Source organism: Nelumbo nucifera, chromosome 3 (genome assembly GCF_055504915.1).
Source record: "Nelumbo nucifera cultivar China Antique chromosome 3, China Antique-T2T, whole genome shotgun sequence".
NCBI lineage: Eukaryota > Viridiplantae > Streptophyta > Magnoliopsida > Proteales > Nelumbonaceae > Nelumbo > Nelumbo nucifera.
In genome coordinates, this window is record NC_142651.1 from 96,250,232 (window position 1) to 96,394,410 (window position 144,179).

At 38.5% G+C, this 144,179-nt stretch overlaps 4 protein-coding genes and 1 pseudogene across 9 annotated transcripts; 2 read left to right on the forward strand and 3 right to left on the reverse strand.

Moving 5' to 3' along the window:
* Positions 1-11,664: 11,664 nt before the first annotated feature.
* Positions 11,665-13,135, reverse strand: LOC104586847 (protein CDI-like). The gene is made up of 2 exons (XM_010244211.3): positions 12,975-13,135; positions 11,665-12,626 (listed from the first exon to the last, which is right to left on the reverse strand). Exons 1-2 carry the CDS (start codon positions 13,069-13,071, stop codon positions 11,836-11,838), a joined length of 888 nt encoding a protein of 295 aa, XP_010242513.1. The 5' UTR covers positions 13,072-13,135; the 3' UTR covers positions 11,665-11,835.
* A 32,831-nt stretch (positions 13,136-45,966) lies between these two features.
* Positions 45,967-53,471, forward strand: LOC104586848 (pentatricopeptide repeat-containing protein At1g80150, mitochondrial pseudogene; annotated as a pseudogene). Its single transcript, XR_016083668.1, has 3 exons — positions 45,967-47,739; positions 47,874-47,972; positions 53,211-53,471. The product of XR_016083668.1 is annotated as a pentatricopeptide repeat-containing protein At1g80150, mitochondrial pseudogene (transcript).
* A 7,602-nt stretch (positions 53,472-61,073) lies between these two features.
* On the reverse strand, positions 61,074-112,167 carry ORC3 (origin recognition complex subunit 3). Of its 3 annotated transcripts, XM_088901201.1 has the most exons (18): positions 111,653-112,167; positions 111,328-111,546; positions 111,068-111,233; positions 110,593-110,762; positions 110,376-110,506; positions 109,505-109,612; positions 107,598-107,871; positions 107,357-107,431; positions 105,965-106,041; positions 105,757-105,847; positions 103,606-103,823; positions 89,063-89,132; positions 88,095-88,183; positions 82,907-82,993; positions 75,846-75,921; positions 62,757-62,884; positions 62,447-62,623; positions 61,074-61,684 (listed from the first exon to the last, which is right to left on the reverse strand). In XM_088901201.1, the coding sequence occupies exons 1-18, from the start codon at positions 111,722-111,724 to the stop codon at positions 61,579-61,581; spliced, it is 2,334 nt and encodes a 777-aa protein (XP_088757327.1). In that variant the 5' UTR covers positions 111,725-112,167; the 3' UTR covers positions 61,074-61,578. The 3 variants fall into 3 exon arrangements, with proteins under 3 accessions (XP_088757327.1, XP_010242515.1, XP_088757328.1); XM_010244213.3 differs by lacking the exon at positions 109,505-109,612; XM_088901202.1 differs by lacking the exons at positions 61,074-61,684; positions 62,447-62,623; positions 75,846-75,921 and having other exon boundaries at positions 62,744-62,884.
* Positions 112,168-125,432: 13,265 nt separating this feature from the next.
* On the forward strand, positions 125,433-134,597 carry LOC104586851 (scopoletin glucosyltransferase-like). 3 transcript variants are annotated; one of them, XM_010244215.2, is made up of 2 exons: positions 125,433-127,630; positions 134,373-134,597. In XM_010244215.2, exon 1 carries the CDS (start codon positions 125,965-125,967, stop codon positions 127,501-127,503), a length of 1,539 nt encoding a protein of 512 aa, XP_010242517.1. In that variant the 5' UTR covers positions 125,433-125,964; the 3' UTR covers positions 127,504-127,630; positions 134,373-134,597. The 3 variants fall into 3 exon arrangements, with proteins under 3 accessions (XP_010242517.1, XP_088756988.1, XP_088756989.1); XM_088900862.1 differs by having other exon boundaries at positions 134,408-134,597; XM_088900863.1 differs by having other exon boundaries at positions 134,413-134,597.
* On the reverse strand, positions 131,972-132,547 carry LOC148801754 (uncharacterized). The gene has a single exon (XM_088900418.1). It carries the CDS (start codon positions 132,545-132,547, stop codon positions 131,972-131,974), a length of 576 nt encoding a protein of 191 aa, XP_088756544.1.
* Positions 134,598-144,179: the final 9,582 nt, after the last annotated feature.

Here is a 144,179-nt window from a genome sequence, read left to right on the forward strand (position 1 = left end):
TGGAGGTTGGTTTTAGGACTGATTTAGGCAATAACTTTCACCTTGGAATATGCATTTGTAGTATCCATATCAGGTATACATCTCCCTCTTTGTTTGGTTTCAAATCTAGTTTGGATCAGTGCAAGACCTATCCTAAAAAATGCAATTTTCAAAACATAGGGAATTCAATTCCCAAAAGGATTAGGAAATTTTTGAAATTTCGCCCAGCCATCTAGCATGGGCCATCTAGGGTTGTTCATAAGAAGGCCCAACCTGACCAAACCGATCAACCTGGACCGACCCAACCCGAGTCGATCGGGTTTTCATCAACATTGGTCGGTTTTGGGTTGTACAAATTCATAAACCGATGGTTCGGGTAGGTTTCGATTTTCTTGTGTGAAAACCGAAACCGACCCTAACCGAACCGACTTAGTTCCTACTTAACTAAAAACTGAAATATCTAAAAATATATATTCCGATATCTATATCTAAAAAATATATATTCCAATATATTTGTATGTATATTATATATATATATATATATATATATATTTCTAAAATACATATTTTAGTTTTAAATATATTTTCAGAAAACTAGGTGGCCATGGGGGGAATGGATGAACTTAGAGCCAAAACCGACCCAAACCGACCCAACTCGACTCAAACCGACCAGGTCGGTTTTGCTTAACACTAGGTCGGTTTCGATTTCCATCTCAGGTAACCCGACCAGGTCGGGTCGGTTGGAAAAACCTCAGTAAACCGACCCAACCCAACCCGTGAACAGCCCTACGGCCATCCATATGATGGATCTTAACCCTTCCAATATGGATCACCTTTCCAGCTGGGGATCCAAGAGGTCTTTGATGGGGAATTGTTGGCCCATCGATTGCTGTTGTTGGACGTTGAGGGGTCAGCCTTCCCTGGGCTGATCAGGTGCCTGTCCAATGGAGCATGAGTGGGTCATCCATTGTATTGTCCTTGGCTTTCGATGGGGCATCTACCATGCAAGCGGCCTCCTGTCAAATGCCCCAACTCATCCAATCTTTGGTCCAGGTTGTCTAGCCTGTCGAGGACCATCTTGAATTGGTCCATAATGACTAAGTTCTGAGCATTCTAGGTGTGGTCTTGCTTATCGACCAAGTCGGATATTTCATTAATTAAGTTAAGTTATTCTTAAAGGGAAGTCTTGAAAATGTTCCCATAGATGGTGCCAATTGTTGTTACCAAAGATGGGGCCGAGGGCAACAAGAGATTTTTGTTGGTATCCAAGGCCGACGAGTCCAACCTATAAGTAGGAGAAGAGTACACGTCAGAGGCCTCGGGTGTTATCCTAGGGGCGGAGCCCTTGTCAAATTAGACAAGGGCTCAGAACTTAGTTCTTAATAGCCAAGGATAATTCTATTGGGATTATGAATGCAAGAAAGCAACTGTAAGTGCCTTTACCTTGAGATGAGCACCCCCTTTTATTGTTGAGCTTACCTACATCAATAACCATAACCAAAATTTTGCTTCACCAAAATCAAAGGGGGGTTATGCAATGTGCATAATTGATGTGGTAGGTTTTCTCTTCCCCTTTTGTTTTAAAGGCTATATTTGCAGTGATACAAACATATGGGAGTACAAAGGCAAACGGCTGAAAATTCTGGCTCAACTTTCCTTAGATCTTTATTTTACTTTACCTCTGGTTTTCTTTTACCTTACCCACACCATAAAGAAACAAAGGGTAAAAGTTTAAACTAAAATAGCTAAGAATTTGCACTCAAATAATTAGACTCCCATACTTTTGCTTGAATTCAATTTAAAATCTCATGACCATAAGGCTGCATTTGCACTCCGATGCTTAAGTCAGTAGGATCAAAAAGGATGTGGCCGGGCCGATCAGGTTGAAATGGTTTTGGTCCAGGCCAAAGAGATAGTACAAAGAGGTATTCAAAGAGTGTCGTCCCAAAAGAATGTCCCTTACCTTGAGCAGGGAATACCTATTTATAGTTGGGTGTTTGTCCTAGATGGATAGAACTTCCGGGGTGGTCAAGATGAGGGCATTCACCGAGGTCTTTGGATGGTTTCCTCTTCCCCAACAAAGTCCGCTTCCTTGTCTGTGCAGGGCACTCCTTCTTAGTCATGCTCTTCCATAACGTGTGGTGCCAACGTGGCTTGAGAGGGGGACAACCACAGAGATAGCCACGTGGCATCCTTGGCCAGCTCAACCATCACCTGAACACCACTCCCCTAGTTCTGAAGTTGAGCGTAGTGCTCGGTCGTGGCTGGATGTTGAAGAATTTTGTAGTATCTAGCTGAGGAACTTTAATTTTTCATGTTGGATGACCCGGGATAAGATTGGTTCGCTAGGCGGACCGGCTGCTTCAACACATGTGTCGTTTCCTTTATGTGTCGATAGGTGGGTCGTTTCGTCTTCCCGAAGTCACGCACGTGCGAACTACAGCGCCGAATCGGCACCATTGATCTGATTTGGTCTAAGCCATTGGCTGCCTTTATAGAAAGGGGGTGGGTGAGCCATTTCACTTTGTCATTTGGGAAGAGTCTGCGCCTTGGAGTTCGGCTAACCTCCCTTGCTTGATATCTTAGGTGTCTCGAGCTTCTTTTTTTCTTCGGTAAGATGTCTTCCACTATGTCTTCCCTATCTTCCCTTTTCACTAGGTATACTTTGGGGAATGAAAGTGAGGGTAGTCCTCAGTGTAAGGCGACCGAGGTTAGGGTACTGGAGGCTGATGCCAATGTGATCGAGGTCAGTGACGAGGACAATGGTGAGGTCCAAGAGATTGTTGCTTGGGAGACTATTTCCAACGAGGTGGTTGAGACCGATGTGGAGTTGGAAGAGTAAGCCCTCGTAGGGAGATTTGGGGAGTGGTTTGCCTCGGCTTCGTATAGCCTTTCTTTGACCAACCTGGCTTGGATCTGAGAAGTGTATTGCATCTCTGAGAAGTATGAACTGAGGTGTCCTGGGATCAGGGAGACGGCCACTTCATCCCATCCCAGGGAGATTTGTGTGTACATCCATAGTTTGAATATCGACTTTAGGTTCCCTTTAGATCTCGGGGTAGTGGCTGTCCTGAGGCTGTATCGGGTCCTGCCTATTCAATTGATGCCAAATTTGTTTCGGTACCTGTCGGGCTGCTCTGCTACTACACTCTCAAGGATATTGAGATTACCCTGCCGATGTTTAGATACTTTCTCCACTTGAAGAAACACAAGTAGGGTACTATTTGTCGGCCAAGTCGAACACCAAGGTGTTCATTGGGGCTCCCTCTTCCATTAAGCACTAGAAAGAGGGTGTTCTTTGTGAAGTGCCAAGGAGGTTAGATGTTCTCCCTCGCCCTATCCATTTCAAGGACCAAGGATAAGGGTCCTTCCCAGGCCAAGATGTCGAGAAGGAGATAGTTGTTGTGAGGAGGATAGTCCAGGTGCACATCGGGGAGTACACATCGTCCCGATTGCTAACCTTGATTTGGCTTATGTGCCCTTTAGCCGATCAACCCCTGTCCAGTCCATGGGTTGCGTAGTCTCCTTTTTCACTTGGTTCTAACTTTGTGGTGAATTGGGTAGATTCAAACATGACTGGTACTAAGGAGAGAGCTTGGCATATGAAAGTTGCGACCGCGAGGAAAGCATAGGTGGATAGGGCCTCAGGCGTGCAGCCCAGGAACACGGATCTCCAACTTCGTTCAGTAGAGTGTACATCTCGACAAGGGAAGAGGCCAAGGTCGATAGGGGAAGAGGTCAAGGTCAATGAAAGAAGTCATGGTAGTTGACTCCGAGGAGGCCATGACTTAGCTCGAACAGTCTTCATTGTAGAGGAGTGCACTCCAGAATACACTTTGACCGAGGGCTCGGATGGTGTCTACATTTCACAATGATCGGTTTGGCTGGAGGACACCCTTGAGACAAAGGGGGTGGTCGAGCAGCTTGCCCTGGTTGTGATGCTCCCCAGTATTAGGAAGGAAGCTAGTAGTCACACCAACAACTTCTTGGAGAGTGTGACTCTCCATTAGATCATGGCAGTTAGTCTAGCTTTACTTGTTCTTTCTTGTTTCTCTTCTTTTATACTAACTATTTGATGCCCTATAGTCGATTTGTTCGGCCATCAGCCTTCTCGATCACCTCCATGGGTTGTGGTGATTTTATGAGTTGCGACAAATTGAGAATGCCCAGTTGAAGGCGGAATTGGCTTGAGTTGAAGAGCGACATCGAGGAAAAGGATGAAACTGTCTGCAAGCTAAAGGGCCGCATCCATGATCTCAAAGAGGCATGGGATGTGCTAAGGAGGGAGTTTGAGGAGGCCAAGGTGAAGATAACTTGAGTAAAGGAGGAGGGCATCTTCGAGTATAGAGCTTCAAAGACCCATCAGAATGAGCTAGACGACTATGCTACCGACTCTTGGCAGGAGGGATTCGATCTTTGTTAGCAGAGGGTGATGCATCAGTTCTCGGAGGTGGTTGGTGTCGTTCAGGGGCTTGGCCCGTTCGATACCGAAGAGCCTAATGCTAGAGATGCTATCGTTGTCGATGCCTAGGAGCGTGCTAAGGACCCCCCAATGGACAATTGATGTGATTTCTCTTCCCCACCCCCCCACCCCCCTTTTTGTTGTACACAGCTCGGTATACCGAGCTTATAATCATTGTATCAACTTTTTCATTAATGGAAGTTTGGTCTTTTTGCCAAGCACATTATGTGTTGTTTTCCCTTCTTTTTTGAAGTTGTTGTGCTTCAGAATTAGATTGGTTGGTAGGGACCATAGGCTGTGCTTCTATACTTGCTCTTAAGCTAGTCAAGGTTTTGGATTTGATGTTGTGGCCGGATCTTTGGCTTTGTAACATCAGTCTTACGTTGGCTGAGGTTTTTGGCTCTAATTCTCACCGACCAAGGTCTTTGGCTTAGTGGCATTGGTCTTATCCTGGCCGAGATCTTCGACTTTGTGGCCTCAGTCTTATGTTGGCCACGGTGCTCCCAAGCTCTCAACATTGTCGGGGAGCTCAGCGGCACCTAGTCTTGGAGAGCTTCACACTCTATGACTGGGCTACCTGTGGTCCTCGATTAGCTCTACTCCAACTGCAAGTCGGGATGCTGTGCAGAGTTTGATGGCGGTCCTCTTGCCATTATGTTGTAGGGATGTTGTTCCCGCAGTGCCCATTGAGGTTTTGTTCTAGCCTCGACTGTCTGTGATTGGTGGGGTCTTTCATAAGGTTGTTGTTGCATTGTGACCATTGGTCAATGCGGAGTTCAGCCGTTGGAGTTCAGTCGGGCTATATGCAGGCATTTGAATTTATGTGTTTAGAAAACTCTTTGTTTATTGAACTTGTACAGCCCGATCTCCATTAGTGCTTGCGCTGATCATCATCAATACATCTTACTCCTGGTACTCCAGCTCCTCGAAGTAGGTCTTCTGCGCCTAGTTTCCCCTTTTAAGGGTTGTCCCCCCGAGATGATGGCGATGACCCATACCGAGGGAGCTTGGGCTAGGGGCTCATCGGCATGGAGCAGTTCTTCTTTGGGTTTATGCTCTTTGATATCGATGAATCCACAAAGGTATCTGTGTCGAATGAGGTCTTCTAGGTGGTGGCAAAGGTCGTGGCAACTTTCGGTGTCATAATTGTGGCCTTGGTGGAAATAGCAATACTTGTCTCGATTTCTCTTGTTGCCTTGGGTTTTCATCTTCTCTGGCCACTTGACAAAGCTACGGTCATGGATTTGCATTAGTATGTCGGCCCATGGAGTGTTGAGTGGAGTGAATTTGTGATACGTCGGTAGTGTGGTCCTCTATTTGTGGTTAGGTCGACGATCTTGTCTCTTGGCATCTCGGACTAGTCGTTGGCCGTCATGGTCTCGGTGCTTCTGGTTGTGCTGGTCTTCATCCTCCCTGTGCAATGCTTGGGCCTCTTCAACATTCACATACTTCTATGCATGTTTCATGAGCGTGGTCAAGTTGGGCAGAGGGTTCTTTTGCAGCGAGAAGCTGAACATTAAGGAGCGTCGTCCGTTCATGATGGTTGTCATAGCTATTAACTAGTCCAGAGCTCGAACCTAGAGGGCCTCAACGTTAAATCTCGCCAAGTATTCCCTTAAGTCTCTCCTTTCCTTTGTTGTACTTGCATGAGACTGGCCGACGTCTTTCAAGGCCTTTGCCTGACGATGAACTATGCCAGGAACTACGTTTCTAGCTGCTCCCAAGAGGATATGGACCATGGTGGAAGGGGGGCATACCAAGTTCTAGTGACTCCGTGGAGGGTGGCGATGAAGGCCTTGCACATGAGGCCCTCGGAGGAGCCGTACAACATCATTATTGCCTTGAACCCTTCAATATGGTTTTTGGGGTTCGAGGCCCCATCGTACTTTTCGAATTAAGGAGGTTTCCATTTGCCTAGGGGAAGCTCATCGATGATCTCTTGGACAAAGGCAGGCTCTTTAGTGGATTGTTGACTGTGACATTGCTCTATTGGTCAAGCCGTCGGAGGGGCCACACTTCTATCTGCTTGGTTGCACTCTAGTTCGGCCAGCCACTTTCTCAGTCCTCTAATCTTGACATCTCTCTTGGTTGGGATCATGTTTGCAGACTTTTTCTCTTTTGGGATCGCAGGTTTGTTTCAAACCAAACTGGATTCTACTATTGAGATCGGTGGGTGTAGTAGACGTTGGCCGAGTCGTTCTTTCACTAGCACTCAAGCAGAATGATGGGATCTAATATGGGTGTCGTACATGCGAGGTCGGGCTGGGGACTCGGGTCTTCTAAACAACTGTAGTCACTCGCGATCGGATTGGGCCCTATGCTTATTTGAGTGGCACCTTTTGGAGTTCGTGGTGCAAGGATTGGCCATGGCAGGTGCCTACGCGACAAGGCGAGTGGCTTGGGGGGTTGTGCGCTTGTTGTCCCAACATCTCCATCATGGTGAGGATACAATCAACTTTTTGCTACATGGCGAGGAACTGTATGGGGTCAACTGTTGCTTGATATTGAGGCTCCCGAAGTAGGGAGCTGTGAAGTGAGCGGGATCCCCAAGATGGGGAATAAGCTCTGGAACGGTCAAATGTGTTCTTAGGCATGGTTGCTTTTAGTACACAAAAAAGGGTTTGGAAAATAACTTTTTATATGTTTTTCACAGACGATGCCAATCCGAGGTGTTTCGAAACGAGGACACAGTCAGATAATCCTGTCAACTGGATGAGGCTAAGGTGGAATGTCGAAACTGTGCACCAAGGTCTGCAACTAGGAGAAAGGTCAAAGGCCCAAGGAGTTGTTCCTCGGGTAGGTACTCTGACGCTCAAGTTAGTAGGATCAAGAAGGATGTGGTCGGGCCAAGCAAGTTGAAATGGTACTGGTCTGGGCCGAAGATATAGTACAAAGAAGTATTCAAAAGAGTGCCATCCCAAAAAAAGGTCCTTACCTCGAGAAGGGAATACCTATTTATAGTTGGGTGCCCATGTCCGAAATGGATAGGGCTTCTGGGGTTGTCAAGATGAGGGTATGTGCCAAGGTCTTCGAGAGGTTTCCTCTTTCTTGACGGATTTCGCTTCCTTGTCCGTATAGGACACTCCTTCTTAGTCATGTTTTTTGTACTCGAACATCTGGTACAAAAACTTATATTTTTATAAAATAATATATTTCTTATTTATTTTTAATTTTGACTTAATTTGCTAGGCTAAGGCTCCAACGGGAGAGCAGCCGGTCGTACATATCACGTGAAGCACGTGAAGGCATGAAGTAATGCAACCAAAGCCACATGCAGGGTGAATTGCTGACGTGTGAGGCCCACGTTGAATATCAGGGTGACGTGGCGCATCAATGGTAACTCGTACCGCCCTGAGTGTTCCTGTTTCCGAATATACGAACGATAATAATTGTAGGAGTTGGGACCTTCTGCTTTTATTAGGTATCAGATCCATACGCTCCAACATTTGTCAATATGATCTATCATCGTACATCTCACTCGTGATAACAGTGAGTGCGACCCACCATTTACAAAGCTAGACCATGGAGACCGGAGAGCAAACAAGAATGGGACCCGCCGTCCACCTCCAGGATCCCTCTCTTTTTTGGAGATAAATGTTTGTCGGGGCTACCCTGGATGTGGATCCCATTCCCATCAAAATTATTGTCACGTTTTATAACTTGTTGACGTGGACATTCCAGTACAATTTTGTCACAGTCAACAGCACAATTATTACAATTTTGCCATTCTCTTTTTTATTTTACAATTTTGTCTCATTCTTTTCAAAATTATTGGGCTTTTTGCACATTATAAAATTCGGAAAAGTAGGGATTTGCCCGATGCAGATTTTTTATTAACATCGTAGGGATATAAACATTCAAATGGACCAATATTAACATCGTAGGGATTTGCCCGAGTTGGCACCTATCCCGAACATTAAATGTACAAATTCTGACATTAGGGGTATCCGTCATTCTCCATATAAAATTTCTTCATTTGACAAATTCAGTTGTCTTTTCAAAATAATTGCAAAAAAGTGGGCGGAAGAAATTTTTAATGTTAGAGTTTTACCATCCACTCCACAATTTGGGATGCCAGATTCAAGGGATGGTATTTATAGGGGGAGCTGGTAATAAATACAGTTTGAGAAAATTCCAATTCTGAGGTGGATTGAACATTAAAAATCTCTTTAATTAATTAATTTTTTCACTCCAAAAATCTATGATACAGAAAAGATACAGTATAGAAAGGGTTTTATCAATCAAAATCCACCCATAAATTTTATTCACTATCATGTTTATGATTCTGATTTATTGATCAGTTGTTTTTCAGATATTATACCTTTTCCATATCATAGTGGAACCCTTATGACTATATATATTTATATTATATTTGCAGGCATGCACACCACATATATAAATCGAAGGCACAACCAGTTTGGCCTCTTCTTTAAAACATTGATCTCATTATTAGAAATAAAGATCATTTTGTGAATTCACATCAGGCCCCACAAAGGGGGCACCGTCCCAACCCTTTACTAATCTCATCTAACACCACACATCTCACCATGGGAATGAGACCCATCATAAATGAATAAGATGTGCGAGTTGAAATCAGCCCCCCAAATAAGATGGTTTCCCATAATGTCCCACACCACATCCTCGCCATGTATTGATAACATTTCCCGATGATGCTTCATCATTTCTTTTACTATCACCGCAGGGATATACTGTGGGATGTTGTGGGAAACCATATTGTGGGGGGCTGATTTGAAGTTTTGAACTCGAGATGTGCGGTCTCAATTCATGTTGGTAGATCCAGACTCTCTCTCTATCAGCTCCAATTATCTGGATACAACTCACACCAAGGGTAAGAATAAATCTAATCAAATGATCCAGGCTACTTGCCAAAACAACCCAAAACCAAGATCTAATCAATTTTGACATCCAGGTGCTCTATAGCTTGCTAAAAAAAACTCAAAATCAAAAAACCACAAACATATTTCAACATCAAAAACCTTTGAACACAACTTTTATTCACTATCAGACCGTTTAATAATGGCTGAAATCGTTCTTTTAGTAGGAAAATTCATTACAGAGAAGATACAGCAAGACAAGCCACCCAACAAAAGGCGTACAAGCCAGAGGGTGGTTCGGATTCTAAAAACACAGTGAAGATTCCTTCTACGAGCCATATTCGCAAGGTTATGAGACACAGTGTTTTCGGATAAATTTACATACAAAATGATACAGAGATCAAAAACACAGTATTCGCAAGGTTATATTGAACCTGTGTTGTTAACACAACATGACAACAAAAAAAAAAAAAAAATCTGTGCTGTAATTCTGATCTGCTCTGCTCAGTGCCGTAGCAACAATTCAATTGTTTAGTCATGGATTGTCCCTTGTTATAGTGAATAAAATAATCATATAGTAAAAAATTAAGCATATTCTAACCAACCCAACATGCCATTCAGTAATAAGGATTGCCTAAAAGGGCTAAGCAATTATGTTTAGTTCAACTACTTCGGCGGTTATCCCACAATTCCTAAAGCCACTTTGGGCCAAAACATGCATGGATTGGGGGATAAGATAGATGTTAGAAATAAGTTACAACCAATTAAACATCTTTAAATATGTTAGAAATAACTCGTTACTTAGAAATTGTATACAACATCTTAAAAAGATGCAGACCTAGATATGAAGAAAATATTAGAAATCACATTACAAACATTTGGGCAATGTACAAAAGTGAAGAAGAAAGAATTCCCATGTAATCAGAACTTAGATAAGTAAGCATTGATCAGTCAAATTAAAACACACAATCACAGTCTTTTATACATTGGCATAAAAGACACCCCTTGTATTTCTCTAATTAATACTTTCTTTTATTTCATTTTTTTCCTCATATTTTCATTTCCACTTTTTTCTTCAATCCTTTTGCTTTCGCCCATATGTAGAACAAAAAAGAAAAGGTCCAAAAACAGTTAATTAGGATGCTTGCTTCAACCAATTCAACCTTGATTGCTGCAAATGGAGATTAGACAAGATCACATGAATAATATCTGCTAACCCAAGTAATAAAAACATATTTAGAATAAAATAATATAGCCACAAGGATTCTATACATCAAGGCCCAAGTATGAGAGTTGAATCTGAAAATTTTCATCAACAACTATAGTTAAACAGACGATTGAGATCAGATCCCTTGCCAACTAATTGTGAAATATTTTAATGACAGAATCTTTTAAAGACCAAAGATATCATGTTTCACTGTGATTGAAATCTGTATCCTTTGGTTCCAAGTTATAGAATAATGCCAAATAGACAAATTACATACCACATGAATAGAAATAGGCTGTATTTGATTCAGGGAATTGGAGGTTCAGGTTAGAAATTGAATTCAGTTAGGACATTCATCCCTCCCTCCCCACAAATATTGCCCTTCATCGCCATGCAGACTGTATATTTCTTCAACAATTTATAAATTGGAAAGCTCTTCAAATTCCACAGAAAAAGAAAAATGAAAGAAAATCGAGGCATCATTAATCATTTTTTTTTTATCAGTGAGGCATCTTTAATCATTGTTCTCAAAAGATTTACTCAATCCAGTCATGCAAAGCAAAAGGTTGAGTAGACCCTATCATTTCGATAGTCGAATAACCCTGTCAAAAGATTTACTCAATCGAGTCTTTTTTTTTTTGTTCAAATAAGAAAAAAAAAAATAGAACAAGCTACCAAGGTTCAGTGACTGTGATAATGAAAATATCCCAATTGCCATTTTAAAGAACACGGTAACAACATGGTTCTTCAGTTGGAATCATTGAGTATCACAGTCTCTAAACAAGAACTGACTTCCTTCATCATTATAATTGTTTTTTAAGGTTGGCCCGGTTGGGGTATTTGGGTAGAATCACTCTTCAATGGATGTGATCCGTGGTGAAGTTAAAGAAACAATTGATTTGTAGGAGAACCATAGAGAATGAGGTTTTCTGCTACTTATCAGGAAAAGGAATCATTTCATGACTGTTTGAACTTTGAAGTCACTACCAGTTCTTGTTCTCCTAGCTGCCATCAAAGCAAACTCCTGATTGTCATTTATACACCAAAATGGCAATTCCATGAAATTCAAATTACTTAAATTGGAATTTCTTGACCCAATTCCAATTTAAGAAACAAAACAAACCGTACACACAGTTTAACCATCTTAAACGCAGCAGTGAGGCATAAAAACCCGAGACAGGTTTTACAGTACTAATTAATATTCATTCATAACAAGTTCTCAATTACAATGATATTGAAGAAAGGAATGAAACATTACATAGACCAGATGCCTGCAATACCTATGTGATCACTGAAGAAGAGTACACTTCTCCATGAAGTGTACTTAATCTACCTCATTTTTATTTCTTCATTCAATCCAACTTCGTTTCTTTCTTGTATGCTTCCAATTCATTCACCCACAGCTCAGCGAACTCACAATTCTTGTAGGACTCAAACCAAGGACCACCAGAAGTATAATGTATGGCCTTAGGGGATGTTGCCGGGTCGTTCTCATCGACGTTGTTATGACCCACTAGAAAATTCCATACAAATGGGATCGACCCAATCTCATGATCCTCGAGCCACATAAATCTGTGAAGGTAAGCACCTGTCTGTGAATTCACCACGTCGGGCGTCAAGATCCGATTTTTCGGATGTCCACAGTTATAAAGCACCATGGAAGACCAGTTCTTTCGTGGGTAAACAGTCTGCACAACCCCATCCATCTTGGTGCTTTCTTTGGGCGCATAATCGTGCTGAACGCACATAATTGCGTACTTATCATCGACCAGATCCTTCAATTCCTTTATATCTGCCGTGTAAAGAAAGTCACAGTCCACGAACATTACCCAGCCATCGAAATTGGCAAGATATGGAGTCAAGAACCGAGTGAAAGAGAACTCTGTGCTCTCAGTCGAGCCACGCTCACGCCAGTAAAGGCCCTTGCTCCTCAGATCCTGCTGCTTGATGGGTATGACCTCCACCGGAATCGAGGACCGCTTCAGCAGCGAATAGCGGCAGACCTCGAAAGCAATATCCTCGCGGGGATCATATCCCACGAAGACCTTGAAAGTCTTCTTTGCATCGCCACTGCAAGCTGGGGCATCAACCTTTCCGTTACTCAAAGTCATCTCAGCCGATTCCAAAAACAGAAGCCTTATATCTGGAAAGACGAAAAACAGACAGAATTAGTGTCCAATTCCTGCAAACAGAAACGCACAACGTGATTCTATTCTTCGCTCCTTCAACTAAAAACCTTCATAGAGAAAAAGAAACAAATTGGTAGAGACCAAACAATGAAAATGTACATTCGAGCTTTCAGTACAAGTTTTTGAATAACAGAATCACCGAAATGGAATCAAATCGAGCATACATAACAATCTCAAGGCGAAAATGCAGATAAAAAACAGTCAAAAGGTGGACGAATTTCGTTGAAAACGAGTTGAAAAGGCAAAGACCGAGAGATTTAAGGGGGGAGAGAGGGGGGAGAGAGGAGGGAGGAGGAGAGTACCAAGAGAAGAGAGTGTGTTAGTGAGAAACTCGAGAGCACTGGCTTTGAGTTTTGATGGAAAAGCGCGGATTGAGGGGTTGGACTTATATAACAACATCGGCCACGAGAGTTCCTCTTCGCCATCTGTTAACGCACTCTGTTAAGAGAGTGCGTACGAGATTCACTTCTGATGCCTTCTTCTGTGCTTCGCGTTTTCCCGCGCCTAAAGATTTCTTTTCCTTGTGCGGTAAAAACCGCCCACCGATACAAACGGATTAACAAAATAACGTATCCTACGTTTTGTAGGACTATGCTTGGGAAATTGAAAAGGATGTGGTATGAGAAATTGCCCGTTTTGCTGTTTTATATCAATTGTATCAAATAGAAAATTTGAGAAAATGTTTTCTTTCAGCACCATTTTTAAAGAAAACATCTCTTAAAAAACAGCATCGATCCCAAACACCACGTAAAATAAAAGAGTTCAGCTAATCCCATCTCTATTCTAACGCGCTAAGCCGCTAACAATAGAAAAGGCTGCACCGCACTGCCAAGCGCAAAGGCTGGAGTCCATACTTTGTGAGCAATTCAGTAGCACTAAAATTGGGTTTGGGTACTCTTGGGTCTGCTTGTGACTGTTCATCAAAACAAATATAGGCTAAGTGTTCAGATGATGGCTGAGTTGGCCAGGGAGGCCACGTGGCAGCTTATGCAGCTGTCCTCTATTTAGCCATGTCGATATCATGCATAGCAAAAAAGTACAACTAAAGAGTGTCTTATACAAACAAGGAAGCAGACTTTGCTAGGGAAAGGGAAACCTCCCATAAACCTTGGCAGAGGATCTCATCCCAACAACCCCAGAAGCCTTATCCATGTAGGACACAAACACCCAATTATAAATAGGTATTCCCCGCTTGAGGTACGAGACTTTTGAAAAATTTTCTCTAAGTATCCTTGCATTATCTCTTCGACTAAGACCAACATTATTTTCACCTGCTCGACCCAATTACCTTTATCTTTTCAACTAACTTGAGCGTTGGAGTACCCACCTGGGGAATAACTCCTCGGGCCTCTAACCTTTCTCCAGGTTGTAGATCCTAGTGCACGGCTTCGTCCTTCCACCTCGGCTTAGTTCAGTTGCTAGGATTATCTGATTGTGTCCTTGGTTCAAAACACCTTGGATCAGACAACATCAAATTGGCACCATCTGTGGGAACCGTACAAAAAGTCGTTTCCCAAACATCCTTCTGCGCACTCAAGACAACCATGCCTAAGAACACATCCAACTGCTCTGGAGCCCATTCCCCATCTTGGGGATCCCGTTCATTCCACAACTCTCTGCCCCGAGAGCCCTAGTTGTTAGACAGTTTTGTATGCCCTTAGCTTCGATCTGATTTGATGTACTTTTGATATTTAGTGTAAATAAATAAAGTGCATGTTTGATTCATGTTGTTTGGTATAATTCTGTGTAAGACCCTAAAACTAGACACTTATTGAGACTCGTGTTAGTTTTAAATGTTAACAGCCATTGGATAAGTCTGGGGAGATTTATCTTACCAAGGCTAATACTGGTGTGCCGCCAAGTGTTGGGATGGCCTATCTCGGCCACCAAGGTAAGACCCAAGGCACATGCAGTATGGGATTACTCGAATCCTTGAACCGGACCAGATTTCCAGTATTGCCCTGGACCTTGGAGACAGATGGGCAAAACTGGAAAGTTACACCTGACCCCTAGACTCGATTATGACACTTCACTAGGTGTCAGACCGGGCTGTCTTTGATATGCCAATTAGTGAGATCCTTAGCGGGGGTCAAAACCTGGGCATGTTGGGGCAGTCTGAGAATTCATCTTAGTGGGTGATCATAGTGACAGGATCAGCCCCTTTGTCGGACAAAGGTAATGATCGGGAATGCACTCTCCCTGATGGAAACCAAACTACCGGCAGTTGATTTCAATCGTTGGAATTTTGTTTTGCAAAATTTTATATATATATATATATATATATATATATATATATATATATACATACGGTTTCGAAATGTTTGCAAATGGTTTTAATTCCCGGGATCCATGTGAGTGGAGAGTGCAGCACTGTTCCTTGCAGCCGAGGGAGAGGTCCTCTCTTTTCGAGCAGTGCTTGATCATTAAGGGCTGAGAGGTTAAGTGTAAGGCCATTTAGGATAATACCTGATGGGCTAATCTTGCACCTGCCCACAGTCCCTGGGTTTTTATAAGATGGCTTGGCCCAGGGACCACTTAATGTAAGTGTTGGGCATATAGGGTCCATATGATGGGCTCAAGGGGTTCACTGGGTTTCTTAGTGAATTCGGCTAGGCCTTGTAATAAAGGTTGGGCCGAACCCATGTGGCTGGTGTGTAGATCAATGCTTGGGTCCACGCCATACAAAGAAGCCCAACTGGGCAGCAGATTGGAAACTAGTTAAGCACTAAACACTTAATGGGCCAAAAGCCCGTTTCGAACTGGGTTGATATGATCACCCATTTATGGGGCGGATCTGAGATTAAAGTTAGCAAAAGGATTGGGCCTTTAACCTTATCCACTCTAGGAGACCAAATTCAAATTAGATTTGAATCTGGTAACCTCCTGATAAGATCAGGAGTAAGCTAACTTAATCTGCAGATAGGATTAAGATCATCCCCTATCCAAATACTGATTTGGATTGGGATAACTCCTCCTTAGGAGGTTTCTTAATCAAGAAGAAAAGAGGAGAAATCCTAAGAGAACAACAACAGAATTCGAACTAAGGGTTTGTGTGCAAGAGAACATCCTGTGAATTGAGGTTGGATCTCATACACACTCCAAAGAGAAACGATTTCAGTCATCTTCACTTCAGGAGTTCCCCTCCAGCCGCCACTATTCTTTCTGACAAGATTCGATCTTTGAAGAAGAAAGAAATCAAGAAATCAGTTCTTGACATCAGTTTTGCAGAAAAGACTGAAAAGATTTGGTGCTCAGAGTTTCTAGAGGGTTCTTGCGAGGGACTCAGTGTGTAGGACGCACTATGCTGGTTCCGTTCCACCTATTACTGTGTCATCTTTAGCAGAAGTGGATCTTGGTGTCCTCTTTGGGCGTGAACACCAACTTTGGGAGATACTGCTTCTCTAGATCAGGTATAATCCCTCCCTTGTCTTTGGTTCAAATCAGGTTCGATTATGGTTCAAGTAGGATTCTTGAATATTGTATTCTAAATTTAGGGAATATGATTCCCAATTGGAAGAAGGTAGGAAAATTTTTGAAATTCGCCCACCCATTCCGCAATCTTTATGGCGTCCATACAATGGATCCTACCATTCTTTCACTAGCATAAGGTTGTGGTCAACCCTTCATAGTTCCAAGCCATGCAGTAGAAAGTCGATCGCATCCTAGCAATGATGGAGACACTGGGGCAACCAACTCAAGCCCCCCAGGCTACTCGCCCTGCCATGCAGGTGCCTACTATAGCCGATCCTCGTGTCGAGGACCCTAAAAGGCACCATGCAGACAGACACAAGGCCTAGCCTGACTGCGAGCAACCACAACCATCCAGAAGATCCGACTCCCCAGCCCAGCCTCATGCACACCATACCCACAGTAGATCTTATCACTCCGCCCGAGTGTCGGTGAAAGAACGGCTCGGTCAACGTCTACACCAACCGCCAATCTCGATAGCTGAATCTAGTTCACTTCGAGATCATCCTACAATACCAAAAGGAAAGAAGTCCACAAACATGGTCCCAACCGACAAAGGCGTCAAGATCCGAGAGCTAAAAGAGCGCTTGGCCGAACTAGAGTGTAGCCAAGAAGACATATGCACTACTCCCCCAACAACTCAGCCCTTAGAACAACACTACAATCAAGTTGCAAAGGAAACTGTCTTTGTCTAGGAGATCATTGATGAGCTCCCTCCAGCCGGTTGGAGACCCCCTCAGTTTTTGAAAAGTATGTTGGAACATCGGACCCAAACGATCACATTGAGTGGTTCAAGGCCATAATGATGCTGCATTGCTCTTCCAAAGGCTTCATGTGCAAGGCCTTCATTGCCATACTCCATGGAGTCACCAAGACATGGTACGCCTCCCTTACCCCACAACCCATCTCCTCCTGGGAGTAGCTGGAGACGCAATTCTTCGTGCAGTTCACTGCCAGTCAAAGACACTGGAAGACATCAACCAACCTCATGCAAGTTCGACAAAGAGAAGGAGAAATTTTAAGAGAGTACTTGGCAAGGTTCAATGCTAAGGCCCTCTAGGTTCGAGCCCTAAACCAGTCTGTGGTAGTGATGGCCATCATGAGTGGATTGTGGTCCTCGATGTTCAGCTTCTCGTTTCAAAATAATCCTTTGCCCAATTTAACCGCGCTTATGAAGCATGCACAAAAGTACAAGAACGCTGAAGAAGCCCAACTATTACAAAGGAGCGAAGAGGAACAACTAAAACGGAAGTGGAAAGAACATGATGAGTGTAAACCAAATAGGGACAATAAGAGTTAGGATCGCCAACCTGACATCAAACTATGAACCTCGCCACCAACATACAAAAACTTCACTCCTTTGAATGCGCTACGAGCTGAGATACTGATGCAGATCCGAGACCACAACTTCGTTAAGTGGCCCAAAAAGATGAAGTCATAGAGCAACAAAAGAAACTGAGATAATTATTGTGACTTCCATCGAGACCACGACCACAAGACCGAAAGTTGTCATGACTTACACCATCACTTTGAAGACCTTATCCAACACTGATACCTAGGCGGGTTCGTGGACATCAAGGAGTACAAACCAAAAGGAGAAGAGTGTCACCCCGACGCATCACCAACCCAAGTTCCCCCAGCAGAAATCTTCGGTCGGCCCACACTAAATGCTTTACGGGCCTCAATCTCCACGTACCACCTGGCCATGAAGTTTCCAACCCCATATGGGGTAAGTGTAGCTTGTGGAAACCAGAGAACTGCGAGGCAATGCTACTTAATGGCCTGCCAAGGGAGACCACACTCCGTCGATACACTCACCATAGAAAACATGGACCTAAGGGACGAACTATGGACACAATGTGGCCAACACATGGAAGACCTCGTCCAAGCACCTCTCTTTGACGACGGCCCTAAGAAGATAGTCCAAGTTGGATCTCTCCTAGAAGGCCACCTCTGAGACGACATTGTACAACTCCTCAAAGACAATGCTGATGTGTTCACCTAGTCAGCAGCAGACATGCTAGGGATCGACCCCAAGGTCATCACTCATTGCTTGAATGCTAACCCGCGCTATCGAATCGTGAGACAGAAGAAGAGGCGCTTCGCCTCGGAATGGTGGCAAGCGATCAACAAGGAACTGCAAAAGCTGTTTAACGCTGACTTTATCCAGGAAGTGACATACCTGGATTGGATGGAGAATGTGGTAATGGTCAAGAAGGCCAATGGAAAATGGAGGTTTGCATTGACTTCACTAATCTGAACAGGGCCTACTCGTATGACAGTTTCCCCTGCCAAGGATCGACCAACTTGTTGCGCAACAATAGGGCACAAACTTCTGAGCTTCATGGACGCCTTCTTCAATTACAACCAGATCCAGATGCACCTGTATGACCAAGAGAAGACGCCCTTCATCACTAACCGAGGATTGTACTATAAGGTGATGCCCTTCAATCTGAAGAACGCCAACACTACCTACCAGAGGCTGGTGAATCACATCTTCAAGGAACAGCTTGGCCGAAACATGGAGGCCTATGTGGATGACATGCTAGTAAAGAGCAATAAATTCGAGTAGCATTTAGTCAATCTAAAGGAAGTCTTCAGCACACTCAAGAAATACCAGATGAAATTGAACCCATCAAAATGCACCTTTGGCATTGACTCTGGCAAGTTCCTAGGTTTTATTGGCACGCAAAGGGGAATCCAGGCAAGCCCAAAAAAGATCAAATCCATCCTAGACATGCAATCGCCCTAGACATACAAGGAAGTTTAGCGTCTAACTGGGCGAGTAGCTGCACTGAGCAGATTCATGTCGAAATCCGTTGACCGGTGCTTGCCTTTCTTCAAAGCATTATAAAAGGTACAGGACTTCTAGTGGGCCGAGGAGTGCAAATGGTCCTTCGAAGAACTAAAGCGTTACCTAAGCTCGCTGCCCTGCTTATGAAACCAAGCCCACGAGACCAACTCTTGCTCTACTTGTCCGCCATCGATGAAGTGGTTAGCTTGATCTTGGTAAAGGAGGAAGGTTAGATCCAAAGGCCAATTTACTACACCAGCAAGGTCCTCACGAGCACGGAAACATGGTACTCAAACCTAGAGAAGGTTGCCCTGGCTCTCCCAAACGACACCGTCTTGGAGCACGCCCTGAGGTTCAAGTTCAATGTGTCAAACAATGAGGCCGAGTATGAAGCCCTGATAGCTAGACTTCGGCTCACTTTGGTCCTCGAAGCAAGGCGCGTTGAAGCCTTCAGTTGCTGTTTTGCGTTTTTGCTGTTGTTGGTGTTCTCGAAGCTTTGGTCCTCGAAAAATCTGCGTTTTTGCTGTTCTTTTACATTCTTGGTCTGTAAATATTTTTTTTTTTATTTTTTAGACAGAGTGTATAGGAATTCAATTTTAATGTAATATTAATAGAAAATAGGTTTTCTATTTTATTTCATTCGAAATTGAAGCAGAAAACGCAAGGAGGAGATTTTCGCAAATTAGGGTTCGACCATTTGCGATTTGTAGTTTTGGAAACTACATGTTGCGATCTAACTTCTGTTTTGCTGGGTAGCAATTCTACGAATAGCCCTCCTACTGATTCTTGAATGTCTTGTTTCAGTAATTTAATATCAGATCATATTCTTGAATTAAATCTTGAATTAAAAATAAAACCCTAGACCCATTCGAACTAGATTGGACCAAACTGTTGGACCGAATTCATGGTTCGATGGGGGCTGTTCTCAGCCATAATTTTTCATATATGGGTCCAGGAGTTGATGGTTAATTGCAAGATGCAATTCAGCCCATACCTAGAAAACCCAGTTTTAATGTGTTAAAACTGCTTTAGCCCAATTTCAGCATAAAAGCTATATGGGCCGAACTGCTCTTTGCAATTCAGCCCATATACCTAGATAATATTAATCAGTAATATTATGGATAATTATGGGTTTTAATTATGGGTTTTACAGTTATTAATTGATTGGATCAATTATGTTGTTCCTGCATGTGATGTATGGATATGTGATGTGCAACGTTCATGGGCCATAAGTGTTTGGCCCATGCTGAAACGATAGTGGCTCTTGCACACACCATGGATGAATGCACATCATTGTCATGGTGTCCTTATGATCATTGGATGATCTCCCTTCATGGTGGGCCCCACACCAGCTTCCTCCCCAAGAGGAACCGTGCAAAACCCTAGTCGTTTAGGGCCCATCTAAATCTAGCTTTATGAAAGTCAGTAGGAGCCACTTTGGTTTGACCTAAATTAAACTAGGGCATAATATTTCGTTCCCTCCACTGAAATATGAGTGCATGTGATAGGGAGATTCATATGATGAACTCTCTAAATGCCTTCCATCATTAGCATGAAGATGGGTCCTTCAGTAATGAGGAAACACACCATAAAATTGGGCTATCCATTTGCTGCTGGATCTGTTGGATTGTTTCATAAGATGATAGGGGCATCATAGACTGATGTGGGAGGGGTCTATCCTAAAATGGAAGACTCTTTCATGGTACCTTGGTGTTCACGAATATGATGGGTGAGCACTCACTAGACAGAAAGGTTTAACCTAAATAGTTGGCTCCATGCACCCTATGTGATTTCCCACATTTTCAGAGACATAATTCGCAGTCTCCATCATTGAGATAGGAGGAAAATCTTAGAGATGAATAAATGGAAATGGAACATAGATTAAAAACCATATCTATATGGATAACATGAATCAAATAAGGTTGTGGACTAATATTTGCTTTGCCCTTTATCAGAAATGGCAAACGAACAATTCACAAAATTGTTGGACAACAACAAACATAAGGGCCCAAATTACGCTAACTGGTACCGTAACCTTATGTTGGTCCTGACATCCGAGAAATTGGACAAGGTAGATAAAAACCCTGCTCCAGAACGTCTGGGTGATAGAACTTCTGAGGCCCGTAGGATGGACTATCAAGAATGGGAAGAGAAAAATTCCCTTGCCCATCGCTACATCATAGCATCCTTAGACAATCCGATACAGCGATAGTTCGATCAGATCAAATTGTCCAAGGATATCTTGGACAGTCTGAGGACGATGTATGAGGAGCATAATCATTCTACTCGTCAGAAAGTCTTGAAACAGTTCATGACCACCCAGATGTCCAAGAACCAACAAGTTCATGACCATTGTCTGAAGATGATGGGATACATCAATGAACTTGAGGCTCTTGGATCCGGGCTTGTTCATGTCACCAAGGTTGACGCCATCCTAAATTATTTGCCTCCTTTCTTCAATCAGTTCATCATGAACTACAACATGAATAAGCTAAATGTTAGTATCCAGGAACACAGCAATATGTTGTAGAGGGCTGAGGAACTGATAAAGAAGGATGAGCCCATTGTCATGCTTGTTGAAGCTAGCAAATCGAGAAAGAAGAAGAGAAGGGAAAGAACAAGCCTTAGAAGAAAGCTACCAAGTCCAAAAGGCAGAGGAAGGACAAAGCATCAGATGTTTGTCACTTCTACAAGCAGGCCGGCCACTGGAAGAGGAACTGTCCTCAGTACCTAGAGACCAAGAAACAAGGTAATTTTGAATTCTTTGCCATAGAAACCAATTTGTTGGTAACTTCTACTTTCTGGTATAATGACTCTAGGGCTTCAACTCATGCGTGTAACTCACTGTAGGGGTTCAGGACAAGCAGAAGACTGAGTGACGGAGAAGTGACTCTTTACTTGGGGACTTCTACAAGTGTTGCAACTACAGCTATAGGAACTACAGAGTTAGTTTTCAGATAAGGAATTATTGTATTGAAAGATTGTCTTTCTGTACCCACTTTGAGAAGAAATTTGATTTCTGTTTCAAAACTGTGTGCGGATGGATATTCTATTCTCTTTAGAAATATGATTACTATCAAAAGAAATAACAAATTCCTCGCATACGGAGAACTTGAGAATGGTCTCTATGTTCTCCATCATTCTTTAGAAACTAACATAACCGAAACTACGTCGGATGATATCCCCAAGAAAAGAACCCGTGATACAGTTAATCCCACGTGCCTGTGGCATTACCGACTTGGCCACATCAACATAGAACGTATCACAAGGTTGGTAAAGGATGGTCATTTGGATTTTCTAACTATAGAAGATCTTCTAACCTGTGAACATTGCCTTCAGGGTAAGATGACGAAACGACCATTTAACGGTAAGCCTGAAAAATGTACAGGCACGCTTGACCTTATACATACTGATGTATGTGGTCCCATGAGTGTTAGGACATGTAACCAGCACGTTTATTTCATAACATTTACTGATGATTACTCACAGTATGGTTACATGTACCTAATGAGACACAAGTCTGAATCCTTTGAAAAGTTTAGAGAGTTCAGATAACAGGTTGAGAAGCAGTTAGGGAGAGAAATTAAGACCCTTCGATCGGATCAAGGTGGCAAGTATCTCTCTAACGAATTCAGTGACTACTTAAAGGACAATGGAATAGTATCACAACTAGCTCCTCCTACTACACCACAGCTAAACGGTGTGTCAAAGAGGAGGAACCGGACTTTATTGAATATGGTCCGATCACTTCTTGTACACTTAGAGTTACCCACATCCTTTTGAGGTTATGCATTAGAGACTATGATATACGTGCTGAACCGGGTTCCAACCAAATCAGTTCCGAAGACTCCCTATGAGCTTTGGACTGGTAAGAAACCAAGTGTGAGACACTTGAAGATTTGGGGTTGTCCGACACATGTTAAAAAAATGAGTGCGGACAAATTGGAATCCAAGACTAGCCGTTGCCTATTCATAGGCTACCCCAAAGGCTCTATGGGTTACTTATTCTATGACCCAGGAGAACAAAAGGTGTTCTGTAGTCGAAATAACCATTTCTTGGAAAATGATTACATCCTAAACAATCATCATCAAGAAGTTGTTCTTGATGAGGAGAGTTCAGGGGTAGTGGAAGATGTCCTGCAAGCTCCAGTAAATGACCAACCTAGAAGATCTACCCGGGTTTCCAAGCCTCCAGTTCATTTCGGCTATGACCGGAATAGTTACTTGATGGAAGTCACGACCAGTGAGGAGGATCCCGTGACTTATACGAAATGTATGTTGGACATAGACTCCTTGAAGTGGGTAGATGCCATGAGAGTTGAGATGGACTCAATGGAGACCAATGGAGTCTAGACTCTAGTAGATCCACCCCCTGGGGTAAAAGCAATTGGTTGCAAATGGATCTATAAGAAGAAGAAGGGCCCCGATGGTAAGGTTGAGACCTACAAGGCTCGTCTTGTGGCGAAAGGGTACACTCAAAAAGAAGGAGTCGATTATGAGAAAACCTTTTCGCATAGATGCCATGAGAGCTGAGATGGATTCAATGGAGACCAATGGAGTCTGGACTCTAGTAGATCCATCCCCTGAGGTAAAAGCAATTGGATGCAAATGGATCTATAAGAGGAAAGAGGGCCCCGATGGTAAGGTTGAGACCTACAAGGCTCGTCTTGTGGTGAAAGGGTACACTCAGAAAGAAGGAATCGATTATGAGGAAACCTTTTCGCCGGTGGCCATGCTTAAATCCATTAGGATCCTGCTAACTGTAGCAACATACCATTACGAGATTTGGCAAATGGATGTCAAAACTATGTTCCTGAATAGAGATCTTAGTGAAGATATCTATATGCAGCAACTACAAGGTTTCGTAGTTGTGGATCAGGAACACATGGTAATTAAACTAAACCGATCCATATATGGACTTAAGCAAGCTTCTAAGAGTTGGAACATCCGGTTTGACTCTTACCATCAAATAGTTTAACTTTGAGCAAAATCCAGATGAGCCCTGTGTTTATAGGAAATCCAATGGGGATAAGGTTACGTTCCTAGTTCTGTATGTAGATGGCATTCTACTCATTGGGGATGATGTAGGAATATTAACTATGGGGAAAGTATGGCTTTCACAGCAATTCTCCATGAAAGATCTTGGAGAAGCCTTCTACATTCTGGGTCTTCGACTCTATAGAGATAGATCGAAGAGGATAATAGGATTATCCCAATCTGCTAACATTGACAAGATAGTCAAGAGATATAGCATGGAGAACTCCAAGAAAGGAAATGTTCCTTTCAAGCATGGAGTCACTCTCTCTAAGGGTATGTCTCCCAGGACTCCCAAAGAGATTGAGGGCATGAAGGACGCTCCCTATGCCTCAGCCATAGGGAGCATCATGTATGCCATGCTGTGCACTTGTCCTGACATCTCTCAGGCAGTGAGTGTGGTAAGTAGATTCCAATCAAATCCAGGGCAGGAGCATTGGGCAGTTGTGAAAAACATACTAAAGTACCTTCGAAGGACAAAAGGGTTTTTGTCTGGTATTCGATGGTAGTTCACTACAGATCCAGGGGTATATTGATGCCGATTTTCAGTCAAATCCAAATGATAGAAAGTCTACATCTGGTTATATTTTCATGATAGGATCATGTGCTATTTGCTGGAAAAGAAGCAAACAGGGGTCCACGGCGGATTCCACAACCGAAGCCGAATACATTGCCACAATTATGATCTGGAAGTCGATTCGGGGCAAGTGTTCGGATCTATTATGACATAGCCATGAGGTGCTCAACGGACCTTTTTAATCTTGTAAAACCCTTTCCCGGCTTCAACTTGACGCAAAAATGATTTTTTGGTGCAACCTAGTGTATTCAGATCTCAATGTATAAGTGCCCGGCTGGAGCAGTTACTTTATATCTTACATGGAACGTATTACTAGATACTCTATTCCAAATTACGGAAGTAGTCATTAGTCATTAATAAGAAACACTCCAGTATCTATATCTATAGATAGTTTAGTCAGTCGAAGGTCTTTATTAGTATTGTATTAGTTTGAATAGCAGAAAGAAATATATTCTGTATTGTATCTGCGTCTCGTTTATCCCTACGAGGTACCAGCCAAAATAGAACGATCTTAGAAGGGAAGGGATATAATGAAATTTCTTGATTGGCTCTTCCTAGAGGAACGATCTATTTTATTTGACTGATAGAGCCAACAAACATTTCTAAAATATTAGAAATTAACAAAAGAAATAGAGTGTTCTTATTCGAACCGCCTCGTGATCTTCAACCAATTATGCGCTTCAATATAATTACCTGGAGTAAGCGCTATAGCTTGTTTCCAATACTCAGCAGCTTGATCGGACCAAGCCTCCGCAATTTCAGAATCTCCTTGTTGAATGGCCTGTTCTCCCCGGTCGGAATAGGTAGGTAAATTCCTTCCCTTAGAACCGTACTTGAGAGTTTCCTACCTCATACGGCTCAGCAGTCAATTCTTTTGGTGTCCCATCTTAATCTACCGTATCTAACTGAATGAGATTTCTTGTAAATCTATTCCATTTTTTCTCGGGTTAACCAAAAGAGGTTAATTACATGAGTTTCAAACTTTTGATTAATAATCAGTTGATTAATAATCCGTTTTATCTTTTCTCCCACCTTTAGATCAGAAGAATGAAGCATAAACATCTCCCTCTATCGTTAGAGTTTTCTGAAAGGTAACTATCTTGGTTTCATATAGAAATTCATATAGAATCTTTGAAAAAGACTTTCCTTCTGCCAAAGAAGTCGTATGGATGAAGAAGTCCATTCACGAATTGGGAGTAGTTTCATCCAGCACATCACCCATTCCATTGTTGTGTGACAACACTAGAGCCATTACTCAGGCTAAAGAGCCACGAGCCCACTAGAAGTCAAAGCACATCGAGAGGAAGTACCATGTACTACGGGAGATAGTTGGAAGAGGGGACGTCCTAATTCAGAAGGTAGCATCAGCGGAAAATGTAGCAGACCCATTGACTAAGCCACTGACACAGAAAGTGTTTGAGAAACACGTGGAAAGCATGGGACTTCGGCTTATACCAGATTGGACCTAAGTGCAAGTGGGAGCTGTTAAACAGTGTATGCCCTTAGCTCCAATCAGAATGATGTACATTATGACATTTAATGTAAATGAATAAAGTAAATATTTGATTCAAGTTATCATGGTGTGTTTCTGTGTAATACCCTTAAACTAGACACATATGAGACTCGTGTTAGTTTAGAATCTTCACAGCCGTTGGATAGATCTGGGAAGATTTATCCTGCCAAGGCTGACACTGATGTGCCACCAAGTTGGTTGGGTAGCTTGTCTCAATTGGTAGGGTGAGACTTGAGGTACATGCAGTGTGGGTTTTCTTGAAACCCTGAACCGGACCAGAATTCCAGTATTGCCCTGGACCTTGGAGATAGATGGGCAAAACTGGAATGTTACACCTGACCCCTAGACTCGATTATGATACTTCACTAGGTGTTGGATTGGACTGTCTTTGATATGCCAATCAGTGAGATCCTTAGAGGGGGTCAAAACTTGGGTATGTTGGGACAATCTGAGAATTCATCTGAGTGGGTGATCATAGTGACAGGATCAGCCCCTTTGTCGGAAAAAGTGAATGATCGAGAATGCACTCTTTCTGATGGAAACCAAAACTGCCGACAGTCGATTCCAACCATTGAAATTTGTTTTGCAAAATATATTTATATAGAGATACACACACACACACACACACACACACACACACACACACACACACACACACACACACACACACACATATATATATATATATATATATATTATGGTTTCAAAATGTTTGCAAAAGGTTTTAATTCCCGGGATCCATGTGAGTAGAGAGTGCAGCACTGTACCTTGTAGTTGAGGGAGAGGTCCTCTCTTGTCAGGTAGTGTTTGATCATTATGGGCTGAGAGGTTAAGTGTAAGACCATTGAGGGTAATACCTGATGGGCTAAACTTGCATCTGCTCACAGTCCTTGGGTTTTTATAAGGTGTCTTGACCCAGGACCATTTAGTGTAAATGTTGGGCCAATTAAGAGCCCATGGTGATGGACTTAGGGGTTCACTGTCTCCTACAGTGAATTCGGCCAAGCCTTGTAACAGAGGCTGGGCTGAACCCATGTGGCTGATGTGTAAATCAATGTTTGGGTCCCACGCCATATAAGGATATCCAATTGGGCAGCAGTTTGGAGGGTAAGTGAGCAAATGGACTTAATTGTCCTAAAGCCCAATTCTTATTGGCTTAATGAGATTAATTAAAATGGGGTGGTTCTGGGATTTAGATCAGCAAATAGGATAAGGGATTGTCCTGTCCCTATCCACTCAAAGAGTCCATATCCAAATAAAGATTTGGATTAGGAAACTCCTAATTAGATTAGGTGGGTTGATCTTTATCTGTAGATAAGATAAGGGATTATCCTTGTCTCTTAAAGAGAGTCCAGATCCAAATACAAGATTTGGATTAGGAAATTCCTAATGGGATTAGGAGATGCTCTCTTTAAAGGCTATAAATAGAGGAGCAGGGCGAACCTCCAATACACAATTCTTAGTTCAGAAATTACAAAGAGAGAAGAATCTACAGTTCGACTGCTCCTGTCTTCTGCTCTTTCCTGCTCTTGCCGCCATACCAGTTCGATCTCCACCTATGACAGTGATCAAAAAAGTGTTCTTGATATTACCTTTTGGCAGAAAAGGTAATAAGAAGTTGTGCTCACTAGCCCGCCATCAGTTTCTTGCTAAAGAACCTTCTTGCTGATTCTGCTTCACCCTACACTGTGTCATCTTCGGTGGAAGCAGTCTTTGGATCCTTCCTTGGGCGTGAACACCTTAATTGGAGGTTATTGTTACTTCATATCAGGTATAACCCTACACTCCCTTTTGGCTTCAGATCTGGTCTGATTTAGGTTCAAGATTGATCATTGAAAATGCAGTTTTGTAAAATAGGGAATGTGATTCCCACGTGGGAGAGAGAGAAAAATTTTGAAATTTCGCCTAACCTTCCTATAGGGTTTGGCCATCCATATTTAAGTCAGATCCTACAGGGTTCGGCCATCCATAATTCAGATTCATAAATATTTAATTTCAGATCAATGGCCCAAAATCTGGGAACAAATTTCCCAGAAATCGCTAATCTGCGCAAATCGGGTAGAACGCCTTTTTCCCATTTGCGTAGTTCCAGATCTGGTTAATTTTGGTTCAAGATTTGAACCTAACTCTGATACCACTGAAGGGATGAGAGGTCTATCATATGGATGGCCGAACCCTGCAAGAAGGTTGGGCAAAATTTCAAAATTTTCTCTCTTTCCCATGTGGGAATCATATTCCCTATTTTAGAAAACTGCATTTTCAAGGATCAATCTTGAACCCAAACCAGACCAGATCCGAAACCAAAAGGGAGTGGAGGGATATTACCTGATACGAAGTAGTAATAACTTCCAATGAAGGTGTTCATGCCCAAGGAAAGATCCAAAGACTGCTTCCACTGAAGATGACACGGTGTAGGATGAAGCAGAATCAATAGGATGGTTCTTCAGCAAGAACCGAATTCTTCAGCAAGAATCTAATGGAGGGAAAGTGAGCACGACTTCAGATTACCTTTTCTGCCAAAAGGTAATATCAAGAACCCTTCTTGATCACTCTCACAGGTGGAGATCGAACTGGTATGGCGGCAAGAGCAGGAGAGAATGAGACAGTGCAGTCTAACTGTGTTGTCTCTCTTTGAATTCAACAGTCAGATTGGTTTCTGTTGTGTACTGAGGATTCGCCCTACTCTCCTATTTATAGCCTTAAAGAGAGGTTCTCCTAATCCCATCAGGAGTTTCCTAATCCAAATCTTGTATTTGGATCTGGACTCTCTTTAAGAGATAAGGATAATCCCTTATTTTATTTGCAGATAAAGATCAGCCCTCCTAATCTAATTAGGAGTTTCCTGATCCAAATCTCTATTTGCATTTGGTAAAAGTACTTTTATAAACTACTTTCACAAAAGTGCTTTCATAAAAGTACTTTTATAAAAGTGTTTTTGTAAAAGTACTTTCATAAAAGTGCTTTCGTAAAAGTGCTTTCATAAAAGTGTTTTTATAAAAGTACCTTCATAAAAGTGTTTTTATAAATTACTTTCATAAAAGTGTTTTTATAAAAGTATTGTCATAAAGTGTTTTTATAAAATTAATTTAATAAAAGTGCTTTCAAAAGGTATATTTTGAAAATTTGAAAGAAAATGAAGGACAAAATAGTCACAAATGCTTATTTAAGTGCTTATTAGAGAAAAAGACTACCAAACACCTAATATAAAATAAGTGCTTCCTTTAAAAAATAACAACTTGAAAAAGTTGGGTGTCAAGTGCAAATAAGTGCTTATTTGAATAAGCACTTGTTTTTAAGCACTTATTTTTAACTTAAGCACTCCCAAATATGGTCTAAAAGGACTTTGAACAAACAAGAAATCTATTATTAACAATAACAAGGCTCTAGTTGGTATAATCTTGTATTTTAGTTGAGAGATACCAGCTTTTTTCTTCTTTTGGCAAGCTATCAAATTTGATATTGAAGATCTACTCCCCCCTTACATGTTTATGTAGGTAGTCCATGTGATAGTTGATTGTAGTGCATGTTTACATGATATATTCTATAGCTATAAAAAAAAAAAAAAAAAAACTCTTGAAAACCCACTTTTGTATCTCTTCACATATTTTATGTAGAGGTGCAAATGGATCAATCTGATCCTAAGTCCAATTTTATTTTGTTGGATTCGGATATCCCCATTTTGGATTTTTGGATCGAATCAAATCATATAATAGGATCCGATTAAAAATCAAATCAGATTCGAATCACCTCTTATCTGATCCAAAAGGATTTGATCCGGTCCTTATAAATATGTTATTTATATTGCATTTTTGTAATCTTTTATATTATTTTTTAATAAAAACATGTCTATATATGATGAAAATAGTTGTACTTTTTGTTTTTCTTTATTTACTGTTATATTTTCTTTTTTTAATAATTTATTATTTTTTTAAAGATTAAATCAGACCGATCAGATTTAGATATCCAACATCCTTATCGGATTTGAATTCGAATCAATATTTGTACTTCCTAAAGGCCCAAAATAAGTGCCTCCCATTCAGCATGCTTTTGTTTTGTTTTAACCCTGTTACCTACTACTACAATTACATTATAATTTCCTCTCATCTCATCAGAACATACAAACCACCCAATTTAGGGAATACATGTAGGAACCATCTGTATACAGGCATTATTGGTGCTCTTCTATTACTCTCATGTTACATTTGACCAAAGCATACAAAACATGAGCACATGCATTTTTAACATTTGTTGGAATTGTTGGGTGCTCGATTGAACAATGTGAGTGGTTTTAGAAGAGTTGGGATCAAATCCTATTGCCACCAGGATTGGGGGTTTATGAGTATGGGAGATGAACTACCCCTGTTTGTGCATCCCCATGTAACAAAAAAATAGAATGGTTTTGTTTTTTAAAACAAAAATAATTTCCATGTTAGTTAAAAAACATTACATTTTTTCTGATATTTCAGTTGTTTTTGCTTTAAAAAACAAAACCATATTGTCAAACACCCCCTTAATCGAATAAGGAAATATATCAAGAAACAAAATTGAATGGCGAAATAGGATTCATGTAACTGACATCATAGGGTTGAGATAAGGCTTGGATGATGATGATGGTGATGATGATATCAAGGAAAGTAACAAGAACCACTTGACCTACAAGAGGAAGAGGTAAAACCGAATAATATCTTGCTCTTTTAAAGGTTTTACCTAAGGTTCAAAGTACTGATACGACACATTCCATATCTAGCATATTGTATCGTATCTTTGGTTGCATGAAACACTCGTCTACAGGTGTTGAGGGTTGATCTGCGCTGAATCCCTGCTAGCAGTGACAACTCAGAGATCAGTAGATGAGACCGACAGGTTGTATTTGTAAGAAAAAACATGTCAAAGAGCTCGGGAGGATGACCCGAGCAAGGGGACTCCAATGGTCAAGTTAGCAACGAGCTGACAAAGTGGGTGAGAGTACCTTTTGAAGGTGAAAGGTCAGATAGACCTCAAGGACCAATGTAGTGTGCCCAACACATTCAGAGATGGTAAGGCTTATATGCCCGTTGCTTATGGTGAATGCCTACACGACGTCGTGGTCGCCCTTATCCGTTTCCCTACAAAGCAAAGGGAGCTGGGTATGTCGTTGCTAAATGGGCGTCATGTCTGCGTGCGTTTCAGAGGCACTAAGAGGTGCGAACCGATAAGGAGGAACGTGTTGTGTAGGTCAGAGTGATCTTGAGATTGACAAAATCCCCCAGGTCAAAGAGGTAGGTCAGTGCTTAAGGAAATCAATGGTCGTACGTGCCAATCATGTATCTGATATGCCAGTCTACCTAGCTTCATGAGCTGATCTATCGAGCCTTGTTCAAGCGAGGCCACATCACGTGTGATGTTGAGGTTACGTAAGACAGTTTTGGCCGCCACTTGGCAGCTCGCAATTGTAAGGTCATTTTATCTCTCATCAATTGCCCTCTATGGCCACCCAATCCAGAGGGAAGATGAATGATGGATGGAATCACCATCTAAAATTTTGGAATTGGGAATTTAAGAAAATTCAAGATTTTTCAAGAAAAACATTTTGTTTTCTTGGTGATTCGTAACTGAATGGAAATGACCCAGACCAAAGTATGGTGTGGGAAGGTGCTAGGCACCCCATATGCGCATCGCTAAACCTGCCTCTACTTCACCAATGTTCCAAGAAAAATTTAATGATCTTGGAAATTAATAAAACACATACACACATTGGAATTAAATAAATGTGAAAAAAAAAGACAAAATTTTAGCACAAGAGAGAATAAGCTACTGATAAGAAAAAGATAATGTCAAGAGAGGAGGGAAAATGATTTAATGACCAAGGTATGTATGCTATGGCTATCTATAAAACAAGTGCCAAAACAGAAATTAATGAGATCCTAACGACAAACTATGCAAATGTATTCTAGAATGCAAGAATAGAAAATACAATCATTCACACTTAGGGGATACGTATGCTGAAAGGATCAATGTTAGCTAGAAAAACTCATAAAAAAGCTAATGTTGCAAGGAGAGTAGAGAAATCTACAACTTAAACTACTAAAACACATGCTAATTAATCGTGATACTTATTGGCATGAAAGGTTAAACAATTACTAATTAAGCCCCTAATGTAAAGGTGAGAGGACTGAACCAGAAGCAAGTACACGAGTGGTGGATTATTCTATGGGTAAGGTAGTTGAGCAAGGGCCAAGACCAAGATATGGAGTTAGCTGAAAGATGAATGTTGATAGGGGAAATCATAAAAAGACTAACCAAAATGCATGCTGAACTAAAGACAAAGAAAGAAAAATGAAAAAAAAAAAAAAAACAAATTACTAAAAGCAACAAACAGACTGGAATTAAATTAAGGTTGGGATGTTGCATTGGATTGATCTGGGAAGGTAAACTACTCTAAAATTTAAAAAGGTGAAATGGGATTTTGGTTAAAACATATTTAATGCCAATTACGCTATTAAGTAGCTGCTGAGAAACCACGATTGTATTTGGAAATTGATGAATAACTATAAGACAAGGTAGAAGATAAAAGTTTATTCATGCAATTATAAATGCTAGAAAGAGAAAAAGAAAACACATGAGCAAATTGATAAAATATAAACCAGAACAAAAATTGCCTAGGAAAGCAAAAAAAAAAAAAAAAAAAAAAAAAAAGAACCAGAAGTCATCATTCATAAGATCTAATCTAGAGAGAGTGATTATTTGACAAATTAAAGAAAATAAAAGGGGGTGAAGGAACACCTTGGGGATGGCTAGTGACATAAAAAAGGTTGCCTTCTTCACGCTAACATTCAACAGTCTTCAAACATGCAATCAGAACCATCGACCTCTCGATTGCCACCCTTGTTGCACTTCTTTTAATGCCTTTTTCTCCTTGAGAGGCCCCAAGGTTTGGGATGAATTTTGGGTCATTTTGGAGGGCTAAGGATGTTGGTTATGTGGCCCAAACGGTGTGGGAGCGCTGCTGTATGACTGTGAATTTCTGTTGCATCATTGTTGTTTCAAGAATGTTTCATGCTTCTTCTCTTGGGGCATCAGAGATGGTGGGGAGAGAGTTTAAGACGTGAATAATGGCTGTGTGAAGGTGTTTGCATGGGTTTCCCCTGGGCTAGAATGTCTCTCTAGGTTAGAATCTGTACTTTGTGTGAGAAGGGGTGGGTATTTATAGTGTTCTGGGGAAGATTCTAGAAGGGAATAGAGGGATAGGATTCGAGATTGGGAAGATCAATGGATGAGATTTAAAGTATTTTTGGAGGGAGATTGAATGAGAGAAGGGGCTGTCAAGACAGCTTTGGGAGAGATCCTCTCAATCAATCAAGATAAGAAGTCAAAAATTTTACAAATTTGCATAAATTGAACATTCAAAGCTAATGTGATTGGCTTGATTGATTAGAGTCTCCTTTGCTCGTTAAATTTTAAATTTTAAGATGGTTCTAGAGGATGGCAAAATTAATCTGTCCATTTGGATCCCAAGGTTAGGAGTTGTACTAAAGAAGATTCTAAACGGAGGGTCCGGGTCGAGTTTAGCTTTGGGTTTCAAAATAGAGGGGTTAACAGTGCCGGAATTGGACGATTTTGGTATTGTTGGACTCATAATTTTGATCTATAGGCATCTATGGGGTTGGATTTTTTATTTCATATGAGATATGGTTTAGGATAAAAAAAAATGTTCTTGATTAGACGATTAAAATCAATTCCGACTTTGGGTTTTTAGATGAGGGGTAAACAGTGTCAGATTTTGGTGATCTTGGTGTTGTCGGATTAGGAATTATGGGATCTACATGCCTATGGTGTTTGATATTTTATTTGACATGGGATAAGGTGTAGGATCAAAATGATCCCAATCAGGCGATCAAAATCGGTTTCGGCTTCAGTTTCGAGTCTTAAGATGAAGGGGTAAGCAATATCGGATTTGGGTGATCTTGGAGTCATCGGATTTGAAATTTTGGGCTCTATTTATCTATGGTGTTCTATTAATAATTTCATTTGAGATGGGGTTCATGATCAAAATGACCCTAATCAGATGATTGAAATTAGTTTTAACTTTGGGTGTTAAGATGAAAAGGTAAATGATGTCAGATTTGGGTGAACTTTTTTAAAACATACTTGAAGTTAGTTAAAGATGTCAGTTTTAACTATGATGTCAGTTAAAGAGGTAAATGATGTCAGTTTTAACTTTGGGTGTTAAGATGAAGAGGTAAATGACATCATAGTTAAATGATGTCAGTTTTAACTATGGTCTTCGATCCTTGAGGCCCAAACTTTTTTGAAATTCCAAAATGCCCCCAAGTCGTCTGGGAGGTTAGTTAAAGCATACTTGAGTTTAAAGTGCTACAGAAAGACTAAATAGCACAAAAATGGGGTGTCTACACCCCCCACTTCTAAGATCGAGGTGAATAGTTTGGATGAAGGAAGTAACTTGGTCTAAGGAGATTTCTATCAAGTGCTCTAGAGTCAAGTTTTCATCAAGCCATAGATTTGTGTTGGTTTGATTAGTCGGGTCGAAACCATCTAATAAGCTATGTGGCGGGTATGAACGGATGTAACACAAAAATTAGCTATCACAAATGCCAAAAAACACACTAAACTAATTTTAGGCCTCAAAAGACAAATTGCCATTCCCTTTGTGACCGTCGGATCCAATCGATTTGAGCCATTGATGATTTGAGACTTTTGCCTATGAATAGTGGACCCAGGGGGACCATTTTTACTTTTCTTTTAGTGAGAGTTGTGTTGTAGAGAGATTGGGGAGTTTGGAACGCATATAAGGAATCCGGTGAGGTTGGTCAGGTCTCTAGCTTTTCTTCAATGAGTCCTTCTTTATCTCTTTTCTTTTCTGCCTTTTATTATGTCCTCGTCTGGGTTTGTGAATAAGGAGTGGAGTGACACCCAAGACAGGGAAGGGTCCCTGGTTTTGGAGCGTCAAGGTTCCCATAAAAAGGTCTCTTGTTCTAGGAGGAAGTCTGAGTTTATCCCAACTTGGCTAACCCCTAGTGGCCTCTGGAGAATGATGCAGTGGTACCGAATCCCCGAAGAGATTGGTGCCATTCTCCCATGCTCTAAATATTGGCCCTAGGAGCACGATGGGAATGAAGTCTATGTCTATGAGCAGGCCTTTGGTTGCGGACTTTTGGTTTCCACTTCATCCTTTCATCCCCAAGGCCTTCAACTACTACGGTATAACCCTAGGTCAACTTCAGACGAATTCGATCAGGACCCTATTGGTTCACTACCAGTTCAACCTCCCTTTGAACATAAAAACTTTCCAGAGACTGCCAAATAAATAACCTGGATGGCGAGAAGGGCTTCTTCTACCTATCATACCACTCCAAGCACAAGCTGTTGGGAAACTTCCCCTGCAAAGTTCCGGCATGGAAGAGGAAATTTTTCTAAATTGTGACTATAAGGGGTAGCCTTTCACCTCAGAGTGGAGGACGACTCTTTGTGACATAAGGGAGAAATCCTTGGATAAGCGAATAAAGGTTTGGGTGAAAGTCTTAGTTGGCAAGAAGTTACAGGTCGAAGATTTCTTGGCCGATGAGGCATTAGTCCGAGCCGACAGGTGCATCTTCATACTTAACGTTTTTCATCTATTCTTGACTTTGGTTGTTCATTTGACTAGTGTTGTTATCTTTTGCAAGAGAAGTGGTGGGCATTAACACTGTTGGTGTCCTCAGTGTGCTAAGGAGGAAGAAGAGGAAGGTCACTCAAGGTGATACTTTTCGGACTATGGATGACGAGCAACCCAAGTTAGTTGAGCGAAGAGCTACAAAGGTCATCCACATCAACCTTGTTAACGAGGAGAGGTAGGAGGACATGCCCATGCTGTCAAGTGGTCCGAATAGTCCAATCATCTAGGCTACCGAGGAGAGCCACATGGTGTCGAGCATTAAGGGGGTCGGTACCTTGGAGCCTGCTACTAGCATGAGAGGGAGGCGATCCTTTTTGGACTCGAGGATCGCACTTGAGATGAGCAGAGCAGTTGTCATCTCAGAGGATGTGGATGAGCAAAGCAAATTGCCTCCTCTATAGTTTGGCAAGAAGATCGTTTGGAACCTCATGGTGGTAAGTATCTATCATCATCACTTCATCATTTATCTTTCTTTTGGTAAGGACTAACTTGAGGTCTTCTTTTAGCTAAACACCCTGGCATGCGTGCTGATGAGGAAGATGGAGTCAAGCTCTCCTCAGTGCAAAGCTATGAGGAAGGAGCTGGAAGGCTCCCAAGGGAAAATAGAGGTGGCCAGGGTAGAACTTGAGGCTCTAAGGGTCGAGCTGGAGCATGAGAGGAAGGAGAAGACCAAGCTGGAGGGGAAACTAGTCAACAGTGAGAAGAGTGTTTTCTTGCTTGTAAATGACTTGGAGCAGAAGGAAGTCAAGCTCTCTAAGCAAAGGTCAAATTTTTCTTATGAGATTCGGGTTGCTGATGCAAGGGGCATTGAGAGCTACTCGCTTCAGACTAGTGCTAGGATGACAAGAACGACTATGCCTCTGAGCAAGGGCTTCAAGTTGTGCCACCAACTTGTGGCTTCGTTCTTCTTGGAGTGCGATCTGGGAAAACTGAAGACCTCAACCATCACCGAGGAAGTGATCAAGTAGGCTGACAAGGAGCCAAACTCCAAAGAGGAGGATAGAGAGGATGGTAAGGATGCTGAGATCGGGGATAATAGTGTACCCCCGCCCCCAACGACTATTGAAACTTAGCCTCTCTTCTTTGGACCTTGTACATAGTCTGATGTATTATGAGCCCCCAAGCTCAACTTATCCCATTTTTGTTCTTTCTTCCCCCTTTTTTATGTAGCTCAACTTATCCCATTTTTGTTCTTTCTTCCCCCTTTTTTATGTATTTCCTTTCTATAATTAATGAAATGAACTTTTTGTTCAATGCCTTGTGTTGATCTCCTTTTCTTTCTATATTAACCAATTGGGTAATAAAACGAGCTAGCCGAGTTAAGGACATTTTCACTCGACTGAGTTTGCACAAAGCATAATGTGTAAAACAAGGTTGGTTTAAATGGAGGTCGCATAAGCAAAGGTTGTTAATACCGAGGTCGCATAAGCAAAGGTTGTTTAAACTAAGGTTGCATAAGCAGATTACTCACCCATATTGGCTAAAACTAGTGTGTGTTTTCCAGTTTGGTTGGTTGAACTAAGTTAGGTGAATTAAATTGAAGTGACATAATTCATACTAAAATGATGAAGTAAATTGAATTAGCAAGCTGTAAACTCTAGATGTAGTACATTTTTTAGGTTCTCAGCATTCCATGTATGGGAACCGACCTCCCCTCCAGGGTTTTGAAGCTTGTATGTCTCTGGTCCTAGTGCCTTTGTCTCTTTGTTGGGTCTCTCCTAGTTCAAACTGAACGTTCCAAAGCCCGTCTCAGGTACCATGACCTTCTGAAGTACTAGGTCATCGACTTGGAAACATTGCCTTTGACTCTGGTGTTGTGGTAGCAAGCTACTCTCTATTGGTAGGCTGCAATACGAACTTGTGTGTTGTCTCGTACCTCTTCTATTAAGTCTAGGTTGGTCCAGAGTTCATTGTTGTTTTCATCCACATCGTATGTCTAGGACCTTAATGTTAGCACTTCGATCTTGGTAGGGATGAGCTTCAGTGCCAAAAGTAAGGTTAAAGGGTATTTCTTTAGTCGATGTCATGCTCGTAGTCCAGTATGCCTACAGTACACTGAGGAGTTTTTCCACCTACTGCCCCTTAGCTCAAGCAAATTGGGTTTTTAGACCACAAAGGATGGTCTTGTTGGTCACCTTGGCTTGACCATTTTCTTGAAGGTACGCAACAAAGGTGAAGTTCTACTATATCCCCAACTCGGCACACCAGTCCTAAAACTTGATATCTTCAAACTGCTTGCTACTGTTTGAGATCAATACTTGAGGTAGTCCAAATTGGCATACGTTGTTGTTCCAAAAGAAATTCTAGATGTTACAAATTGTAATGGCTGCCAATGGTTCAATTTCCACCTACTTGGTAAAGTAATCCACTACCACGATTAGGTATTTACATTACTCGGTTGCTGGGGGGAAGTGTCGACGATATGGATTCCCCACTAAGCGAATGGCCACGGGCTGGTGAAGTTTTGCAAGTTGGAGGCCAATTAACGAGGTATGTTAGCGTGATATTGACATCAATCACACTGTTGAACTAACTAAACTGCGTCCTCCATGGTGGACTAATAGTAGCCTTACCAAAGAGCCTTTTAAGCGAGCGCTCTACCCCCAAGTGTTCACCACATATTCCTTAATGGATCTCCCTAAGCACATATTCTGCCTCGGTAAGGTCAGAAGCATCAAAGGTAGGGAGAGTAAAGGATTTCTGGTACATTTGACCACTAATGATTGCATAGAAAGCAAACTTTTATTCGATCTTCCAAGCTTCATTTTAGTTGGTAAGCAGTGTCACGTGGCATAAATATTCTAGGATTGGGTTGATCCAACTCAACTTTGTTGCCTATACAGGCACAACTTCTACTTCTACCGCCTTCTCTATACTAGGGCGCGATAGGTCTTTGATGTCGACTATTCTCCAAGCGTTATTTGTAGAGCCGGCCAGCTTTGAAAGCACATTGGCTTGGGTGTTCTTGGACCTTGGGATTTGATGGATAGAAAATGAGTCAAACTACTACACGAGCTCTTGTACCATTGCTAAGTATTTGACCATCGTTGGTTTTGATCTTTGTATCGTTCATTGACTTGGTTGATGACGAGTTGGGAGTCGCTGCAAGGTTCAATGTTCTTCATGCCAATCTCTAGGGGTGATCATTTTTTGCCTGACATGAAAACCCAGCTTGGCCCAACCCGCAAATTTTTTGGCCTAGGCCTAAGTTTTTGTGTGCAAGCCCAACCCGGCCTAGGCCCACATCAAGCCAAAAAAAATTTGGGCTGGGCTTGGGCCCAACACTTCAAGCTCAACCTAGGCCTGAGGCGCGACCCAGCCTGTAATATAATATAATATATATTTTTAATAACATTATATTATATAGGTATATGTATATTTTATTTTATACTAATATAAAAAATTTAAGTTTTAACATATAAATAAATATAAATATTAATTAGTTGACACATGTCAATACATGTGTGAACACTTGAAGCAACTCAAGTATGTAATGTAAATTGTCCTCTAGCCTTCATTCTCATTGCCTAAGTAATGTAGGACTTGGGAAAACACTCAATGGTAGCACTCATTATTTAGTGTTGTTCCAAGTCCCACCCAATGTTGCTCAAGAATGGGAATAGAGGCCATGCCTTCATCTATAAAAGGATAGGTAAGCCATAAATCCAAGCCAAATCAACTTTAAGAATTAAATGAGGCCCACACCTTTTTTGGTGCATAGGCCCAAAGCTTATCCAAGCCCAATTTACCTTTGGGCTTATGCTATATTTTTTTGCATATATTACATTTAATTTAATTTAATTTAAAGTTAAAATTTTAAACAATTAAATTTTTATTATTAGATGTCATAGGCCCAAAAAGCCTATAAGTCTGGCATGAGGTGTGGGTTGGGCTTGGGCCTAGGTTAAAAAACTTATCATTAGTGCTAAACCCGGCCTGGGCTCAACCCAACCCGGCCCATGATCACCCCTATCGATCTCCTTAGTGAGGGATAGGCCGATGATCAATGCCTCATACTCGGCTTTGTTGTTTGATGCCTAGAATCTGAATTTGAGCGCATACTCAAGATTCACCTCCTCAGGCCCCAATAGGATCAATCCAACTCCACTCCCTTTTTGGTTGGATGAGCCATCGACATGGAGGATCCAGGGCTCTTCCTCCAATAAGGATGAAGGTTCTACACTGGTGGACACCTCTGATGTGGTTGGTGGTTCATCTGGTCCTGAGATTGATGAGTTGAACAAAGATTCTACAACGAAGTCAACTAGGACCTAAGCCTTGATAGCTAGTCGCGACTTAAATTGGATGTCATATTTTCTGAGTTCGATGGCCTATTTGGTCAATCTCCCTGAAACCTTGGGGCAAGAGTTGGCGAAGTGGCTGATACTAAAGTATGTCGATCGTATGGGCTTGGAAGTATGGATGCAGATTCCAAACTAATATGATTAGTGCAAAGGCAATCTTCTCGTTATAAAGTTATAAAATTATTATAAATCCTCATATGGGCTTTGAAATTTTTCTATTTGTTTATATTATTTCACTTATCAATTATTCTTCATATAAAATTCAAATTATTATAAATTCAACACCTATTACATAAAGTTCATATGCTTTCCAACAATATGGAAGTTAGGGAGGGTTAGGTTTAACCTAATACCATACCCTATTCATACCCGTAGGGGTTGTAGAATCCCAAAACCCATCTCCACCCTAAAATCTTCAAGCAAAAGAAAAAACCCCCCTGCCAGGGAAAGTAGGTGTGAGTAGGGGAGAAACTTGGGCGGGGCTAAGCCAAGCCTGGACTGACCCAGCCCACAATTTTACACAGGCTGATTGTTGAGCTTAAATTTTCAGTCCTCAGGCTGGGCCTGGGCCAAAAAGTTCGGGCTTTAAAGTTTTTTTGGGCTGAGCTTGGGCATATCCCTTAGGAAGCCCGAACCTGGTCTGACCCCAACCCGATTATATACATGTATATGTGCATATGCAAACACATATTTGCATGCATACATGCATAGCATATATGCATATATTTTTTTTAATAGACTATACACATGTGCATACATGCATACATATACACACGTATATCAATTTTCATTGTAGGCTAATTGACTAACCCGAGCCTGGCTCGAGCCCAAGTCCAACCCGAGTGTATTAAAATTTAGCACGAGTTGGGAAACCTGACCCAGCCTGCCCAACTTGCACCCCTAGGTGTGAGCACCAACCAGGTAGAGTAGAAATTGCCATATTTATTATTGGACCCAAAAGTCAAAACTCTCTCTCTCTATCTTTGTATTATGTATTTTAATACTGCAACTATGTTGCTTCATTATATGTAAAATGACAAAGCATAGACATTGTCAAACACTCGCTGACTAAATTCATTTCAGTTACTTCAATCATATCAAACAACCTCCACCTTGGGCCAAAAGCATGGATCAGTATTCTTTCTTGCTTGACTCATGCCATTTCTGAAGAATGTGAGTGCAGGTTCTCAAAGTTACTACAACATTTTCTTCTTTCTTTCCTAGCCAAACCATATGGGTTTCCAATTTCCACACGCCCACAGGAGTTCAACAAAATAAACATCTTTACTCGTATTAGAAATTTAGGAAAACTCATAAATTAGAAATGGAACACAAGATCATCAAAACTGGCAGACCTAGATATGAAGCATGTATTAGAATAACTCATAAATTACAGTACAAAAGCACTTACACAAATGGGAAATGTGAAAGTCAAGAAGGCAGAATTCCCTCATATAAAACACACAATCACAACCTTTTGCACAAACACAAAACCAGTAGAAAGGAAACAAGCCATTGTAGTAAAACCAGAGTTAGGATGATCCGTGTACAATAACTCAAAGCTTGAATGCTATTCTTATGGGACTCGAGGCATAGGAATACATCATATATTTATGTACCAAAATGCCAACATTTCCAGAAATGTCTTCCCCCTGTTTGAGTTTCACACAGTATCGTGTGATATAGGGTCGGAGGTTTCTGATTTTTAGAAGGATTCCTAGACGAAGTTGTGTATCGTGGTGTCAAATTCCAAATAAGCTCTCTCAAAAATGGACCATTAATATCAAGTTTTGTTAGAGAACTGATGGTATGAAAGCCTTCAAATGAGAAGGGATGTAACAGGGATTCAGAAAAAAAAAAGGATAACAGAACCTCGAAGACAGGTTTCAACTTTAATGGTACATAATTAGGACACTTGCCTAGATACAGTTGAAGGGGCTAAAACTGGGTGAGCATTCGGTTTGAACCGAAATTTTAAAAACCGAATTAAAAGAAATAAAACTGAAACCGAAATCGAAATTTTTTATTCAGTTTTCGGTTATTTTGGTTAAAACCGAAATATAATATATATACATATATATAGTATATATACTCTATTATATATATTATAGCATATAATCTATATTATATATTATGAAATCAAATTTTATTTTATTATATATTATATCTTACATATTACATATTACATATTATATATTATATATAATAATAGAAAGTTCAGTTAATTCGGCTAACTGAATTTCTAATTCTAAAAACCAAAACTGAATTAACTGAATCAATTTAATCAAAAAATAAAAATAAACGAGCCAAAAAAATCAAAACCGAAATTTTTGGTTCGGTTTTTTGGTTTTAACCAAATAGTGCTCACCCCTAGCTAAAAGAGCTAGGGAAATATCAAAAAAAACTTGGTGGAAGTAATAAGAAATGATTTGAGCACTCATAATTTAACAATTCATACTTTAACCATGGATATGACACTAAATAGAATGGAATGACAAATAGGATTCATGTAGCCAACCCCAAATAGTTGGGGCAAGGCTTAGATAATGATAAATTAGGAAACTTGCCCAAATCAATTCAACCTTTTGGATAAATGGGTTAATAATTGATGTCATAATTATAAGAAAAATTAAAGACAAGATAAGAACACAAAAACTATAAAAGATACACAAGTTTTATTAAAAACATTTTGGTACATTTCTAGTATTTTATATAAATCATACTAAAGAAAAATAAGTAACTCCACTAGTGTGAGCTTGTCTTATATTGCGAGTCCCAAGTGTAGGCAAAGGAGGAGGGTGCATTAGGTTGGTAGCTAGCAGTACTAAAACTTTTGCCAAACTCTCGTAGTTAAAATGAATGAATAGAAAACTAGAAATGATAGAATTAGAAATGAAGTTATCCATATGAACATAGAAATAGCTCCAATACATGATAAAATGAGAGAGAGAGAGAGAGAGAGAGAGAGAGTAGACTAAGATGATTTGGGCACATGCATAGAAGACCACCAACCGCACTAGTTTGAAGGGGTTAAAAGAGCTCAATGTAAAATAAAAAGGACATGGGCAGAAGTAGTGAGAAATGATTTAAACACTAATAATTTAGATGTAGATATGACTTTAAATAAATGGATTGGCAAAACAGGATTCATGTAACCAACCCCATGTAGTTAGGGTAAGGCATGGATGATGATAATGATGATATTAAAAAAATATAAGTATGATAAATATAAAAGAATTGTTTTTATTGATGATGGGAATAAAATCAACCAAAAAATGAAATTATTTTTCTATTTGGTGGAAGGTGAACAGTTTGACCTTTTTGAGTCAAATGCATCAACCATTGATGTTATAATTAAATAATTAAAAATAAAAAAGTGTTGAAAAACATATATTATTACTATTATCATCATTACCATCATCTAAAATTGCCACATACAACATACAAGGCACATTCACATTTGTTAGTTACTTATAAAAATGGTTTTTGTTAGCCATTTGTATTATTTTCTCATTTTTTTCTCATGTATTAAAAGAGTCCATTTTTCTCAATTTTTTTCTTATAAAAATAGTTACTTATTTTTCTATTTTTTTTCTTACAATATTAAAAGGGCCCATTTATATTACTAATTATTAAAAAAATTAGCCCAAAAGGTTGAGTTGGGTTGGGTGAAGGCCTTAACCAACCTTCCTAACCTTAAGGGTGTCAATCGACTAGTTTTGGATTCGATCCAATCCCATCCAAACCTTATCAAATTGGATTTGGATGGTCCATTAACCTACCTAACCTTATGGATGTCAATCGACTGGTTTTGGATTCGATCGAACCTGATCCAAACCTTATCAAACCGGATTTGGAAGGTCCATTATTATTATTGGGTTGGGCCAATCCAAAATAAATTGGTCCATATTCTTATTGGTCCGAATTGAACCTAAACCAAATTTCCAATAATCCAATCATGATGTCAAACCCATGTCCAATTTGAAACCAATCAAAACTGAAGCCGGCATAAAATCACTTTTATGAAAGTACTTTTATGAAAACATATTTTATGAAAACACTTTTACAAAAGCATTTTTATAAAAGTAATTTTATGAAAAGTACCTTTATGAAAGCACTTTTACAAAAACACTTTTACGAAAGCACTTTTACAAAAGTACTTTTATGAAAACACTTTTACAGAAGCATTTTTATGAAAGTACTTTTACACAAGCACTTTTATGAAATCACTTTTACAAAAGAACTCATACGGAAGTACTTTTATAAAAGCACTTTTATGAAAGCACTTTTATAGTACTTTTATAAAAGCACTTTTACAAAAGTACTTTTATAAAAGCACATCTACGAAAGTACTTTTATGAAAGAATTTTTACAAAAGCACTTACACGAAAGTACTTTTACACAAGCACTTCTATAGATGTACTTTTATAAAAGTACTTTTACAAAAGCATTTCTATGGAAGTACTTTTATGAAAGTACTTTTATCAAAGCACTTTTACAAAAGTGCTTTTCAATGCCAAAAGGGTATATTTCTGTAATTTTCAATTTTTCTTTATTTTAATATATTTTTTGTATTTTTATATGTTCTGTTTTTTAATATAATTTTTGATATTTCATTTGGTTTGAATTGGATCCAATCCAGTCCATTTACATTTTAACGAATTGGATTGGATTTGGACTGCATTGGGTCCAATCCATTTGTAAGTGGACTTACATTGGACGGGATCGGGTTGGACCAAATCTAGTCCAATTGACACCTCTACCTAACTTAAACCCAACAATTCTTTTATTTGTATGTAATTTTTTTGAGAAATCTTATTTGTATGTATAAATATTATAAATATCTATGTACACATGATTCTAATTATGCATCCTAAATAAACGTATGTTTATATATATATATTTATATTACTAATAAAAGAGTGAATAGCCCCATTTTCTAGACTTTTCATTAAACATTTTTACCACTTATCTAAGCAACATACAACGGGCATAAAAAGGGCATATATGTCCTTTATTCTCACTTCAAAAACTGCCCACTTATAACAAATAAGAAACTCCCCATTTATAATTGTCCACTTATAGCAGTTAAGAAACAGTCCACTTATAACTGTTCAAAAACTGTCCATGAATTATAAATAGTTTTGTCTTGGAGATACTGTCACGTGCAAATGCACGTACATATTTACTAGTATATATATATATATGTGGGTGTGTGTATGTGTGTGTCAACAATTTTAAGTCTGAAAGAAAGAATCTTACCTTTGTCCATGTACATATAATAGTGCTAAAATCAGTGACCCTTTTTTATGAGAAAATGTGGATCTTAATCTTCCAAACTTAAATAAAAAATTTTAACAAAATGAAATGAAGAAACCGGGCCAAATGGAGCCCAATGCAACCCGAAAAAGTCAGGTTGGGGGTTCACCTCGACCCAAACTAACCCGTCCTGACTTGCACCCGTAACACATTGCCTACCATAACGAGTGAACATTTCTAGTCCAGTTTTACCCAGCCCAGAAATTTTTGAGTTTGGGCCTTGGTTTTGTGTCCAGGCCCGTGCCACCATTAGGCTTGGAAATTTTCGGCTAGGTCTGGGCCTAATGCTTTAAGTTCAACTCAGGCCTGTATTACATTTTGCATATTATAAATATTACATATACGGTTATATAATATATTATATTTTTAGTACGACACATATAACACATAATATATAATATTAATGCTGATACTATATACAATATTTATACATAATTGTATAATGAAAAGATTATATATAATAAATTTAATATTTTGTAATATAGTCATGAGACCGGACCGGGCCCAGCCCAGCCCATGGCATCTCTACCAATGGGCTTGATCTGCGTTAGCCCAGGGCAGGTATGTGGCCCATGACTTGGCCCAAAAGTAGGGTCAAAATCAAATTGAGCCTCGGATCTGTGACTTTTTTTTATTGGATGAATACCTCGAATCTATGACCTACCCGTTACTTATGGCGCTGGACTTTGATTCCCCGCGTTTAGTCTGTTTCAGACGTTCGGTTCAGATCGAAATCAAATCCCACTCATTCCTTTCATTTGCTTACTGAAGCCAATAGCAAACGAAAAGGTGATCTGAAAGACATCAATCCATCTTTCCCTTACTTTGTTCTTCTTTGATCGATCGATCGAGCAGTTGACCAGAGAGAAAAGATCGGTAGGGAGATGGGTGTTCTATAGTTATCTTGTTACGTAGGATGTTCTTCTAATGAGGAGTGATGATACGCTTTGAGAAGAAAGCCATAACATGCTTTCTTTGCGTTCAGTTCGCAGATTCTGCTCTGCTACCGGTGCCTCTGCCGCCGATTCTGGAAGAACAACTGCTCCAGCCCGCGTTCCAAAACCGAAACCACTAGATGAGCCTGCATTGGTGAAGCTCAAGGCCGAGAGGGACCCAGATAAGCTCTTCCTCCTATTCAAGGCCAATGCCCACAATCGACTTGTTATCGAGAACCGCTTTGCTTTCGAGGACACCGTCTCCCGTTTAGCCGGTGCCCGACGATTTGACTATATCGAGGAACTCCTCGAGCACCATAAGACTCTTCCTCAAGGGCGTCGGGAAGGCTTCATTGTCCGCATTATAATGCTATATGGAAAGGCTGGGATGACTAAGCATGCACTCCAGACATTCTACGATATGCATCTCTTTGGGTGCCGCAGGACTGTCAAGTCCTTCAACGCCGCACTCAAGGTTTTGACGCAAACCCACGATTTAGAAGCTATTCTGTTGTTCCTTGACGATGTTCCTTGGAAATTTGGCATTTCTCCAGACGTGTTTTCTCTTAATATTGTTATCAAGGCTTTCTGCGAAATGGGTATCCTTGATATGGCTTATTTGACCATGGTAGAGATGGAAAAAGTGGGAATAAGCCCTGATGTAGTTACATTTACTACACTCATATCTGCATTTTATAAGAATAATCGTCCTGAGATTGCCAATGGGTTATGGAATCTAATGATGCTTAACGGGTGTTTCCCGAATCTTGCTACCTTTAATGTTAGGATTCAGCATTTGGTTAACAAGAGACTAGCTTGGAAAGCTAATGCTTTGATGAGTATGATGCGGAACCTTGGGATAAACCCAGATGCAGTGACGTTCAATTTGGTTATCAAGGGCTTTTGCCGGGCTGGTTTTCTTGAAATGGCAAAACGGGCTTATTCTGCATTACATGGTAAAGGTTATAAAGCCAACTGTAGAATTAACCAGACCATGATTCATTATCTCTGTAAGGCAGGGGAGTTAAATGCTGCCTTCGGAATGTGTAAGGTCAGCATGGGCAGGAATTGGTTTCCTAGTTTTGATACCATCGTCAAGCTACTTGAAGGCCTTCAAAAGAATGGACAGTACAGGAATGCTGAGGTTATCATGGAGTTGGTTCGGAAAAGAACACCTCCTTATTCTGCAGATGAACTTAAGGCTTTTGGGGCCATAATGTCCCATGGTTGAAAATGGTGAAGGACAAAAAATGGGTGTCATTCATGGATATATTCAGCTCAAAGGGGTACCATAGTTTTGTTCTAATTATACTTGTCTATGGAATTCTGAAATTAATGGGATATAGACTCTTTACTCTTAATGGGTGAGTATTTGATCTTCCAAACTTGTGCAAACTCGTTATGTTGCCTCAGTAAAGAAACTTAAACTGAAATGGGAGTTCCAATAAGCACATCTCACATGAGCCCTATTGTAAGTTACTCCAAAGAATATCCTTTCCTTGCTTCATTTACTTTGATTCTTTCTATATCTCAAGAAGAAACTTTAGTGAGAGATAAGTATTAACTAAGAATCTTCTTTGGGTTTCAATCTTGATCTGATGGCAGGTCTGACTTGTCCTCTGTCTTCAAATTGGGCTGATCACGAACATAATGGTTAAGGAGAGGGGTTCCTTCTAGCTAATTGCCTATGAAACATTATCACTGGTAAGCCACTAAATATTCTTTTCATCACTGATCTGTTATTTTCTTGAAATTGCCTTACTTCTTACCTTTAAAATAGTTGTGCTAAGTTTAGATTTTCCCCAACATTGGATTCGGAAATTGGTACTCAAGAATTGAAATCTGTCCTCTTAAGTGGAGGGGAAATTTGAATTTGGAAATGACATAGAGATGTTTGTCTGTTTCTCTAGAATGGAGAAGAATTTGAGTTATGTTCCTTTTTGATGTTTTAATATCCTACAAAGAGAATTTTGATTTCCAAGGGATATACTTAACCATAAGCTACATTGCCATCTTTGTTAGAACCATGTAGTCATGCACTTGTGTAATTTGTGCATTTTATATGTTTGTTTTGTTGATGGTACAAAATTGATTTTAGTCTTACCTACAAGAGATTCTTTAGGGGTCTTGATAGCATGGGAAAATGATCCAAGAGGTTGTGAGGTAGAAATAGTGGGGAATTTTTCAGTGGCAATGAAATTCAAAGAGAAAAGGGATGGGTTTGAGTGGTGGTTAATGAATGTCTAGTGGAACTGTTTAGTTTAAGTAGAGTGTTAAGGACCGTGGTGTGTGGCAGGAGACTTTAACAGCATCTGGTTTTGTTCTGAGAATAATGTAGGAACATCTAGAATCTCCAAAAGCATGCAAAACTTTAATGATTTCATGCTGAGAGATATAAGATATCCCCCTTCTGAATGCACAGTTTGTGTGGTCCAATCAACAAACAAGAGTGGCATGTTGTAAACTGGATAGACCCCTTGTCACTTTGGAGCAGTGTTTTAAAAGGCGTGGGAAGTGTACGCCTGGAGGCACACCTCCAGGCGAGGCGCCCCCAAAGCACCCTGAGGCATATGCCAGAGGCGCTGACACCTCTAAGGCATATGCCTCAAGTGCAAGAAGCGTACACCTTGTACATTTTTTTCATGGGGCATGCTAGAGGCGTACGCCTCATGAGCCTCATGCACACCTCATGTAAAAAGACAAAAAAAAAGAAAAAAAGGAAAGGAAGGGAAAGGAAAAGAAAGGGAAGGGGAAGAAAAAGAAAGAAAAGAAAAGGAAAGGGAAGAGAGATAAAGGTTCAAGACCCGGTGGTTTACAATCACTTTCTACCATGAATGTTGGGAGATTATCAAAGATAATTCGAAGATGGTTTTTGATGAATTCCACCAAAGAGGAAAATTGGGAAGGAGGATGAACGCAACTTTCATTTCCTTAATTCCAAAATGTGCAGGAGCAGCCCCAACTAACTATTGTTGACCTATATGTCTTACCACTAGTTTGTACAAGATAGTGGCTAAGGTTTTATTGGTGAGACTAAAGAAGGTGTTTCATTTGGTGCTGTCAAGGAAGCCAAATCTTGGACCAAATTCTTATAGCAAATGAAGTAGTGGAGAATTTTAGGAAATCTAGGGAAAATGTTTTTGTGTTTAAATTGGAATTGGAAAAGCCTATGATCATGTAGAATATCTTTAGTGGGTGATGGATAAGATGGGTTTTGGGCATAGATGGATTAGTTAGATAATGGGTTTTTTCTAGATCCATCTAAACCTGATGGTTGAATTTGGACCCTTTCTCCCTCTGGCTCCTTCCTTGTGAGTTCTTCTTCAAGGCTTTAATTCAACCCACTATTCGTGTTTGGCATTCTTTTCCTATCAAGAAGTTTGGTTTAAGCCTATCCCCCCTAGGGTTGGAGCTTTTTGCTAGGAAGTCGTCCTTTAAAGAATTAATACCTGTGATCTGCTCCAAAGAGGCCTAATCGATGCTTATCCCCTCACTGGTGTGTTCTGTGTAAGGCCAATGATGAGATATGCTATCACTTATTAATTTCTTGTCCTTTTGTTTATGCATTTGGGAATGTTTTTTTCTCTTTGTTTGGATGTAGATGGATTCCCCCATCTGATGTGCAAAGCTTATTTAGCCCAACAACCCTCATCTAGCCAAGAAAAGGGGAAGGATAATGTGGAGATGTGCAAGGGCTGTTATAAGCCGGATTATATGGGAAGAAAGGAACTCAAAAATTTTCTTGGATAAGGAGAGAAGTAGAGAAGTCATAATTGAAACTATCTTGATTAGGGTGGCTCATTAGCTGAAGTCTTTGGAAATCTTTGATGAAATTTCAACGGCTGACATCCTTAGAAACTGGAAGGAAGTGGCTGATTCTACTACTACAAGGTTTTTTGCTAATCCTATTTGGTCTCCACCAAATAGTGGGTTTATAAAGCTCAACTTTGATGGAAGTAACTTTGGAAATCTGAGAATTTTATGCATAGGGGGTGTATTTAGGGATGAAGAGGGCAAAATAATTGCTTTATATTCAGACGCAATAGGTGTTGGAGATTCTCTATGGGCTAAGATTATGGCATCGATTGAAGGTGTACAAAGGGCACGGAACTTGAACATTAAAAAATTAATTATTGAAGGAGACTCCAAGTTGGTTCTGAGTTGGGTACAAAGTGATGAGACAAAACTGTAGAGCTACAATATTAAAAGAAAGAAATTCAAATGGCTGACATAAAATATGGAATTGAGACTCCAGTGGGTCAAAAGAATTGCCAATTCCTTAGCTAGGAAGCTGCCAATCAGTTTATTAACACCCTTGACAGAGGAAGCAGAAAAATTGGCATCTCTCACCCTTGACAGAGGAGGCAGAAAAATTGGTATCTCTCACCTCATGTGTATGACTATGTTCTCTGTCAAGGGGTGGGGAAAGCACCAATCATCTCCTGTTCTATTGTACTTGTGCTTGTCAGGTGTGAGGGCATTTTTTTCTCCTTGGCAGAATGCAATTGGGTGGCACCAACTGAAGCCAAAGTATTTGTTCAGCAGAAGGGGGTTCAAAAATTCTATGAAGAAACATTTTTCTGGCACTGTGTTCGAGGTGCTGTTTTATGGGGGCTATGGAATAAAAGAAACGCTAGAATCTTTGAGGAGAAGGCTAGGAATGCTGGAGATTCAATTGAGCACACTTTGATAAGAGTTGCTCATTGGGATTTAGTGTGTGAAGATTTCAAAGGTATCACCTTAAATGATTTGATAGGAGAGTGGGAAATTGTAGTTGACTATCAAGCCAGGCAACCTAAAGGTGGTGAGGTGGACTGCACCATCTGTGGGCAAAAGTAAATTTTATTTTGATGGATGCAGTCTTGAGAATCTGGGTGGTTTAGGCACTGGGGGAGATGTTAGTGATCACAATGGACAGATTCTTCTTAGTTTCTCTGGCCCTATGGTTGGGGAAACTCCTTAGGAGCTGAATTGCATGCATTATTACATGGTCTGAAATTGATGAACATGAAAGGAATGAGGGATAGAGGTCAAAGGAGATTGCCAGACTATAATTTGCTGGATGAGAACCTATGAAGTAATTCCTTGGGAGCTTCAGGAAATGGTGAGACAGGTACAATCAGTGGCCACTACTTTGAATAGCTCATTCAATTCAGTGCCAAGGACTGCCAATTCTCTAGCTGATTCTTTAGAAAGGGCTGGGGTTCTAAGAAATCTAAAATGGGGTTGTCCAGGGCCTGGGAGCACTCTGAACAGTTTGTAATTGGTTTCCTTCTTGTGTTGTGTTGTTTCTGTTGTTATTGGTTAGTACTCCTGTTTATGGAGCTTCTCTTGTACTTACTGGCTTGCTGTGTTTGTGAGTATCCAGGTGTGCTTTATTAATAAATTATTTCTGTTGCTTATGAAAAAAACCCCAAGTTATTTCATTTTCAATTATTTACTGTAGAATCTTGTTGTCTGTTCAAAGCTTTAAGCACATGGTACTTTCCAATGAAAGACAAACTTGTGATAAACTAAAGATTAGTTTTATCAAGACATCTAGGTGATAGTCCTTCTGGGTTCCAAACGAAGTCACCAATTACTTGGGATTCTTAGGGTTAAGTTTATGATAGATAAATTGATAAGGATATAGATCCATGGATATATTCACATATTTGCATATTTGATCAATAGATGATAGATAAAATGGGTTGGTTATATGAGAAGTACAGGTAATAAAATGGAGGGATGCATCCAAAGTCTTATGTGATGGGCGAATATCATTAGACGTATAACTTTTGGCTAGTTCTCTAGTTTTATATACCATTCAGCATGCATTTAATTGAAAAATAGCAATTCTCTTATAAGAACTTAAAATTTCCTGTCAAAATGTGCCAAATCATCATATACAAAAGATAAATATATTTTAAATATATTTATTTCAATGTTATCAAAAAAGATTATTAATATAATAAGTATTTAATAGAGCAATTTCATATCAATTAGCAATGAAGGCTATAATTTTATATGATACAAATTTAAGATAGAAAGTAAAAGATAAAAAAAACATGGAGCTGCTGTTTTATTTAATGTCAGACAGAGAGAGAGATATATTTCTATCCTTTCTTTTCTTTTCTCTTCTCGCAACCCTTTGATCATTTGAATTTCAATAGTAAACTTCGAAACAAAGTATAAATGATATACTTAGCATATAATATAAATTTAAGACAAATATTAACAGGAAAAAACAATATGAATGATATTATAATAAGGCACCTGCCTTGTCACTTTTGTTGCCTAGGTAGGTGCCTACTTGCCCAGAAGGGCATCTTGTTGTATAAGTCAAGACGTTTAGGCAAGGTACCCAGCGAAGGACACCTAGTGCCTAGGCAATGCCTTGACAACTATGATTGTAAGGTTAGTAATGTTGTATGGAGTAGATTGTTGGGTAGTCAAGAAATAAAATATCCAAAAATTGAGTGTGGCATAAATGAAAATGTTGGGATGGATGAGTAAGAAAAATAGAAAGGACAGATCAGAAATGAACTCATTTTTCTTGGTGGTGTCCTTTTGCTAGGGCAATATTGTTTTGTTTCCTATAGGGAGTTGTTTTTCAATGTAATGATCATCAAAGCATTTCTAGTATCATGAGTTGATTAATTTGTAATCTGATTTCAAGATCTGAAAATAAGCTTTTTTTTGTCTTGGATTGCAATCTGTTTTTACCATATTAAAAAATGATGTATTTGGTTTTTAAAAATGATGTGGTTTCTTACATTTAGTTTATTGCTGTATCCTGTGTGTAACAGACAGGATCGTTTTTTGGCCACTGAAAGTTCTAATTGTGTTGTTGAGGCTTCTGTTTTTGTGAATGTTGTTCAAATTAATTGTGATGGAGTTCTTAATTCTTGCCTTAGTTCTTATGGTTTTGTAGTGTATTCTAGCAATGGTTCTTTTTTGCAGCTGCAGGTGGTGGATGTTTAATTAATACAGAATGGTGATGCTTCGGGAACTGAGCTAAGAGCCATTCTGAATGCCCTTCTTTATGCAAAAGAGGAATGACGGAAGCTGCCTCTTATAAGATCTGATTTCTCTAATGTATGTTAATGCTCTTAACCAGAAGAGCTCAGCTGTCCCTTGGACTTGCTATCATTTTTGACAAAATTAAGGACTTTGTATTAATTGTGGTGCTGTTAAATTCTGTTATGTAATTAGGAAAGAGAATGCTCAGGCCCATAGAAGCTAGGTATGCCTAAACAAGTGTCAGGGAAGTACTAGGGGCATGGTTTTCAAAACCGGACCAGACAGGACGGTAAGACCGGAAAAACTGGGAACCTGTCAGGTGACCGGTTCCGGTTTACCCCAAAACCGGATTTTCTTCAATAACTGTTGATTTTGGTCAGAAAACTGCTGACCCGGGCGGTTAACCATTCGAACCGTTTGAACGGTTTTGACCGTTTTTTATTTTTTTTTTATTTTTTTGTCAGAATGGGCTGGCCGTTCAACCCAGGAACCGGACCCCTGACCGGTTCGTTCTGTGGGTTGGTTTTAAAAACCTTGACTAGGGCAATATTGTTTTGTTGTTAATATGTTTTATTTACCTACAAAAATCTCTCCTAAAGCTTGGCTTTTAACTACACACAAATCAACTCAAAAGGATGCTGTTTGCAACTCTTAAAAAAAAAGATTTATCTCAATATTTCTTTTCAATGTTTTTGCCTTGTAGGTTTAAACAACCAATAAACTGTTCGGATTCCCTTCATGTAGCTAGCATAGTAGAGGTATCATAGCAACAAATCTCTGATGACTCGTTTGAAAAAAAAAATCTCTGTAATAACTAATGACAGATTGTAATCTGCTTTCAATCCAAATCTGATATAGGTATGATGGATAAGTTTTGGTTCAAATTCAAATATTAATGGATTAAATTTGGGTCTAGGTATATCCGAAGTGATCATCTGATCCCTTTGCAACCCCATGTACAATGTTCTTGGCTTCAGGTTGGATTTTCCGAAGTTTGAACCCAAGAGTAATCAGATTAGATGGGGTTTCGATTTTTAGGTTCAAGCTAAACACGAGTATTACAACGCCAACCAAACTCTCCCAAAGCTTAGGTTTTGAAGTACTCCCGAGTTAACAACGGGCTATATGGACTAATCCTGTTGGGACTATTCTTTTGCATTCTTATTTTTTGTGCCATTGTTGTTGTTTTGGGGCCTCAAGAAACGTTTCATTTATCCATTTTAACATTTGATTTAACTTCTATCATTGATATTATGATTCTTGCATGCTGAAAAATAATTCTGTATTTCTTTCTAAATGTTGTTTGCAGCTCTTGAAAAAGATTTTTTTCTCATACCAACTCAATATTTCTTTTCCAAGTTTTGACTTGGAAGTTTAATCGACCAACATTTAAGCAACCAGTAAATTGTCCGGAGTTTTTGACATAACTAGAATAGATGACTCGTTGGAAAATTTTTTCTTTGTAAAAAGATTTTATTCCAGGGGACTCAATTGCATCTCGGTTAGTTTACACTGTTTATTGAAAAAGTAGGCTTAATTCAAGTGGATGCTTTTACATATGCCCAGTAAAGTAGTTATCATGGCTTAACTACAGCGGACAGGTTCTAAAATTTAGGGATGGCAATTCTATCTTGACAAGGCCAAGGCGGGTTTTTTACTTAAAAACAGATTTTGGAGCAGGGATGGGTTTTGAAATTTTACGACCTGTAGGGGTATGGATAGGATGCAGTATTAAGTTAAACTTGACCCTCTCAGGCCCGAGTTTAATAATATCTTGAATTTTATTTGAAGAACAGTTGATAGTTTATGTGATTTTTATATGTTTTAATCAAATAATTGAAATTTTGTATGTTTGTTCTTGTTATTTTAGTTATTTATTATTCATATAATAGGATATTAGATGTGGATTTTAGGCCTAAGGAGAGAGTTTTGCATTTTCATGTATGGAGGGTTTCTGCGGGTTTTAAGAAAATTTAAGGTTGAAAGGTCTGAGGTAGGTTTAGAATTTACAAAATTCTCCCGAACACTCAGGTTGCCATGCCAGTAAAATTGTTAAAACTAAATTAAGTAGAAAAAGAAATGTTAAAAGAAGAAAAAAGTTCAACTGGGAGGTTGATACAAATTTATTACAGAATAGCTATTGGCTCACTGGAATGCGGCAGTAATCCGGGTCAAAGAATTTGAATCATACAAGATTTTTTTTTCCTTGGCTCGCTAAAATGCGGCAGCAATCCAGCACCAACCACGAAGAATTCGAATCAGAAACGAAAGCTTATAACTTATAATTTGCTTGGGGGATGTCAATGAGGACAGGTTGGATCAGAGATGTACACAATCCTAATTCATCTCCAAACTATAAAAAATGATGTTTGGAACCAGCTGATGAGGAAACTGGGTAGGTGGTTGTGTTTATGTATAACCACTTTACTCTAAACCTTCAAGAATTTAGAACTGGCCTTGGGATTAATGAACCTAAACCAGAGAAACCAACTGTGAACTGTCTATCCTCCAATGAGAAAAGCATTTCCACTTCCAATCAACTAGGTATGCTAGAGCTAGAGGCATTATTCATGGATCACCAGTTATTGGAACCACTGTATCCAAGCAATTAAGCTCAAATAAAGTATAAGAAAAAAGAATCTCAGAACGGGGGAATGAAATAAAGTACAAGAGAAAGTCTTTTTTTCATCCAACAAATACAAGAAAGTCAAACAATTAACAAATAACAACTGAATTAATGATGAGCTCATTCCATCATACCCACATGAAGAGACTCTACATCCACTTGCCAGGTGGCAAAAAAAGTCTTATTTTAATTTATGAGAGATGTTCTCTCCACGTGGATCTTGTATTATACGTATGGCTTGCCTATCAGAGATAATCATATGGGTTATCAGTCGTGTCATACATTCACCTGGCCAGGGTGTTAATAGCTAGGTTGGCCTTATCAACCAACCATTTATGATCCCTCAGACCAGAGCCAGAGGAATGCTTGTCACCGTGTTCAACTTTTGTTTCCTGCACTAATTTTTCTTTCTTTACCCTTCTTTTCTTTTCTAATTCTATTACCAAAGATGAAGATTAGAATAGAAGACAAGACAATAAAAGGGAATGAATATACTGGTGGGGAATGGAGTAACATGGGGATGCTAACAAACAGGTGACTTGGCAAGTATTTGCTTTGGAAAACACCTAGAGAACTAGAAGGGCACCATACACATTTTCAAGCATTAAGATGATCTTCTTCCTAGAAAGAACCAAGTATTTGACAATATGGATATCATCCAAAACAGTCAAGCTTGTACATATAATTGGGAGCAGGAAATTATAATTTAATTCTAATTTTATTTTTTTCTTCATTATATGGTCATTTGTTCTCAGTACCTAAATGGATATATCTAGCTCACCTCAGTAATGGAAATTTTTTATTGTTCTATACTTCAAATTAAGTCCTAAGGTTGATCCTATAAACATATCCAAACTTCTTTCCTTGAGACTATTCCCTTTGACCAGCTGGAAGCTCTATCTGCTCAAACTAACACTACTTGGAGCCAATATGGGGTATGTACTGATTCATTTGGGCACAACTATAAAGAAGAGCCAAGCAAATAATTCTAGAGATGCACCAGAAGTCCATTATAGAAAAGACATGAATATATAAAATCCAGCTCCATCTGCTTGGAGGACTATTCGTTACAGTAAAAAATGAAATTAAATAGTAACATGCATGAAAGCACCAATTGTGACTCACCATCACCAGTTGAGATGATTCTGCCTTAATAATCACTTATAACCACAGCCAATCATAGAGTCCGAGGCATTGGCTGGAGCTGGTGAACTGTCCAGCTCCGCCAAATGGTGAGATCTCTTTGTAGTGGCTTTGGTCATATTCAATATTGCATCTAACATCATAGGATCAGTGTCTGGTCAATTAAGCTATGCATCTCCACCACCACAATCTTATGTCTATACCTTCTCTATCACCAGTCACCACCTCCGCGTTATTGTCACAAGTCACCTCCTCCACCACCTCCATATCTCCATCTCCTCCACCATATTACTACGCGCGCTGCCGCTGCGCTGGCTGTGCGTTAAGGCCGCGCTAGCGCTCAATCCATTGCTTGTTGCGCTGTAGTTTTGAATAACGGCTTGAGCACGTCAGCGCTCATGGAGTTGCTTGTTCCTCCCTTGAGCGCTGATGCGCTCAAGCCGTTGCGCGTTAGCACAGCCAGCAAGATGCGGCTGAAAAACCGTATCGCGCTAGCACGCTCACGTAAAGTATCCCCCCAGGACCCCCACCTCTATCACTCATCTACTTCTTTTGCAGTCATTTTATATATTTTACTGTCAGCATTTTCAAATAGGAAATAGCTTCACGACGTAGCTTGAGAAAACAAACACCAACCAGCAGTGGAAAGAAAGAAGAGATATCAGAGATGAGGGGTCAGGGTTTAGTGGTTACTAGCTAGAGTAGCTATTTTATCTTCTGCTGGCCAATATTTATTTCATCTTTCTGCCATCTTGAATAGGTTTATTACGGCCATTATGCTCTTTCTTATTAAAGCATTAGCTTCTTTGAGCTTTGCATGGCCTTTGTATTGTCTAGAAATAAATAAAAGTATTAATGTTTCCAACCTCCATGCGTATGTGAATAGTAACAGTTTTTTTTTTTTTTATTTCCATACAAGTGAATAGTAACACAGTTGAAATTATAAGATTTCATCCTTCCAATTCATCGTGCACTCCTGAACATCGAAGTATTAATCTAACCCCCCTAAAAAAAAAAAAGAAAGAAAGAAAGAAAAAAACTCGATCCTAATTAAGCATTTGTTTTGTAAAATATTAAATAATATGTCATTAATGTATCATTTGTATTCATGATGTGTGCTTGAATGAGGCTGGTAGTGTAAATTTGGTGGGTGAAGTTTCTATCCAATCTCATGATCAGGTAGGTTTAGATCAATATATAGCCTCGAATGGAAGATTGGATTGAATCGTCTCTATCACAAGTTTTCCAGAAAGTGATTATAGATCAAGGTTTTTTTTTTTTTTTTTTTGACTCATATATAGGATCATTAAGGAAGCTAGATATTATAATGCAATGTGGTGTGGTTCGGCTGTTCCTAACACAAATGAAACAAACAAGAAAAGCATACGGCTGAGCCACAAAATTAATTTGTTTATCTTTTCAGTCTGAAGTCTTTACATCTGAACCTTGGTTATCTTTAAGGGCTGTTTGTCTTATCTCGATGTCATGTCAATCTTCTCTTGAAAAATGCAGTGCCCAATTCGTCACTGTATCTAAACCATTAATTCGAACAATATATGCAAATTACAACTTTCATCATTTTTAACAAGTATTCGGCAAAGAGATTGTTTTAAATCCTCTCGCAAAGAATTGGTTTTCACCCCACCATCATCATCATTACAGCCCAGTTAAACGAACTTGATATTACCAGGCTATGAAGTGTATGATTTCCAAACAGAAATGAACGGAGCAAGAAGATAAGCAGATTGTGCTGAGTAAGGTTCAAAATACTGGTATTGCAAAGGATGTTGGTAAGGTAGGAAATGAATACATGTTATACTTTGTAAACATGGATAGTGGAAAGATTCGAAACACATTAAAACATTAAGAAGCTCTCATTGGATCCCACACACATTAAAAGCAGTGGATCTAGGTTTGAAACATTTCTCAGTTGTTTTTGGATATTAGATTAAATAAGTCTTATTAGATCCATGAGCAAAGTTCAAAATATCATTACGTATGGGCCCATATCGGCTGATATGTATCGTATTGGGGCCTTCTTGATATGCCCTTACAGGGAGTGTATTGGGTCAGGCCATGGTTCAGAGGGTAGTCGGAACTTAAACCGACCCCTCTAAACCGATTTTGAAAAAAATAAATAAAACATAAAAAAAGCACCTATACACCCTACCGGTGTATCAGCCTGTATTGATATTTAGAACCTTGCCCATGAGAATGTAGAAGATCCATAAACACAAAGTCTAATCACAAATCATCAACTATTATTAAAGGAACTATTCTATATGTTACTTTTACTTATATATATTAGTGAAAATTAAGTCAACTTTATCTTAAGTTCTTAATACGCTGGCTAATGGCTATATAATTTCTTAAAACTATAACATAAATTTAGTAGATTTTATAAACAATACTTTTATTTTCATAAATAATAAATATATTATTACTTATTTTAAACAATCTATTAATTAATAATTTATAAAATATATCATCTTAATTAAAAAATATATCAAATCTATTAGAATTTCCAAGATATATATATATATATATATATATTATGCAATTCATAAATTTTATTTACTAAATAATTATTCTGTTTCTATTATTTTTACTTTTGTAAACTATTAGAAATTCTTTTTTTTACATAAATTGTTGATGGATCAATGGATTTGATTGATCATTCTTTCCTACCATCAAAACCATTTGAATAAGTTATTCTTAGGATTTTTGGATTTTACCGATTTTTGGGGAAAAATCCATAGATCTGTTAATACAAGCAAAAACCACTGTTTTCAAAACCGGACCAGACCGGATGGTCGGACGGAAAAACCGGGAACCGTTCACCTGACCGGTTCCGTTTTCCTCCAAAACCGCTTTTTCCCTTAAAACTGTTGATTTTGGTCAGCAAACTACTGAACCGGTTGGTTAACCGTTCGAACGGTTTTGACCATTTTCCAATTTTTTTAAATTTTTTAATTTTTTTTGTCAGAACGAGCCGACCGTTCAGGTCAAACGGTCGGACCGTTTGAACCGGTAATGGACCCCTGACCGGTTCGGTCACCGATTTGTTTTTAAAAACCATGGCAAAAACACAGATCCAACAAAATATCAATATATTCTTGTATTTCAAACACCAAAACATGTACATCTATTGAATATTAAGGGATTAAATAAAATGAAAAAAAAAATCCTCCTTTCTAATTCCAATTGCATTGATTTTCTTCCTTTTCTATACAAGATCACAAGTGTTTTGGCAGATAGACTCCCCTACAAGCATCTAGGATGAAGATGAAAAGCTTGGACATGGAAGTGATTAAAAAAGTTAACCAGCAAATATAAATCATTCCGCTAGCATGTGTTTTGTATGGACCCATATTTGTCTGTATTGACATGCATACAAGTTGGATATACCACGATATGAACACTGACAGCGTGTGTGGAATGAATGGGCATTAATCCATTAAACCCATGTCACGTGTTGGCCTCTATGGAAATGGATATGATACGCCCAACATTGTTGATATTTTAAAACATAGTGCAGAGCCACCATTGAAATAGTAATGGGACTAGGTAAATCAAATGACTTGGTGTGAACTGCAAGTGATAATAAATCAATCGAGTCCCCAATCTGCATAATTTCAAAACCGTATGATGGCATACATCAATCATCATCTAAGACTTCTCCCTACCAAATGGGGTTAGATACATGAATCCTATTTCACTACTCCCTTTGTTCAGTGTCATACCTATCATTGGGTGATTAAATCATTTCTTATTACTTCCACCCAAGTTCTTTTTGTCTGCCCCTAACTATGCTAACCCCTTTAAATAACAATAGATCACTTTTTCTATCAGGTGTTGTAGATGGTTTTCTATGCATGTAACCAAACCATCTCAATACACCTCATTTTATCACCTATTGGAGTAACTAGCGGGTTCCTTCATATGACTTCATTTCTAACCCTATTCTTTCAAGTTTTACCACTTTCCATCTAAGCATTCTCATTTCCACCACTCAGTTTCTGGACATGTTAATATACAAAAACAAAAGACTATCAACCAATTTATTTTCAAGGATAGAAAATCATACAAAAACACTAATTGAATAAATTTGTTCAAATAAATAAATAAATAGAAAAAGAATTCAACAGACTAGTTCAACTGTAAAAGAACAAATCAGAAAACTTTTACATATTAGATAATCCAATAGTCTTCTCATTGGAATGACAACCGTCTAGCCAAATAGATTTTTCACTTGGTGATCTCAGGATTATCAAGTGGTGGATACAATCATAGAGATCATTTTGTGCAACTTGATCATTATATGATTTGTGGAAATCCTTCAAAGCCACGATAATCTGATGGCAGATCATTCTCTTAGAACATGGAAGATCTTTAACCTGTGTATATTATCTTTTATAAGCGACATCCATTCAGCAAACGAACTTTTTGGCTACCTCCGATGCCTACACACCCTGTCCACATTGAACATGAATAAAAGTTATATTCCAAAGGCAACCCTCTTGAAAATGCTTTCACTTGTTATAGTCCAAAGGCAACCCTCTGAACATAATCAGGACGTCTCTTGCTTGGCATTCGAAGCAGCCCCGTAATCTGGAGTTCTGTTACTGCCCTGCAGAACCGTGCTCTGAAGAAAACTAGGTTAAGGACAAGTTTCGAGTTCCACCTACCAGAATGTGCTGCTAAAAAAATAAATATTTTTCCACAAGACCATCTAGTTAAGAGCAGGAGCAATGGACCTTGAACTGCTTACATGTCCAAGAACATATATAGCTTCTCTTTCTCCTCAATTGCTTAATAAAATTACTAGTCTCTCCTCTGACTCAGTGTTTCTCACTTTCCACCTCTCTCTCTCTCTCTCCCCAAAATCCTTCTTTTGCCATTCCCTTTCTACCATTTAGACTCTGAATCCCACAAAAAATCCCATAAATAATACAATTACCATTAACTGCCCCAACTACAAAAATTTTCCTACTTGAGGTCATGTGAGTAATTGGCATGACCATCAAAAACATACATTTTAAATCTTGAGTTCTACCCATTGTATCAGTGGCATGAAAGTGTAAAGAGAAGAGAAAATAAAAGCTATACTTATTTTTTTTTCCGATCATTTAGCAAACTAGTGTCCTAAAGCTACTTAGATGCACTGAAACATAATATTCATGGTTAATATAATGGAACTGACTTTAATCCACCATAAGGCCACCAAATAATTAGAATTTGCAAGTTGTCACACAACATTTCATGAGCATACCAAACACCTATTATATATGCACCTGTTCAAATGAACAATATGAACGTGCAGTACTACTAACAAGCAGAAAATTGGCTGGAAACATATTAACAAAATGCCAACACCAAAAAAAAAAAAGAAAAAAACACAGGATACTGAATTGAAGCCTCACTAATGTCATGTGGTTCATCTCTATCTTTTCTTTTCTTACTTAGAGGTGATTGCTTCATCTTATGTTTTCCTTTGGTACTTGGCCCAAGAAGAATTTCTTTAAAAGATTGGAACCAGTCATGAAGGTTAATAAGATCACCATGCTCTTGAGCCAAAGTATACCTGAAATGACAGAGTCCATTCTAAGAATTGTATGAAGTATGACAAAAGGACCATCATGATCATCCTTGGAGAAATTTGTCATTGCATGGTCCGCTTCAATATAGTTTCTACAACAAGAACCAGAAAAAATTACATAATAGAGGTATCGTGCATTGATGGTAAGAGGACATTCCCACTCCTGCTGCAACAACTACATTGGAGAAAGTTGTGGGACTTCAGAAGATCAACTTGAACCGTTCTTCTTGGATCTCCAATCAGAGCCTACAGAAGTTTAGATGTTTGAAATGCAGAGCTATTAGGACTTGATAACCAAACTTTTCAGATACAGTAATAACTACAAAATTGTAGAGGTCAGGGCCATATTCCAAGTACATCACAGAACAACCATAAAATCTTTTTTTCTTTTTACTAGTGGGAAAACATACTTTTGTTTACAATATTTTATTTTATAGGTAACTGCAGAGAAATTTTATTAAAATGAGTCAAAGAGATTTATACGACAGTACAAGCATCCCAAAGAGAGATGCAAGCTGCCACCTCTCTGATGAAATAACAGAAAATACAAGATAATTACAACTCTGCCCAATATAACTGACCCCATCAATATCTTGCCTGGCTAAAGTATCAGCTAGATCACTAGCTGACCTTTGAAGATACCTTTGAAGATAATTACAACAGTAACCCTTCTATGTGGGGGAATAACCAAGGAAGATACACTTGTGGGCTTTTGGTTCAAATTTATGTCTCTGGACACTTCGGATATGTACATAACAATTGCAGCCAAAGACACGAAGAGGAATAGGAAAAAGATCCTTGTCTGAATGAAGAAGACTAAAGGGAGACTTAAACCCTAAAACCCTGGATGGCATACGGTTTATAAGGTAGGTAGTAGTGAGAACATCACCCTAAAATTTTGCAGGGACATGTGAGGCAAATAGAATACTTCTTGCAACTTCAACAATGTCTATTTTTTCTTTCAGCAACTCCATTCTGTTCTGGAGTCCTAACACAAGAGCTTTGATGATTAACCCCTAAATCAATGAGATAGCAGGACAGGTTTTTCTCAAAATTTGCATTGTCGGATCTGAAAATTTTAATTCTGGTATCAAACTGGTTTAGGACAAATTCATGGAATTGCCTCACAAGTCTGGGAACTTAATCACGGGACTTCATCAAAAATATCCAAGTAAACCAAGAAAAGTCATCAATGAACAAGATAAAATTTTTGTAGCCACCCATAGAAGGTAAGTGGTAAGGCCCCCACACATCAGAGTGCACAATATTAAAAGGAGAAGATCTTTTATGGATAACTATTTCTACCATGTTTTGATAGTTCACAAGACTCACAATGAAGACTAGACAAACTAATTCCTTTAAACAGTTCTGGGAATAAATGACTTAATGCAGAAAAAGAAAGATGACCCAAACGAAAATGACATAACATGACTTGACTGATGGACTCTGTAGATGTAGACCCAAAATCAGTTTTTCCAGGTTGTTCATGGCACTATCCAAGAGTATCCAGAAGATATATTCCATTCGCCTCACGGCCACTCCCAATCACCTTCTGAGACTCCAGATCCTAAAAAACACAATAGGAAGGGAAGAAGGTTACACAACAGTTTAATGACTTAGTTAGGCTACTTACAGATAACGAGTTTGTATTTAATCTGGGTACATGAAGAGCAAAAGGAAGAACCAAGGAGTCTGTAGCCTTGATGGTTCCCTTGCCGGAGATAGAGGCAAGAGAGCCATCCGCTAAGGTGATTTTGTCACGTCCAGGAAGTAAATCATATGAAATAAACAAAGTAGAAAGGCTGGTCATATGATCAAAAGCACTAGAATCAATAATCCAAGGGATCCTACGATTACCTGAAATGGTTGCATGATTGGTAGAAGCCCGTATACCTGAATGAGCAAATGCAGAAGAGGTTGAATTTCCTGGAGGGTTGGAAGAAGAGGTCACACCCTCTAGGTGACTGATCATCCTCCCAAACTTCTCATATTTTGCCTTCATAGCTGCAAACTGCTCACTAGCCGTCATCTCTTCAGTTTGGTATCTGTCACTATCTGGACTAGCAGCAACATTGGCACTCCCTGCCTTTATATTATCAGACTTCTTCTGAAACCGAAGTGGTAGGAGCTCAGGATGCAATTTCCAGCACTTGTCTTTAGTGTGTTTTGGCTTTTTACAGTACTCACAGATAATCCCTTTCTTCCCTGAGCTACTTGGAGTCCCTGCAACCCCCTTGGGTTTCACTCCCATATTAGCAAAGTGATCATTTAGACCAACCCCTTGGACCTAGACAAGTCTTCTGCTTTCTTCACTACTTACCAAGGCATATGCTTGAGACAGTGAGACACTATCCTTGGATAAAATATTTTTCTTTGTAATGTCGGACTCTGGATTTAGCCTTGTCAAGAACTCAGACACCCTGTTTCTCTCAACCAGTTTTCTGTAGGTCTCAGCATCATTAATGGTGTCCCAGGCTATAGCTTCTATCAAATCTATTTCTTGCCAATAAAGACTTCAGTGTTGAGAAGTATACAACTAATAGTTTCTCCCCCTGTCTCAAATTCTTCACATCACTTCTCAACTTGTAAACCCTGGCCACATTTAATTTTTGGGAATAGGTTTCAACAACACTATCCCAAATTTCCTTTGTTGAATTCATCCACAAATAGTGCTGACTAATCTGTGGTTGCATTGAGTTCACAAGCCATCTAATAACAGTATAATTTTCTTGCATCCACCTTTCATATGATGGATCATCTTCTGGAGGAGCCTTTTTGCTCCCGGAGATAAAACCCCATTTGCCTCTACTACAAATATGAATCTTTACTGATTGTGACCAAGCCAGATAATTAGTTCCATCCAGCTTGACTGTGGTCACAGCCAGTAGAGAGTCTACAGAGGCTCCCGGAACCTGTCAGGATTTAGCAACATGCTTGTTTTCAAAGTCTGAGGAGTTCATCTTCTTAAATACTTCAAAAATGACTTCAAACAACTTCGAATAACAACAAATGAAGACAGAACAAAAACTGTGTTGTGAGCCAACCTCTATGCAGCCGTACCAGTAACCTGCGTCACACCCGAAAGCTGGGAGAAATAGAGAAAACTCAGCCGCTCCTTGTAGACTTCACAAAACACCAATCCACTTGATTCGATCTTCAAGAAGAAGAATGAGAAGGCCTTCAGTCACCGAGCGCCCAAGTCAAACTCCCCGTGGGGCCCATAATCAGATTTCTCCAAAAAATTAGGGTTTCGGGCAGTACACTTGAATCTGTCAAGAGGACGACAAAACCAGTCCCCTTCTCTCCAGAAACCACTAAAAACCGAGCTTAATAGGTTTCTTTAACTATCCATACGATTCAGTTCTCCATACACACCGTGTATGGAAAAAAAAAGGTGAAATAAAAGGAAAAACGAGCCTGCTCTGATACCAAGAAGAAAAACAACCTTTTGAGAAGAAAGGACTGTTTAGAAAGTTGCAAAAATTCAAAAGAAAGTAGCAAAAATCAGAGTTCAAGAGGAGAGAAGAAGAAGAAGAAGGTAGCGGCAACTTGGGTTCAGAGAGAGATTTCCGAACATAATCTCTTCTCTTACTCCCTTAATTCTATTTCATTAAGTTAAACTTTAGTAATTTACAGAGAAGCCCCTAGTTGGGCAGAAAATTAAAAAGACATAACATAAGAAAGAATAAAGCCCAGATTAAGGCCCATTATAGCAAAGAACATAAAAGATAAAAAAGGATAAAGCCCAGATTAAGCCCCCCACTCACTCCATTTTGACTTCTTGAAACCCCTGAAGTAGCAGAATTCTCAAAAGACATGGTAAAAACAGAATTTTAGTCTAAACTCTCAACTTAGGATCCTTATATCAGAAAAAATTGCTCCACACACAAGTGACCAGTCCACACACACTTCAGTTTTGGACTTAATCTAGGCACAAGAACAGCACCAGTTTCCAGAAAAAAAAAAGGTATGGTCAAACTTATTTTCAAACCTGTATAGGTTAACAGTCCCAGACTACTAATTTTCCAGAAGGTCTACAAGCATTGATCCTTAAGAGAGATCCTTACACATGAAATCAAGCCAAAAAATAGAGAAAACAAGTCATCAATGACCTACAGTCACCTTTTCACAGGTACAGGATCACACGATCCAAAACAGAAGAGGTATAAACCTCACAAGGGTCTGACGGCATTCAGTAGTTCAGATTCATTTGTTTTTTTCTATTGGTACACAACCAAGGAAAGAAGAGAAAGAAAAAAATAGGGCTGTACCAGTCGCAAATCAGATTCGACCAACCCAGATTCAGTTCTCTGTTCCGTCCAAATTCAGCAAGTTGAAGAAGAAAGAAACTTGATCGATCTGCTCTCACAGTCAATAACCTTGCTCTGATACCATCTTGACAATAAAGCCAATTGAAAATAAGAGAGAAGAGAAGAGAAGAAGAAGAGAAGAAGAAGAAGAAGAAAGAAGAGAAGAAGAGAGATTGGCAACAATGGAATAGTGTTGGCGGCGCCAGCATTTATTGATATTTATAGGGCGTCTAAATTAAAAGGGGAAAAGACCCTTATGCCCCTGATGTAAGTGAAGTACAATAACAGAGAATAAAAAAAGAATTTAAACCAAACAAACAGACCCTAACAAGATAGAAAATAATAACTAAAACATAAAATAAACTAATTTTAACAAATACATCTGGCCCAATCAGCATCAGCGTATGCCTCTAGCTTCATGTGTCCATGCTTGGCAAACAGAATACCTTTCCCTGGAGTGCCTTTCAAGTAACACAAAACTCTCTCCAGCTGCTAAATGTGTATCTCTAGGAGAATGCATAAACTGACTAATAACACTTACTGCATAGGAAATATATGGCCGAGTTATGCAGAGATATAACAACTTCCCGAGAAGTCTCTAGAACACTCCCCTATCAATCAATAGTTCACCATTAGTAGTAGAAAGCTTATGGTTTAGGTCTATATGGGTGGAAGTTGGTTTGGCACTAAATTCACCAGTACCTGCAAGGAGATCAAGAACATACTTGCGTTGAGAAATGAAGATACCATCCTTAGATCTAGCAACTTCAATTCCCAAGAAGTATCTAAGATCCCCCAAATCTTTTATCTCAAATTCAATGTTAAGAAATCTTTCGAGCTTAATCACTTCCTGGGTGTCATTACTCGTAACCACAATGTCATCAATATAAACAATCAGAAAAGTAGTAGCTAGAGACAACAAAATTCGAACTGAAGTCATTTTAGCCACAAGAGCAAAAGTCTCAAAGTAATCAATACCATGCATCTGAGTGTAACCCTTAGCAACCAATCGAGCCTTAAACCTCTCAATAGTGTCATCAGAATGATATTTGATGGTGAATACCCATTTACAATCCACTAGTTCCTTCCCTTCAAGCAAATCCACAATATCCCAGGTATGGTTCTTATGCAAAGCATCTAGCTCAGTCATAATAGCATCCCTCCATTCAGGTTTGGACAAGGCTTCTAGTACAAACCTGGGAATCACATGGGTAGAAACAAAGGCAATAAAAGAATAATAAGGGATAGAAAGTTGTAGGACAAATGTTTAGAGATACAATGTGTTGTACACTTCCGCTTGCCTTTGCGAAGGGCAATAGGAAGGTCAAGGTCTGGGAAGGTAGCAGGTGAGTTAGAGGAAGGTTGACCTGTTACCTCAGTAGTGATGGGAGGTGCAAGAGGCTTTGATGAAGGAATGGAAACAACTTGCCCATGCCTAAATCTTTGTCTTTGGTACCACCTTTGGAGAACAGGATGTGAGGAAAATATAGGTGGATGAGCTGGGGGAGGAGGGGGACCAGGAACATGTGAGGTAGACACAATGGAAGGAGAGGCAACAGAAGAAGATGACTCAACAGAAGACTCAAAAGCAACTAGAAGAGGAACAACTGGAGACATAGCAAATGGTTTCTCAGAATGTGCCCCCTCAGGAGGAGTACCAAAGAAAGGAATAGACTCAGCAAAAGTGACATCCCTAGAGACAAAGCGGGTGCTACAAACCGGATCAAAACAGCAATATCCCTTCTATGTGGAGGCATATCCTAGAAAAATGCACTTATGTGCCTTAGGCTCAAATTTGTATTTATAATGATTATGAACATGTACATAGCAGAGGCACCCAAAAACTCAGAGAGAAAGAGAAAAGAGATCTTCATCTAGAAAGAGAAGGCTAAATTGGGTCTCGAAACCAAGAACCCAGGAAGGCATATGATTAATCAAAACAGTGGCAGTAAGGATAGCATCCCCCCAAAATTTAATAGGAACATGAGATGCAAAAAGGAGGCATTTAGCAACCTCAACCACATGGCGGTTCTTCCTTTCTGCTACTCCATTCTGTTGCAGAGTGTAGGAACAAGAACTTTGATGAATAACCCCAAATGTCTAAAAGGAGGATGAGAGGTTCTTCTCAAAATAGTCATTAGCATTATGAAATCGGAATATTTTGGTCCAGGTGTTAAACTGGGTAAGGATAAGTTCATGAAATTTTTGCACAATAATTGATACTTCATCCCGGGATCTCATGAGATAAATCCAAGTATAGCGAGAATAATCATCCATAAAGAGGATAAAATACTTGTAACCCCCTATAGTAGGCAATGATATGGCCCCCACACATCAAAGTGCACAATATGAAAAGGAGAAATAGATCTTTTATTGCTTATTGAATAAGAATGTCTACAATGCTTTGCAAGTTCACAAGACTCACAATGAAAACTCGATAAAGACACTCCCTTAAACATATCAGGAAACAAATAACTCAAGGGAAGAAAAGGTAAATGACATAACATGACTATCAATAGACTCTAACAAAACATACTCCAAAGCAACTCCATTAAGTGGTCCAAGACTCTTATCAAGTGTGTCCAGCAAGTATATTCCATTCACCTCATGGCCATTCCCAATTGTCCCCTTAGATTTTAGTTCCTGAAAAAAAAAAATGGGTAGGAAAAAAGGTTATGCTACAGTTCATGGATTTATTCAAGCTACTAACAGATAAAAGTTTGGTGTTAAGCTTGGGGACATGAAGAACAGAAGATAAAACAAGTGTGTCAGAGGCCTTGATATCTCCTTTGCCAGAGATGGTAGTAAGAGACCCATCAGCAAGGGATATATTCTCTCTACCAGAGAGGAGCTTATATGAACAAAAGAGGTTAGACAAACTAGTCATATAGTATGCTGCACCAGAGTCAATAATCCAAGGGATTTTATGATTACCTGAAATTGTAGCATGATTTGCAGAAGCACGAGTACTTGAGTGAGAAAATGCGGATGATGAGGTGTTGCCTAAAGGGTTGGATGCTGAAACAATGGTCTCCGGGTGATTAAGTAGCCTCCCATACTTTTCAAACTCTGCCTTTACTGTTGCCAACTACTCCATAGCTGATCTTTCTTCACTTTCCTTGTTTCTACCCTCAGGTACTGTGGCAACATTAGCATTCTTAGGCTTCCCAGTCTGACCATTCTTCTTAAAGTTGTTATTGTTGTTGTTCCAAAACTTGTCCAAGAGAAGATCTGGATGAAGTTTCCAACAAGTGTCCTTAGTATGCTTCGACTTCTTGCAGTATTCACATATTACTTCCTTCTTCTCAATCAGCCCCTTCAACTTTATCCGGCATGTGGAAAGTGTTCTGTAGGTGGTCCTTGTAACTATACTTGTCACATACTCTCTTCACTAATTACCATGGCATATGCTTGGGCAAGAATGACCTCATCTTTAGCCAGGATGTTCTACCTGGTAATGTTGAACTCAGGGTTGAGTCTTGTGAGAAACTCAAACACCCTGTTTCGTTCCACCAGTTTTCTAAATGTCTCTGCATCTTTAGTACTCTCCCATACAACTATCTCCGTAACATCAATTTCATGCCATAGTGACTTCAACATGGATTAATAAACCGCTAAACTCTTCTCCCCCTGTCTTAGATTGTTCACATCACTCTTCAACTTATAGGCTCTTGCAACATTTAACTTCAGTGAATATGTTTCTGTAACACTATCCCAAATCTCCTTGGTTGAGGTCATCTAGAGGTAATGCTGACTTATATGAGGCTGCATAGAGTTGACTAACCACCTAATCACCATGTAGTTCCCATGCATCCATTTCTCATATGCAGGGTCTGTCTCTACAGGTTTCACATTACTACCTGTGAAATACCTTAATTTACCTCTACTACAAACATAAACCCGTATGGATTGTGCCTAGGCTAGATAATTGGTTCCATCTAATTTAATTGTGGTCACACCAATCAAAAAGGAATCAACTGGACCAACCCCAGATATCGGCATCTTCTTCATTTCACTTCCAGATTGCTCCATTGATCAAACGAAAATCAAAAAAACTAGTTGTTTAGTCTTTACAGACATAACTGAGGTCAATACAGTACCCGGAGATTCAAACACGGGTTTCACTGCACCCGGCTACCAGAGCTTCCCAACCTTCTTCAAATCTCAACCGCACACTTCTGGGGATCAAACTACACCTCCCAAGCCCTAAGCACCACACCCAATCCTTCTCCTTAACCTGTAACTTGAAATTTCTATAGTCAGCTAGGGTTTTAGGCAAAAAAATTACAGCTTCATTTCCTAGCAATTTTCAGCCAGATTCTAACTCTCCAAACCCTCTACCAACTAGGCAAATAGTCCTCTGATTGATCAACAACTTATCTCTCCATACACTCTTCTAATCGAAGGGTGTATGGGGAAAAAAAAAAAAGAGAAAAAGAAAAGAGGAAGAACTGCTATGATACCAAGATGTGAATCTGTCCTTCAAATTTGATACAAAACTGATAAAAAATAAGAAAAGTGAGAGAGAAAAGAAGGTTACAGTTAGAATAGAAGAAGAGAAAGGAGAAGAGAGTTCGATGGGTTTCTCTCTCCCTTCACTAATCTTCTATTAATCTTAATAAATTATGCTAATTACAAGTCTGCCCTTTAAGTGGGCAGCCAGCAAAGCAAGAACTTAAAAGAAATTAAAAAGAGATCAACAGGCCCATTAACTCATACAACAGATAGAAAACTACTTAAACATAAAACAAATATTAGGGCCCATTCGGCCCAGTCTCTCTACAGAACCCGCTGAGCCTGTATGGACATGTTGCTGTTTAACCATTTGAGCTTCTTAATTTCATCCCTCTATAGCCACACTACAGCCTCCAGAATCCTTAGCCAGCCCACCACCTTCGTATCCCCTTCATTGACTAATCCTTCAATGTTTACTTCTCTTGCTAGTTGCACCCCTTTAACTACCACAAGGATTTCAGCCCTTAAGGAGTCCCCTATACCAATTGGACCGAAATACAAAGATATTATGTTGTCCTCTTCATTTCTGAAAACTCCCCCTAGCCTTGACTACTCCCATTTTGGGTACAAAACTACCAACCCAGAGGTCTTCCAAAAACAAAATTTTATTCCCAGAACAAGTTTTTCAAGTGTTATAAATAAAATATAGTGGGCTGGCTGACTATATGTTAGTCTTTTTATTTTTCTCTTTATATGTTAGCCTATGTTATTGGGTCATATGTTTTTGTTCTTGTTGCCACCTAATGAGGCACATATGGGTTCTTCTCTTTCTCCTGTTTCTTCTTTTTCTTCCTTCACAGGTTTGTATACACGGTATCAGAGCACTGAAATCAACTAGAGAATCTAATTTAATCCTGCTTCTTCCTATTCTCAGACCTGTCTTTTGTTTGTCCTTTTTGATTTGCACCATCCAGAAGCCCTAGATCTGATCATAAGTTATGAAAACCAGACTCTAAGGTTCTTCCTTGGGTGTAGGAACCAAGGAGAGACCTAAGTTGAATGAGTTATGCCCTACTAGGGTTTATTTTTCTGTCAGTAGCCACTCAGCTACTAGAGAGATCTGATTTAATATCAGATCTAGATTTTGGACTGAGAAGAACAGATCAGGAGATTAGTTAAAAGAGGTATGTGGCTGTCAAGTGAGAGAAACTTCACTAGAAAACAGAATTGAAAGGATTTCAGCCCCAGATTACTTTCAAAATTGATCAGCTGCAAGTTTCTTTGTTTTCAAGACTCAAAATGTCTTCAGGCATAGGGGAAGTGACTTTCAGATATTATAGGTCAGGAGAGACCACAACAAACATAGAAAATCCCAACCTATCCAGCCCTCAAATCACCAATGTGAAGCTTCATGAATATAACTACAGGGAGTGGTTGATTTCAACCATGATGTTCATCATCTTCTGAGAACTTTTGGGATATATTTGAAAAATCAAGGAACCTAAGGAGGAAGAACCTAACTATAAGACTTGGTGTAGAGAAAATGCTGCTGTCATGTCTTGGTTACTGCCTTCTGACTCCCAAAATTTCTAGAAAATCCATTTCCCTACAGCCTTCAAGACTTCAGAGAATATGTCAAAAACCTATGGACAACAAAATGGAAAATGGGTCAAGAAAGCTCGAATGAGGAACGTGAACAATTTCTCAGGTGTTGAGTCTTGACATCTTCGCTTGGCCTTACGAGGGCAGGGATACAAACGAGGAGAATTGGGTCGACCTCCTCTTTCCCTAGTAGCATCTGCTGTCCACATACCATCTCGAAGCCCCAGTAGCACCTGCTATTAGATAATCAAGCTCTCTTGCCGGCTAGAGGAAGGGAAAGAAGAAGTGTAGCATCCAACTTTTTGCCTTGTGAGAAGTTCCCAGCTATAGTCACTGCCATGCCCTTTTGAAAAGCCTCGTCTTAAGATCAGATGCCCTTGCTCGGCTAGTAACTGGAATCCCCTTCCCTTGCATAGAAGGGAGAATTCTTCATACTGGATGTTGACTCCTACTCCCGAAAGAAAAGATCTAAGGCATCTTGGATAAAGTCAGGAATAGATGGCCTGCCTTGGCGGCACATCAGTGTCAAACTTGGCAAGGTAAATCTCCCCAGATTTATCCAACGGCTGTGAAGATTCAAAACTAACACGAATCTCATATGTGTCCAGTTTAAGGGTATTACATAGAAACACACCATAACAACATGAATCAAATATGTACTTTATTCATTTACATTAAATGTCATAATGTACATCATTCTGATTGGAGCTAAGGGCATACACTGTCTAACAACCTACTCCTCTCTCCCTATTCTTTCTCAGGTTTCTAAAGTTTGAATCATATTGGCATGGTATCAGAGCACTAGAGGCATGCAGCTGTCAGATTTTTTTCTCTCCACTCTTTCCTCTTGCTCTGTATCTCCACCTCTCAGATCTAATATCTCAGCTCCCATAAGAAACCAGGGCTGAGAAGATTAGAAAAGGGATGCAAATGGACTCCAAAAGTCCAAAACCTGATATGACAAAAGATTCAATTGATATTCGGGTCTGATTAAATTTTATAATATATTATTATATATAACTTGTAATAATAAATTCAATATTTTATATTTACATAGATCTATTATTATATAAATCAAAAAGTAATTTACTGTCTTTTTAATATTTTAGTTTTTTCTTTATTTTAAAGACATAAAATGGACTTGGATTAAATCTGAATCTTACCAAGTCCAATAGGATCCAAATCCAATTCAAGATCCCTAGATCCAAATGGATTCTGGATCGGATTTGGATTTCAATTTTCAATAATTGGACCGAGTTCGGATAAGATCTAATCCAAATTCAACCTAGTTACAGCCTAGTTTAGTGATTTCAGCAGCTTGAATGGTCACTTGAAGCAACCGCATGGTGGTGTAAAGACCCTCTACTTGATGTTCCAAAGAGGATAATGGTGAACGAAGTGAGTACTACTCAAGATTGGTAGCAGTAGATATATAGAAGTAATATGGCTTCCTCTAATGGTGAATCAAAACTTGGATTGATGGTGTGAAACCATATTGTCTTACCACTGAATTGACTCCATTCAAGTTGAATGCTGAGAAATATGTTCCCTGGGTTAAGTCTACAGAAGCTTTCCTAACACAGAAAACATCAATACCTCCTTGATTCTAAGCCATTACATGGTTCTACTGGATACACTGAGTGGGTCCAAGAAAATGCCCATACTATGAAATGGCTGTGGAATAACATGGAAACTAAAATAAGCATTGATCTTTATGTTCATGAACATGGAAAATGATTTTTTACTGTAAATAGCAATTACAAGAATTACTTTAAACAATAGGTCTCAAAATCACCATAAATAGTAATTAAAATTTACTAATAATTTCTATGATGCCTGAAAGAGTGCCATATTGTGTTGGACTTCAATTTTTAGTGTAAATTTTGTATCCAATACCACCCCCCGGCCAAACAAAAGAAAAACTCAAAATTCTGTTCACTGAAATCTAGTGATTCTCAATTCTCATTATCACCTTCTAGATAGATAAGGTAGATGAAGTTGCATTGTTCTGCCTTATCTTCAGTTATTAAGCATTAAGATATATTCTCTAATCTTTATGTATGTTTATGCTTTATATACATATAACTGTTATCATGTATCCAAATTTTTCCAGCATAGCTACAATATAGATTGCCTTTGCAATATGCCACTTGATAGTGATCTTTTAACATTTATTCTATTTCTAATTTCTCACACTCTCTCTACTTTATCCCCTCCTTGATGAGACCTAAATTGTTGAACTTATCTTGCAAAATTTAATTAACTAACCAAAAGAACTATACTTTTTTTGGATAAATAATAAAAAGAACTATATTGTGCACTATTTTAACGTAACTTAATAACACAGTATGCAACCATACAGTATTCATATTGTATTAATTAAATATCATATCAAATAAGGTTTTTATATAAGAATTATGCCCAAGGTTGGTATAATTGATTGCCTAATAATGACCGTCTAGGCCCTAATGTTAGCTTATGGTTTAATACTTAATTACACTAGAGTGAAGACTAAACAGGACAAGTTATAACCTCAACATTTGTGGTACCATAGAAAATGGTGCATGCAAGTCAAGCCCAATATTTGTAAATAGAAAGTACTCCATTCTGCATTGACAGTATAACAGAGATTGCCAGCATTAATTAGAACTTTGGAAATTTACTCCCTTTTCCTTTTATTTATTTTAATTAATCATGGCATAGGTCACAAGTACACGGAAAGGAAACATGTTTTCTCTTAAAAGGAGGTTGACCTATTCACTTAGTCAGAATAGGAAAACTTTCAATGGCAAAGCTCATGCAAGTATATCAATAAAAGCTAAATGTCAACAAATACTTACTGATTGAAGCAATTCAACATTCTTAAAACATATAATTTCATGAAAAGGTATACACTCGATTGGCTGCAGATAATTCCTGTTTCATAATCCAAGGATTAGCCTTTCCAGAAAAGAAAAAGTATTAGATAATTTACAATATCATTTAGAAAAGCTTATAGTCCTGATGAAACACACCATTTTGTTTCTATGCTTTAATGCTATGTAAGAGAAAAATTAGAACTCAACAATCAAGAAATATCATGGCAGACAAATTACTTTGTTAGGGGTAGGCAACTTATTTAGATTCATATTAAGGGCTTTATTTTTGCATTGGAAATACCACAACAAATGTGTGAAAATTTGAGAGAAAAATGAATTGATTGTATTGTCTTGGAAGGAGCATATACACAACTTTATATAGAATTACAGAGCTAATTTATAGGGTGATAAAATAGGAAACTAACTTTTCCTAAAAAACTAATTTCTATATCAGTGGGATTCTCCAATTAATATCCCATGATTCTATGAAATTAAGTTTCCTAAACTGATGGACCTAAAATTATGGAGAATCAATCAGAGAGTCAATCTTCTACTTTCCAACACTCCCCCTTAAGCTGGTGAATATGCATCTTTCATTCCCAGCTTAGAGATAAGTCCCTGGAATGCCACACTGCAAAGCCCTTTTGTCAGCACATCTGCCAGTTGACCATTCGTTGAGACGTATGGAGTGCAAATTAATCCGCTATCCAGCTTTTCCTTTATGAAATGCCTATCTATCTCAATGTGCTTTGTCCTGTCATGTTGGACGGGATTGTGAGCAATGTTAATAGCTGACTTGTTGTCACAGAATAATCTCATTGGACCTTCCCATCTGATCTTTAGGTCTTCCAAAATTATCTTGAGCCATAGTAATTCACATACTCCCTGAGCCATTGCCCTGAATTCTGCCTCCGCACTTGATCTAGCTACCACATTCTGCTTCTTACTCCTCCATGTCACAAGATTTCCTCCAAGGAACGTACAGTAACCTGTAGTGAACCGCCTATCCATGGGAGAGCCTGCATAATCTGCATCGGTGTATGCCTCTAGGGTTAACCCAGTATTTCTTTTAAACAAGATTCCTTTGCCAGGATTAGCCTTTAGGTAATGTAGTATCCTATAGACCGCCTGTAGGTGAACCTCTTTCGGGTTGTGCATAAACTGGCTAGCCACGCTCACGGCATATGCTATGTCTGGCCTTGTGTGGGCAAGATATATAAGTTTTCCTACTAATCTTTGGTACATTTCCCTATTCACGGCTGGATCTTCATTTGCTTCTCCCAATTTGTGATTTGGCTCAATCGGTGTGGAGGATGGTTTGCATGCTAACTTTCCTGTCTCTCTTAAAAGATCTGTTACATATTTCTATTGTGAGATAAAGATGCCTTCTCTGGAATGAGCTACTTCAATCCCTAGAAAATACTTCAATCTCCCAAGTTCTTTTATTTCGAATTCTTTGACTAGGCATCTTCTCAAGGCTTCCTTCTCCTTTTCATCATTTCCTGTCACAATTATGTCATCGACATATACCAGAAGAGCCGTGACTCCCCCTACATCCGAATCCTTTATAAAGAGTGTATGATCTCCCTGACTTTGTTTGTATCCGATGGCAAGCATAACTTTAGTAAATCTTCCAAACCACGCCCTAGGTGATTGCTTGAGACCATATAGTGCTTTTTTCAACCTGCAAACTTTATTTCCTTTTAGATTCCCTTTGAAGCCCGGAGGAATATCCATGTATATCTCCTCCTCTAAATTACTGTGAAGAAAAGCATTCTTTACATCAAATTGCTCCCAAGTACCAGTCGAAGTTAGCTGCTAGTGACAACAAAATTCTTACCGTATTCATCTTAGCCACTGGAGCGAATGTCTCCTGATAGTCAATACCATAGGTTTGTGTATATCCTTTTGCCACGAGTCTTGCCTTGTATCTTTCTAGAGAGCCGTCTGACTTGTACTTTACTGTGAAAACCCACTTGCAGCCCACGGGTTTCTTTCCTGGTGGTAGGTCAACAATTTCCCATGTTTGATTCTTATCTAGAGCCTGCGTCTCTTCTCTCATAGCATCTTTCCATTTCTCATCAGATAATGCCTCAGATAAAGTATTAGGAATATGAATGGTGTTTAGACTAACTAGGAAACTCCTATGTGATGGTGAGAATTTTTTAAAGGACACAAAATTTGCTAAGGGATATAAGGGATGTTTAGTGCATTCTCTTGTGCCTTTCCTAAGGGCAATAGGAAGATCTTGGTCATATGCTAATTCAGAAGAAATTTCTAGAACTGTATTTACCTCATTCTTAGGATTAGGAGTTGAATCTTGAACCTGCACAAGATTAGGATCCTGGTTTCTTCTTCTTGAATATACCTGCAATCTCATAGAGTCACAAAGTTCATCATTCTCAGTCATGGGTCTGGTATGAATGGGTGAAGTTGGTTTGGTTTGAGGTGGTTTGATAGGTGCAGATACGGATTGAACTAGTATAGATGCTGAGTTTGGGTGTTGAGAAACTGTAGGTAGACCAAGCGGGAACAATTCTCTGTCCTTATCTTCAATGAATGACAAAGACTCCCCCTGAAGATAAGGTTGAGTGAAATATGGTGTTTTTTCTTCAAAAGCGACATCAATAGAGACAAAGAATTTTTTAGGTGGGTGGTAACACTTATAACCCTTTTGGGTGGACGAATAACCCACAAAAATACACTTGATGGCTCTTGGATCTAACTTCCCTCTATTATGGGTATGAACATGGACAAAAGCAGTGCATCCAAAGATTCTTGGGGTGAGATTATTTGTTGTACGTAGATCGGGATAAAATTGAGAAAGTGTTTCCATTGGTGTTTTAAATCCCAACACCCTTGAAGGTAATCGATTTATAATGTATGCGGTTGTAAGCACAGCTTCCCCCCAATAGGTTTTTGGAACATGTTGGTGGAAAAGTAAGGCTCGGGTTGCAGCTAGTAGATGACCATTCTTCCTTTCTGCTACTCTGTTTTGTTGTGGAGTATTAATGCAGGAGGATTCATGGATAATCCCTTCTTTTTGAAAATATGGGGATAAAGTTTGGTTGAAATAATCTCGTGCATTATCCGATCTAAATCTTTTGATTCTGACCCCAAACTGATTTTGGATCATGTTATGGAAATTTGGGAGTACACTACTTACATCTGATTTAGATTTAAGAAGAAAGATCCAAGAGACCCTAGTGCAATCATCAATAAAAGAGATGAACCATCGTGAGCCAGACACATTTGGAACTATGGAGGGTCCCCATATATCACTATGGATCAAAAAGAATGGGACTGAACTTCTCTTGTTACTGATTGGAAAGGGCACACGCTTGTGTTTTGCAAATTCACACACATCACAATGAAAATATTCAACACTCAATCCTTTAAACAAGGAGGGAAACATAGTTTTCAGAATTCCAAAAGATGGATGTCCTAATCTAAAGTGATGAAGCCAAATGGTGTCTTTGTTGGATGATGAAAGGAATGACAGAGATAACTTATCCTGGACAATATTTGATTTGCATGATTCTTCAAGATAGTAGAGTCCATTCTTCTCCTTAGCAAGTCCAATCCTCTTCCCCGAATCCTGGTCCTGAAATATACAGTAAGAAGGATAGAAAAACACATTACAGTTCATGTCATGGGTGAGTTTTTGGATGGATATCAGGTTAGTGGACAATTTTGGAACATGAAGGACACTTTTTAGTGTAAGTGATGGATTAATATGGATATCCCCAAGGCCAGCTACGGTAGTAAGGGAACCGTCTGCAATGGCTATTTTTCGATTGCTTGGGCAGGGGGTGTAAGTGCTAAAATGTAGTGAGGAGTGAGTCATGTGATCTGTGACTCCTGAGTCAATAACCCATAAATCCCTAATAGGTTCATCTGAGACGTTTAGTCCGTGAGGAATAGAAAACTTACCTGAGATTGCAAGAGAGCCTGTACCACTAGGTTTCTCCAACGATCCCAGAAGCCCCCTTAACTTTTCGATCTCCTCCTTATTGAACTCGGTCTTGTCTGGAGGCTTTTCTTGGCTCGGATGATTTGTGGTGAAGTTAGTTTGACTTCGACTCTTCTGTTGTCCTCCTTGGTAGCCCCATTCCCTATTCGATGGTTTACCATTCAGCTTCCAACACTTCTCTTTGGTGTGCCTTGGTTTCTTGCAAATAGGTACACCAAAGAGACTCCTTGTTGTCCCGTGCAGAGGACAAATCTGTCTTCATTCCTTCCAGTATTTTCGGTTGTTCCATCCTTGTAGTCATGGCTGAACCTTCTAGTACTTGGGGTTCAAGCATAACCCCCCTACGGCTTTCTTCAGCACGAATCAAAGAAATAGTCTCATTTAGAGATGGTACCTCTTCTTTGCCGAGAATCTGGACCCTAACTTGATCAAATTCTGCGTTGAGTCCTGCAAGAAAATCATAAACGCGATCTTTTTCGATAAAACTCTTTAGGATTGCTGCATCCGCTGCACATTTAGTCTCAATGCACCGATAATGATCGAGTTCTTGCCACAGGTTCTGCAGTAAATTTGCATACTCGGTAACTGTCTTGCTGCCTTGTTTAGTTGCTCCAGTCTTGACTTTGATTTCGTACACTTGTGCTGCATCACGTGCTTTTGAATATGTTTGTCGGACGGCATCCCAGATCTCTTTAGCCGTGGATAAAAACATACACGTGTCGCTGATTTCAGGGTTCATTGAATTCCCTAACCATGACATGATCATGGAGTCAGCTTCGTCCCATGCATCAAATCTTGGATCTCCTTCCTTCGGTCCCGTCCCTAAGAGATGGCTAAGCTTTCCTTTTCCCTTTAAATATGTTTGAACAAATTGAGACCACTTCAAATAATTTTTCCCGTTCAACCTATATGTTGCCTGAATGTTTTGCAGGTCGCCAGATGCTTGATGTGAGGAAACTTCTTCCGATTGTGCAGTGGTATTTGATATAGTGGCTTCTGACATATTGGGTGGGCTTCAAGAAAGAGAGAAAAACAAACAATGAAGGTCTGCAAAAACTTAGTAAGGATTGGCGATGAAGGCCTAAAGAATCTTTCAGCCAATGTAAAAAAAAAAAGAGGTAACTGTAATGCTCCACCAAACTGAAGAGTGGATCGAAACCACTCAAAATCAAAACTGATCCAAATGAAACCAAAGGGATTCAGTAAATCTGCTCTGGGCAACACCAGATCTAAGATTTCAGACTGATCTGATGTCTCTACAAAGAAATCCAAGAAAAAAGAATGAATCCAATGGCGCAACAGTCCAGAAGAAGCAAAAATGTAGAGTTCAGATCTGTAGCCAATCTCGAAGAAGAATCAAGGACACTCAAGAACCTCCCAAATACTGTTTGAGAGTTCTTGAACGCAGTAGAGATGACCAAAGAGATACTATGTGTGGATTAAGTCGTAACCTGGCTCTGATACCATGTGAAAATTTGAGAGAAAAATGAATTGATTGTATTGTCTTGGAAGGAGCATATACACAACTTTATATAGAATTACAGAGCTAATTTACAGGGTGATAAAATAGGAAACTAACTTTTCCTAAAAAACTAATTTCTATATCAGTGGGATTCTCCAATTAATATCCCATGATTCTAGGAAATCAAGTTTCCTAAACTGATGGACCTAAAATTATGGAGAATCAATCAGAGAGTCAATCTTCTACTTTCCAACAAAATGCATGAAAGTGATAAACAAGGGAGTACAATCCAAGGAAGGACCACCAAAAACTAACAGTTTTCTGCATATAGACTGATTCTAAAGAAGACAAGAACAAGAGCTGGAGAAAACAATGATGGAAGCTTAACCATCAATTACCCCCTAATCATTATATGATCTAAATATTCTATACAATTGCTAAAATGACCCTTGTTACGGGTAGGCAAGTTATTTAGATACATATGAAAGGTTTTTTATTGAGTGGCAATACCACAACAAATGCATGAAAGTGATAAACAAGGAAATACAATCCAAGGAAGGACTACCAAAAACTAAGTTTTCTGCATATAGTATTCTAAAGAATACAAGAGGACAAGAGATGGAGAAAAAAACAATGATCGAAGCTTAACCATCAACTATCCCCTATTCTTATTATATGATCTAAATATTCTCAAATTCCCCTAGGAGTGGCTAAACAGAAATACACAAAAAGAGATTTGCAAATAAGAAAATAATACTATATGACATGAAGTTACACTAAAAATATAAAATCATCATCTATCAGCCTTATTCTCTTCACACTCCCCCTTGAACAGATGTAGCGACAACATCATTTTGCCAACACGAAGATCATGATGCAAATGAGTCATGGCCTTGATGAAGATATCTGCAACTTGAATATCAGTAACTATGTGAGTAGAGTAAGAATTTGGACATATAAAGATCATGTATGAAGTACAGTCCACACTAATATGCTTTGTACGCTTATGGAAGATTGGATGTTAAGTAATCTAAATGTTACTCATCTTATTGGCATATAATGGTTTAGGAGATATATTAGTGACATTAAGATCAGTAAACAGACCTCCAAGCCAAATAATTAAACTATAAGCTGAATGCATTGCCCTATACTCGGCTTTCAAGTTAACATACCTTGATTTGCACTCCCATTATTATTAAATTTACATACATACATAAAATTAAGTTACATGTTATTTTCAAGTTTATATATATATATATATATATATATATATCACCTATTGGTTTGGCTAGTCTTACTAGGACTAGGAAAGACAGAAATTACAGAATTGCCAGACTAATCAAATCAAACTACAGGTCAGACTCCACAAACATATAAAATAACCAAAACACTCCTACCATCTAAACATTCAAAAATACATAAAAAATCAAAAATTTTGATATTTAACTCTTTGTTTCCTACGTCAGGTATTGAATGGTTAAACCAATCTAAGAAAAGAATATTACACATCACTATGTACCCACGAAAGTACAACAAATCAATTAAAGCATTTAAAGTGGAAAATAAAATTGTGAAAGTTTCAAGATATATTAGAAAGGATGAGCCTACACAATCATGTACTCCATCAAAGTAGCAGATTTCTCATTAACTGTTTTTTTGTCCTCCATATTCATAGTACCCCGAGATGAAGGCCTCCTACAACATGAAGACAAATAAATGGAACAGTTAGCATATAATGCCTTTACCTGGTATAAAGCTCAGAGTACATCATGAAGCAATATCAGAATCAGCTATCTAAATTCCTTTTTGATCAAAATGTAACAACCACGTAAAGGATAACTTTTTTCATATATAAAGGATTCCTCTTTGTGTTTAAACATACTAGTATAATTGCGAAAACCTAGTAAGAACCAAGGAATGCATTGAGTGTTATTGCCATAATTGAAGAAAAGAATTGTGGATGAAAAAGATAATGCCATAAAAAGAAAGTAAAATATGCTAGTAACATTAAGATATCCATGCAAGCAATAACCAATAAGATGCAAGGAAAGACTTATTTTCTGGACAAGACATGAATGTGATATTACCACTAACTTAGCTGTGGTATGTAACGTAGCATGTACGAGGCCACATCCTTACATTAAGGAAATCTTCCTGTTTTCTTACTTTGTTTTTGTTTTCTTTAAATCTTTTTTCTTTTTTGGAAGATAAATAAAGAAGAAAATTTATTAGAGAACAACCAGCAGAAAATACAGGAAGGGACAAGGCATCACCCAAGAAACTCAAAATAAACCAACCCAACCCAACTTCCAGGCAAACCCTCAAACAAAACAAAAGGCACTAAACTCAAAAACCTGCCACAAACAGACCTGAATCAAAGCCAGAACCCCTACTTATAGCTTATCTCCCCTCTTTCCAAAAACCAAACAATCAGACACCCAACCCAAAACCCTTCCCAACAGCAGAGCTCACACCCTTCCTTCAAGATCTTCATCAGTAGGAATCAGAACCTCTTTTTCCTCTTCGTAGTTTTTCTTATCTTCTTTGCCCTTTTATTTATACCAACTCCAAAAAGGTCACCCCTTAGTCTAGCAAAAATCATTGAAACTGTCATATTTCGGCTTTGCCCCCCCCCCATTATCATTAATCCTTTCCAACTCTATGACTGTGTTCTTCTCAAATACTTGTTCCACTGTCACACCCTCTTCATTCTCCACTTCAAAGGCAGAACCGCAAGCCTTAGAAGATGGATAATCCATCCCATTCCTCAATGTAACTCCATCCGTCGTTTCTTCCTACAAAAAATAGACCCCAAATTTTACTTACCTCCACCTCTTTGTTGATGACCATCTCCAAGTCAGCTTTTTTTTCCAATTTCATGTGTTTCATCCATCAGAATCTCACCTTCCTCGCCTTCCGCTTCCTCTTCACAATCTTTCTCAAGAGGTTTTGTTCTGTAGGCTCTTTTTCTCTGGTAAATCTTTGTTTGCTTTGCTCCAAACTCATTTATTTCCTCCCTGTCATTTGCTTTTATGTCAGGTGACTGGTCCCCACCCACCTCCTTTGCCGCATTCTCCTTAGAACAGTTCCTCCTCCTGAACATCAATTGTGATAACTCCAGTTATATCATTCTCCAAGTTCATCTTCTGGACCAGCATCGAAATGGAAAATGATGGACCAACATTATCATCCATCAACCCCCAACCTTTTCCAGACTTTACGCTCGACCCACGTGACCACATACACAATCACATGGACCTCTCTTCCTCCTTCAACCAAGCTCCTGCCCTAGTTCAACCTCCTGATTTTTTACTCTCTTCGTCCAGTTCAACCGTATTAAATTTCTGTTGCACCTTACTACCTCTGGTCCCCACCTTTCATGTGAAGAGGCACCCATCTTTACACTCTCTGCGAAAGTTTTAATACCCACCCTCTATTTTCGAAATGGCTTAAATTATTCTCCTTTTCCAAAGTAAACTCCCCATCTTCACTCGTTCGACCCATTTCATCTTCTTTAGGACCTCGATCCTCCGCAATCTTACCTTTCTCCAATCTCTCTCCTCCACGTGTTCTCCATTCCTCCAAGATTCCATCGTCTTCAACCTTGGAGCAACTATTTCATAGAATCACTTCAACTTCCAAAAGAATCCGAACCTTGAACCAGTGACCATCTACAAGCAAATCCCAAGCTCAAGGAACATCATCTAGTTTTATTCACACTACCCTAAGTCTCACAGCATGGAAATCTTGAAGATTAAGACTGATTGTTAATCTTAAATTGTTCAAATGTACATTGATTTGGTCCAAAATTCAGGCATCTATGACAAATACAAAGACTGTTAAATCAAGCTGAAAGTGAAGAAAAATGTAGAGAGATAAAACACAACACCTATAAGGGAGCTTGAGAGGGGGTTTGGGTTCTTCATTGTAGTCTTTGGTATAATATTATCTAGGGTGGCATTGTTTTTGTTTCATCTTTTAGGTGACTGTAATCACCTTCTTTGTATCTTCATTTTTCTTCTCTCAATAAATTTTACTTTACTACAAAAAAAATATTGTGTTTAACCAAAAACAAAACAGGCTGATCATTTTCTTAAAGTAAACAATCAAAAGAAAAAAAAAAGGTAACATAATAGGTAAAACTTTTCATCTTAAAAGGAAAAAATGAATAAAGAAATAAAGATGCATAATTTCTCACTTGACTCTTGGTTGAGTATGCTGAAGATTCTAGCACATTGGCATCATGATGATGTTTCTGACTAAAGTAGAAGCCACTCCTAGGGGTGGCAATTTCTCACCCAACCCGTTAAACCCACCCAGTATGCATAATTTCTCACTTGACTCTTGGTTGAGTATGCTGAAGATTCTAGCACATTAAAATCATGATGATGTTTCTGACTAAAGTAGAAGCCACTCCTAGGGGTGGCAATTTCTCACCCAACCCGTTAAACCCACCCAGTATCTAACCTGCCCATTTACTTGGCGGGTTGGAAATGGGTTGATCACCCATTGGGTCAATTTAAATGGGTTGTCTTGGGTTAGGTTATGGATAACCATTGGGTTAACCACTAATGGTACAAGTGTGAACTCCTTAGCCATTTTTCTTTAATATTCTTCATTTGAGTGAAATAATTTATAATAAATGCATTAATTTTCTATTAATCATTAACTAAAATTAGTTTTGACTTGAATCAACATAGTTCACCCAAATTGACATAAATCCAAATCAACCCAACCCGAGTCCAGACCGGTCCAGCTCAGTTCAGCCTGGTTCAAATACGAACAGACCCAATCACCTCGGTTTGATCTGTTTGGGTCAAGTTGTCAACCGGTACAGTATGAACCCAGTCCAATCCAGGTCAGTCCGATACGAACACCCCAACTCTGATCCGGTTAGCCTGGGCTGATTATCTTGACCCGGTTCGAATCGGCCGACTCCATCCAGAACCCTGTGCAACCCAATATAGATTGGTCTGGTCTGACCCAAAACCATACCAGTCCGGACTGCCCACCTTGACCCAATTCGGATTGGTCGGCTCAGTCCCAAACCTTTGCACAACCCGATATGGACCGATTTGAGTCAACCCATCATATGTTGCACTGGTCCGACCAAACCAATCCGAATCCAAACGCTTCAACCACTCTTGATGTGATTAGCTTGAAGATAAATCCAGTTAGATAGTTCAAGTTGGTTTGACCGATTTGAACCTAAGTGGTTCGATAAAACTTGAAACCTAAACATAGTCAAATGGCTCAAGCGATTAACTTCTTTTTATTCTCCTTCTAAAAATAATATGCATGTAATGTGATTTGAACCTTCACCACTTGTGTAAACAATAGCTTCCATGACCACCAAGCTATGACCAACTTATTTGTCAAAAGGGAGTTAGTTTTTACTTTTAAGTACAAAAATATAAGATTAATGGGTTTGGGTTGAACCCAACCCATTTAATTTTATATAACTGGGCCATTAATAGGTTGGCGGGATAGATGGATTAGATTGAAGCTCAAACCAACCAAACCAAACCCAGCATGCCCAATTGCCACTGCTAGCCACTCCAGACTAACCCAATCTAGCCCCTCATGGGCCCAAATGCAGGCCTAGCTAAAACCCAAGCCTAATCCTTGAAAAATTTTAGTCTCAAAGTCCAACTGAGCCATAGTCCAATTAAAACAAACTTGTACAATTCAGCCAAATCTGAGATCAGCCAACTCCAAGAGTGATGTCGTGCTAACTTTGACACCAGATCTAGAGACAAAAAGAAAGTGAAATAGAGTTCCAAACAGAAACAAGAAGTAACAAGGTGTCTCTTCTTTTCTTCCTTTTATCTCTATTCAATCAAATATTCTTGAATATATATCACCAAAAATACAGCAATTATTTCCAAAAGTACACAATATACACATATTTTCTGCTACTCATCCTCAAAACAAAACGAAAAGAAGAATGATACATGTATTATACAAGTTAGCAAACCCAGATTGGGGCTGGATACATAGTCATACTGCCCACCAGACATGTACCATGTATCAAGCAGTCCATACTCCAAGCCAGGCCAACCCATGTTAAATCCCTAGTTTCAGTTGACATATTGACTCATTGAATGCAACCAACATTAAAGATTAAGAGCTTATGCAATTTGATAGTGCAAACATTTGGAATTAGGAGAGCTGACAAACTAAATTGGACCACTTAACCCAATTTCTACTGGGAAAAAAATGTTGGCTCCCCTTATACCATATGAAATAAATGGAGGGAAAATTTTTGGAACATGTCTGGAACTACCAAAACATAGTAATGACATGTAGGATAGTTATTTTCCCAAGAAAGGTACAAAGGTATGGTTTTTGTTGCAAATTTGAACTTCACCATGAGTTTCCATAGCAACACCACCTTGAAGACATTTTGATCCATGGTGATAGAATGTATAATGCGGGTAATCGATGCTTCATTTTGTTATAATTGAACACCAATATGCTTAAATATTAAAGGCACTTCAACAAATCAGCGTGAAATGTAGTCTTAAATAACTCCTTAGGATTATGAAAATCTTTCATCATTTCAATGCCCTTGGTCAATAAAAAGACCTTGACAAGATAAAGCAATGGCTAAAAATACAACATTTATATTCACCAAAAAAATTTGGTATAGTGCAGAACATGTTCATACTTATTCCATTTGTCTGTATCTAAGCTCAGAGAATATATGGTCCATTAAGGTTAATCAAGCAATACAAGAATGATAAGATGTTTATACAGTGCAATTGCAAGAATGGATGAAATGGTAGAAAATTACTTGGGTGTGTCTTTAGAATCTTGTTTCAGACTCTTCCCATTGTCCTCAAATTTCAACATAGACTGAAGCTCTTTTACTTTGTCATGGATCTAAAAGAAACACAGGGTTCGGTAAAAGTGATATAAACAATGGGAAAGCAAGTTTGGACATGAAAGTATCATAAAATGAAAAGAAATACTGAAACAAAGAAGAGTAAAATACCATACACAAGTAAACATCTAAAAATTTGAACAAATGATAATGACCAGCAGCCACAAGTATATGCGCAATTTGGTCAGGGTTAGCCCTACCCAAACCCAAAAAAGTCAGGTTGAGTTAGATCATATTGTAGGTTAGCTTAGAGCTAGGATTGAAAATATGAACCCAATTTAACTTCAGGTTGGGATAGTGTGAGTCCTGGAGCAACCCAAACCTGACATGTCTATTCATATGGGAATACATGGTTCTTGCATCCTGGTTTGGATGTCACAACTAGGGGTGTCAACAATATTCGAATTCGAATTCGAATATTAATTTTCAATATTCGTCAGATATTGAATTTTCTAATTGGATTTGAATTTGGATATTGCCTGATTTGATTCGAATTCGATCCGTTTACACCCCTAGTCACAATCTGGTTTTGGACAATGATATGAGCTTGTTCTTGGTTATGGGATTGGGATTTGATATGGGCCTAGATATGGCCTTGAGTTTGGGTTGGATTTTGGGCTTGGGGTGGATTGTGGAGTGTAGAAGCCCAAATAGAGGTCTAATTAGGAGCTCATTTAGTGCAAGTCTATGAATTGAAGTTCAAATATATGTTCTATTGGTCTGCTCCTGCATTAGGGAGCACCATTAATTACAAGACCTCGATCAAAAGCATAACTCAATTGCATTCTACCAGTCACATAGATACTTTAGATGAAATAAATATTTCTTTAAACCCATAGCTTTAAATAACCATTTTTTTTCCAATCTAACAGCTTTACCTCAGAGATTCCCTTGGTGTGTTTTCTCCAAATGTTAAGCAATTGAGATAGCAATGCCACAGGAAGATCCCTAATCCAACAAAAATCCATATCTTAAGTGAAACCATCAAACGGGAGAATTTATGAATCAAATGGTTAATAGGAAGGTTACAAATTTCATGTTGAATATCATACTATGATGAACAAAACCACAAAGGTAGTAATATCTATTTTCTCATCATAATATCTTTCTTTTTCTCTTTTCTTTTTTATGAACCCAAAGATCAAAAAGAAAAAAAAAAAAAAGAAGAAAATAATTCTTAAAAACATGATTTACTGAATCCTGCCTAAGAAGGAAAATTGTTCACTTTCAGCACAATATAGGCATAAAGCATGCTCTTCTAGGGAAGCAATTATGGCAGAAGTCAGAACTGGAAAGAAAATAATGGCCTTTGGAAAGCAATAGTGATATCTAACTTAAGACTATCTAGGCTTGAAATGGAAAAAGACACCAATGTGATGATAGGATGGATTAAAGATGGAAGAAAAGACCCACATCATGTCATTAGGGATGTTTGGTTGCTGGCCTCATGAATGAAGACTTCGTTCAATTGGGCTCAAAGATTGGCTAAAGTAAGGCTAGGCAACAGGGGCATGCTTTGTCACCTAGTCACCTAGGCAGGTGCCTAGGTGTTGCCTACGCAATTGAATTTTTTAAGTTAAAACCATGAATCCCAGGGTAACTCCCTAGGTTTCATAGCAACTAGCAGCCATCTTTCACTGATAATTACCTATAATTTTCATAAAAAAAGGTATAAACTTAATATTAAAAGTTTAAAACATAGAAAATCAACATATTCATGAGAAAAAAAAGAAAGAAATTTCTGAAAATATAGGGACTGAGACCCTGTTTTTTTCCTATGAAAAGAAGAAAAGAAAGAGTGGAAGAAGAAGAAGAAGAAGAATGTATTGATTGGACTAAACATTATGTCCTTCCTTGCTTATTGGTTCAGGGTTTGAAGACTTCAAGAGTTCAAAACAGCATACACCAACATGTGTTTCGATGGAACCCCAACAAAAAGAAAATAATAAAAATAAACTAGTAACAAAATGAATAATTTAATTTAATAATGATGCCTATTTTATAATTATAATCTCAAAAAATAAAGAATATAATACATTGGAACTTGGAAGTCTTATTGGGGACTGATAGACTTTTCTTTTGAGGCAAGAAAATAGCCTGTGGTTTTATTGAAAATTTCCTACTCCCTGGTTCTGTATAACCCAGATTTAAATACAAGAAGTCACTCAACCAATTCTCCTAAACTCCAGCAACCATCTATCCTATACTTTAGCAATATTCTTAGCCTAGTCAACAGCAACTGACGCAACCAATAGTGAGATATTCCCTCACTCATTTATTTGATTCCTACTCATTTATTTGATTCCTACTCATTTATTTGACTCATTCTTAAGCCTAACAGCTAGCAGATATGCATGGCCACGCGTCCTGCCCTTCATGCAACGTAGACCTGATAACGTGGATTCTTGGCATGGTTCCTTGCTGACCTTCTCCACGTATCATTCCCCCCCCCCCCCCCTTGAAGTGGAACCTTGTCCTCAAGGTTTAGATTAATGAACTGACTTTTTAACTGCTGCGTATTCTCCCAGGTTGCCTCTTCCCTTGGAAGATTCTTCCATTGCACCAAGCTTTCTTCCACGAAGCCCGACCCTTTTCGAACCCAGCGTGTATCCAGTATAGCCTCTGGTACCGCTATTACCTCACCTTCATCATTCGTTGGTGGTAAGTCAAATCCAACAGAGGTGTCTTCTCCCACAAATTTCTTGAGCATTGAGACGTGGAAGACAGGATGGATACGGGCACCCTCCGGCAGCTCGAGCTTGTATGCAATGCTCCCAATCTTCTCCTTCACTCGGTACAGGCCGAAGTACTTGCTGGCGAGTTTGTGGTGGGCTCTTTTATAAGTAGTGTGCTGGCGATATGGCTGGAGCTTAAGCAATACAAAATCGCCTTCTTGATAAACAACCTCCCTTCTCTTTGAGTCCGCTATTTGCTTCATGCGATTAATAGCCGCCTACAGGTGAGACTTTAGTTGTTTGAGGATGTTGTCCCTTGTCTCCAATGCTTTGTCGACCTCATGGACAGATGATGTGCCGGTTGAGTAATGCGTAATTGCCGGTGGAGTCCTCCCATATAGTGCTTGGAAGGGAGTCATGCCGATTGAGCTATGGTACGTAGTGTTGTACCAAAATTCGGCCCACGGCAGGTAATTGCTCCATCTCTTCTGTTGCTGGGATACAAAGCAGCGCAAGTACTGCTCCAAACAGCGGTTGACCACTTCGGATTGTCCATCCGTTTGGGGGTGGTAGGACGTACTCATATGCAGCTTGGACCCTAACAGCTTGAAAAACTCACGCCAAAAATGGCTAACAAAGATGGGATCTCTATCACTGATAATAGATTTTGGCATCCCGTGAAGTTTAACCACTCCTATAAATCTGTCGGCAACTGTTTTGGTCGTGTGTGGGTGAGATAGAGGCAATAAATGAGCGAACTTGCTTAGGCGATCTACGACGACCATGATTGTGCTTTTCCCTTGTGAGGGTGGAAGTCCCTCCACGAAGTCCATGGTTATGTCGTCCCATACCTAACATGGAATGGGTAGTGGTTGCATGAGTCCAGCTGGGGAGAGAGTCTCTGATTTATTTTTCTGGCACACTGCACAAGCGGCAACATATTTTTTAATTGATTGGTGCATAGACGGCCAATAGAACTATTGCGCCAATCGCTTGTACGTCCGCAGTACCCCAGAGTGACCTCCATAGGGAGTGTCGTGGAATTCATGGAGGAGTTTTTGTACGATTGGAGAATCCGACGGAACAACTACCCTGTTCTTATAGTAGATCAGCCCGTTGCGCCAACTGTATGGAGCTCCTGGTTTGTTTGTAGCTTGCTGACCGATCCGTACCATATATGGGTGATGTTGCGTATCTCTCTTGATCTCGTCCCATAGAGAAGCATGAGAAGTATATAATGTATGGAGGCTGGGACTTCCTAACCTCCTTGACAAAGCATCTGCGGCTGAGTTCTCTTTCCCCGGTTCGTACGAGATTTCATAATCATATCCTAGCAGCTTGGAAACCCATTTTTGTTGTTCAGGCGTGGTGATGCGCTGTTCCAGCAAGTACTTAAGGCTTCGCTGATCTGTTTGGATATAGAATTTGCGTCCCAGAAGGTATGGTCGCCATGTTTTGATTGCTTGTACGATGGCTAACATTTCCTTAGCGTAAATGGACCAAGCCTGCTTTGCAACTCCTAAGGCTCGGCTCATATAGGCTATGGGCTCCCCTTGTTGGCTTAGGACTGCTCCGATGCCTTCCCCTGATGCATCCATCTCTATGACAAATGGTTCGTCGAAGTTGGGCATGGCCAAGGTTGGGGTCGACGACATGGCTTGTTTTAAGGCTTCAAATGCATCTTTGGCCTCCTTGCCCCATGCGAACTGGCCTTTCTTGAGCAGATTGGTGAGAGGTCGGGCTATCATTCCGTAGTTTCTTACGAACTTTCGGTAGTAGCCTGTGAGACCTAGGAAACCACGCAGTTCAGACACATTAGTAGGTTCAGGCCATTCTATCATAGCTCTTACCTTTCCAGGATCCACGTGCACCCCTTGTACAGAGACAATGTGACCCAAGTATTCGATCTCTTGTTGACCAAAGGCGCACTTGCGAAGTTTAACAAAAAATCGATGGTGTCTCAACACTTCGAAAACTTTTCGAACATGCATAAGATGCGTTTCCCACTCCGAGCTATAGATGAGAATGTCGTCGAAGAAAACCAACACGAATTTTCTTAAGAATAGTCGAAAGATTGAGTTCATGAGGGATTGAAAAGTTGAGGGGGCATTGCATAATCCAAAAGGCATGACCAAGTATTCATAATGGCCATTGTGCGTGCGGAAGGCTGTCTTGTGAGTGTCAGCGGGGTGGACTCGCACTTGGTGATAACCCGATACTAGATCGAGCTTAGTAAAGTAAGTTGCTCCGTATAGCTCGTCTAGCATGTCCTCCACCGTTGGGATTGGGAATCTGTCTTTGATAGTAATGGCATTGAGGGCCCGGTAATCAGTGCAGAACCGCCACGTCCCATCTTTTTTCTTTACCAACAAGACGGGTGAAGAAAAGGGGCTGGTGCTAGTCTTGATTATTCCCATGTTGAGCATGTCTTGTACTTGTTTCTCTATCTCGGTCTTTTGAAAATGAGCATACCTATAGGGTCATACATTAACCGGCTCGGTCCCTTCTTTGAGGATGATTCGGTGGTCAATTTCTCGTGAAGGAGGTAGTTGCTTGGGTTCTTGGCACACGTCCTCAAATTCTTGCAGTAATGGCCGCATCTCTATAGGGACCCCCTCCTCTGCAGTCATCCATAAGCACACGGCAAACAAAGAATTCCCTTGTTTTGCTTCCTTTGATATGGCTCTGAGTTCGGCAGGTTGGATCGGCTTATGATTGATTCCTTCTAGGTGATGGAGGCTTCCTTCCCACGTGAAATCCATCGTCATCCTTTTCCAGTCACACATGACCGTGCCTAGCTGCTCGAGCCATTGGACTCCTAGCACCATATCTAACCCGATTAGTGGTAAAGAGTAAAGAGTTAGAGTGAATGGGGTACCTTGTAGCCACACTTTGACATTCTCGAACCTCCCTTGACATTTGAGGGGTGCACCGTTGGCCACCTTCACCTTAAAAGGTTCGGTTGGGATTGTCGGAAGTTGCAATAGCTCCGCTACCCGATCATTAATAAAATTGTGTGTCGATCCACTGTCAATGAGCACAACTAAATCGTGGGAGCCGACTCTAGCTACAACTCTCATGGTGCGAGTAGGGGACCAGCCCGTGAGAGCATGCAGCGAAATCTCAAGGCCTTCCGGTTCCTCCTCATCCTCTTCCAAGCTTCCTTCTAACAGCAGCAGTTGTGGACCCTTACACTTGTGTCCCATGACGAATTTCTCGTCACAGTTGAAGCAGAGTCCTTGTGCACGTCGTCGTTGCATCTCTCCCCACGATAACCGCTTCATCGGTAACGCTGGCTTAGGGTTGGTCGAAGTCGAACTCATCACAGTAGCCGCAGCCGCATGGAACCTAGTCACCTTCTTTTGCCAACTGATTTGTTCATCCCTCATCTTGGCTAGGCTAATGGCCTCTTTCAGTGACTTTGGTTTAAACATTCTGATCCCGTCCGCAGTGTCCGTCTTGAGGCCGCCCATAAACGTCCCCACCGGAGCCTTCTGAGTCCAGCCACGGACTCTGTTACCCAGTCTTTCAAACTCTCGCTGGTAGTCCCGCAGAGAGCCTGTCTGTCGAATCTTGGACAAGGCTTCATCGAAATCCTCGCAGTCCGTTGGTCCAAATCACGACCACAACTCCTCTACAAAAATGTCCCAAGTAATTTCTCTTCTTTCTTCTTGGTAAGCTCGATACAACCACTGCCACCACTGGTCCGCTTCCCTTTCAAGATGGAAGGAGGCCAAGGGTACTTTCTTTGGCTCTGTAGTGCCTTGATACCTGAAGAATTGCTCCGCCTTATTGAGCCACTCAGTTGGATCTTCTCCCGCAAACCTGGGGAATTCCAGTCTTGCAAGTTTTGAAGAAAACATGGGGCGGTCTCCTCCTGTGTGCTCATGACCTCAGTCACTTGATGAAGATCCGCTTCGCTCAGTGACTTGGTTAAACTTAGGCTCCGGTTGTATCACAGCCGCTTCCGTGAGATTGCTGATTGCAGCCTCCAGTCGTTGCAGCTTCTCGCCAAATCCCAGCTCCAGGCGGTTGAAGCTTTCCTGCAAACTGCCCACACTGGTCTCCAGACTCTCTATACGCTCTTTGTGGCTTCCCATCGTCAACCTCGCTCTGATACCAATTGATAGACTTTTCTTTTGAGGCAAGAAAATAGCCTGTGGTTTTATTGAAAATTTCCTGCTCCCTAGTTCTGTATAACCTAGGTTTAAATACAAGAAGTCACTCAACCAATTCTCCTAAACTCCAGCAACCGTCTATCCTATACTTTAGCAATATTCTTAGCCTAGTCAACAGCAACTGACGCAACCAATAGTGAGATATTCCCTCACTCGTTTATTTGATTCCTACTCATTTATTTGACTCATTCTTAAGCCTAACAGCTAGCAGATATGCATGGCCACGCGTCTTGCCCTTCATGCAACGTAGTCCTGATAACGTGGATTCTTGGCATGGTTCCTTGCTGACCTTCTCCAAGTATCAGGGACTAGTGTTCTTCCACCTTTCTTTGTATATCTTTTCAAATATAAGTACACAATAAGAAATTTTTATTGCCCACCACAAAATGCATCTAGCAATATGGGATAAATTGTGTGAGTGCCATGTGGTCATGTTGTTTTCTGTTCTTGACTTCTTATAATTGTGCCTGTGCTCTCATGCACTGGAAGTTGATATTGCACTTTCTTCATTTCATCTTAGTGAAATATTTTTTATCTCGTCACTGATTAAAATAAAAGTGTTGAATATTAAACCTGTTAGTATAAAATAGAGAATAAAAACCTACAGAACCAAGGTTCAAAATATCGACTCGCTCTTCTTTTTTTTTAGTTTTTTTCTTCGAAACTTGTTCAAGGGGATCAGTTTAAGGCCCATCTACCCCCTGAAATAAGTGGAACCCCGAAACACCTTGTGCAGTGGCATATCGGAGGGGCCCCAATATGTGACGAAATTTTGACCCTTGTACAGAACCATGTAATGGGGAGTGGGATGTCGAAAGGCATCATGAAAACTCTTGCTGATTCAGGTCAAGAATTGGAATTTACAGTTTGACGAACCCTTGAAGACTAACTTGTCTTCCTTCGACTATCAATAGATCTTCTATTGATAGTACATATGGATAACTTCTTTCAAAGAGGTCCAAGAGTGCAGTTTGAAGTTTGGCATTTAGAAAAAGAGACTCAAAGATCAGGAGATTGTGGCATTTACAGATTTTCTGTGAAGATAGATTTGATTCTAACTATGGACAATGAAGAGGATAGTGACTAGGGAGTAGAGGAATAGGATATGAAAGTGATAAATTTAATCTAAACATGTGTTTTCTTTGCAGGAAGCATGTGGAATAGCTGAATAGCTTGTCACTGTAGAAGAGAGTAAAAATGCCATTAGCCAATGTTGATCCCAGCTACTAGGGGTCTTGGGAGGGGAAGAAAGAGTGAATTAGTTTTTGTTTTTCTGCTTGTTCTTAATTTTAGTTGAATTGTAGATAGTGAGACGTGAGCCTATTTTAATTTTATTGGATTTTAATTGTTCTACTGCCTAACTAGGGACTGACATGTAATTTGCTTTCATATTTCAGCAGTTATTTAAGATAACGGGGTCTCCCATTGATAGTTACTCACCTGAAAACAATTTCTCATATGGTTTAATCAATTTTAAGTAGTAACTGTCATATTCATAACAGTCAATGGAAATTAGAAAGGGGGATTTTTTCTTAAAAAGTTACCACAAAAAGGTGGAGTATTTTAAGCATTTGGATTAGATCATGTGGCTTTTGAAGTTCAAAGGAATGATGTAAAAGGGTGGGAAAAGGAAAACAATGAATTTGTGTCTTTAGCACATGGAGGCCTTGATGAGCTCCATGACATTTTGGGGAACTTTATTCAAAATGCCTGCTGGAGCCTTGAAGAACGGTCAGAATAGCATTCAAGACAGCAAAGAAGCACTGCTAATAATCTCTGGTGCTATGAGTTAACCGAGGCGAAGATGATGGGAAGAGGAAGCGACAAAGAGTTTCAGGCGGTGAATAGGTGGAAGACTGTACTGGACATTGAAGCAAAGAAACTTCTTCTGGAAAGCGGAAAGGCAAGAGGTAGAAATCTCTTGAAGGTAAGAGAAGGTAGGAGGGCAACGATAATTTTATTTGAGGAAGCAATCCTCTGGTTGAAAGGTTTCATCGATGGAGTACTTCAGTCTATCAAAAATGTAGGGTGGAGAAATGTATTGGAAATTGAAAGGAAGAAATATGTAGTGGAACTAAGATGAAACAGGAAAGGATGGTTCTTTACCATCACAGAATACTACTTCGGTGACCCGAAACAAATGGTCTGCTTACCGGAAGGGAAGCAAACACAAGGTTGGATAACTTTTGCGGTTGAGTTACAGAAGTTCCTTGCTGCGGTTGATAACCATCTGCAAATGGAACACGAACAAGAACAGAGCAAGGATAGGAGTATCCCTAAGTCCTCGAGTCAGGCCTTGAAGCAGGAATCATTCAGCTGCGGAAAGGCAATAGCACTCTCATGTAGGGGTTCGAAAGTCGGGTTTGAGGCTGAGAAGGATGAATTGGAGGAAGCTGTTGAAAGCCGTGGTGAACAATCTGAAGCTGGATTCGGAGGTTGCCTTGAAGCCATTTTCAAACTGGAAGGCAGCTCTAAAAATCAAAGATGGGGTAAACAGAGGATTCACAGCATTCGAATGGGAAGAAAGGTTGGTTTACGTACAAAACTGGAAACCGCTGTGTAATGAGACGGTGCCTTCCAGAGGGAGTTTCATGCTAAAAATGTTTGGACTTCCATTTCATCTCTGGAACAAATCAAGCTTGGAAAATATAGTAAAGATGCTGGGTGGGGTGTTGGAGGAAATCAAAATGCAAGACTTACAAGCTGTGGAGGTTAGGATTAAGGGGGTGAAACCAGAATCAATCCCAAGGGTAGTCGAAGTGTTGGTTGATGAAGTCTGGTACAAGATCTGGCTGGTTTCAGAGACGGAGGTGGAGCTCTGGGGGCGAAGCACCAAGGTAGAAGATGAAGGTGACGTGGCAGGCTGATTCACGTGTGGTAGACAGGGGTTGGTGGGACTGGAGGTTGAACAGCAGAGGTCTAAGGGGGAAGCTGAAAAGGTGCAAGTGGAAAATCAAGAGACACGCAAGCCATTTAAAGAAAAAATTTTAAAAAATTTTGAAGTCTCTCGAAGTTTAGGGGCCCGGGCTTCTTTTGCTGATGCGGTCAAGAAGAGGGTTGGACCAACTAAGGGTTTGATGCGATCCGGTTTGTCTGAACCGGTAGGAGGATTGGACGGGTCAACCAAGATTTCGAACCTGGGGCCACATGAATGTTTAAGTGAGCACATGGCCCATGACAAGACGAAGGGGATTATAGACGCCAGAATGCGTCTATCTTCTTCTTCCTCGAAGAGGATCTTCGGTGGCGTAACACCTTCGACCAGGCGGAAAGAGAGAACCGTCGGCCCTCTACAATGGGTCCCCAAATTAGTGCCTGAACCATCTGGGGGAAGTCACTCAATACAAGATTGTCCAAATCCCAGATACGTAAGGGAGTGCGGTGAGGAGGAGGGAGTCGACGAGGGCTGGGTAAACTGTCAGTTGGAAGACCCAGAGTTGGAAGAAGACTCGGATGAACAGTCCAGCATTGGTAGTGTTGAGATAGACAAATCGTCAGAGGCAGATTTGGCAGCAACATTAAATCTCGGCACCCTGTTTTCAGAAGATGCAGCAGCAGGAGCTGACTCGGAGCGGCTTCTACACCAGGAGAATGATAAAATAACAGAGCACATCAACAATGTTGGGGGCAAAAACTATGACCTGATCTTAGAAGTTCCATTACCAAAACTTGCTAACGGGCAGGAGGTTTGTAAGGAAGTGTCTGCAACTCTCCTGAAGCAAAGCAGGAACGAAGTAGTGAGGGACAAACTGGTGGGTGCAGAGAGGGACCACTGTATAACAAGGGAGACAGGAAGGATACCACCTCAGACCCAAGCCAAGGAGTTAGTTGACACTCGCACAATTTATCAGGATCTGACTACTTCCAAATCCAGTTCCCCTCTTCATTCCCAGCTAAACCCACGTAACTGTGTGTCCATTCAATTTTTGTTACTAATGAGTGCTCTGTGTCCTGTGTGCCAGATTCCAATCCCAATTCAGAGGCTGCAGCCTATATAGGAGGGGGAGGGGCAAGTAATAGAAACAGTGTTAGAGAGGATTTGGAGAGGGAGGTAGAAAGAGAGGTGGAAGCAAATAGTATTAACAGAATTCTGGGAAACATTGAGAATATGATATATGAAGTGGAGAACAACTCTCTGAAGGAAGGATTAGATGAGCTTCAGATAGAAAGAAGTCAAGAGGAAGAAGGTAGAGGTAGGGACATAGGCCAGGAGGAGAGAAATAGAAAGATAGACAAAAGAGAGCTGGCAAGTGAGGACTCTGTGGCAGCATTCATACAGAAACTGGGGTGTAAACCGAAAAATCCAAATGAGCTGAAAGGATTCCTACAAAAAAAGAGAGACGAAGTTAAAGAATAAAAGGAGAAAAATGAGTGAGGTTGAAAGACTGGTGAAGGATGTGGTAGGAGATAGAAGCTTTGGAGCTAGAGGGGAAAGGAGGAAAGGAAATATGTGAGGGTAATAGGTGTAAGGGGTGGATAATAAAGAATAATGAGGATTATTAGCTGGAATGTGAGGAGACTGGGTAGTGCAAGAAAGAGAGCAGTAATAAAAGAGGCCATCAAGAAAATAGACCCAGATGTGGTACTGTTACAGGAAACTAAAAGAGTAGAGTTTGACATCAAATGGGCAAGGAGTGTGTGGAAGAATCAATATCTAAAAGAAGAATCAAGGAATGGAATCTATTAGAGTTTGGGAGATTGGAGGAAAGGAAGCAGAGTGTGATTACACAAATTGAAGATCTGGACAGCAAAGAAGGGAGAGGCAGCCTAATGGTAGAGGATAAGGAACAAAGACGGAGATTGCGTAAACAGTTAGAGGATTATATTCTTCAGGAGGAAATAAGCTGGAGGCAGAAGTCAAGATGCAAGTGGCTAAAAGAGGGGGACAAGAACACTAAGTTCTTTCATGCTTTGGCAAGTGGCAGAAGGAAAAGAAATTTTATTACCAGATTGGAGATTGAAGTGGAAATAATCACAAGTCAAAGAGAAATTACAGAAGCATTTGCAGATCATTTTAGGCATATATTTAGAAGGCCCCTAAATAAAAGGGTGTGGCTGGAAGGTTTGGAATGGCCAACACTGAAGAGAGAAGATAGGGAGTGGTTGGAAAAGAAGTTTGAGTTGGAAGAAATAAAAGAAGTGGTTTTCTCAATGGATAGATCAAAGGCACCAGGCCCAGATGGATTTACGATGGCTTTTTACCAGGATTGTTGGGAGATACTAAAGGAGAACATAATGTTGGTATTCGATGAATTCCATACCAGAGGAGTAATCAACCCTGTGTTAAACTCTACCTTCATTGCTTTGGTACCCAAGAAAAGTGATGCAAATCATCCAAAGGATTATAGGCCGATCAGTCTAATAAATGGCCTTTATAAGATCATCTCTAAGGTGTTGTCCTTTAGAATTAGAAAGGTGCTCCCAACTATCATAGCAAGCAATCAAGGAGCTTTTGTGAAGGAGAGGCAAATAACAATATAACATATCAAATACTTGTAGCAAATGAGAGTTTAGAGGACTATAAGAGATCCAGGAGAAGAGGTGTGGTTTGTAAATTAGATCTGGAAAAGGCTTATGACTTGGTTGATTGGTCCTTCCTTTTGGAGGTGATGATTAACTTTGGGTTTGGAGACATCTGGTGCAAATGGGTGATGGGTTGCATTAAGGATTGTCATTATTCCATTTTGGTGAATGGAACAATGGTGGACTACTTCCCAGCTTTGAGGGGGATGGGTTGCATTAAGGATTGTCATTATTCCATTTTGGTGAATGAAACAATGGTGGACTACTTCCCAGCTTTGAGGGGGATTAGACAAGGAGACCCTTTATCCCCTTTCTTGTTTACATTGGTTGCAGAAGTGTTGGGAGGACTAATATCCAAAGCATATTCCAGGGAGTTAATAAGAGGGTGGAAAGTTGGAAGAGACAATATACCGCTTACACACCTACATTCTTGTTTACATTGGTTGCAGAAGTGTTGGGGGGACTTAATATCCAAAGCATATTCCAGGGAGTTAATAAGAGGGTGGAGAGTTGGAAGAGACAATATACCGCTTACACACCTACAATTTGCAGACAACACAATTCTGTTTTGTGAAGGAGGGGATATCAATTGGATTAGAAACTTGAAGCTCACTATACAACTTTTTGAGCAAATTTCAAACCCTAGGGTGAACTTTGAGAAAAGTTGTATAGTTAAAGTCAATATGGAGGAAGGGGAGATTGGTGAGTATGCAGACATGTTGGGATGTGTAGTTTCTAATTGGCCCTTAAATTACCTTGGTTTACTCTGGCTAACCTTCCTGTCTATTTTTTGTCAGTCTCTAAGATTCCGACTAAGGTGGCTAGTAGGCTGAAAAAACTAATGAGAGATTTTCTTTGGGAGTCGGGGGAGGAGAAGAAGGATCATAGGGTTAGGTGGGAGATAGTATGTAGGGGTAAAAAGGATGGAGGTTTGGGGATTGGGAACATTAGGACTAGGAACCTAGCATTACTAGGGAAATGGTTGTGGAGATTCTCATTGGAGAAAGAAAGACTGTGGGTTAAGATAGTGGGAAGTATACATGGGCTGGCAGACAATGCATGGGATACTAGGATTCTAGCTATGACTACAAGAGCTTCTCCTTGGAAAGCTATTCAAGCCATCTTGCCCTTGTTCTCTCCATGGATCAGGTACGACTTGCACTCAGGTAACCTCATTAAGTTTTGGGAACATGTTTGGGTTGGGGATTCCTTATTGAAAGATCAATTTCCAAGCCTTTTCGCCATTTCTACTCTTAAAAATGAACTAGTCTCCTCCTTTCTTGTTCCTTCTAATTCACCTTCTGGGTTTGGATGGAACTTGAGTTTGAGAAGAGATGCCAGGGACACAGAGTTAGCCTGTACTTTAGCCTTACTTTCCATTCTTGAAGGGGTCTTCATTGAGACATCAAAGACAGATAGCAGAATATGGACACCCACTCCCTCGGGTTCCTACACTTGTGCCTCTTTCTTTAAAGCACTGTTACCCTCTCCTCCTGTTGGATCGTCTTCCCCTGTTAAAGATGTGTGGTGTCGACCTATACCTCCAAAGGTTGGGAGTTTCTGTTGGGATGCCTTTCTGGAAAGAGTTAATACAAGGGATCTACTCCAAAGAAAAAGACCCAACAGTTGTTTGTCTCCTCACTGGTGTGTTCTCTATAAATCCAATGGTGAGTTTGGATACCATTTACTAATTTCTTGTCAGTTTGTTAAAGTTATTTGGGAATGGTTTACTTCTTTGTTTGGGTGCAGGTGGACTCCCCCTTTAAATTTGCAAAGCTTATTTACTTCCATGCCTAACTGGCCAACCAAAAGGGTCACGATCATGTGGAGATGTGGTAGGGTTGCGGTATGTTGGACTGTTTGGGAGGAGAGAAACTCAAGGATATCCTCAAATAAGGAGAGAAGTTTGGAAGAAATCCTGGAGACTATCCACATTAGGATGATACATTGGTTGAGAACATTGGAATTGTTTAAAGTGTTCTCGGTTGATGAGATGACAAGGAGCTGGAAGGAGATTGCAGAATCAGGTTCAAGTAGAAAGAACTTAAACTCTTGTTGGACACCTCCACCTCATGGGTTTACCAAACTGAATTTCGATGGTAGCAGCATAAGTAATCCAGGGCCTTTCGGAGTAAGGGGAGTAATAAGGGATGAAACAGAGAATTTGTTAGCCATGTACTCTGGTCCGATTGGAGTAGGAGATTCTTTGAGGGCTGAGTTCCTAGGAGCTATTGAAGGGATACAAAGGGTCAAAGGAAATGAATATTAAAAAGTTGATTATAGAAGGTGATTCTGAAATTGTGGTGAATTGGCTAAAAGAGAACAGTTCTATGCTCTGGAAATACAGCAATGGAAAGAGGAAGTTCAAGTGGCTCACCAAGGACATGGAAATTCATTGTACATGGATAAAGAGAAGTGCAAATGCATTGGCAGATGGTCTAGCTAGGCAAGGGGTAAACAGAAACACTATATTTTGGGCTGTTTTGTAATTGCTTCATAGTCAAGATGTACCTTGGGTAGTTGGGAGTTAAGATTCTTTAGCTCCTTCCTTTGTAATTCCGATTCTCTCAATCATTAATAAAATAAAATTTCATTGTTATTGATCAAAAAAAAAGTTCTCTGGTGCTGCTTTTTGGGTTGCTGTGTTTGGTAATCGTTGTTTTGTTGTGGTTAAAGTGATAGGTTTGTCCATGGATCTCAGGATTATGTTTTTGTTGTGCTTTACAGTGATGGAATTATTTTCTTGGTTGCTTTTCAATGAGGGTGGTCTTTGATATTGATTTGGGACTGGCATAAAGGAATTCTTGTTGTATAAGGAGGAGGAGGGGGTTTATGTAGTTTTTTTGTTTCTATACCTCTTCAACCCTCCTCAAGATAAAAATCCCAAACTTTACTTTTTTTGTCTTGTTTTGCATTTTGTTTCATTTTGTACACTTTCTCATACAGTTGTGATCTTTAATATAACATTGTTATCAACCTTTGCATCCTATACATGGATCAAATAATCAAAAAGCAAATATTACCTAAACAAACCAAGAAACATACCTTACCCTGCGTACTACCTGACTAATAATACCTCCCTTACTCTTCCCTGAATATTGTCCAGCATGCAAACAACAATCTGACGGAGAAGACTTTGAAAATCCATTCCCTATTCCCAAGTGATTATCTGAAGCATTTTTGTTGTATGTTGCTGGATCAAGTGCCTCACAGACTATGTCTAATAGATGCATTTTCTGAAACTTTCCAACTTCATGTAAGCACTGCAATGAACATGTATTTGTCAAGAAGCATAAGTTCATCCATGACAAAATATGCTAATGTATGGTCAACAAATGACAAGCTGATCAAAAAAATCAGGAAGTTATCAGCGACAAGTACAAGATAGAAAAGGGAATTCATGAAGTTTTAAGGCATAACCTTAGCAAAAACAATCCAATTTGCAGAAAGATAAAATTCATCAAAACCAGTACATTATTAATCCAAAAAAGATATAATACAAGTATAATCATGTAAGCACTGAAACAAACATCCATCTGTCAAATGACAGAGATGGATGTTGCAAGGCCTGAAGCTTGCAAAGCAGCTAAATCTAAAACAGGTGGAGATTGAATGGGACTCTATGATGCTAGTGGGATGGATGATTAATAACAGCCAAGGACCTTGGGTGTACCAACAGCTCATGATGAAAATCAGACAATTAGCAAGAGAGGTAGAGGCCACCTTTAGGTGGGTCTCTAGGGAGTAACTTTTTTGGGGGATAATTTGTATGCATAATGTGATAAGGAGGATCGGCTCCTGATGTGAGCTGTGAACTGTAAAATTTAACATTATTACTCTAATTTAATACAAGATATCTTTTACTTATCGGAAAATGGATCATAACAATAATATAACTTTGAGTAAATAAAAACCTTAAGAAAACACAATCACCTTTGCATCAAACTTGACTTGGATTAGTACTCACGTCATGAATAAAACACACAAATCAAGAATAACCTTAAAGAGGGGCTAATCAAGGAAAGACTGAAACCTTAGTACTTTGAATGGCCTCTTCTTAATCAAATAGGCAATTATTTCTACAGAAGCTCCCCAAAATTGAATAGGGATATATGTACTGAATCTGATATCCAACACATGGTTCTTATTTTTCCTTACACCATTCTGCTGTGGTGTATAGATACAAGAGCCTTGGTGCAGACCTTTCTCTTCTAGATATTGAGTTTTCTCTCAAAGTGGATTTCCACCAAACTATAAAAATTCTTGATATTTTCAAGAACTTCATCTCTTGATTTCAACATATACAATCATGTGTGTCAATGAAAACTATCCAAACATCAGTATGCACAATATTGAAGGGAAAAGAAGTATTGCTTCTTTGGAAAAAAAATCTACAATGTTTAGCAAGTTGATAGGTCTTGCATTGCAAACTTAAAATAGAAACATACCAGAATAACTCGGGGTACTAGGCCAATTGTTTTGGGGATTGGTCACTTAGGCAATTTGTAAGAAAAACAGATGGGTGGCTAGTGGTACTAGGTGAAGTGAAGAGATGCATCTGGAATATAACTATGTATAAATAGTTCTTCTTAGCACATCAATAAAGTTTTTTCAATCTGATCAAAAAATTTGTAAAATTCACTTAGATATCTGGAAAACCCAAGAGTATTAGGAAATTCTTTAAAATATTAAAAAGAATATAGAATTTATTAATTTTTTTATGAATGAAGATAAATATAGAATTTATTAATGAAACTTCAAGAAATGTTATAAAGGATTATTAGACACTTAAAAAAAATAAAAACTCACTATATACCTCAAAACAATAGAAGATTAAAAATTTTAAATAGGCATTGATGGGAAGATCTAGCTACTATCATGCAAGTTGAGTACCATTAAAAACTAAGTAGGTTTTTTAAAATAATATCTATCTAAAATTTTGAGGCCATATTAATTATTACTATGATTCATATTATTGTATGATTATTATAACGAGCAAAATAATTTTATATTAATTATTCAACTAAAATTCTTAAAATAAATTTATATTCTGAAAACCTAGTTAAAACTGTCAATAAAAAGGTCCAGAATCACTATTCCAGAATGTTTTCATTTTGTCCATTGGGGAAATGGAGAAACTTCACTATGTTTTGGAAAAATTCTGAATAACTAGTAAGAGAGTATTTTAGGCCTTACAAGAACCACCGAACTCCAATTCTTCTGCAATTTCTTCAACTCAAATAAACCAGAAGCCAAATTCTCGCTTGTCCCTTCAGTCATTTTACACCTGGTCACAGTTTTTGCAATCCATGTTTACATTCTTGTCCAGATAGTGCACATTATTAATCCTGTAGATTTGAAGAGGCATAGTGCATATCCTCAACTGTAAAATACTCTGAAGTACCTTTGACAAGATGGAAAACTAAAAGCATTCTTGAGCATCACTTCCGGCAAAAGAGCACATTTCTCACTCCAGAAACCCTGCACTGGAAAACCCATCAATAGGTAAATAATGAAAGATAAGTCAAACTTAGGATGTGCATTGAAGGGGCAAGCCTTTCAAAAGGAAATATGAATAAATTAACAAACTGATGCAAACCTAATCATAAATTAATTTGTTAGCATATAAACATGATATAACATAGATATCATTTGACACTTCTAATAGAGAGACAGGGATCAAAATGGCTTTCCATTCCTTGGAAGAAAAAAGAAATATCATCTTAAACCAACTTCTTTGTCATGAATACCAAAAGGCAAAAACATTACCCAAATAATATTCCTAAGCGATGGGCATCATGTAAGGCCTGTGTACATGCATGTGCATTCATGTCTCTGTGTATAACTAGATTCCACAACCATTTTTTATTATGGTACTTCAAATGACTTTTTACTAAATGAAAGAGAACAAAACATTCAAATAACTCAGCATATTCACACCATAGTGGAAAAAGAAATAAAAAATAATGTTGGAAATTCTCAGAACTAAATCCTGAGTTTTCTCACCCATTTTCCCCAATTATAGCATAAAATCCAGTGAAGGATGCCATCTCCATATGCAGAAAAAGACAGGGCATAATGAACACTGGACCAGCACAGCTCCAGCAAGGCCATTGAACCTAAAACACTAGCTCAACCTAGACCTAAGTGTGGACCTTACCAGACAACCCAGCCTGCAGAGATGGCATAAAAAATGCCAACCCCTATCAGTTCTATGTCAACATACTATGCATTTCTGTGATTAGTGAAAGTACACTACTGGTTTAACATAGATTACCGGTTACATAGTATGTGTTTATATGGTTATACATGTGAGATGTGTAGATTTTATAAACTTAAGTGTTCAATTATGTATAAATATATATAATTTATATGTGTGCACTTATATACACTAGATAACCAGGTCATTCCAAGCTTAGAACTGCCTGTATCTACCCTGCTGTAAAGTTAGCTGACTAACTAGACCATCCATTGACACCACAAAGAAGAAAAACAATAATCAAACAAGAATTAGGGGACATTCAGTAACAGCTGAAGTGAATGAACTGAATAACTTATTCTTTGTCTTGTAGTGAAAAAGTCATAAAGGAGGTTGTTAGCTCCTTAATGGCTGATGCTGAAATTGGGTTGATTAGCATACCCTTGAATAATTTATTAATTAACTCTTTTATCCACTAAAAGACAAAAACAAGTCATTAATTTGAGCCACTTCAACTATTATCTAACAACCAGTTAGGCTTTGAAACAACTTGTTACAGCCCTTATTTTCCAAAGAAAGAAGGAAAAGCAATTTCACCTCGCTATCATCATTGAGTAAATCTCTGCATAAGAAACTTAGAGGCTCTGTGGAAAAATGTTTAGCACATGCAATCTGCATAAAAGTTGTGAAGGCATATTGTCAACAGAGATCCAATCATGTTGGCCAGATAAAGCACATGCTAGGAGTTGCCTCACAGTAAAGACGATAAAAATGAGAGCAATACAGTATAACAACACAACAATACCAACCACTTGCACATAAGATTGAAAATACAAACCTTGAAGGCCTTAATGAAAGATGTCACTGTTCCATCCTGCCTTTGGAAGTAGTTTCTCAAGAAGAAGACCACTTTGTGGCCAACATTAAATCCAAAACAAGTTTTAAGCAGAACAGCCTCAACAATTGCATCCATTCTCTCATATGGAGATCCCAGACTGAACTTAAAAGGGCACAAATGTTTCAATGCATTTGATGGAAGTAGGTTTCTTGGGGCATCAATAGTTGTAGCAACACCCATTACTAAAATAATCGGAATCTTAACCACCCATTCCCTAAAGAAAACCAAGAGTGAACATTTATTACCTGATATAGATATTGCATAAAACAAAGAAGCACTAACACTATACACTATTGATATGACAATAGAATTAAACACAAAGCATAGAAGGTACTGGAATACATTGCTGAAGCATGTCGATGACCGATCCACTTAATTTCATAAACATGACAAAAATTGCATAGATATTAATATATAAGATGAAACTTGACTTCAAAATTGTTATTAGAAAAGATGAAAAGTTGAAAACATTTTTTTAGCATGAAGTACTAAAAGAATCATCTGAGCTATTATTATCTGCTAGTTTCAGGTAATGCAACCAGAGAAAATAGTTTCAAGAAAAAGTACAAGGTAAAAGTGACTGGTTGATATGTTGGACAAGTAGATAGGAGTCAGCTGTTTTGGGGCATGCTGGGGAACCAGTAGTGTAATAGCATTAACTGAATAAATGTAATTTGATGGGGATGGAAAAACAAGCAGTGGAAAAACCTGTTTCTACACCAGGAATGCCTGACATCATTGTACATATTGATCTTTTTATCCATTCCTAATAAATTTTGCTGTTATATCCATCAAAAAAAGCACAAGGTAAAAGTTCTTCGAATCACTTGGTAAGATACCTGATATCAAGGCCAAACTAAGTTGCAATCAACAGAGTTGGAAAAGGAAACCACAGAACTACAAATCACACAAAGAGGATAAGAAACTTAGCCATAAGGAGCCAAAACTTTTGGCTCAAGTATCCAATCACTAAATTTTTAGATGCATTATAAAGTATTTTTCCAAGATCTGCAACATTTATGATGACTGAAAATTCTGATTTTAAGTCCTTTACAAAGTTGATGGTGTTTTAATCGTAACAACTTTTTTCTAGTGCACATCATATGCAGGGATGTTGTTGACAATTAAAACATTAAATAGTGGATAGTTGTATATGGTAAACATAAGCATGGCACGTTTAAAAAGAAAAAAGGACTAAGTAGTAAGGGCCAAAGATAACAAATTAAATGAAGATTGATCTTACATGTGTTTTAAATGCATAAGGTGCAAAAAAAACAAGACAAAAAACCTCCAAAACTGAAAAAAAAAATAAAAATATATTAAACATAATATTAATTAAAATATAAACTTAAGTTTTAAAAAACCTATTATCTCAAATTAAAATACATAACATAACATATAAAACATATTCAAAATGAAAATTTTAAAAATAAAATCAAGCATAAGTACATAACCTATAAAACGTATTATGTTTGATTATTCATATAAAACATATAACCGTTTACAATTAAAAAAACATATAAAACATATTCAAGCATGTAAAACTCTCAATCTCTTTATTTTTTTCCCAATTGCACTGTTTCAAATAACTAATGTGATGTTAAACATTTTGCATTCCTGACCATGAGCCACCTTTGCACCAAGCCCCTTGCAGCAACCCCAAATAGGTTTAAAAGACAATTAAAATTATAAAATCTCTTTTTTGAAGGGATTAGGAATTTAAGACCCCAATATGGACCTATTTGGATTTGCCTCAAGGGGCTTGGTCAGGGGTCAAGCGGTAGAGACCCCAACCAAGCTGCTAGCTTAAAAAAGAGAAAATGTGCAAATTTTGAAAAGGTATGCACCTGGGTTGAAGCATAAGGTGCACTAGGCGCATGGCTGGCACCTTTTGAAAGTGTTGCTCCTGGGGCCTAAGCACAGCCCATACCTTAAAATGCACCTCACCTGTGTGCCTAGGCATGCCTTTCAAATTACTGGATCTTACAAAAAATCTATGGATAAACTCATAGAAGACCCTTATCAATTCAATTCTTTTTTTCTTATCTGCAACAAAAGAGAGTTTCCGACTTCCATAGAAGAAAATGGAAAATGAAAGAAGTAATTGGGTAGCTGATAGTAGGGGTGTCAATTGGACTGGATTTGGTCCAATCTGATGCAGTCCAACATGAGTCCATTATAAATGGATCAGGTCCAATCCAATCCAATGAATGTTTTGGACCAATTTGGATTGGTCCAATTCAATGTTGTCTGGACCTTTCAATCTGTTCAAATTCATTTGGATTTAGATTGGTTTCAACCCAAACCCAGCCCATTGACACATAATTCTTATCTTATATCAATGGACCAGATATTGGCTTAATCCAACCCAATCCAATATAAATTTGTTACGAACGGACCAGGTCCAATCCAATCTAATAAATATTTTGGACCGGATTGGTCCAATCCAATATGTCTCGTTGGTCCGTCCAATCCATCCAAAATGATTTTGGACTGGACGGAGTCCAATCCAAAACTGGTCCATTAACACCCTTAGCTGATAGTCTACAAAAGCCAAAGTGATATGGGTGGGAAGAGTGTGTGTGTGTGTGTGTGTGTGTGAGAGAGAGAGAGAGAGAGAGAGAGAAGAGAATACACATACTCATTAGCTTGGACATACAATTTGTTTAGGGAACCAGGTTGCACATGCACTTTGCTTAAATGTATGAGAAAGATTACCTTAACATCAAGATAAACTCAGCTAATACAGATCCACTACATCGCTCCATATCCCCAATTATCACAACCGAGGGATTATTGTAGTTCTCTTGTTCACTATACCATGAAGCTAAAACAGCTATATCAGGTGCCTGTTTTAAATCAACACTGGGAAATATAAGACAAGGATTGAAGAGACACCTTGAGAAATTCTTACTTTTATAGTAAAGACACTTACATCCAAGGAAACCATAACTAACTGTCTCAATAGACTTCTGAGGCATCCACCAATCCCATTCTTGGCAGAAAAGTCCAATGAAGAAAGATTAGCCACATGGCATCCTTTAGATTTCAAATGCAATCCAAGCTCTTCAAATGTCAAGAGATCATCAACAAATTCTATGTTCTCTGCAAACCATAATTAGCCTTTAAATTACATCTATATAGCTTAAAAACAGTCTTTAGTATGCTATTAAATAGAGCAAATGATTCAAAGGCTGTTTTACCCTCTTTAACAATGGTTCATTTCATATAAAACGCATGGTGTCATGCATAATGCACACACATAGGGAGATAGAAAAATAATACAAATGTAATTAATCCGATTTATAAACAGTTCAATATTTATCTTCGATAAATGCTAGATAATTTGAGTGCTGATAACTATGAGATAAAGAAGATAACTTTAAATTCTAGAATAGAAAAGAACTTACTTGTAAGCACCAGGGCTGTAAAAATCTGTTTGCAATTGATATCAGTGACAAGAGGGTATGGACGAACTGCTTCAGGTGTTCCAGAGGACTTAATAGTCGAGAAACATTCACAAACCCATCGGTGTACCTCATCAAATGCACTGATATTAATTTCCCTTAGAACGTCCTGCCACCAGCAAATAAGGACGAAATTTCGATCAAGTGCCATAAATTGCAATGAGATTGAAAGAGAGTCATAAGTGTGGAGGATATCCACGAACCTTTATTTTTGTTTCGATCTCCGACCACACCGCATTGAAAGCTTCAACACGCAACTGTTCGTAGTAACAATCATCTTCTTCTTCGACGTGGTTGGCACCTGATTTCCCTTCTGATTTAGGAGATGCTGGAGACAAATCTATCTTTCTTCTGGTTTTTCCGGGTCCAGAGACTTTTCTACTAGATTTTCGAGGCAATGCTTTGTGTAGAACGAAGAATTGCTGTATGACAAGAACCAGGCAAACATTAGTGAAGGCGCAAATATGAAAATTGAAGAACAATAAAACTTTAATGGAGTAAGAAAAGTTCGAGAAAATAAATAATAACTTGAAGATTATTTTCTTCGTTGTCAGATACTGTAGGTGGAGATGGAGAATCAGGAATCGCAGAGGGCGCCATAGAATGTCTTGGAGAAAATTAGGGTTTCTTCGGCAGTTATTCCTCTTGCTTTCCAGTCACAGTATTTTTTGGCGCGAAAACTTCACCAGGAAAAGGTAGGCGATACTCAACTCGAGCCGTCGAGCGAATTGGGCCGGTTTGGGGCCAAGCCGATATGCTGAACCTGAACCCAAGTACCCAACCGGGCTACACGGGGAAGCCATTTATAACATGAGACTTCAACGGAAAGCCCCAGGGTTTTCACTCCCAAACGGGTTGTACTTATAGTGCCCGTTTGGAAGGGCTTTCAGAACACGCGCAGCTTCTAGTGCTACAGGTTGGCTCCCACATGTGAACATCAGAAGTTGTATTTCGTGAAAATTCGAAAAGCCGATCACTGTCTGAAACACAGCTGAAATAGGAAGCTACTCTATATGTAGTTTCTCCGAAACATTGGTCCTCACCTCAAACGCAGAAGCCCTCCCAAATAACTTTTTTGTATGGATAACAAATAGGGCTGTCTGGTACCCGATCGAATTGTTTGATACCCGATCCGAGACCTAATCCAATTGTTTCAAGACCTTGGTATCAAAGAGTTTTTCCTTCAAATACATAGCATCCTATTATTTCAAGAAATATAGTCTAAGAAATGAGTAGTTCCACTCCTAAATATTATTAAAGAAAATCTTTGTAGTTTAGACAACTGTTAATACACACTCAATTAAATAAAAAGGATGGGATCCTTTAGAAAAGCAGAGCACAAACCCCGGTATGCTTTTAAATGATTTTTTTCCAATAAAAATTATTTTTCAGTTTTCTTACCCTCTCCCAGTGAAACCATCTTTGATCATTTTTGCATATTAATCTTTGTTTTTTCAACTCACAAAAACATTATTTACAGCATTGAATCAAGGCATATTCACAATTGTTGGAGGGAGGAGATATATATATATTACAAGGTAAGCCCTTTAATCAGCAACAATATTCCTGATTCACCATGGTGGTGTGAAATCAGAATCCAACAAACTCGAGATGATAGTGTGAGAATCACCCTCAATAAAACTGATGGCATGCCAAATTTCTAAGGCAAATGGATAGCATATAGGGCTGCATTGGCTTCAATTTCTAGGGGAATACCCAAAGGTAACTTGATAGCTCTACCAAAACAGAATTTACCATTGGAATCTCTAGGTGAAAAAAAAAATGTACTACCATTATAGCCATTCAAAGATCCATCAAAGTTCAACTTTAGGGTGGAGGAAGTGTTGAAAGGGCTGATTTGTGACCAAAAAGGTCAAACCTTGTTGGGTTTGCAGGTATAAATTTTAAATCTTTTATCAGCCCAAGAAAGAAGAATTCAAAATCTCATGGAGAAACAATTTTCTCCTAGGTTTGATCTAGGTTTAGATTATCAAATTTGATGTCAATGATGAGTTGGGGTTGTACCTGATATGGATGCCACAAATTGCAACTCCCAAAGTGGTAGTTCACGCCCAAAATTCAAGTGTGAATCGAGCCCAAGAACTGAAGATGGCGTAACTTTAATCCAAGAATTCAATTTAGCAAGTTGGTGTGAATCAATGTACACTCCAAAAGCCTCCTTTGTGTGCAGCTATTAATCAATGTTTTCAACCCACTATTTGGCATGGTTGGTTAAACCGCTTAAACCGTCACCTAATCAAGATTTTGGGTCTGATTTTAGTAAAACCCAAAAAGATGGTCAAAAACCATTGACTTGTTCAAAAAACATCCGATTCGAATGGTTGGACCATTGACTCATTCGACCCGGTGACTAGGTAATAGGTTGCACACTAAATGTGTATGGTTGAACCGGTAAATTGTGATCCATGACTCGGAGGCAAAATTGGTTCGAACTGCAAGTCAATTTTTTTTAAAAAAAAAATTGCTATTAATGACCTGAGTATTATGTATTTTTGTTGAAAAACTCAAACAAAAAAGAGAGAAAAGTCCCCCCTTAGATCCTTGGTCGAACTAGGGTTTGGAGGCATGAGAATATGCGATAATCTCTTTCAAAATTCTTTCTTACTCTATCTCATATAGAGATGGAAAGTCATAATCCTACTAAGAGTTTCTAAATCTGATTTCTAACTTAATTAGAAGTTCTCTAATTTGAAAACCCTCATAACCATACTAGAAATAAGAAAAATACGAGCCCATATCAAATTTGACTCATATAGCCCAATTATCCATTTGTTTAGTCAAACTAGTCTTTAATGTGAATTTGACCAATCACTCAATCATTTAAAATCACATATTTATCTGGCCCATCAAACACAAATATTGTATGGCATGGGACCTACTAAGTCCTTACACTAATGCATATGGGTTTTGCCTATGTAAAGAACCATATGTGCTGAATTCACTAGATATACCTAACGAACCTCATACCCAATCTTATTGGACTTAGAATAGGCTTGACACTTTAACATAAATGGACTTTGGTTTCAACCACCTTATGAAGCCCAAAACCAATGAATTAGTATGAGAAAGAAGTTTATCAGGTTTCGGTCCAAAAGACTTTTGCTTTTAAACTCTCAACCAAGGATTTTTTCCCTAATTGTGAAATGCAATGTTACACTCTTTTCTTAAATGGATACCAAGATTAAAACCTTTTGCAAATATTTTCATAAAAAATTATTTATAAATATACATACATTTTGCAAATTAATCTTAAAACACTTTGAAATTCACTACTGACAGTTTTAGGTTTCCACCAAAGAGATAAAGAGTAACATTCTCTTTGTCTAACAAAGTGGTCAATATTATTTTTATCACAATGATCACCCACTCAAGTGATATTCCAAATTGCTCCAACATACTCAAGTACTTGATCCTTAGATGAGTTCATTGTTTGATATATCAAAAGCAACCCAATCTAACACTTAAGATAGTACCATTACCAAGCCTGAAGTTAATTGTAAGTTTTATTTTTTCCCATTTGTCTCCAAGGTCTATGGCATAAATAGAAATGGTCATTATCCAATGCTTTAACAAACACCCACTGATTACACCTTGGGTATAACCTATTAGTTGAGACAAACTATTTCACTAATTTGACAACACATCAATATTGGCCTTGGCATGATAAACTCTCCGAGTTCATCAAACAATTGGGAACATTCTAAACTAACAAGCATGTCATATATATTTAGTTTAACGGGTAATACATAGAAATATACCAAACACGCATGAAATAATAATGATTTGAATTTATTTAGTAACAAATGTCAAAATACATCAATTTAATCGAAGCTAAGGGCATAGACTGTCTAATAAAAATGAGGCTTAGTCTAACAATTGGTGCTAGAATTAGAGGTCCAACATTTTTTATTGAAGAATACGCTACTATATATGAATGAATTTTATCACTTTGTAAGTTAGTAGCAAATACCAGCAAAAAATGGTGAAATAACCAATGTTCAATCATTGTCTTACAATGGGCCTTCCAAATAGCCCACATGATAATTACCCCCTATGCCAAAATGGACAAGTGAGTCAATTGTCTAGGATCATCCAACAAGTACTACTGATGCAACCAATCATGAAAATTAACCATGATCTAGATATTAATCCACTTAAATAAACAACCTTAAGGCAAACCAAATGCTTTAAATCACTGGACTAGTAAAAAATATATGATAAAATACATGATCAATTTTATGTGAATGTTAAGCAAGAGATTTAGTAACAAGTGGAATAGGACACTTCCATAAGAAGAGATGTACTCTAGACAGAGAAAGTACTTAATCAACCAAAAAGATTCCATGTGATATCATTGAAGGCATAGAGTAATGATGACAACCGTAAGAGAGAGTTCTCTGTAGGTTGAAGAAGTAGTCAAATGACCATGAGGAATATGTCTCAAAATCAAAACATCATCCACCTGTTGGGAATTCAAAGGAAGATGAATAGAAGAAATTATATGGACCATTAGGTCCAGAAAATAATCAATAAGTTGATATCATATAGCATCCAAGAATTAGAATTTGGATCAATAAAAATTGTTACATGTAAAGAAGAAGCATTGCTATTGAAAGTTGATGAGAAAATTTTTGGGGACTCACCAAAAGGCAACCAAAGGCCATTGTAACAACTGATTGACTAGTCATTACCAACAATCCAATGATATCTTTGCCTTAAAACAAAATGACATTTAAGCATGCTAGCCAAGTATAAGATGTTTAAGACCAAGAAAGACAATTGAAAATTTTTTATTACCATGTAAATACTTGATGCAAATATTTGAGCCTATAATTTATGACCATCAATCAAAAAGTTTCATAATAAGTGTCATATTCAAAAGCCTAAAATCCCTAAAGTCTAATGCTCATTGTGATTTAGGAACAGAGAAAGAAGCCTAATTTTCAAGATAGATGTGTTAACCATCATCCAAATAACCCTATCCTAACTTTCTTGTGAGAGAAGTCAGTTGATTACAATATGCATTTGCAAATTTAATGAACATGACATAGGTAGGTAAGGGGAGAATTGTACTTTGAATTAACATTGATTGACCAACATGAGATACAACTTTTCTTTTCCAACTCTCTAGTTTGGTTTTGACTTTATCCACAACTCTCTTAGCATCACCTTTACAACCTAAAAATTTGTGAAAGTGACAACTAAAGTGCACTTCTTTGCCAATCATCATTTACCCCTAAGAAGGCAGCCATTTTATTGTAACATAGGTGATGGACATTACTATTAAAAAATTATTTGAGTTTGTTATTTAATTCAATAAAATGATACTTAAAGGTTGTTGGCCTTCTTCTCCCTTCGTTGCCAAACACAAAATAGGAAAATAGTGGCACTTCCCTCTTCCATGTTCTTTGTAAAATGTAAAGGTGAAACTTTTCCTCTATATTCTTTTTGGATGATTGATCAATTTTTTTTCTTAGAATACGAAAAGTTGATAATTTTCATAATTCTAAGATTTGAGATAATTAGTATAAAATAAAAGAAATTGAGAGATCAAAGGAATTTAGAATATAAAAAAAAAACAAATCTTATAATGAGAAAACCTCTTTGAAGACAAAGAACTAAACCTAGAACACCAACAACAACAAAAAATTGATATCACATTTAATAAGCGAATGAAAATTGTAAGGATTAAAAGATCATAAAAAAAAAGAAAAAACTGAAAAATAATGATGATTATCTTAGGAAATTATGTATGCTAGTGAATGCATGGGTTCATTTAGGGCATGCTTGACAATTGTAGTCACTTTGAGTAGAAAACAATAATAGATCAATGCCACATAAGCATTGCAAATATAACAATTAAGGGGGCGTCCGACAACATTGTTGATTTAGTTTTCAAAAAACAAAAATAACTATCACATCAACAAATTTGTATGTTTTTGTTGGCATATAGTTGTTTTTGTTTAAAAATAAAAAATAAAACCAATCTTGTTGTCCAATACCCCCTAAAAAGTTGTTTGATTAGAGTCATTTATGTTTGTAACCTAAGAAACAATCATGTATTGAAAATCAAGAAGGGGCTAAGAGATAAAATACTGAATTGACGTTCTCCTTAATAGGCATTACTGCTCACAATGCTTGAGGGTGATGTGGTAATAATTTGTCTTACATTCTATGGTGAAAAATATCATGTTGCATTACCTATTCTTATATTATTTATAATCTTTTCCACATTTAAATCAAGATTCTTGCAACAATGTCTAGCTAGAAAACAATGACGACAATATTTGCATGATTTACAAACAAAAATCATAAGAGAAAGAAATTATACTATGTAAAAATTGCACTGCTCTATGACACATAAATTACCATTTCATTCAACCTGAAAATCTGAAATCATACATCAACGTTTAGAGTGGGTAGAGATACCAACGGTATTTGAAAATATGATTTCAAATTTAACATTCGAGATAATTGAATCAAATTTGGATAATACAAATATTTTAATCAGTTGAATTCAAATATGACCTAATTCAATTCATTAAATATCCAAAATTTGATGGGTTATATAATTCATATATATAATATAAAAAAATATTTAAATATTTTAAGTAATTCATATATCCAATATTTAAATTATATAAATAATTTATATACTTTATATAAACAATATCTATTAATTACTTAAAAGAATTAATCTATTGAATTCAAAACAAATTGAATATTTGAATGTCTGGTTGAATTCAAATTTGAATATTAATATTCAATATCTATTAAATATAGAATTGGATTTGGATATCAAAATTTTTAATCAAATTCAAATTAGAATATTGACTAATTCCATTTAAATTCAATTAATTTATACTCCTAACAATGAGAATGTCTCGATTGTTGTTTTTAAATGCTAGTACGATAAAAGCCAATCATTAAAAATTTAGTTGCACTTAACAAAGATTTAGTGATTGTAATTAGGTGATTAAGATTGATGGATTGCTAATTAAGCAAATGATAACAAAAAGATAAAATGATCTAATCTATAGAATAGCTACAGTCATGCATAATCTTGATCAAGAAAAGTGAATGACAAAGGTAAAGAGTTGAGAAAGTGATATATTTGTCAATGGAAGCCTTAATTGTTATTTTTGTATGTAATTGACTTATCAACCATTATGGTGAATGATTTACTTTCAATCATATTCTATATGCAATTAGTTTGATGGATGAGAAATTGCTTCTATTTTAATCACATAGGACATGCAAAGTATTTCAATCAATTAGCAATTAATGCATTATATATATAATTAATCAAAACAATTAAAAATTTACCAATTAAGTACTAAAATCAAATATCAATTAATGCATAATACAGTATTAATCAATACATAATAATGAGTCAATCAATATAACATATTGATTATATAATATTTTTGTGAGATTAAATAATATGATTAGTCAATCTATATAGCACATGGTTTTGAAATATTTATCTACATTGTAATTGGAATGGCTTTCAATGTACACTTTAACTCTAACAACACCTTATTAATAACCTAGTATAGTATGTTATCATTGGTCCCACAACTTGTTGAACAAGTATTGCATTTAAGTAATCTTATTTCCAAATAAGATGAAAGATCTTTAAAATTGTGGATTTATTAATAATGATCATTAATAATTTATTTTGAGAAGGCAATTTTTGGATCCAATCTTGTTAAATAATGTTAATTATTATCTTAGTTTCATGTCAAAATAACCATCAACACGAAGTTTTGATTCATTTGTTTTTTCATTTTCCACCACATTCATATTTTCTCTAACTTTCTTTTCCATATCTTAATTATTTACATTAAAAAAAGATAATTATCAAAGGTTATATCAAAATTATTTATAAACTTATTGATTTTTCATTTTATATTTTCTCATAGATAATAAATTATGCAATAAGACAATTTATTTCCCAAACTATCACTATAATCAGCATGAGACTTTGATTATTTTAACAGCACTGAACCAAAGTTCAAAATATTGATACACATTAATATGCCAGAATGGGTGTATCAATACTTTGCATTTTGTGATTCTTATTTTTTTTAATTTTTTTTCAAAATTTTATAAGGATTGGATTTTATAAATCTTACTACTAGTTACATCAAACTTTAAAAATATCTATTATTTTTCATATTAGGATAAGACCATTATAATACAATATATTTGATATGCCTTAATGCATGACAAGATTTTCAAACTTTGCACCAAACTAAATTGCTTTGAACTTTAAAATTTTCATTTATCACTTAATTAAGCATCTAAATAAATCTCCTAATTTAATAAACCAACCACATTTCAAAAAATCTAATAAAAAAATAATTAGATAATATTGACATTTGATAATTTTACAATTGTCCATAGAAGTTTTATATATGATATAAGTATACATTGAAGTTCTATATATTATAATATGATATAAGTATACTATATTATATAATATAGCATGTAAAATTTTATAATTTAGTTTTTTAATATTGTTCTAATATGTAAAATATAAAATGGTTTCATTATATTTGAAACTCAATAAATGTTATACCACCATTAACACCAAGCTAATAAGTTAATAATTTGAGGCATAATTGTTTATTATAATTCTTTCTAATATTTAAAAAATGACAAAATTAATATTAATGCATTTATTGCATTGTGCAACCAAATACATGATTGATTGAATGTGATCGTAAATATACGTTATTAAATATGAAATTATATTTTATTAAATGTGAACAAATGAAAACTAAACAAACTTTAATGTGATTGGTTAAGATTCAGATTTAACGTGTGACCAATATTAATAAATACATCATAGTTAAACTCTTAAAAAACACATCGTTATTGTATAATGCATATATATATTTTCAAACATTTTAAAATTTAAAAATTCAATCACTATGGTAAAACATTAGAAAATATATATATTAAAAGAAAATTATTTAATTCAAATTTATGTTTTTTGACAAATACTTAAACCTTTTATATAATTTGACATTTATAAAAATATATCTTTGTATCTCAAAGAATATTTTGAAATTTAAAAATAATGTTTTTACATTCTTTTACATTCTCATATTGTACATATATTATATAAATGTGGTTAAATTAGTTCTTAATAATAAATTAAAAAAAAAGAAAATAACAATGAGATATTAAAGAAATATTAATCATCTCTTATAACACTATTTTGTCAACCAAATACACTTTTTTCAACAATAATGAATTACTTTTACATATCTAAATTTCTCTTTATAAAGTTTGAGAATGTAGTTACTTATTATAATTATTTTCTTATGTTTAGAAAAAGACAATATTAATGATGCATTGGTTACATTTTGCAATAAAAAACATAATTGATTAAATGTAATGGTAAATACACATTATTAAACATGAAAATAAATTTTATAAAATATGAACCAATGACAACTATGCAAAATTTAATGTAATTGGTTGAGATATGGATTTTATGTACAACTAATAATAGTGAATATATTGTAGTTGAACTGTTAGAAATGTAACATTTCAATATAATACCGAATTTATTTCTAAATATTTAAATATTTAAATATTTAAATATTAAGGGAATGTTGATAATGTAGGATTAAAAAAAGATAACAATGGGATATTAAGTAAATATTAACAATTTCTTATAATACCATTTTTTCAACTTTTTATAATTTCAATAATAACTATCACTTTCCACATATTCAAGTTCTTATTTATAAAGTTTTACGGGTAATAATTATAAAGTTATGAAAATTTGTCAAGAAGAGTTGCTCTTTATAAAAGACATATAAGGATTGATTATATGTATGTTTTATATAGTAATTATGAAGAATCTTTAGAGTATTTATACTTCTAATGCTCTGCTATTATAAAGCAAGGTGTGTAGTTGTTTCTCTGATAAACTTCATTATATTTTATTATTTTAAAATACAATAATAAAATATTTAATTGTATATGCTATTCAATCTCATTATATTTTATTATTTATTGTTTTGCTTTATTGGAATATTTGAAAAGTAACGTATGCAACTACCTTCTTTGATAAACCTTTTGAACCTTATCTTATTGTTGGGATTATTAATACTTAAAGTAATTGATTTTTCTCGAATTATCATAGAAGAAAACTCTTTTACTAATATGATTATTGTTATATTAAATCGAAGAACTCGTATATGCATGTATAATTTATACACAAGAACTAAAAACTACCTTTAATTCAAAAGCTTAAGCTATTAGATTGTGGACCAATAATTGTATATAAATTATTTATACCTCTCATTTTTTTCTAATTTGTGAATATATTTCATACACTCATATGTGTATCTCATATAAGTTACTTGTACTTTTTGAATGAAAATTATTTTCATATTGCCAAGCTTTATGTGCATCAACAAAGAATATTTTACTATAAGACAGTTAATTATAAGAATACATTCATATGAGTTGAGTTATCATTGGAAATTTCCTACTAGTAAAGCCATGAAAGTTACTATGTGCATTGGTTAATATTTATATTTAACTGAACTTTCAATTCTAATACTATTGTATATCAAAAGTCGCCAAAAATAGGGAGCTTGTACACATGCATATGATTAGAACACAAGAGTTGGACACCACTTTTAATCTAAAAGCTTAAATCACTTTTAACTTAAAAGATTAAATTATTATATTTTAAATCAATCTTTGTATATAAGTCACTGACACCTCTCATTTCTTTCTAATATGGGACTGCATTTCATACACTCACATGTGCATCATGACAACTATTTCCTATTCTCTATCCCCATTTATTTCTTATGAAAAGATTTCATTACCACAAGCTTATTTGATAAATTTTAATAGAACTTTTATTAGTCAATTTGCCAGAATAGGTTATGTTCTTTGTAATTAGTAGGGTGAATTCATTATTACTTAAGTTATAAACATCTAAGTGATCACGGGCCAAGTACTTATGGCCCGTGGTCGCAGCACATCAAACATCCAAACATCACATGTAAAGGAGGAATTGATCCAATCAATTAATTGCTGTAAAGCCCATTCAACGGCCCATTTAAAAAACCAAGTCATTAACGATTAATGTCCACTAGGTGTATGGGCTGAATCGCAGATAGCAGTTCGGCCCATACAGCTTATCTCACAATAATGGGCTTTTGCAGTTTTAACCCTTTAAAACTGGGCTTTACAGGTGGGCCGAATTAATCCCTGTAATTGAACATCAGATTTGGAACAAAAGTGTGAGACAATTGGACTGAGAACAGCCCCTTTCGAAACCCAGATTCGGTCCAAACAGTTTTGGTCCAATCTAGTCCGAAATGGTCCAAAACTGATTTTCAATTCAAGAATTAATTATTGAATGATCTGAAATTAATAGTTTTGATTTTTAGCAAACACAAAACAATTATGGACTGTTCGCACCACCTGCAAAACAGAGGTTAATCACAAGGGTTGCAGTTTCATAAACTGCAAATCGCAGAAAACGATTTCTCCATCTGCAAATCTCCAGCGCCGCCATCTTCTTCCATCTTCTTTAATCAAGAAAAATAACAGAAATCCTATTTCTATTAATTACATTCTTGATCAAATCCTATACATTCAGTCTAAAATAAAAAAAAATTATTTACAGACCGAATTGAATGAAATAAATAAATAGAAAAGAAAAAAGGGTGCGCAGACCATCTGCGCTAAAACTGCACTGCGATCTCCAGGTTTGAACAGTCCATTAAATCAAAATAAATAAAGAACAATTCCAAATAAATTTTGGATTTAATAGAAATTAATTTCAGATCAATCGCCCTTAACAAGAAACAGTTTCTTGAAAAAAAGAAGACAATCTGCGCAATCTTGAAAGAACACCTTCTATCCATCTGCGCAGGGTCAGATCTGATTTTCTTTTGGTTCAAGATTCGAACCTGTGGCTCTGATACCATTGAAAGAATGGTAGGATCCATCTAATGGACGCCATAAAGGTTGCGGAATGGGTGGGGCGAATTTCAAAAATTTCCTACCTTCTCCCAACTGGGAATCATATTCCCTGAATTTAGAATACAATATTCAAGGATCTACTTGAACCCTAATCAAACCAGATCTGTACCAAAAGATAAATGGGAGGATTATACCTGATCCGGAGAAGCAGTATCTCCCAAAGTTGGTGTTCACGCCCAAAGAAAGCTCCAAGATCTGTCCCTGCTGAAGATGACACAGCTGTGGATGGAACAGAACCAGCAGGGTGCGTCCTACACATTGGATCCTTCACAAGAATCCCCTGGGTGTACTAAACACTGAATTCTTTCAGTCTTTCTTGCAAGACTGATGTCAAGAACTGGTTTCTTGACTTTCCTTTCTGCAAAGATCAAATCTTGCAACAATGCAGATGGCGGCGGCAGGAGGAGATTTCCAGAAACGAAAAGGCTGAACTGTTTTCTTTTCTGGAGAGAATGAGATCTAATTTCAATTCGCAGGAACCTTTCTTGCTTACCAGAACCTCTTGGATCGAAATCTGATTTCCCTCTCTTTGGTTCATTCGAAATCTCCTCTCTTTTCTTCTTGATTAAGAAATCTCCTAATTAGGAGTTATCCCAATCCAAATCAGTATTTGGATAGGGGATAATCTTAATCCCTTTCCCAGATAGAGTTAGCTTACTCCTGATCTTATCAGGAGGTTACCAGATTCAAATCTGATTTGAATTTGGTCTCTAAGAGTGGATAAGGCTAAGAGCCCAATCCTTTTTGCTAACTTCTATCTCAAATTCGCCCCATTGATGGGTGATCATATCAGCCCACTTCGAAATGGGCTTTTGGCCCATTAAGTATTCAGTGTTTAATTAGTTTCCAATCTGCTGCCCAGTTGGGCTTCTTTGTATGGCGTGGGACCCAAGCATTGATCTACACACCAGCCACATGGGTTCGGCCCAGCCTTTAATACAAGGCCCAGCCAAATTCACTGAAAATCTCAATGAACCCCTTGAGTCCATCGTATGAACCCTATGGGCCCAACACTTACATTAAGTGGTCCCTGGGCCAAGCCATCTTATAAAAACCCAGGGACTGTGGGCAGGTGCAAGATTAGCCCATCAGGTATTATCCTAAATGGTCTTACACTTAACCTCTCAGCCCTTAATGATCAAGCACTGCCCGACAAGAGAGGACCTCTCCCTCGGCTGCAAGGAACAGTGCCGCACTCTCCTCTCACATGGATCCCGGGAATTAAAACCATTTGCAAACATTTTGAAACCGTACATATATATGTAAATATATTAATTTTGCAAAAACAAAATTCCAACGATTGAAATCAACTGCCGGCAGTTTGGTTTCCATCAGAGAGAGTGCATTCCCGATCATTGCCCTTTGTCCGACAAAGTGGCTGATTCTGTCACTATGACCACCCACTCAGATGAATTCTCAAACTGCCCCAACATACCCAGGTTTTGATCCCCACTAAGGATCTCACTGATTGGCATATCAAAGGCAGCCTGATCCAACATCTAGTGAAGTGTCATAATCGAGTCTAGGGGTCAGGTGTAACTTTCCAGTTTTGCCCATCTATCTCCAAGGTCCAGGGCAAGACTGGAAATCTGGTCTGGTTCAAGGATTCAAGTAATCCCATGCTGTATGTGCCTCGGGTCTTACCCTGATGGCTGAGACAGGCCATCCCAACACTTGGTGGCACACCAGTATCAGCCTTGGCAGGATAAATCTCCCCAGACTTATCCAGCGGCTTTGAACATTTAAAACTAACATGAGTCTCTACAAATGTCCAGTTTTAGGGTTTTACACAGAATTAAACCAAACAACATGAATCAAACATGCACTTTATTTATTTCCACTAAATAACAAAAGTACATCAAAATGATTGAAGCTAAGGGCATACAAAACTGTCTAACAATCCTAACCCCTAGAGGTGTAAGACGGGTCGTGCCTCTCACGGCCCAATACGATGGCATGCGAGCCGTGCTGGGCCAAGGGTTTCAGGTCCATGGGCTGGCATGACTACCGGCGGCTTGTGTGCTGGCCCAGCCCAACCGGCGGCTTGACCCATATATATTTATAGTTATATATTATATATATATATTCATATAAATAATATATATAATATATAGTAAATAATATATTAATAGAATAAACAATTATATACATCAAAATTCATATAAAATAAAAATTTTTAAATTTTCTTTTTCAAATTTTTAAATCAACCCAAGACTGAATCTATAAATCAACCTGCCTAGTGGCATGGCATCGCTCGACATAAGCCGGGCAACCTCAAGCTGCGAGGCTGATCCCCAAAATATCGTAGGGGAGGGCGGTACAGCCCGCGAGAGCTCTGCCCACCTTTATCACAGCCACAGATGCAGAACATCTCCTCTGCATAATAGGAAGGAGAGATGTTCCCAATTCGTGGGATAGTGTATCGTGGATAGTCGTGGACAGATTTCTCGCGGGCAAAGATATCCGGAGTCGTACAAAGGATGAAGTTATGTCGGTCGTGGTCGGTGATGTTCGGACCAAAAGCCAAATATGATTGACATGACACCCCAAGAAGTCTCGAGCTTCATCTTCACTTCCTCCTCCGACGAGTAAAACAATAATCTAACAGTCAAAACTCAAACAAATCGTCAATCCTCTCTGTTAGTCTTCCCCACTTTTTCTTAACTCCTAAGCTTTCTCTCTCTCTTTCTCTCTCTCTCTCTTGTTACTTCAAGTATATAACCAGCTTCGGGCCTTCAGCGTGGCAAGTGATATCATCGAGTTGATCGGCAGAGAGAAAGAAGCAAAAAATGTCAGCACACATTTTGTTGGTTCCCTTCCATGGACAAGGCCACCTATTCCCCTTCTCGGAGCTTTGCAAGCTCCTTTCTTCCCGTAATTACAAGATTACCCTCATCGTCACCTCTTCTCTCTCCTCTTCCATCTCTGCCTCTCTTCGCCACCACTCTCTTATCCAAGTTGCCGAACTCCCTGCAGTTGCCCCCTCTCCCTTGCCGTTGCCGGATTCCGATCGACACCACCACCACCACCACCCCGACCACCACATGGCCCAACCCTTATCTGATTTCCTCGCCCGTCTATCCGACGGCCCTTCGATGCCTATCTGTGCAGTAGTTGACGTTATGATGAGCTGGACCCGTGATACCTTCGGAAAATTCAAGATCCCCGTCGTTAGTTTCTTCACCTCCGGAGCTTGCTCCGCCGCCATGGAATACGCCCTGTGGAAGCTCCAGCCCAAGGATCTTGCTCCCGGGGAGACTCTTGAGCTTCCTGGCTTACCGGAAGACATGCGCCTGACGTTCTCCGATATGTCACACAAGGATCCGCCGCCTCCTGCTCACCGTCCTCCACCCGGCGGTGGTGGTGGCGGAGGCTCCCCTCCACCTCCCGGTCCAGTACCTAAACCCGGCCATAAACCACCGTGGGTTGGTGAGACAGAAGGGTCCATCGCGTTGTTGATCAACACGTGTGATGATCTAGAACGTCCGTTTATCGACTACGTTGCTAGGGAGGTCGGGAAGCCGGTCTGGGGAGTGGGCCCGCTTTTGCCGGAACAGTACTGGCGTTCTGCTGACGCAATTGTTCACGATCGCGACACCCGCACTAAACGCGAATCCAACGTTACGGAGGATGAAGTCAGTGAATGGTTAGATTCGAAGCCACGTCGCTCGGTGATATACGTATCTTTTGGTTCTGAAGTGTGTCCCTCCGCGGAGGAGCTCTCTCAGCTGGCCGACGCCTTAGACGAATCGAAGCAGCCTTTCATTTGGGTTGTCCAATCAAATTCAGGCCGACCCGGTCCACCTGGAGGCCCTCCAGGTCCACCCGGTCCAGCCGCAGGCCCTCCCGGTCCACCCGGCCAATCTCATCTACACCTACACGGAGGTGAAAGTTTCTTTCCAGATGCCTTAGCCAGCCGAGTAGGAGGGAGGGGATTGATAATACGTGGGTGGGCACCACAGCTTCTTATCCTGAGCCACACATCAACGGCTGGATTCATCTCGCATTGTGGCTGGAACTCAACAGTGGAAGCAATGGGGCGAGGAGTGCCGTTGCTAGCATGGCCGATACGCGGTGATCAGATCTATAATGCAAAGTTGGTGGTGAGCCATCTGAAGGTCGGGTTGATGGTCCAAACCGAGAGCCGGACCGAGCCGGTTAAGAAGGACGAAATCTTGCGTGGGATCAAGAGGTTATTGGCTGATGAGGAGACCAGAAAACGGGCAGCTTCGCTTCGAGCCACATTTGATCATGGCTTCCCGGCCAGCTCTCTGGCTTTTTTGGATGCTTGCAGGGACTTCATCAACAAAACTTGTGGGGATAAATGAAATGACAACCCTATCCTCTTCCACGTGCATATTATTATGGAATATGATCATGTATTATTCGTGTCTGAAATAATGAAATCTGAAACTCTGGATAGGCAGGCAATAGTGGGATTATGACGAAAGGAAGGTAGTGTATTGTCCATTCCGATTTTTTACCCTTTTCTTTCTAAAAAAACTGATTTAGGCCATCTTTGATACTAATACATTTCATCAATACATAAATGATGGATTTTGAATTTAATAATATTTTGAAATTTATGTGAATGATAATTGATAGTTTATGTATTTTTTATATGTCTTAATCAAATAATTAGAAATCTTGATGTTTATTTGTGTTGTTTTGCTTATTTATCGCTTATATATGACAATAAATAATAGAAAATTAGATGTAGGTTTTAAATCCAATCCACCCCTATACTTAAATGTGGGAGGGTATGGTCGGGGAGGGTTTTGCACTTTCATATGCAGGGTGGGTTTGGATTCTCAAAATCCAACTTGCTACGAGTTTTGGAGTGGGTACATGTTTAGAGATTTAAAGAAATGGGTAGGGACTAGAATTTACAAAGCCCTCCCCGAATCTGCCCCATTGCCATCACTAGACATACAAACTGTTATTTGAGGTTGCTTATAGTAATGTGAGGCTACTTGTAGATTTTGCCTCTTTCAGATAGAAACAACAATGATTTCAAATACAACGTACTCTTTATGAACCCAAGTGAGAAGATTCATATTGTTGTTTTCAAAATAGCCTTAAAAGATCACATTGGTCACGGCAGGGATAAAGCATATCAACATTCAGAACAAGTTCTACCATACAACAAAGTTGGTTTTTATTTCATTGGAGCATCTTGTATTTCAGGTTATTTGGCTTTAAACCCATGATGGAGATTTCCTGCAAACAAAAACTTTGCACACATTTTCCCTATATATAGAGTCGAAGACCTCAAAGAATAATTGGGCATGATTAGAAGAGCATCGGCATTGATCTTATTTATAATGAGAAGAGGTTTACAACAAATGGAACTCCATCTTTAATAGAGTTTTACAAAGATAACAATTAGGAGAGTACATCTCATTAGGATAACAATTATCCTAAGGATTAAAGGGTAATTGTTATCCTAAGGATAGATTCCTAAGGATAGATATCTGGCTGAGCTAGGAGATAGAGATAATACACATGGAGGTGGTGTATCTCCAATACACCACCTCAAGCTCCATGCTCATCAAGAACATGGAGTTTGTCTCTTAAGAAACATAATTGATTACTAGCGAGAGGTTTGGTGAGAATGTCAACAATCTGATTGTTGGAGGAGATAAACCGAACACTCAACCTACGTGCAAAAACAAGATCCCAAAGAAAGTGAAAGTCAACCTCGACATGTCGAGTGCGAGCACAAAAGATGGGGTTGGCAGCAAGATAGGTAGCACCAATGTTACCACACCAAGTAATAGGAGCCTTGGAAAGAGTGACACCAAGATCTCGAAGGAGAGATGTAATCCAAAGAACTTCAGTAGCTGTGATGGCACAAGCACGAAATTCAGACTCTATGCTAGAGTGAGCAACTTTAGCTTGTTTGCGGGAACTCCAATCAACTAAGTTGGGACCTAGATAGACACCAAACCCCCCTGTAGATCTTCGATCATCTGGACAACCGGTCCAATCAGTATCATAATATGCATGAAGGGAGAGAGAAGAGGAAGAATCCCGAGATAAGTTCAGACCAAGCATAACAATGTGTTTGAGGTAACGTAAGATCCGTTTCACTGTTGTCCAGTGTTCGTCAATTGGAGATTGAAGAAACTGGGAGGCTTTGCTTACGACAAAGGAGATGTCTGAATGAGTAATGGCCACATACTGGAGGGCACCGACAATGCTTCTATACTCTGTAGGATCATCAAGAGGACGACCACTGTATTGAGAGAGCTTAGGGTGAATTGCCATAGGAGACAAGATGGGTTTAGCAGATTCCATGTGAGCACGTTGAAGAAGATCGGTGATGTACTGTCGCTGACTGAGAAGTACCCCATGAGGATGTCGAATGAACTCAATATTGAGAACGAAGGTGGCAGGTCCCAGATCTTTGAGAGAGAAATGACAAGAGAGCTCCATAATGCAGTAGTGGGTGGTATTCTTGGAGTTCCCCATAAGTAGAACATCGTCCACATATATGAGCAGATAAAGAGTGACAGTTTTGGAGAAGTACACAAATAAGGAGGTATCAGTTGTAGAAGCCCAAAAACCCATATGGATTAGTTGGCAAGTGAGACGAGTGTACCAGGCCCGAGGTGCTTGGAAAATCCCGTATAGGGCTTTGTGTAACTTGCAGACATTAGTTGGTTTGGAGGGGTCTTTAAAACCCTTAGGTTGTTTTACATATATATCCTCATGAAGTTCCCCGTTAAGAAAGGCATTGTCAAAATCAATTTGATGAATACACCACTATTGGGAGACCGCAAGAGAAAGGGTAGTGCGGATGGTTACTGGTTTCACATCTGGGTTGAAAGTAGCAATAAAGTTGACCTCGGGGATTTGATTGAAACCCTGTGCAACCAAACGGGCCTTGTACTTGTCAATGGTTCCATCGGCCTTCCATTTTACCTTATAGACCCATTTGGTTCTTACCATGTGCATGTGAGAAGAGTATGGGATAAGACTCCAAGTACCGTTGGTGACAAGAGCATTGAATTCCTTTGTCATAGCCTCATGCCAATGAGCAGATTTTACTACTTTGGAATAGCTGGATGGTTCTGTAGTATCATCCTGTGATTGAGCCAATAATGATTGTGGTGACAGATACTTGGTAGTGAGATGAGAATGAGAAGGGAGAGAGTCGTGCATGGACTGAGTAACCATAGTGTGTTGGCGAGAAACTATAGAATGCTGAGGTACGATAAGAGCCGTATTATCAAGAATGTCCTGAAGAGGACAGGTTCCACATGGTCCAACATCATGGGAGGTGGAACTAGTTGGAGAAGCTGAGGAATCGCTAGGACTATAGGAGGTACGGAACTAGTAGTAGAATCATTTTGTGGTAAAGATGAGGGAACTGGGGATGCAGGTGCTTGGGAGCAGTGGGAGACGTTATGGGGGTTTGTAAATAAATACCGGTTGGCTGAACCGGATCTGATGAAGAAACCGCAGGAAGCCCAGGAAAATGATGTTCATCAAAGATAACATGTCGTGAGATATATTCTCGCCCAATTGTGAGGTGCAAACACTGATAACCCTGGTGTTTGTAGTTGTAGCCAAGGAAGATATACTGTTGAGAGCAATAGTCAAACTTGTGCCGATTGTATGGTTGAAGCAATGGGTAGCAAGTACAGCCAAAAATTTTAAGAAACCGATAATTTGGAGGAGAACTGAACAAAACTTCATAGGGAGATTTGTGCCGGAGAGTGCTGGTCGAAAGCTGATTAATTAAGTATACAATTGTAAGAGTGGCATCTGCTCAAAAGGAAAAGGGAAGAGACGAGGAGGCCAGTAGAGACAAAGTTGCTTTGATGATGTAGCGATGTTTCCATTCAACACTTATGTTTTGTTTATGTGTGTGAGGACATGCAAGCTGGTGAATGATGCTGATGGAGTCTAAGTAAGTAAAGAGCTTCCGATATTCTCCACTCCAATTGATTGCAAGGCATTGATTTTGGTATTAAATAAAATTTCAACATGACGTTTAAAAGACAAAAATACATTAAGGACATCTGACTTCCGTTGCAACGGAAACAACCAAGAAAATTTGCTATAAGCATCAATGAAAATTACATAATAACGAAACTCTGCATTGGATAAAATTGGGGCTGGTTCCCATACATATGAAAAAACCAAATCTAACAGACTGGAAATAACTATAGAAGAAGGGGGGATATATAATCTTTGACTCTTAGTTATTTGACACGACCCACATACTAAATTAGGGCTGAAATTAAGTTGACCTTCATATGGTAATCCGAACTGAGACACTACTTGCCTCAAAAAATAAATTGTTATCATGAGCAAACTTGTGAACAGATAACAAATTTTTAGGTAATTCTGGCACATGAAAAATATTCTTTAAAGCAAACTGATGAGTAGCAATTCTAGTAACTGAAGAACCAATATTCTTAATTGCCAAACTTGAACCGTTCCCCACTTTAACTTGATCGGTTCCTCTATACTCAGACCGTACTTGTAGGTTATCGACGTCAGGTGTCATATGATGCGTGGCACCACTATTTGGATACCAAGCTGGGTCGAATGGTTAAGAGGGAGCAGTGCTACTGTTGTAGGTGGCTGGTTCTGTCTCTTTGTTCTTGTAATTCAGATCATAACGCCGATGACATTTCACAACTCCATGTCCCAGTTTATTGCATAGTTGACAAACAATTTGATTGCCGCACCCTCTACTTCCATTATTTGTGCGGTTGTCTAAAGAATCACGCCCCTGCCTCTGGCACGATTGTTCCCGGGAGCAGTGTATTGATAGTTGTTCTAATTTTTGTTCTTAAAATTAGCAATATTAGCTGCAGGGGGTGTGGAGTCGACAAGAGTAGCATTCTGTTCTAACCAGCTCTCATGGCCAAGAAGAATGCCTAAAAAATCATCAACATCAAGGTCCTCTATATTGGACCTATTAGTAATAGCAGTCACAACAAATTCATATTCAGCTCCTAATCCAGCAAGTATGTAGAGAGTTAAACCACTCGTGTTAATGGGTTTAATGACAGTAGAAAGGCTATCAACTATAGACCTAGCTTTCCAAACATATTTAGAAATAATCATACCTCCTTTCTTGAGACTCTGAAGTTGTCTTCTGTACTGAAGCAATATGGAGCATGAATAATTGGCGAAGGACTTAGCGAGGGCATTCGAAACATCGCGAGACGACCGATGTCCTACTACTTGTGCAAACACGTTCCCTGTGAGAGATGCAATAATCCAAGATAGTACTAGTTGTTCTCTTTCAAACCAATCTGAATATGCTAGATTGAGAGTCATCCAATTGCCATCGATCGGATCTGGTATATACTGCACTGGTGCAACAATTGATCCGTCTATGTACCCCATCAACCGGTTAGTGTAGAGGATCAACAACAGTTAGGCTTTCCAGAGCATGTAATTATCATTGATAAGCTTAATGGGAAGATAGTGTATTCCATCAGACTGGGTTGAATTCGAACCTGATGTGTTGTTGGTGGCGGAGGCACCTGTTGAGTGTTCAGTCTCAGAGCTGAAGCCGCTAGAAGCCATGGGAATCGAAGAAGGCTCTGATACCAAGATAAAGTCGAAGATCTCAAAGAATAATTGGGCATGACCAGAAGAGCATCGACCTTGATCTTATTTATAATGAGAAGAGGTTTACAACAAATGGAACTCCATCTTTGATAGAGTTTACAGAGATAACAACTAGAAGAGTACATCTCATTAGGATAACAATTATTGTAAGGATCAAAGGATAATTGTTATCCTAAGGATAGATTCCTAAGGATAGATATCTAGCCGAGCTAGGAGATAGAGATAATACACGTAGAGGTGGTGTATCTCCAATACCTATGAATTTCATATACATCTATGGTTAGAAGAAAACAAATCTTTAGAGTCAGTAGCCCACAACTAGCCTGACCATCGGGCCGGGCTTTTACTGTGTATTAACAAATTTTTTTAAGGCCCGAGCCCGAGCCTAGCCTGACCATCGGGCCTACAATTTGGGCCCGAGCCCGACCCTCATAAAAAGCCTTTATTATTATTATTATTAATGTTGAAACAGCTGAATAAAGAGAGAGATAGATTGAAATTATAAAGAAAAGAATAAAATATATATATATATATATATTAAATTATAAATATATATTTTAATAAATATTATATTATTTATATATTTTATATAATATATAAAATACATATTATATATTTTATATAATATATAAAATACATATTATATATTTTATAAAATATATAATACTGAATCGGGTCGGGCCGGGCTCGGCCCGGGCTTTTTTGACAAATCCCGAGCCCGGCCTGAAACACAGTCGGGCTTACTGTGTTAAGCCCAAGGTCAGGCCCGCGGGCCTAATTATATGACCAAGCCCGGCCGGGGTGTGGCCGGGCCGTCGGGCTACCCGGCCCATGAATAGGTCTACCCACAACCTGTCCTCTTGAGTCTTGTACTTCGGATCTACTACCCACAAATTGTTCCCACATCCTGTAATGCCTCGTGGGTAGTAGATCCGAGCCACTCATCTTGCCCAACCAAGAGAACCTCCACCAAAAGATTTGGAAGATTTATAACCACAACAACATTTATTATTATAAAATAATTCCAAATATTACCAATCAAACAACAAAAAAATCAGCAATAATCCCCCTGGCTTCATGACATTCTTGCTAAGGACAATAAAGTAAGATAGGCTCAGTTTGGAAGGAGTACAAACACAAATATGTATAGTGCAAATACATACAAAATAATACAAAATATTACATTTTGCACTCTACATATTTGTATTTGTATTCTTTCCAAACTGAGCCATAGGAAATGCCGAAATTGGACAATTTATGAGGACAACATACAATCTGTGGAATGTGGATTTCAAAGTAGAGTCTTCAATAAAGGCCTTTCAAAAATGTAACTCTAAATCTATAGATGAGTCATAACAAACACAAATAAGAAAGTCGTCAAGGTAGATATCTTTCCAAGGAGATAACAAGTTTGCTCTTCTTAACAACCCCAGATTCCCATCCATTTCAACTTCCATTGCCTCTTTCAACTCAAGTTCAGAATGTGCCTTCACAAATGAAACGAGCTGTATATTTCTGAGGGATCGATGCAAGCAAAGAGCGTATATTTATTCATTCAATTTCAAGTATGTATATTTATTCTCTCTAAAATTTATAGGGTTATTAACACTGTATATTTTCGAGTGATGCAAGCAAAGAGCGTGGACAAAGCTGTTTTTGGAATTGCACAACTTCATCTACTATACAATGCAAGCTGGGCAACTTCTCTAACAAATCGAATGTTAGCATAGAAGCTTTTGGCCTTGTTGGCCAGTCAGAATATCCCACCGAAAATAGTGGGGCAGGCGTTGTTCTTCTGCAGTTGCCAAACCTAGTTTGCATATACTTGTGTTTCCTCCATGGAGCCATGTGCAACTTGTTTTCTTTCAGCAACAAAAATAAGCAGGTTCTAGTATAATGTATAAGAGCTCGAGCTGCCGGAGAATCTTTCCTTTCTGGTGACGATCACTGGTGAGATAGTCCGAATTTCTCCTTTTCCATTGACGATTAAAGGTATTCTTAGGTCAGTTAGATTTAAAGAGAGAATGGTAAGAAAAAGAAAATAGACAAAGTTTAGTGGGATATTTTGGTAATTTGAGGCCTTTCATCACCACACTTAATGGTAGAGGGGGTATTTGTTGCAATGTAAAAGTTTAGAGGGGTCTTTGTCACGAACCCCATAGTACTTGGGGGTTTGTGTAATTTACCCTAATTACAATTACCTTTATGCAATGTAATGAGAAAATTAAGATCACAGGGACACAATGTAATGAGAAGACCAAGATCACAGGGAGTAGGACATGACAAATTCCTAGGACAAGATATAGGATGAGAAATACCTGGATAGTCCTATACAATCAATAGGATGAGAAATACCTAGATAGTCTTATACAATCAACTAGAAGGGGCAGAGACTAGTTTTCACTTTTCAATGGGAACACCCAAAGAAAAAGAGAGTAATAATTAGAGACAATGAGAAAACACTTGTCTCTTAACTTGCACTATCCCCTTCAAAGATGTAAAGAAAGAAATGCCATTAGGGTAAAGAAAACTAAAAAGGAGTTTTAAAACCTTGAATATGAGAAAGCATCTTGTTGATGGGATAGTTGGCTGTATAAAAATATTCCCAACATTACCAATCTCCTGTCATTTTTGTCTATGATATTTAGGTTTACTTTTCTCTCCTTTTGGCTATAGGTGGAATCCCAATCAGATCCAAAGAGCCTATTTAAGAAATCTTTTTTCTCATCATCCAAGAAAGGGGAAAAACAATATGGAGGTGCTTGAGAGCTGCAGTTCTGTGGACAATATGGGGAGAACAGAATAGTAGGATCTTTGAGGGCAAAAGCCAAGCAGAAGAGGCTTTAATTGAAACAATTACGGCTATATTGATATATTGGGTTGCTAATAATATATATATATATATATTGATATATTGGGTAAAATTGTTAACAATCTTTGCCTTTGTATCTGATGACACTGCTAGGAACTGGCAAACCATAGCAAATTCTTCGAAGGCAAGAGTTAAACCATGCACATCTTGGAAACCACCTGATTTACCAAACCTGAAAATGAACTTTGATGGCTGCAACTTAGGAAATCTGGGGAGGTCAGTCTTAGGAACGCTGTTTAGACGTTATGGTGGAAATGGAACTGTAATGGCACTCTACTCAGGACCCATTGGACACAAAGGCTCAATGAAGGCTGAATTGATGGAAGTCTCACATGGGTCAAGAATGGGAAGAGACCTAAATTATAGGAACACCACTGTGGAGGGAGATTCAAAAGTGGTAGTGGGATGCTTATGAAACAATGCCTTCGGAACTTGGACATACAAGTATTTGTTAAGAGGAGTCAGGTCTTTGCCAGTAGGGGAAATCTGATGAATGTAATGATTGGGGTTGATGGTGCAAACTGATCTATTTTCTTTTGTAAACTACAACTTGTATATTTATTCATACAGTTAATGAAATCATGACTGTTACTAATCAAAAAACATAATACTTCCTGCCACCTCAATAATGTATTACAATTCTTTCTTTCAACCACTCCATTATGTTGGGGAGTTATAGGCACAATAACATTAACAAACAACTCTATAATCATAAGATGAAAGCGTTTTCTTAAAATATTCTTTGGCATTATCAGAACTAGAGATTTTTATTTTGGTATTGAATTGGTTTAACACCATTTGATGAAAATGATGAACTAAGAAACTTCATCTTGATAACTAGCCAAGTAAAATAGAAAAAAGAATTATCTACAAAGATTTAAAAAGTAATGGTACCCACCCAAAGACCAAAGTAGGCCATGATATTGTTCCAACATATCAATATTTTCTTTGATAAGTGTCCCACACATCAATATGAAGACATGGCACTCTCCCATGGAACCTATTCTTTCTTTACTCTCCCCATTCAATAAAAAAATGAAACATACCCTTTAAAAACTTGATTTTCAATAATGATAATATATATTTTAAAACTTATAGTATCTTTATTGATTAAATTGAGTAATTTAATATGTAGATTATCATAATATATTAATATATTGTTGAAAATTTGTCATTATGATTTAAATTTTGTAAATATTACCTTTTATGTTATTTATTATACATATACAAATATTAAAATGAAAACAAATGATCAAATCACATAAGTAACTTGATGGCCAAGTGAGACCATGGCTTTTGTAACCATGAGTGCTTAGGTTCAAATCTTTAATTCCTTAAACTTATTTTGGGGTTTATTTAAAGGGAAGTTCAGTTCCAAGGCTGGTTCCACCAAGGTGGGTTCATCGGGTCGGTTTAGGTGGGGTCAGTTCCGAGATTTTGAAACCAAACCCTACCCTTAACAGATCGGGTAGGGTCAATTCAAGGCCAGTTCAAGGTCGGTTCAAGGTTGGTTCCATTCGGTTATGGGTAGAACCTACCCATTTGCTCACCCCTACCAATAGGGGAGCTGGGTAGCCCTTTTATTTTTAACATATACTTTTTATAATTCAATAATAAATGTAATTTTTTTATAATTCACAAACTCCTTTTTCCCATTTGTGATTTCATTAATGTTTTATGACTAAAGAAGGGCTAGAGTAGCCTTTATACTACCACACTTTAATTATTACTTCAGGCAAAGTCATAAGATATATAGGTTCCATTTGATTTGTAGGAATAGGCATCCGAAAGTGGAAATTAGAATGATTCATTCTAATTGCAATTGTTTGGTTGGGCAGAATTGGAATTCTATTCCCATTTTTGGTAGAATAGTATTCCTTCATTTGAATAAGGAATGGGCATTCCCTCCCCTCCTCTAAGAATGAGAATCCATTCTAGCCAATTCTGATTTTGATTAATCAGAATATTCTGATTCTAGTCCCAACCAAACAAGTGAGGGGAATAGACCATTCTAATTTCAATTTCAACTGTGAACCAAATGGACCCATAGATTCTTCTACTAATATGTTGGATAATTGTTTCAATTTCTAGGCCATACTTTGATAATTTTACGATCAATACTCTAACAATGTTAAAAAAGTTAATGGTGATGTTTTATCACTAGTTCATATTTTCTACATCACAATACAATTCATGCACCATAGATTTTGCCTTTAGTTAATAAGATATATCAAAATATTATTTATATATTTGAATTAAAGAAGGTTCGGTAGCTTAATTAGGAATGGCAATGGGGTGGGGTGGGGCTGGGTATTGCATGCCCCATCCCTAACCCAAACTCAAATACCTTGCCTCGAACCTCAGCAGGGCTAGAAACCCCAAACCCATCCCGTCCCCACAAGAAACAGGGATCTCCTAATTTGCTCCACCCTACCCTAGTTGTTCCTACTTGCAATTTTTTTTTTAATTTTTTGAAACATACCTAGAACTATATTATATTATGTAAATAGATAGATAGATAGATAGATAGTTGGAGTGGGTTCAAGGTTAGGGCTGAGGCAGGCTGGACAAATACCATTCTCACCCTGTCCCTGGTCCCCAAAGTTTTGGATTTCCATAAAACCTACCTAAAACCCCAATCAAAAGTCAAAAAATCCGCCCCAACTAGTTTAGGGCAAGAATGAGCCCCATTGAGATGGATCAAATTTCCATCTCTAATAGGGATTAGGGTGATACAAAGATCCATTTCTCTCATTCCACTTTCACTGATCATTGAGTGAAAACATTTCAAAGGGGAGTGACTAACAAAATGCGAGTAGCAAGAAATTTACCTGAAATCTATAATTAATCATTGCACTTATAAACATATAGTGGAGTTCTAGATTTGGGGTCTGGATCTCGTAGCTTTTCTGTCTTCATATTTACTTTCTCGTATGCATGGCTATTTATGTGAGTTTGGGTCTCCTAAACATTGATCCTGTAGGTCTACCTGTACATCAAATGAGAGGGTGCCATATCAGCACTGCAGTATGGGAAAAACTTCCATGCGCAAGTGACTATAATAGACATTTCAAAACACCCTTTCATCTTATTTTTAATATATTAAACTTTACATTAAATTTAAATCAAATAAAAACATGAGATAAAGTTTTAAAGGCTTTCTTCTTGAGAATATTTAATGCCACTGACAGGGAAAGACCAGATAAATCACACTGGAAATATTATTGTATGGCTTTGACTTTCGACTGAGGATCTCTCTATTTTTTTTTTATTCTGCTCCCTTTATTCATGTTTAGGATGTGGAAATTATGAAAGGGGAGGTAATATATCTGAATCAACTAAAAAAATTGGGAGTTTCAGTGAGTATAAATCAATTATTGTTGAACACTTTTCCATTGCCGATTATTGTTCAAGGTTTGAAAATTGTTTATGATGTCAGAAGTTAAATTTGGGAAGAAAAATGGTGGGGATCCCGGTAACAAGAACTTGACGTGGGGAGCATGGCCCTTTATCTCTACAAAAACTCTTCAAAGGGTATAATTTCGAACTCCTATGGTAGACCCAAATCTATTGGAAAAACCCATGTCCCTGACATAAAGCCAAAACCTAGGTTCCTCATGGAAGACTTGTTTTACAAGAACAAGGACTCATTGTAGAAGCACAAGAAGTCTCCATGGGATTGGTAGCCCTTGAAAGCTTTATCACACATTCGGACTTGTAGATTCATCTTTTCTCTGTAAGTGCATTCAATCGAAGGGTTGCTACTAAATTTCAACATCTGTGAATGTGTTCACTAGAAGACAAGGGAGGTTGGGTTGTAGGCACACACAACTAGGGTTTTCGAAGGGACCACTGATTTTGAAGATACATTGACACACAAGGTTTTGTCTATGGTAGCCATAACGGGCCTCACCATTCGAACAAGTATTAATTAAGCACAACATTTTTTGCTTCATGCTTCCATCGGTGGTACTTATTGCTCAGGCATGTAGATTTCCCTTGGTTCATTTCAGATTTGTTCAGTTCCTTGCAGAAAGCTTAGAATGAAAGAATAAGAAAAAACCCCCATCTCCTAATTTTTATTGGTGTTAATGAGGAGCTGGCTAGGTCAGCCATCCCTAGCTCTTCTCCTCTTACCAAAGAGAGCTCTAGTTAGCACTCTTACCGAAGAGAGCCCTAGATCTCCTATCAAAGAAGACTCTAGTCTTCCTGCCAAAGAAGGACCAGCTACTACACAGAGGATGCTTACCAAAGAGAGATCAATCAGAGCAAAAAGGAAACTCTCTTCTTAGCAAGTTTCTTACTGAAGACCTTTCCATATTTCTTTGTTTATATTTTTGTAATTGTTTCTAATTTATTATTTATTATTTGTGTATAAATATTCAGCCATGTATAAGTTATTCAATATAGTGAAATTCGACCCATTCTTTTAATCTTTGTCTTTCTAGCTTTAACTTGTTATCAGAACCATGGCTTACAACACTCCCATTGTTTATGAGATAATGAGCTCGAGCTCAACCTCTTCCTATAATTCTTCCCTACGAATTAACATCAGTTCTATTCCTAATATTTCACATTATTTGACAGTCGAACTCAATGGCGAAATTGGATCCAATAAATACCTTGGATCCTAGGAACTCAATCCAATAAATACCTTGGATCATTAAGTCTAGACTGGTCCAATTCAATGTCTTATTGGTCTGTCCAATCTCTCCAAATTGATTTTGGTTTGGACGGGGCCTAATCCAAAACCAGTCCATTAACACCCCTAGAAACTGGATCCTAGGAAACATAGTACTTGGGAAAAAGTTGCACAACAACTGGATCCTAGAAAACACCCCTAACTCTCTGTCCAATCCCTCCAAGTTGCACATTGACGGTAAGAGACCCATCCTCAATTGACACCTATCCCTACCAAAGAACAATTGATACAAATGGAATAACGAAGAAACCCTTTCATATGATCAAACACACCAGGAACACAAAAATAAATTATCCAAGGAAAACTAATAGAATTACCTAAGATTGTAGAAAGATCCACAATAGCATCAATACCTAAGTGAGCAAAAATAGTACATCTTGGAGAGAAAGATGTTGGAAGTAGCAACTGGAGCATTTGTACTTGTAGCAACACTTTTCTCTAATTGAATTAAATACTTGTTATCATCCCACCTTAGCTCGAATAGCCAACAATGTCTCAATGGACGGAAGACCTAGTGGTCCAAGAATAGGTGGACATGCATGTGCTGCCTCAAAAGGTGCAGTTGTCACAACTGCATGCCCTTTCTTGTAGCTTCACTAGCTTAGTAGTAACAAGTGAAAAATAATTGACAATAAGAGGCTGTGACATCACATCTCCTACACTTTTTTTTTTCTTTTTGAGAAGAAAGTATCAATTCATTCAATAGAAGAAAAAAAAGTACAACCAGAGGCTGTACAAAGGAGTTACAAGAATAGACTTAAATCACAAATCCATTGGGAGATACAAACAGACTTCCAAAATTAAACAGAGATCTATAAAAAGAACTGTTAACTTTAAACTGAGTCGATGACTAGGAAAGGAGCTTCCCCACGATCTCCTGCCACACTTCATCTTCTTGATAACTTTTGTTTTGAAATATTCTTGAATTTCTTTCTTGCCAGATCGCCCATAACACGACACCTGGACCATAAAAATTTCCCTTTCTTGCTTAGGCCTTTTAAAGTCTAGATGTTGACAAAAGAAGCCAAAGATTTTGGGCAGCAACTTCTGATTGCAAAAATTCTGAGAATCAACACCTAGATTTTGTGAGTGAAGCCACAGTGCAATCCATTAGAGTTTGTTGTGTCTCAACATCCTTAGAACTTTCCCATTCCACAATTTCAAGGTGATTAATTTGTTACCAAAGTGACTTGAGAAAAGAAAAGCAATGATGATTCTCCCTCTGTTTAAAATCATTCAGCTCAGTATGAAATTGGTTGGCACATACAACGTTTAGTGCTTGGAGTAGGTTTCAAAGACACCATCTTAAATTTCTTTGGAATTTTTCATCCATAAATAATTTCTATTAAAATGTGGTTGCATGGAACATACCAACCACAACAGGTATCATGAGATTTTCTTGCATCCACCAAGCAGGCTTGAAGTTTTTTGAGTTATGTTCCTTATAGAATCTAATAATAAAGTCAAACATACCATGACCCTCAATGTCCATGCAAAGAGATTGTGTCCATTCCAAATAATCATTTCCATTTAACCTTATAGTGATTATTTAGGTATTCAAATGCTCCACAACACCACTCAAGATGGACCTAAAATCCATATTTTGCTTGGATTCACTACTAGAAAGCTCCATTGTGCTGGAAAAAAAAAGGGATTTACCGCTACCAAACAAGTAGCAAAGAAGATTTTTTTTTTTGAGAAGAGGTAAAGTATTGATTCATTAAAAAAGAAAAAAAAAGGAAACCCACTATCCCATTTGTCATTACAAAAAGAATTTCAAAAAGAAAGAGGGGACTAAGGGGAACACTGTTTCTTGATAGATGTGCAGATGACTAGGAAAGCAGTTTCCCAACTATTTTTTGCCACACTTCCTCTTCTTGACAGCCTTTACTTAAAAACATCCTTGAGTTTCTTTCCTGGCAGATTGACCAGAAGACTGCTCATGGTCAAGTGATACAATGACCCGAAGATGCTTGAATCAAAATAGAGAGAGAATCCTTTACAAAAATTGATGCCGCTAATCAAGTTCCAAAATTTACAAGAAACCAAAAAATACTTCATTGCCGAGTTGAATGAAGCCAGACTGCATCAAGCATCAGAAAACTTTAGCTTCTGCTTTTTTTTTTTTTTCGGATTTTTGAGAGGCAACAACCAGTCTTCTCATATCTCCATATGATTTGGCTAATCCTAGTATTCAGGTTGCTTACTAGGAACTTAACTTTCCTTTGTACATGTGCGAACTTCAAAGATATCTTTCTTGCTCAATTCAACTACCCAATCATCACTTGTGAATTTTAATCTCAATCTTCGATATACATGAAGTTTACGATTCGCCACAATCCAGTTTGTGGCATAGGAATTTAAATATTTAAAACCGCATTTAGACATTTAAAATCATGAATAGTTTTTTTGAACATGACTCTAGAATAAACCATGGGTTTGTTCTTAAATTGTGCCTTTTATTAAGGCATAGCATATCCTTGTTATTTGAAATAAAACTCAAACATGTTCCTATTTTTGGTCAATACATATTAAAGATAAAAAGGGTACACAAGTATGTATACAAAGCATACTAAATCCTTACAGAATAATAAAAGCCAAAGAGAGAATGGAATACTAGATAGATGAAAGAAGGAAAAACCCAAACCCCAACCACATCTATGCAAAAAAGTTCCAAGAGACCACCGAGCCTCCACCAATGCAGAAGTCATGGCTCTTCTCATAGGTACAAGGGTTGCATTGAGTCTATGTCATCCTTGCAATTGCATTAAGGGGATTTGGAAATGCCACCAGATGGAGTTATTGGAAGGATTGGTAATGGATTATGGAGGATTGCCCACTTTCTTGGTAAGATTAGAGGCATTTGTTTAATGTATGTCTAAATTTCTTGGACTCCTAGAGTATTAAGCTCAGCTGCAAAATGGCTTACAGGCTTAGCTAGATCAGGTATGTGAGGGGTGGTGCTATTTAGTGTATAGTTATAGATCTATGCCTCTAGCTTTTATCATTACTTTGTTTTTTGATCGATCAGCTTTTCTCATTAGTACCAACATACATATCAGTTTGTCTTAGGAAAAAATATTATTGTGAAAGTAATAGCAGAGTATAACAATTACATAAAGAAGATGGAAGAAGTTTCAAAACATTAACACATGATTACGTGCGTATCTCCATTAACTTTCCAAACTGAAAAGAACATATTAATTGTTGGAATATACCAGCCACACCACTCTGCATTCGGAGCAAACAATGCTGCTAAAAAGATGGAAAATACCCTACTCCTCACCCTTTTAGATCAATTTGCATATGATGCTGCATCTTTGCTCGCAGTCTCCCATTTCGAGATTTTAGAGGGGAAACAATTAATCCACCACCTGCATCAATCATAGTTTTAGAACTAAACGAGCCAACTTGGAACTCGACCAAGTCAACTCAGCTCAAAAGCATACCAAGTCAAATCTGAAGTAAGTTTTAGCATGCCACCATGCAATTCTTATGCTCATGAATCCTGAGCATAAATGAGAAAGAAATAAAAAGTATACTCACGATATGAGCCCGGACAAATAATATTGACTGTGGACCACAGTTCTCATGCTCTTGCAAATGAAATAGAACAACTGCAAAATAACAAGAAAGAATCATGGACAGCTCAGGAATTAAACAACAAAAGGAATCTAGTATCTAAAGCTAATATAGAAAAATATGCACCATAACAAGCTTTGAATCACCTTCAATTGCCAACTTACGAATTTGCATGTCCTTAGCTTTCTGCATTCCTTCCAAGACAACCAATATTTAAAGCTAACTCTTTGTACATATATACTTGGCTT

Excerpts from the sequence above, each read along its gene's own strand:
- LOC104586847 (XM_010244211.3), bottom strand. The coding sequence starts at position 13,071 with ATGTTGTTATATAAGTCCAACCCCTCAATCCGCGCTTTTCCATCAAAA. Across the intron at positions 12,627-12,974 it reads TAACACACTCTCTTCTCTTG|ATATAAGGCTTCTGTTTTTG; the intron begins GTACTCTCCTCC and ends TCGTCTTTCCAG.
- ORC3 (XM_088901201.1), bottom strand. The coding sequence starts at position 111,724 with ATGGCGCCCTCTGCGATTCCTGATTCTCCATCTCCACCTACAGTATCT. Across the intron at positions 110,507-110,592 it reads TAGTTATGGTTTCCTTGGAT|GCACCTGATATAGCTGTTTT; the intron begins GTAAGTGTCTTT and ends GATTTAAAACAG. Across the intron at positions 106,042-107,356 it reads TACTCAATGATGATAGCGAG|GGTTTCTGGAGTGAGAAATG; the intron begins GTGAAATTGCTT and ends TTTCCAGTGCAG.
- LOC104586851 (XM_010244215.2), top strand. The coding sequence starts at position 125,965 with ATGTCAGCACACATTTTGTTGGTTCCCTTCCATGGACAAGGCCACCTA.
- LOC148801754 (XM_088900418.1), bottom strand. The coding sequence starts at position 132,547 with ATGGGGTACATAGACGGATCAATTGTTGCACCAGTGCAGTATATACCA.